Source organism: Vicia villosa, unplaced genomic scaffold, assembly GCF_029867415.1.
Source record: "Vicia villosa cultivar HV-30 ecotype Madison, WI unplaced genomic scaffold, Vvil1.0 ctg.001374F_1_1, whole genome shotgun sequence".
NCBI classification, from domain to species: Eukaryota; Viridiplantae; Streptophyta; class Magnoliopsida; order Fabales; family Fabaceae; genus Vicia; species Vicia villosa.
Genome location: NW_026705596.1, coordinates 408,849 through 553,027, shown reverse-complemented (window position 1 = coordinate 553,027; position 144,179 = coordinate 408,849). Strand labels below are relative to the sequence as shown.

The 144,179-nt window shown below is 33.2% G+C and overlaps 9 protein-coding genes and 2 pseudogenes across 12 annotated transcripts; 5 read left to right on the top strand and 6 right to left on the bottom strand.

Moving 5' to 3' along the window:
• Positions 1-1,343: 1,343 nt before the first annotated feature.
• On the top strand, positions 1,344-5,441 carry LOC131634860 (DEAD-box ATP-dependent RNA helicase 22-like). 4 transcript variants are annotated; one of them, XR_009293686.1, is made up of 9 exons: positions 1,344-1,527; positions 1,604-1,764; positions 2,096-2,204; positions 2,352-2,400; positions 2,604-2,929; positions 3,319-3,403; positions 4,316-4,437; positions 4,590-4,644; positions 5,088-5,441. XR_009293686.1 is itself a non-coding variant. In XM_058905486.1 (8 exons), exons 3-7 carry the CDS (start codon positions 2,163-2,165, stop codon positions 4,405-4,407), a joined length of 594 nt encoding a protein of 197 aa, XP_058761469.1. In that variant the 5' UTR covers positions 1,344-1,527; positions 1,604-1,764; positions 2,096-2,162; the 3' UTR covers positions 4,408-4,437; positions 5,128-5,441. The 4 variants fall into 4 exon arrangements, 3 of the variants coding, with proteins under 3 accessions (XP_058761469.1, XP_058761467.1, XP_058761468.1); XM_058905486.1 differs by lacking the exon at positions 4,590-4,644 and having other exon boundaries at positions 5,128-5,441; XM_058905484.1 differs by lacking the exon at positions 4,590-4,644 and having other exon boundaries at positions 1,345-1,527.
• A 14,366-nt stretch (positions 5,442-19,807) lies between these two features.
• On the bottom strand, positions 19,808-21,319 carry LOC131634868 (UDP-glycosyltransferase 71K2-like; annotated as a pseudogene).
• Positions 21,320-44,788: 23,469 nt separating this feature from the next.
• LOC131634858 (UDP-glycosyltransferase 71K2-like) lies at positions 44,789-46,314 on the top strand. Its single transcript, XM_058905482.1, has one exon. The coding sequence runs from the start codon at positions 44,853-44,855 to the stop codon at positions 46,248-46,250; it is 1,398 nt and encodes a 465-aa protein (XP_058761465.1). The 5' UTR covers positions 44,789-44,852; the 3' UTR covers positions 46,251-46,314.
• Positions 46,315-51,457: 5,143 nt separating this feature from the next.
• LOC131634863 (UDP-glycosyltransferase 71K2-like) lies at positions 51,458-52,990 on the top strand. Its single transcript, XM_058905488.1, has one exon. The coding sequence runs from the start codon at positions 51,557-51,559 to the stop codon at positions 52,937-52,939; it is 1,383 nt and encodes a 460-aa protein (XP_058761471.1). The 5' UTR covers positions 51,458-51,556; the 3' UTR covers positions 52,940-52,990.
• A 9,435-nt stretch (positions 52,991-62,425) lies between these two features.
• LOC131634881 (uncharacterized) lies at positions 62,426-63,258 on the bottom strand. The gene is made up of 2 exons (XM_058905504.1): positions 63,007-63,258; positions 62,426-62,794 (listed from the first exon to the last, which is right to left on the bottom strand). Exons 1-2 carry the CDS (start codon positions 63,256-63,258, stop codon positions 62,426-62,428), a joined length of 621 nt encoding a protein of 206 aa, XP_058761487.1.
• Positions 63,259-65,347: 2,089 nt separating this feature from the next.
• LOC131634871 (UDP-glycosyltransferase 71K2-like) lies at positions 65,348-66,968 on the top strand. Its single transcript, XM_058905496.1, has one exon. The coding sequence runs from the start codon at positions 65,392-65,394 to the stop codon at positions 66,826-66,828; it is 1,437 nt and encodes a 478-aa protein (XP_058761479.1). The 5' UTR covers positions 65,348-65,391; the 3' UTR covers positions 66,829-66,968.
• Positions 66,969-67,455: 487 nt separating this feature from the next.
• Positions 67,456-77,461, bottom strand: LOC131634872 (zinc finger CCCH domain-containing protein 25-like). The gene is made up of 5 exons (XM_058905497.1): positions 77,248-77,461; positions 76,832-77,022; positions 76,460-76,569; positions 76,148-76,335; positions 67,456-68,397 (listed from the first exon to the last, which is right to left on the bottom strand). The coding sequence occupies exons 2-5, from the start codon at positions 77,002-77,004 to the stop codon at positions 67,672-67,674; spliced, it is 1,197 nt and encodes a 398-aa protein (XP_058761480.1). The 5' UTR covers positions 77,005-77,022; positions 77,248-77,461; the 3' UTR covers positions 67,456-67,671.
• Positions 77,462-96,478: 19,017 nt separating this feature from the next.
• Positions 96,479-101,269, bottom strand: LOC131634873 (dehydrodolichyl diphosphate synthase 2-like). Its single transcript, XM_058905498.1, has 3 exons — positions 100,760-101,269; positions 100,618-100,685; positions 96,479-97,060 (listed from the first exon to the last, which is right to left on the bottom strand). The coding sequence occupies exons 1-3, from the start codon at positions 101,192-101,194 to the stop codon at positions 96,670-96,672; spliced, it is 894 nt and encodes a 297-aa protein (XP_058761481.1). The 5' UTR covers positions 101,195-101,269; the 3' UTR covers positions 96,479-96,669.
• Positions 101,270-111,808: 10,539 nt separating this feature from the next.
• Positions 111,809-114,383, top strand: LOC131634879 (uncharacterized; annotated as a pseudogene).
• Positions 114,384-116,004: 1,621 nt separating this feature from the next.
• Positions 116,005-123,630, bottom strand: LOC131634866 (dehydrodolichyl diphosphate synthase 2-like). Its single transcript, XM_058905492.1, has 3 exons — positions 123,123-123,630; positions 116,699-116,766; positions 116,005-116,586 (listed from the first exon to the last, which is right to left on the bottom strand). The coding sequence occupies exons 1-3, from the start codon at positions 123,576-123,578 to the stop codon at positions 116,142-116,144; spliced, it is 969 nt and encodes a 322-aa protein (XP_058761475.1). The 5' UTR covers positions 123,579-123,630; the 3' UTR covers positions 116,005-116,141.
• Positions 123,631-141,735: 18,105 nt separating this feature from the next.
• On the bottom strand, positions 141,736-142,893 carry LOC131634878 (dehydrodolichyl diphosphate synthase 2-like). Its single transcript, XM_058905503.1, has 3 exons — positions 142,469-142,893; positions 142,316-142,383; positions 141,736-142,183 (listed from the first exon to the last, which is right to left on the bottom strand). The coding sequence occupies exons 1-3, from the start codon at positions 142,874-142,876 to the stop codon at positions 141,736-141,738; spliced, it is 924 nt and encodes a 307-aa protein (XP_058761486.1). The 5' UTR covers positions 142,877-142,893.
• Positions 142,894-144,179: the final 1,286 nt, after the last annotated feature.

Here is a 144,179-nt window from a genome sequence, read left to right as displayed (position 1 = left end):
ATGAACAGGTTTTCTATGGATTGACCAAGTGGATGGTACCCCAATTGCTTTTTTGGCCAAAAACCTTTTGGTATTTGGCCAAATTATTCGTAATTTTGTCCATAATTTAATTTGCTAAACCCCAATTCTTTTCTTGTGTTATTATTATTACTATTACTAATATTCTTATTATTATTTTATTTTTGCAGGTACCTCCTTTGGGCAAAGGGGAGCAGGTGTCAATTCTTCCTTACACTTATTTGTTTGCTTCATTGCCCTTGAAAATCTTGGTAAAATATCTTTTTTAACCATTAACCCTAAAATATATATAATAGGTAGATGTTGTCCATTTTCATGAATTAGCCTTAGGATTTTATCACATTATTTATTTTTAGGCTAATAATTATTTTTAGGCTAATAATTATTTTTAGGCTAATTAATTTATTTTTAGGATAATTAATTTATTTTTAGACTAATAATTATTTTAGGCTAATTAATTTATTTTTAGGCTAATAATTATTTTTAGGCTAATTAATTTAATTTTAGGTTTGTTAGCCTTGTTTTCAAAAAAACATTTTTGTTGCCTTTTCGCTCTCCTTTCAATTTTATCCTGCTTTTATTTTCGCGCCCAATTCTTCCTCTATATTGTAACTTCCCCAAAGCCTTGTAATAGCTAGGGGTTTCTATTATTTTGCCTCTAGTCATCTGCAGGTGTTTATTGTAATAGATTTAGGGTTTATATTCCTGCCTTTAATTTCTGCATTTTATTTCTGCCTTTATTTTTCTGCCCACAGGTGTTTATTGTAATAGCGTAGAAACTTTTAAATTATGCCTTTATTTTTAACTGTGTGGTTAGTAATCCTAGAGAGTGCAAGCCTACTAATAAATTTAGTTTGCCTAAATTATAAGATAAATATAACTGAATTGAATCACCTGATTGTGACACACACACACCTTTAGGGTAACCTCTTTTATTGCCTTCACTACAAGAAATATGGCCTACGGCCACGCTAAATTCTTCCACAACTCAAAAACTGCGGCTAAATATAAGCTTTGGTCGGGGTTTTCAAACCGTGGAAATATGTTTTGAAATATTGAACCCATATTGTGAAACGGTGGCCTTTTCTTAAATTGTCACGTTTACAAAATGATATTTATATTTCTACCACAGTTAATAACCGCGGCTTATAAATTTCACTTCAAACTGTGGTCGAAGCCCATAATTTTATACCCCGCCAAACTTTCCCTCTTTTATTTTCAGTTTCCCTCTTTTTTATTATTTTCTTTTCTAATTATTTTTTATTATTTTTTATTAAAAGAAGGAAAATAAAATTGAAAAACCTATTCCCAACACCATTTTAGTTTCTCTCTTCTTTTACTCTCGTATCATCGCTTCCCTCCTCTCTTACCTTCACCTTTCTAACTCGAGCCATCGCGCCGCCATGCCTCCGACGACAATCGCGGCAGCTCTAAACACAAAACCAACGTAGAGATGATGAATCTCCACAACGGCGATGAAGAAGACGATGGCGGCGACACCGCACCTAGGTCCGATCTCCAATTCGTTTACATTTTTGAAATCCTCTCTCCATTCTCCTTTCTAACCCGAGTGCGATTATTGCAGGAAATGGGTGGAAGGAGCCGGATCTGAAAAGGGTCGAGTGGAAATCCTAACGGAGAATCTCCAAAAAATCAAGGATTCTGCGATGTGAAGAGCGAATCGAGCAACAAAAACCTTCAATCGGCGGAAGTGACGGTGGTGAGCGGCAGTGGAAAGCTTTTAAGGTGAGCTCTTCTTCTTTCTTTTCGTTTTAGGGTTTATTCTCTGGGTCTGCAAAGACTATGAATGAACATGGATAGATTTTAGGGTTTTCTGGAAAATTTTGTCAAAAAGCTACGCTGGAATGTTTGTGAATAGCTATAGGTTCTAAATTTAGGGTTTTTCTTCTGTTCTTGTGTAAAAGCTGTGCTCTGAGTTTTTGTCTTCTGTTCCTGGAGAAACACACTAAATCACACCTCGAAGGCAGAAAAGTCCACACTTCAAGTTGCATAGCGATGTGAAAGAGACAGAATAGATCTGAATTTGTTATTTCATTTTTGTCTTGATTCGTTGCAGTGGCTATGATGATGAATCTGCAGAAGATAAAGAGCGGTGAAGGTTCTGCGGTTTTAAGATTCAGAGAATGGTGATGAAGATCTTGCAGAGAATAAGGAGAGTTTTCTCGGTGAGTTTCTCCCGATTGTTAAATAATTAGAGTGATTTGCAAGTGAGTTCTCCTAGTTTTTTCTCTGTGATTCTTTGTGATTTTCATTGTTTCTGATTCTGTTTTCAGTTATATGTTTTGTTAATCTCTTGTTGGCATTGGATGTAGGGTGAGATTGTTGGAAACCGATATAGCAGCAGGACGGGGAGTCATAGATAAGTCCATGTTAACTTGATTGTTATGTTTTTATGCTACTTTGATTTTGATTTTGATTTTGATATTTGTTGATCAGTAGCTATGCTCAGACGTATGCTTCCAAAGGTTATGCTCAGATGTATGATGTTGACCACTTTTAAACTTTTTGTCCGATATAGCTAAGTATGCTTCTATCTGTTTGTTGTGGCTTTTCAATTTTCAGATTGAAGCAAAGATGGATAGAAGTGAGCATTGATACACAGGTGAAAGAACTCATAAAGGCTGTGAATCACGGTTTAGAACATGAAGATTTTGATAGTGACGGTGGCATTCGTAGAACAATGGTGTTTGCCAACACTGTTGAAGCTGCTGAAACTGTGGCAAAGATATTGAACTTTACTGGGCTTGAGTGTTTACGTTATCATAAGAATTGCACATTGGAAGAGCGAGCACATACATTAGTTGATTTCCATGAGAAATTTGATGTTCTTGTATGTACTGATGCAACTGCTCATGGTGTGGATATTCCAAACGTCTTGCATGTTATTCAGGTATACTTCTCCTTTTTACATGTTATACTTTTTTATGGAGCAGCAAAAAGTTTATAAATCCTATGTTTCAATGAAATAGAAACTATGCACGCAAACATGATAGAAACAGAGTTCCCATTTTTATGTGTTCATTCTCATTAGTTTTAGATAATTAGCATGCATGATTCTAAATTAAGGAAACCCATGATGTGATTCGTCTAGAAAAGTTTCCAATATCAAATTTATAAAGTTTATCTTCATTCACTTTTATTTTCATATATGGTTTCATGTATATCAGGCTTGAGTCCTATAATCATTCTTCTATATAGTTGTTTTTAATAACTACGGTGTTACATGTTATATTCAAAAGTTTGACCGGAAATATGAGTGTTAAATTTTGCTATGTGTAGTTAGTCGAAGAACATCACCGATTCGAAGAACATCACCACAGCAGCATCTGCTGTCGGCCACCAATAATCCCTCTTCTTTGTTTTGGTAAGTCTCCCTCCTCTGATTTTGTTTGAATCTGCTTTGATCTAAGCTAATTGCTTGATTCCATAGTTCCGTCTTTCACTTTATGTTATTCTCTTGGTTGCTTGTGATGTGAACACTTAGTCTAATTTCATTTCAGGTCATCATGTATGTATGTATAATCATAATGTTCTATACCAGAAAATAATTCTTAGTAAAAATCTAGATTTTGAAAATTGAGTTCATTCTTCATCAAAATATTTTAGTACACTAGATAGTTATATACGGGAAACCCCATGGAAAGTGACTAGGATTTACATTGAGATTTGAATTTCCTTTGCATTTATACCTTTTGTGGTGTGTTGTTGGAGAAGTTTTATTAGAAATACATTTTCCACAGTAGCCAATATGTGAACCTATTTAATTGAATGTTGGACACTTGCTTACTTCATAGATAAGCTTTTCTAGATGAGCCATTTTCTTGGGAGTAATTAGTCCTGCTTCTCATTAACACCCTTGAAAGATTTTTTCGTTGACGATTGATTACCTATAACTCAACAGACACAGACGCGTGAAATGTGTGATATTATTATTATCATTACATGGATGCTGAACTTTTTTTCCTGTTTGTGATTTGTGTTACTAGAGACCTAGAGTTCTAGTCCTTGTGAACGATTGTGATAAAGAGCTGAGTGTTCAACCGAATACATCGCGAGAAGAGCTTACTAGAACATAGGAGTTATAATTTAGAAGTATAACTGAAATTGCTGAATGTTTTTGTTATCTAAAGAGAACAATGGGAGTATGGAATGTAGAAGTGTATCATAAAATAGAGCTTTGTAGTTAGAACTAGTGAAGCACAAACAGTACCATATAACAATATTATCGTAGTTTTTTTTATAATTGATCTACTTGACATGTGAAATTGGGTTGTAGGTGGTGAATCGGCAGCCAATAATTGCCAAATACTTCAATCAAGAGTTAATAGATTGCAATTGGATAAATATCATATTGATCCGGATAAGTGAAAAGCTACTCTTGTGATATTAATTTTACTGGTAAGCATGACTCTTTATCTCTCTTTAGTTACATTGAACCTATCCTTTAACCTATTATACTCATTTTAGCCATAAGGAGTTATTTACTGTATGCTATTAGAGGAGAACCAAATGTTAGTAGTATATAATTTCATAACTAAATTGCGGGGCAGTGAAGAACTTTGGGAAATGGCCAAGCTGCATGACCGCGAGGCATCATTTCCACTGGTAAATTCCTTATCAGTTAGGCACCTCAGTGACTATTATTAATCCTTATTTTAGAAACACTAACCAAATAGCAAGGAAAGAATTAAAGTGAGATTATCCTCATGAATTAAAATGCTCATTATTTATTAATCTCAAGAAAAAATTTATTTTAAAATGATTTTGTTTTGTTTGAAATTTAAAACACCATCTAATTCTTTTAGTAGTGCCCGCAAGTTTGCAACCAGTATTTTCCACAATACAACCCTTGGATAACTAGCTTAAATTGTTTGAAGATGGTGTTGGTTGCATAAATTCTATTTGATCAAGTTTTTATCCCATTTGCAATCAATAATTGAACCCATCATTTTACTTGTTGTGGCTTTGAATTCATTTTACTCTGTTACACAACCATGACTAGTACACTTATGAATGCTGAATGATGTTTGGAATGATGTTTATTGCAGGGTGGAGACGAAGAAGATTGTGATGAACATAAGGAAGAAGCTTGTGATGATCATGAAGATGTGGAAGAAGGTTGTGCTGAAGATGTGGAAGAAGCTGGTTGTGCCAAAGATGTGGAAGAAGAACAAGGAGAAGATCAAGAAGAATAGTTGTGTTTTATATTATCTAACTAGCTAGTTCTTAGAACTTTTTTTTGTTATTTTGGGATGACTCTTTTTTGAGAGAAACTTGTGTTGAATTTAGCTCTTGTTTTGGATCCCATGGTTGTTTTGAATTTTGAATTTGGGATGACATCAAAACTTAGTATCCAACTATTATTAGTGGCACTACAAAAAAAAACTTACTTTTGACCTTAATGTTAATTTGCTTGTAATTAATTAGATTCTAATCATCAATATTATTGTTAATTTTATATTAATATATATATATATATATATATATATATATATATATATATATATATATATATATATATATAAAATGACATATTTATGTAATGATACAGAAATAAACTGTGGCAAGATAAATGGTTTAGAAAGCATAACATATAACAACAGTTTTAAATATGTGGTCATAACCAAACCGTGGCTATAACTTGAACCAAAATTGTATCGTAAACGTTAAATTGAAACCGTGGCTTTACCATATAGCCACAGTTTTGCAGTCATGGCAAATACAAACCGCGACCTTAATCAAGCTACCTAAACCGTGGCCTAAAAAAGCCTCGGTTGTCAAAAAGGCGTGGTCTATACCAAAAAACCGTGGACTTTACTTTAGGCCACGGCCGCACACTCCACAGTTGGATTTACGTGGCCAAACCGTGGCCTCAGCGTTACGCCATGGTTATTTTGCATATAGCCTCGGTTTCTTGGGCGTGGCAGGAGACTTTTTTTTGGTAGTGCTTGTTGCCTGTTGCCTTTTAATGATTCTGAAATAATCAAGTCCCTCGATTCCGAGGATACCTAAGCAAAACAAATGTTACTCTCAATTCATCATCATAAGATCATAGTCCCTTCGAAGTTGCCTTAACAGTAAATGATATGTCCTTCAAAGTTGCCTCGATAAATGATAATTGTCCCAATTGCTAAGGTATCCTCGCCTGTTGCCTAAAAAGATTAATGACTATTATGTCCTTCCCTACAGACTAGCTACCTCTACATGGTAGGGACAGTTTTATGGCGAACGATGTTCCTCGATGACCCTTCAACATCCAATGAAAGGACTTCCTACCCTCTTATGGTATGGATAGCCTTTTCAAACCGAAAAGCTAAAAGAACAATTTTTCTAACTTAGGGTAGGTGCTCTTGATTGCTTACTCTTTTCAAATTCAAAACTCTTTTTCCCACTCATTTTCAAATACTTTCAAAAACAAGGCTACACTTATTTACAAGCTAAAGTCCTTAACAAAGTTTTTTACTATTCACACACTACACTTCAAACGTTTTGAAAACAAAGTGAGCTAAGCAATTAAGAGCCCATGGATAACCATGGATACAAAGGGTGCTTACACCTTCCCTTTGTATAACCTACCCCCGAACTCAAAATCTTTTTAAAAGGTCTTTTCCTGTTCTTTTAGCCTTTCCAATTGGATAAAATAAAAGTCGGTGGCGACTCTTGCTATCCGCAACATTTTAAAAAGTCAGTTCTCCCACCGTATTACACTACTGAATGTCAAACTTTATTAATTTGGAAAATATTGAAAATTATAGTATGCATACATTATACCAGATACAGTACATAAAATTCATAATTGACTAACTCCCATTAAACCAAAGACTCATCTAAAGGTAAAACACCCATTCGAGAAGTATGCTCATGAAAGACCTTGGATGGAAGACCTTTTGTAAGAGGATCTGTTATCATGGAGTTTGTCCCCAAGTGTTCTATGGAAATCTGTTCACTTTGTACGCTTTCCTTAACAACTAGGAACATGATGTCAATATGTTTTGACTTAGTCGAGCTCCTATAATTGTTGGAGTATAGGATGATTGATTTATTGTCACAGTATAACTTAATTGGTCTTTCAATTCCTTCCATAATTCACAGCCTAGTGACAAGGTTCCTCAGCCAAATTTCATGGTTGGATGCCTCATAACATCCTATAAACTCTACTGCCATGGTGGATGAAGCCGTAAAAGTTTGCTTGGAACTGCACCAATAAACTGCACCACCATCTAATATGAAGATGTAGCCTGAAGTGAATCTTTTACACTCTTGGCATCCAGCAAAATCAGAGTAAGAGTATCCAGTTATCTCTAAATGGTCTAACCTACTATATGTGAGTATATAGTCTTTTGTTCTCTTTAAATACCTCATAGCCTTTTTGGCTACTTTCTAATGATCCATTTATAGATTGCCTAAATATCTGCCTAACATCCCAACTATGAAAGCAATATTCAGACACGTACATGCTTGGGCATACATCAGAGAATTACTTCATGAAACTTGTGGTACCACTAACAGGACGTCCATTTTAGTCCATAAATGGATTTTGTCAATTTGCAAACTAAATTCTTTGAGTCTCCCGACACAAAGTTTACAGTTTGCACCATATAGATCATTTCATCAATGTTACCATTGAGGAATGTTGTCTTGACATCCATTTAATGGAGTTCTAGATCATAATGTGCAACAAGGGCCATGATTATCCTAAAAGAGTCTTTCGATGAATTTGGAGAGAAAGTATCTTTATAGTTAATCCCTTCCTTTTGAGTATAGCCCTTAGCTATAAGGAGAGCTTTATATCTCTCCACATTACCGTTAGAATCATGCTTGGTCTTAAAAATCCATTTGCAACGAATGAGTTTCACACCTTATGATGACGGGACAAGCTCCCAGACTTTATTGTCTTGCATGGACTTATACTTCTCCTTCATTGCTTCAATCCACTTTTCTGAGTTGGAATCCTGCATGGCTTGACGGATGCTGATTGGATCATCTTCCATCATATTATTATTTTCCTAATGTTCTTGGGGAAAAACTATGTAATCATCCGAGATAGCATTTCTCCTCTCTCTAGTAGATCTCCGTAAAGGTATTGGTTATTGTAACACTTGTTCTTGAGGATTTTGAGTTTTTTCTTCATGAATTACCAAATCATCTTGAGTATGAGGAAAATCAACAATGTCTTGGGGAGGTTCCATACTTGCATGATCAAAAGAAGCTGTATGATTTGGTTATGGAATTGTTACCGATTCTTCCTAAAAAAAAGTCTCTAACCTTATTCTCCCCCCCCCCCCAAACTCAATATCCTCAAAGAATATGGTTTTTCCCGTCTCAAAGATTGAGTTTAATTTGGGATCATTTTATTTATAGCCTTGGATCTTCCAGAATAAACAATAAAGTAGTTGCTCACTGTTCGGGAATCCAATTTGTTTTTATTTGGCCTATAAGGCCTTGCCTCAGTTGGACATCCATATACGTGAAAATGTTTTAGACTAGGTTTTTACTGAGTCCAAAGTTCATAAGGTGTTTTGGCAGATGCCTTTGCTGATACTCTATTTAGAATGTAAGTTGCACTCTTTAGTGTCTCTCCCCAGAATGACTCTAGTAAGGTAGAATGACAAACCATACTTCTTACCAGATCCTTAAGAGTATGGTTTCGTCTTTCTTCCATATGGTTCATGCTAGGCGATCCTATCATGGTGTACAGTGGGACGATTCCACATTCCTCCAGGTATTTGGCTAGGCCCTAGACGTTGTTTACCTGAACCGTCATATCTGCCGTAATATTCACCACCACGATCAAATCTTTTCTTAATTCTTTTGTTGAGTTGATTCTCAACTTCATCCTTAATCTATCTGAACACATATAATAATTGATACTTTTCATGTATAAGAAATATGTACGCATATCTAGAATAATCGTCTATGAATGATATAAGATATTGTTGGTCATTCCAAGAAGATGTCGAAAATAGTCCCCATATATATATATATATATATATATATATATATATATATATATATATATATATATATATATATATATATATATATATATATATATATATATATATACCATATTTCTTTGTTTTGGTCTGATTTCCTTTAACGCGTTCAACACAAACATCAAATAAATAAATAATTGAAATATACAAAAAAATATAATTAAGTTAAATTAAATAATAGATATTATGAAAATAAATTAAACTCAATCCATTTTATAGAGCTCACAGGGAAACTTTTATGTCTTTCACAATCATCTTCTTTTTTTTTTCCAATTGGGTGTATATGCTTAATCACCCATTCTTTGTAAGTTTTTATTTGGCGTCTTTTAGATGGAAGCATTCTCCGTGTTATGCCCATGTCTTTTAATTCGATGTTGACACATTCAAGTAAGATATTTTCTCTTGAGATATTAAGTGGTGTGTATGACGATAATTTAGCACACTTGATCCCCGACGTATATCTTTGTCCTCGTCATCCCTACATTTGTTGTCTTTGAGCTGGCTACTCATCAGGTTTCGTGACCATCTATTTCACTCTACATCTTCAGCCAACAGCTTCTCCACATTGTTGATATAGGGTTGGACTCGAGTGAGGAGGTAACCCATCCTCATTGAGCCTTATAGCCCTAAGTATTTTTGCAACATACACTCTATATGCAATATCTTTTTTGAAGATTTAGCATTTAAGACCATCATTGGATCAACCTACTTCCACTCTTACTTTATTGATCCAGTCAATTTACTCTTGGAAGATTTCCTTTTTCTTTTGATGAATTTTCGGAGGACTACTATCATTTTTTGTTGTTGTTTATGCCTTGTGATTCTTGTTGTAAATTCATTACACAACTTTCTTCAGGAAATGATGGAACCATATTCCAGGGTCTTGAAATGTTGTTGTAAGTACTAGAGGTCAATTATTTTATTATAACTTGGTATTTGTATCGAAATACCTATTAATAATAATGCATTTATTCATTATATTTGTTTTTTTAAAGCAATAAACTCACTAAAATAATAGTCTATTTCTTGCAACATTAACCATAACTTAATCGTGAAATTTCATTAAACATAAGAACAATATTTTTAAAGTCTATGTAGTCAAGTTTTGTTGTAAGGTGGGATATCGTTAAAGGATTGAGATTATTATGTATATGGAGTGATGATCATATTTTACATAGCATAAATAAGGCAAAATACCTTTTTTAGTCCTTAAAGTATACCTCAGGGTCCATTATGGTCCATTATCTTTAAAAAGTTTCAAAGTGGTCCTTTATTTATTCAAAAAGGTCCACGTTATTCCTTTTCATCCAATTTTTACTAACGGGGTCAACTTTTGCTTGAGTGACATATGACTTGTTTGGGTGGAATCTGACGTGGCACAATGTCCAATTTATGATGATAATAATAATAATAATAACAATAATAATAATAATAATTAATAATAATGAATAATAATTAAAATAATAAATAATAATAATAATAATAAAAATGATAATAATAATAATAATAAATAATAATAAAAATAATTATAATTATTATTATAATTATCATAATATTAATAATAATAAATAATAATAATAATAATAAAAAATAATAACAATAATAATAACAATAATAAAAAGTAATAATAATAAATAATAAGACTTATTATAATAATAATAATAATAATAATAATAATAAAAATACTAATAAAAATAATAATAATTATTTTAATAATTATAATTTTAATTTTAATTATAATAATAATAATAATTATAATTATAATTATAATAAATAATAAAAATAATAATATTAATAATAATAATAATAATAAATAATAAATAATAAAAATAAAATAAAATATTAATAATAATAATAATAAATAATAATAATAAAAATAATAATAACAATAATAATAATAATATTATTATTATTATTATTATTATTATTATTATTATTATTATTATCATAATATATTGATGAATATAACTTGTTAGCATTTTGGTGAATATAAATAAATGAAAGCAGTTTAAAACAAACATGTGATCAAGTGGTTTAGTGTAGCACATAATACCTTGCAACCAAGGTTCAAATTTTGGGATTATCAAAATTTTAGTTTTGAACTTTTAATTGAGAAATTTTTTAAAATAAAAATAAATAAAAAATAAAATAAAATAATACGTGGAATTTGGTAATGGACATGTAGGATGTCACACGTGCAAAAGTAAACTGCGTTTATGAAAATTGGACGGAAACGACTAAGGTGAACCTTTTTGAACAATTAAATGACCACTTTAAAACTTTTTATCCATAAATAAAGAGTTATCAAATTTTCACAAAAATATTAATATTAGGAGTAATATTTATATAGGATTGATCCCATGAAAAGCATATTATCAACATACTTTACTTTATAAAGTCAATTAAAATCTCAAATAAAAATTCCCCGTATTTTAGACTCTTGAATGATTTTTTTTTGTGACGAAGAAAATAGAAATAAACTCACAATTCAATTCAATTCAAATCAATAGTAATACTTTTGTTTATGATTAGACTATGTTCAATTTAATTAGGGAGAAAAATATATGTAAACATAATTTATTTTTTTGTTAAAATATTTGTCAGCAAGTTTGGATTGAAGAAAGTTTATTAGTTGTATGTGACCATCAAGTACGAGTAATTTTGATGCGACTTAAATCAATTTTGAAAAAAAAAATAATATTAGGTATGATCAATTTAGTTTGGATTATTAATATAAAAAATATCGACTCGATTTAATTCCATTTCATTCAATTTAATTTGTAACTATTATTTAAATATCTAAATTACAATTATAAAAGTTAAATAATCTTATAAGTAAAAAAGTAAAATGGACTGGCTTAAACTTCGTGATGGCAATAACATGTACTTTTATGCCTCTCTTAAAAGTAAGTTTAAGTAAAGTAATATTCTGACAATGGTCAAGGAAGATGGATCCATATTAAATAAGCAAGAATTTGAGAATGAAATTTTGAATTTCTATAATCAATTAGTTGGCACTACTACCCCTAACCTTAATGGTATAAATATTGTTGTCTTGAGGGAGGGAAATTAAATCTCTGCTGAATATGGTCAAATGTTGGTTGCTCCTATTTTTGATGATGAAGTGAAGGCTGTTGTAAATAGCATTAGTGACTTCACAACTCCTGGTGTGGATGGTTTTGGAGCAAAGTTTTTCAAAGCTGCGTGGGATGTTGTAAAAGTTGTTATGATTAATGATGTCCAGGAATTATTTGTTAAGGAGAAATTGTTCAAAGATGTCAATAGCTCCCTAGTAACCGCATCCTTGAAACTCCTAATACTACTATGGTTAAAGATTTTCGACCAATATTTTGCAGTACTACAATATACAAGATCATTTCAAGGTTTATGGCTAATAGACTAAGCAAAGTGTTGAAAAGTATTATAGATGACAGTTAAGCTGCTTTTGTCCTTGGGCTTAATATACATGATCATATTCCCCTTGCTTATGAGCTCATCAAAGGAAATAGTAAAAAAGTGGTCCTTCTAAATGCATGTTACAAATGGATCTCCAAAAAGCGTATCATATAATGGGTGGAGTTCTCTCGAAGCAATTTTGAGAGAGGTGAGTTTCCCTCATAAGTTCATAAAGTTGGTAATGCTATATGTTACTACTGTTTCTTATATGTACAAAATCAATGGTGAGCACACTAGGATCCTCAAAGCAAAGAGAAGACTTAGACAGAGGGACCCCTCTACCCCTTATTATTTGTGATTGTGACAGAATATTTACATAGAGTCATGCAAAAGCTAAAGAATAGTCATAACTTTAATTTCCACTCCAAATGTGATAAATTGAAGGTGATTAAACTGAGTTTTGCTGATGACTTACTTATTTTCACCAGAGGAGATCCTACATCTGTTAAGGTGGCCTTAGAGTGCTTCAAAGAGTTTTCTCAATCAAATAGCGCAAAGTGTATTTTGGCAATGTTGAGACTAGTGAGCAACAAGTAATCCAAAGTATGACTCATTCATCTGTAGGTTCTTTGTTTTTTAGATATTTAGGAATCCCTCTCACCGGTAAAAAGTTGTCTATTAATCATTGCATGGTGCTTGTTGATAAGATTGTGGCCAGAATAAAGTTTGGAGCTCTAGACTGCTGAGTTTTGCAAGAAGAACTCTACTCATAAAGAGTGTGTTGTTTGTAAACTATTGGATGCAATGCATCCCAATCCCTAAGAAGGTGATTAAAGCTGTGGAAACTGTTTGTAGAACCTTCTTATGGTCTGGATTTGAGAAAGCATCTAGGAAGTCTCATATAACTTGGTAAAGGGTTTGTTCTCCTAGAAAGCAATGAGGGTTAAACATTATCTCTCTTAAGGAGTGAAATAGTGCTAATTTGATGAAATTACTTTGGAACCTGACTGGTAAGGCAAATAGCTATGGATAAAATGGATACACTGTTACTATACGAAATGGATGAGTATAATGATTGTGCCTGTGAGGAGTTCTTGCTCTTGGATCCTCAAGGCTATATTGAAAAAGAGTGAAATCATAAAATCAAAGTGTGACATGGAGCAATTTGATGCAACAAGACAAATTTAGAACTGATTAGATGTACAAAGACATCAGAGAGAAACATCAGGTGGTGTTTTGAAGAAAATTATGTATGAGAACATTGCTACACTGAGGGCTCTTTTTACTCTTTGGATGGCTTGTCATGATAGATTAGCCACCAAAAAAAAGGTTCCATCGTTTTGAATTTATTGATAATAATTTGTGCATTTTTTAAGACAAATTGAAACTTTACATCATCTGCTCTTTAACTGCTATGTAGTGAAAGAGATTTGGCAATGTGTGCTTAAATGATTGCAAGTCAATCATACCTCTAGAGGCTGGAATGAGGAGTTAATTTGGATAACTAAGCACAACAAAGAAAAAGGCTCAAAGACTGATATTATTAAATGTGTTTTTGCTGAGACGGTGTACGAAGTGTGGCAGCTGAGAAACACTTGTTATTTTAGAAAGATTGGTAGAAGCAAAGATATTGATCCCAAAATTATTGATAATGTTGTTTATAGATGTCGATTAAGTAGCATTATGATGCCTTCAGTTTTGTTGTGTTGGTTGGTTTAGTTGGTTGGATCGTTTCATCGACTTGTTTATAATGAACTTTTGGATTTAATAAAATTTATTTCTCAAAAAAGGTAAAATAACAAGTTTTATGAAAAATATAATATATAATATAATTATAATAGTCTATTATATTTAAAAGATAAAAAAGATAATTAAATTAAACTAATAGATATTATGAAAAAAATTAAACTAACAAATACTAGATTAGTGAACTATAGTATCATATTAATAAAAAAAATTAAAGTGTAAATGTAATTTAATTTGGTTCCATTTTGAAAAGTAAATTTAAAATTCGATTCAATCTAAACAATTTTTAAAAAAATCCAAATATGTATAAAAAATACATCCAAATATATTTATTTATATTTAATTTTTAACAAATTACATTTTTTAAATACGAATTTATTTTGAATTGGTATGAATTTAAAACCCCGTTAAAGAGCCAAATAACAATGATAAATTTGTCATTATAATGTTTATTTATAAAATAAACAAATTAAAAAAATGACTAGTCCACAATAAGATGATATTACTAAAAAATGGTAGGAAAGTGCAATTGAACAAGTGTTTATTTGAAACCATCTAAAGTAGGCCAGGTGTTGTAGACTTGGGACTTTATGGTTGTTTTTTTTTTTTCTCGGTCTCTTATTTGAATTTTGTGGGTGTCCATAATTTATCTGTTGTATTAATTCACACAAATATTTACTTTAATTTTAAGGTGAATTCTTATCTACTAAATTTAAAAAGTTGGGTAAAGTTATCAATTATAATTAATAAAATAATTAAATTGAAGGAGATAAAAAAATATTATATCGTATTATGTTCTAAACTACTAGTAATTATTAATTTGAAAAAAAAAAAAGAGTAAAATTAAGAAACACTTTTTAAAACAAAAGAAACTCTTTTAAAGAAACACATAATTTATGGAGCAATAAGTTTTGTGAAACAAAGGCAGATGCAACATATTTATTGAGCAAGAAGATTTGTGAAAATGACACATATTTTTGGAATGTTGCTGACATTTCTGTCTATTTCTAATTGTTGTTTGGTTGCAATTTTAAGACCGGAAGAAGAAAATGACACATATTTTTAATGAGTCAAGACAGCGACTTTTCAAACCAAAATAACGCTATTTTCCATCCTTATGTAGAATGGTAGTATTCGGAAAGGTGGTTGAGGTTAAGAATATCATTATTGTAGAAAGAGGTTTTTCAAACGGTGGTTGAGATCTTAGCTGGTCAACCAAGGAGATAGTAATGTGAAATATATATTTTATCTCTATTAGATATAAGGTTTAATCTCCGTTTCTTAGACGATAGTAATGTGAAATATATATTTTATCTCTATTAGATATAAGGTTTAATCTCCGTTTCTTAGACGAGATAATAAAGTACGTTATAAAAAGTGCGTCATATTTTTTTCCAGTTGTTCTTATAATAAGGGAAAAGTTGTAATGGTTATGAATTCAATTCTCAACGACAACGATTTTTACATGTTTAAATAGATCATCGAGGTAAACCTCTAAAGTTCTTTCCATCCAAATTCTCAATTCTTTTTACCTCATCTTTCTCCTATTTCAAAACTCATTTCCTCTAAACTTTTAAATAAAGCCTAAATTTTTCAACTACTATTCTGATTGTTGGGTTTGTAAAACTGTGAACTACTCTTCTACTTCTGATCAATGACCCATGTGTTCTTACTTACCGTTAATAACATCAATTATTTCATCTTCAACCACCTCCACCAAATTATTGAAACAATACTAATAACTACATACAACAACACTCATAAAACATATTTAGTATGGTTTGCGGCTACAACCTTCTTATGTGCATAAAATGTCCATGCAGGTACCACCACTTTCATACTATAATTTATTTTATGTATATCATCTGTTTAACAAGTCTTTAACGGTTCTTGGGCAGGGGACATTATATGTAGACATTTTGGAGCAGGCCACATTTGGCTAGTTCTTATATTATTGTTTGAATGCAAATTTAGGACCTACAAGAAGAAAAAAAAAGACACTTGTTTTTATCTTTTTCATGAGACTGAGACCTGACAATAAATAAATACTACTATCTTAGTCACCAAAATAATTGATCTAATCGATCTATTCACACAATTTCAAAAAAAATAAAAACAAAAATATTTAAAAAAAGTTTATAAATTCTCTCTTAATTATTTCTACGTTTGACATATTCTTATAGGTTTTAATTCGGGATCTCACGATCGAATGCAAGAGTTTTTAATGATTATTATTATTATTATTATTATTTAATTTATATAGTAAAATTAAAAAGAAAGAATATTATCTAATTTAAAGTAATATTTTCTTTTATTTGAAGAGATCTCGAACTTCAAGTGGTGGTGTTGATGACGATGGTGATGATAAACACATTGAAAATGATAATTGTTGTTTTTTTAATCTTGTTGATAGAGATTGTAGATGTAAACTCTCTAACAATCAAGTTAGTAGAAGTTGAAAATGAGAGATATATGTTTTAGAACAGTGTGTTCGAGCTTAATTGTTAGTTAAACTTTACACTAAAGGTTTAGGATTCAAAGACACTATAACTTTCTTAGGGACAATTGTCTCGAATGAAAGATGTCCTTGATCTACAAGAGTTCTTTTGATCTCCCATTCATCGCACCTAATAGTGATAACCATATTATCGTCAATATGCAAATGAATGTTGACCGAATCCTTATTGAAGAAGGTGATTTTTGTTTCTAGCATTTTTGGTTCGCCTTCATCCACCTCCTTGAAGAGGTCTTATATATTCAATACTTGGCATGCATACCTTCTGCGGGCAGAGCTAGCCTCTCTACCTCCGACGAACCCTCCTACGATAGTATAAAGTGTATGGCACACGAATTTGTTGTCCTCTTGTGTGGAAGCCTTTTTTATCTATTAGGCTAGGGCTCCCTACGTCATCTCGCCCTCGGGAGCTGGATTTTCTTAACCCTCAGATGGATTCGCCTTTAACATACTTCTTGAGGTGTCCCTCATGGATCAGTCGCTTGATTTCCTTCTTGAGATGATAGCAGTCCTTTGTGTGGTGTCCTTTAATTTTATGGAACTTATACCATATGCTTTTCTCGGGCCCATGACTTATACTTTTGGGGATGGAGGTGCAAGGATGTTGTGCAGGTGGAAACCTCATGCCAAATCTGCTCACGACGAGTGTTTAGAGGTGTGAATCTCTCCATTGTCTTTCCTGCTTGCTTGAATGCAATTTTGTCCTTAACGAGAGAGGTGTAATTACTATTCCTATGATGATGCGATCCTTCGAAGCTAGTAACACACTCCTTAATGTCTCACACCATTTTCTCGGTATTGCTCTCCTAGCCTTTTATTTAATATTCCGACTTGGTGATCACCCATGCTAACGAAAGTGCTGGCTTTTAGGAGACAGATTCATTGAAGTGTCCTTCCTTGAGACCATTTTCGAACGCCCCTACAAAAGTTTCGTGGTTCGGGAGGACGACCCTTATGGTAACTTTGTTGAAGCGGACGAGGTATTCCCTTCATAACTCTGAAGGATGCTGTTGTATGTTGAACAGTTAGTGGTGGACACCTTTCTGTGTCAGCTGACTGGGAATTTGTGTAAATTTTCTTAATCAACTCCTAATAGTTAGCGATAGAGGATTTATGAGGACCCATATACCATCACAAGGTAGCATCCCTAAAAGATCCAGGCAACAAGTTATACTTTAGGGAGTAAGACGCTCCAACGATGGAGATCTGTGTATTGATGGAAGCGACGTGTTTATAAGGATTAATGCGCCCATCAAACTTCATGAGAGAGGGAGGCTTGAACCCTTAAGGGACACACGCTTCTCATATTTTATTTGAGAGTGGCTATGGGTCTAGTATTTCTATCTCCTTTAAGGGATTGGTTTCTTGTTGGCACTATTGGATGTTAAGGAAGTTGTCCTCTAGACTCTGATTCTGGCGGCGAAGTTCATCCATGGTCACACGAATCTTTGCCACAACATTGACATCACTCCTACCCCTGGTGTCCTCTAGCATAGGGGATGGTGCTCTCTTGTTGACCATGGTTAGAAGGACTGGGTACAGGAATGGGATGGCAGCGATTATGACAATTGTAACGGAAAGTGTGATCCATGTTAATTTTATCGGAGACTTAGTGGGTGTCATTGTATTTGACAAAAAGTAAAAGACTGTGTGGCATCCCTTTGCGAGTAAGGGATTCTAATAGGCCTTTATAGTTAAGGGTGGTTAAGGCTTGCTCACTGTGGTGAGGGACCATGTTTGATGATTTTTACGGTGATAAGAGAGGGTCGGCTCACGTGAGGTGAAATGCTATGTGTTTGAATGTTATGCTGGATAAGTTGTGACATGTCCCATATCCTTCTAGGAGCAATGTATTTACAAAGGCTCTTAGGCTTAGTTAAAATATTAAATAGTTGAAATATTATAAAATAATTATTTAATACTTAATAAACAATTTAATCATTAATAGTTAAAATATTAATATTTTATTAAATCTTAATAGTTGATATATTAATAAATTATTAAATATTAATATTTGAAATATTAAATAGTTAAAATACTAAATAGTTAAAATATTAAATAGTTGAAATATTTAATAGACTAAATATTTAATAAATTAAATAGTTGAAATATTTAATAGATAAAATATTTAATAAATTAAATAGTTGAAATATTAATAGTTGAAATATTAATAGTTGAAATATTAATAATAGAAATATTGAATAGTTGAAATATTATTAAATAAACATTTAATATATAATAATTAAAATATTTAATAAAATATTAAATAATAGTATTATCATTTAATATTATTAATAAAATTAAAATTAAAATATATTATGAAATAATTATTAAATAGCATGAAATAATATAAAATAAAAATTAGTTTATTAAATAATATTCAAATATTTAATTCATTAAATATTTCAACTATTTATTGTTTCAACCATAAATAGATTATTTAGTTTATTAAATAGTTTATTTAAGTTATTTAAACAAATATTAATATTAATAGTTTATTTCAATTATTTAATATTTCAATCAAAAATAAATTATTTAACTTATTAAATAATTTATTTTAACTATTTAAATAAAAATTAATATTAATACTGAAGTATTGTTATTATAATATTATAATTAGAGTTAATGTTTGACCCAATGGATAGAGATTATTATATGAATGCAAAGGGCACGGGTTGTTGGCACCAAAATTTTAGCTTTTGCTTACCTGGGTTAACCGACTATTTAAGCCTTAAATTAATTATTGTGATTTAAGGGATTGGTGTTTTCTTTGCCACGTCTCGGTTTCATAAAAAATATAAAAACATGTATGCTCCAAAAAGTACATATTGTTGTATAGTGAAAACAACATGTTGCGTGCTTCTGAATTGTCCAAGACAGCAAATAAAATGAATATAATTTGGCTTATGTGAGTATCTTTGGGAGCATCTTCATGTCAGAAAATAAACTATTACTTTACATTAAATTGTGACTCTCTATGCATGACAATGACAACACATTTAGTTCGATAGAGAAAAAAAATATGTGCTCATGTATTTAAAAAATTTTAAGTGACTTAACGTATATTCATAATAATATACTGAAGAAAACAACAATGTGACAATTCAGGATTGAATCTAAAATTTTACATAAAATATTCTTGCATAGAATCATTCTAATATAACAAAGATGATTTCATAAAAACAAAATAGAAATTTATTATCAGTTGCTTCCTATCATATCACAGACAAGTTTTTCAACAGAAATGAAACAAGATCCACCATCAACAACAGCATTCCTTGCAATCTCTTTCATCTCTTGAACCTTCTTGTGCACAATGTTATCTCTATCCATCAAATTCTTCAACCCTTTCTCAATCTCCTCAGCCTTAACAACATCTTTACTACCTATTCTATAATCCACTCTCAACTCCACAGCTAGCTCCAATTCCTTCACCATTCTAAAAGCATTAAGCTGCTGTTCTGCATAAATAGGCCATGTCAATATTGGAACACCAAACCACAAACTTTCCAAAATAGAATTCCATCCACAATGTGAAACAAATCCACCTATAGCCTTATGTGCCAATATCTCCACTTGAGGTGCCCATTCACATGTCATTCCCTTACCTTCCAGTTTCATCCAATCTAAGAACCCTTCTGGTGGAGACTTGATAGACCATAAAAACCTAACTCCACTATTCTTAAGTCCTAATGCTATTTCTCTTATTTGAGATGTACCAAAGCTAACTCCCATGCTTCCAAAACATAGAAAAACAACAGATTTATCTGGCTGTTTATCTAGCCATTTCAGTATATGGTAATGTTGAGATTGATGTAAGCTAGTGCTAGGTTGAACTTTGAGATCAAGCAAAGGACCAGTAGCATAGATAGGAGGAGTTTTTTCATTAGATAATGCATCAATAGCATACTTTTCCAATTCTGAAAATGTATTAACAATAATTCCTTTGGTGTCATTGAATCTCTTTGCAAGATTATAATAGGCCTCATAACCACCTTTGCTATAAGCAGAATTAGGTAACACACTAGAAGGTACTAGATTTTTGAAACCAGGAATTAACAACTCAGAATCGGAATCATTGAAAACATCGTCGATTCGACGGTTTTGAAAGGAAAGGATGAACCCTAAGAAACCAACATTTGATGTTAGGAACAAATAAGAAGGGATTCCAAATTCATTTCCAACGTCAATCATCGAAAGACAGAAGATATCTAGGACTAAACCAACAACTTGGTTTGAAGGAGATGATAGAATAGCTTGAATGGTGGATTTGACATGAGGTGTGAGGTTGTGCATGAGGGATTGGATGTAGCATGGTGGTGATATTAATAGCTCATTGGTGGTGATTCAACTTGAGGGAGATGAATGAGATGGATTTGAGGTAGTGAGTTAAGAACTGATTTGATGTATGAATCTGAAATGGGAGTGTTTGGGAGGTTGATCCATAGGACTGTGATGGAAAGATTGTTATTAGTTTTGATTAAGAGCTTTGCAAATTCAAGTGTTGAAGCTAAGTGTCCAATCCCTGGTGAGGGAAGGAAGATTAGTTCTGATTTTTTCTTCATCTCACTCACCAGCATTTTCTTTCTTGCATTTTTCTTCTTTTCTTTCTCTCCTATGTAGAGTGGTGGAGATAAAGGTGTAAGCCTACTTCGTTACCCAACAATAATTAAAGGGTAACTTTACCCACTTGAAATGTCATAAATGTATTGGTTAATAATAATGCCACTCATCAATTTATTATAAATTTATAAATTTTAATTATTGCAATGCAGTTTTTATAATTACAAATTCACCCTAAACCAAAAATTGATGCATTAATTAGGCACAAATTCATATGAATAGCTTTAGTAAGACGAGTGCTCTTAAATATTTTGTTTTATTTTTCTTGTAACTTTTCATTTCCATGAATTTCCATTTAAAATTATTCAAGATAATAATGGTGTAAAAAAAATTATTCTGTTTTATATATTTTTTATTTTTATACAATAGTGGTGAAATTTATATAGTTTTTTATTTACATACAATAGTGGTGCAAATTTTTTTTAGCGATGATAATTTATATAGTTTTTATACTTATCAAAGATGATTTTTTATATTTTAGAGTATGTTTGGTAAGACAAAAAAAAGAGCTTTTAGCTTTTAGCTTTTCAGCTCGTATTAATAAAAAAGCTCTGTTTGGTAACTCTATTTTAGCTTTTAGCTTGTAGCTTTTTTACTAGCTTTTAGCTTTTTTTTCAAAAGCTATTTGAAGTAGCTTTTGAGCTTGTAGCTTTTAGCTTGTGAGTTTTTCTTCCATTAATACCCTTATTATTTTAACTAAAATATATTATTACCCTCATTAATTAAAATGCCATTAATGACATTTTGTATCTATCAGCTAATGAAACAGCTAATTTACCAAACACTCACATTAGCTTATCAACTATCAGCTACCAGCTATCAGCTATCAGCTACCAGCTAAAAGCTACCAACTACCAGCTAAAAGCTACCAGCTATCAGCTATCAGCTAGTTTTACCAAACAGAGCCTTAGTGATGTAAATTTTTTCCCATACATTTAATAGAATAAAATTAAATAGATATTTTAAAATATTTTAAAAATAAAGTAGAACTTGATAGTATTGTACAATAATTTGATCGATTGAAATCAAATAGTTGATCCATATATATATATATATATATATATATATATATATATATATATATATATATATATATACATACATATATTTGTTTCGGGTTCGAGATTCTCTGGTCATACCACACAACACCTCACTCCACTACTCAATAGACTCATTTCCGGCTTGTATATGGCGTAGATGTTATGATTCCAGTTGAGATCAATACCCATACTTGGAGACGAGCACATTTCAGCGAGGATGCTAACTCAGAAGGACTCAACGTCTCAGTCGACTTGGTGGATGAAGTCTGAGAATCTGCTCGAATCCGAGAATATGCGGCCAAAGACCGACTTGTAAAAAGGTTTGGATTGAAGGTCAGGCAAAGAGATTTCAATCAAGGTCATCTGGTTCTTAAAAAGGTGACGGATCCTACAAATAAACGTAAATCGTCCCCCAACTGGGAGGGACCATACCATGTGCGGATCAAGCTCGACAATAGGGCTTATAAGTTAGAAACTCTTGATGGGATAGAAATACCTAGGACTTGGAATGTATCAAATCTTAGGATTTATGACAGCACCTAAGACGGTTAAGCCTTCGGGCCTATGGTAGCACCTAAGACAGTTAAGCCTCCGGGCCTATGGCCGCACATAAGTGAAGGATAGAAAAACACTTAGAAAAGGGGGGTTTGAATAAGTGTAGTTTAAAAACTTGAATGATAAAAAAAAATTTGCACAGTTATTTTTATCCTGGTTCGTTGTTAACTAAACTACTCCAGTCCACCCCCACGGAGTGATTTACCTCACCTGAGGATTTAATCCACTAATCGCAACAGATTACAATGGTTTTCCACTTAGCCCACGACTAAGTCTTCTAGAGTATCCTGATCACAACCTGATCACTCTAGGAACAAATGCTTAGACACAAGCTAAGACTTTCTTAGAGTATCCTGACCACCACGTGATCACTCTAATTACAACTGCTTAGACACAAGCTAAGACTTCCTAGAGTATCCTGATCAACACTTGATCACTCTAGTTACTTACAAATTAATGTAATCAATTCTAAGAGTATTACAAATGCTTCTGAAAAGCTATAATCACAACAGTGATATTTCTCTTAACGTTTAAGCTTAATCTCACTAATATATTACAACAGCAATGTAGTGAGCTTTGATGAAGATGAAGTTTCTGAGCTTTGAGTTGAACAGCGTTTCAGCAAGTTTTTCAGAGTAAGTTCGTTCAGAAAATTGGTAACCTTGCTTCTCATCAGAACTTCATATTTATAGGCACTTGAGAAGATGACCGTTGGGAGCATTTAATGCTTTTCGTTCAGAATTAAACTTTTCATTGATTAAACAAGCAGGATTACAAAAGATGTATGCAGAATAACAGATGCAATCAAACAAAGAAAACTACAAGGACTTAAGGACTACAACCCTAGCTTAGACATAATCTAGGCTAATATATCATGAATCCCTGCGGTGTTTTCAGTTTGTCTAGCCATGAAAGCTTGAAACTCTGCATGCCTGTCCAGACTGGAACCTCCACTGTAAGAGAATGCATGAATTCAAGGAGGAAGTGAGAGACAGTTCACAGGAAGAGAACTAATGTCTCAAACGGGGCTTTCCCTTAACATAGAAGTCAAGAACATGATCCTTAACATCATCCAATATCTCAAGAAAGTCTTCTTCCTTTGGATAAATGTTGATAACAGCATCACAGAAGAGATCTGACTTGAGACTTCTTGGAATCTTGAGAGATCCGTCTTGAAATCAATATCAGCGATCCCCGAGATTTGTTTCTCAACTTGGAACCAGACAACCCTTCCAACCGTTCTATTCAAATAGACCGACCACCCTTGAGCCTTTGTCTTCGTTTTTGGTTTGAAACCATAAACACCCAAGTCATCAGAGTCCACAGAAGATTTACACAAAACTTCCATTTCTGATGAAGGAAAGTAGCGAGTTTTCAGTGGAGAAACCTCTTGAGAGGAACTTGAAGAGAGAGAGAGAGAGAGAGAGAGAGAGAGAAATAAATAGAGGGAAAAGAAACGTTTGAGGAGTATAAAAAGAAACTGAAATGATGAATGGCATTTAATGTTACGTGACGTGAGGAGAGATAATAATGACAAAAGAAGTGATTAGCACAGTTACCTAAGTAGGCGTCCCCTCAACTGCACGCACGCTTGTCCAGAAATAGTGAACACGTGTTTACCATCTGGATAGCCAGTTACAGCTGTTTTACTTTTAAAGAGATTCTGAGTCAACTTAGACAATGAAACGTTAGTAATAACAGAATCACTACTTCTAATTGATCACAATCAGAACTTCTTATAAAAGACTACTCCAATCTCATTTCAGAAGATACTCATACATAAGATCTTCTCATCTTCTCATTCTGGGCATAAATCCATACTGATATTCTTCAGAATGAACTTAAACCTATCTTCAGCAAGGGGTTTTGTAAAGATATCAGTCCATTGATGGTCTGTATCCACAAAGTTTAAAGATATAACACCCTTCAGAACATAGTCCCTTATGAAATGATGTTTAATCTCAATATGTTTAGCTTTTGAATGTAATATAGGATTCTTAGATAAACATATAGCAGAAGTATTATCACAGAAAATAGGAATGTTACTCTCATATATCTGATAATCTTCTAGCTGACTTCTCATCCAGAGCATTTGTGTGCTACAACCAGCAGCAGCAACATATTCTGCTTCTGTTGTTGAGAGGGCAATTGTAGCTTGCTTCCTGCTGTACCATGAGATCAGATGACTTCCAAGAAATTGACAACTTCCAGAAGTGCTCTTCCTTTCTATTCTATCTCCAGCATAGTCAGCATCACAGAATCCTACTAAGTTGTAATCTTTGGATCTTCTGTAAACTAAACCAACATTAGTAGTACCTTTCAGATACCTCAGAATTCTCTTAACCGCAGTTAAATGAGATTCTCTCGGATCTGATTGGAATCTAGCACACAAACAAACACTGAAGAGAATGTCAGGTCTAGAAGAAGTTAGGTATAGAAGAGATCCAATCATACCTCTGTACAACTTCTGATCTACCTTCTTACTTACCTCATCCTTACCTAGGACACATGTTGGATGCATAGAAGTTTTGGCTTCTTTGCTTTCAGAAAGTCCTCATTAGCATCTATTGTTAACTTCAACTGATCTTTCAGATCGGCAATAGTTTTGTTAAGCTGGGAATCTGAGGACTCTTTCTTGGTCTTCAGCTCGGCAAGGTCTTTTTCCAGGCCGGAAGCCTTGTCTTCCGCATCCCTCAAACTCTTTTCCAACTTAGATATCTTATCTGCCTGGAGCTTATGGTCCTTCTCAAGATTGCGGACCTTTCTCACATTGTCGTTCCCGACTTTAAAGAGACACCGGGACAGGATCATGCTCCTTATAAGGTAAGAGCTAAGATTCTGAAAAAACTCTTGAGGACTCACCGATTTGGCTCTCTGAACATCACCCTCGGCATTCATGTGGTCATACGCATACTTGACTCCATCAAAGTCATTGCTCCAAAACCTGAACTCTTCAGGCTTGTCACCAATACCTTCACTAGGGCATCGCATAAGAGCAACGGTGTCAACGTCTCTTTGACAGGCATCTTCGCTCATTATTGTTCGATGCTTCTATGGAGTCGGCTGACATTGCTCCTCGACAACTTCTTGAGTTGGTATTCCCTGTTCAAGACATGGACTACGACTTTGAGGTCGTAAACTTCTTACACACAGCTCGGCTATAACTAACGATTGATTATGCCATCAATGATCAGGAATTTAAAGCCATCTCAATGCTTGTAACGTGAGAAGCTCAAAAGTCACCTCTTTAATGAGGTCTTAAGGTCCAAAAATAAAGCTATAAATATGGGCTTCCACATGAGGGTTAAGAAAGACATTCATCTTGGAGCAAAGTGTTCATTACACAACCTCCAAATCCCCAAAGCTATTCACAAACACTATTTGTTTAACAGCTTCCCTTTCCAATTATCTTAATTGGCTCAATTCACTCATAAGTGTGACACAGTCCAATAAGCATTGGTCCACTCCATCGAGCAAACAAAGGACCAATCTCCCCTTTTATCCTTCGATTGAGCACAGTTAAGCAGTGGGTCCCCCACAACATAGGGTTATCCGAACACGCTAGTTCTCCATCCCCGCCAACGACTAGTTCCTCTTGCTCGGATAAACCAAGACCTGCTCAACGGTTTGCTATAATTTGAGCCTTGTAATCACGCCCAATTTAAGAAGTTTTTGAATTTGTTTGTTTGTCAATCTATTTTACACGACGTGAACGAACTGATATTAAATATTCCAATTGGTGTTCTTCTAGTGAAGTAAGAAGTCATTTGAGAATGACCATTTCTAATGAAAATTGTGTGAATAATGATTTGAGAAGGTGATGGTGAACCTCCGGGAATTTGATTTAAGAAACTTTTGAAGTTGTTTGTTTCTTAGTCCATTTTACACAATATGGACGGTACAATGTTGAAAATTTTAGTTGTTGTTCTTCCAGTAAAAAAAATAATCAGCTAAGAAATACCCTTTCTAGTGGAAGATCTATGAATTGTAATGTGAAAAAGTGGCAGTGGACTTTCGAAAATGCATTTAAATTATATTTTATTAATTTAGAATAATTAATTAATATTAATATATTTTAAATAAAATAAAGAATATAAAATATTTTTACACATATATTTAATCAAATCACTCATAATACATACATTTTTGTAAAAATATTTTAAAAATAAATTCATAAAATTGTTAATATGATATATTTAATAAATTAATACTACCATACACTAGTTAAAATGTTAAATCACTATAAAAAAAATAATACTACCATACATTTATAAATTAATAACGTATTTTATAAATTATTTAAATTCAAATAAAAATAAATGAAGTAGTTTTTATTGAATAATATTTTAAAATAAAATATGTTTACAATTTATTTTGGGACGTGTTAATATAAACAAATAAATAAATTGAAGAAGAAGCAGCACTTCACATATTAGTTAAAAAAAATCAATGATAAGAACAAATGAATGGAATAGGAAGCAACAGCAGCATCGAAAAGTAAAATTGTAGCTGCGCAAAAGTAGAGGAAAACATATCATTAATGATTTTGGGGTAAATTTATAATTATTTAAAAATTAGTCTATTAATAATAATTCAAACATAATTAACACATAAGGGTTTTAATGATTGACAAGTCAGATGGGTAGAATACCCTATATTTTTAAAAAGAGTAAATAAGAATTCACCAAACAGTTTAAAGAATAGAAGGAGATATCTTGTTCACAACACTATACCATTATTCACCAATATATTTTGAAGGAATAAATTGAGTACTCCCGCTATTTTTTTTTTATAATAACTCAAATTTTTCTTCTTCAAATTTTTCTTGGTTTATATATAGATTAAATATAGAAAATTTCTTTACCCACCTTCCTATGGGGGTCACCCCCAGCGAAAAACCCATTTTACCCCGCTTCGGAAATGCATTTCCGAAATATTTTTTTTTTCAAAATTTTTCCAGACTTCGGAAGTGCATTTCCGAAAAAATCCCAAAAATTGGGATTTTGACTAATTCGGAGATGCATCTCCGAAACAACAAAAAAAAAATCTTAAAAAATCCCAAAAATTAATTTTAGGATATTAATTAATTTACATATCATAAATTTGATATAATTTATGAGTAATAAATAATAATAATTATATATTTTGATATAATGTATGAGTTATGAATAATAGTTATTATATATTTCTATCCTAATTCAAATTTTAAAATTTAAAATAATTTTAATTAAAAAAATTAAAATAATTTCACTTACAAAATAAGTTATAATTTTTTATTTATATATTTATAATAATTGTTAATCTTTATAAAAAAATAACATATTCTTATTTTAAAACAAAACTCACGTTTTTATTTTCTTTAAAAAAATCATATTCAATTAATTAAAGTAAATAATAAAATTGTTTCAATTTTAAATAGAATAAAAAATAATGCTCAAAATGTGCATAAATAATGAATAATAAGCACACAAATATGTAAACCTAAAAAATATATATAATATTTTTTAAAATGTTTAAAAATGATTACAAAATATTATCAATTTCATTGTTCACTTTATATAATATTTTTGGATTAATCATTAATCCTTGTTTGTTTTTATATTTACTGTTTATATAGTTTTAATATTTTAACGCACTATTTAAAAATATAACAATTTTTATAGTGTATATAAAGTATATATAATATAAGTTTATTTAAATAAAAATAACAAAGTTTGATTGAAGGTCAGAATTTTTTTTTATTTCAATATAACGTTTATTATTTATTAATATTAAAAAAAATTTAAGTAAGAATCTTGATTTATATAAGTTAATAAAATAATTTTTAACTTTAAAATTGTTTAGAAAATTTTGATTCACCTTAATTTTATTGATTTACCTTCATTTTATTGATTCACTTTCATTTTATACCTATTAATTGTATTGATTCACCTTGATTTTAATTTTTGAATAATTATTGAATTATTTCGGAAGTGTATATCCGAAACATTCCAAGACCAATTTGGTCTTGGAATATTTCGGATATGCATCTCCGAAAACACCTCCCTCTCCCAAAAAGGGGTGTTTTCGGAAATGCATCTCCGAAAACTCAAAAAAGGCGGTGTTTTCGAAAATGCATCTCCGAAAACACCTTTTTTTCGTGTTTTCGGAAGTGCATTTCCGAAAACACCTTTTTTTTCAATAAAAGTACGTTTTCGGAAATGTATTTCCGAAATAAGGGGTATTTTGGTAATTTCGCCAGAGGTGGGTAAGAAGGTTGGGAGGTGGGTAAAGAAATTTTCTAAATATATTAGCTATTCAATAAATTTAAAGAGTTAATTTTTTTCTTCAAAAAGAAATAGGAGAATCTTTTGTATGCATATATAAAGACTAATTTTTTTAGTAAAAAAGTCAAATGTGTTTCGAATTGGACTAGAAATTGGTAAAGATCCAATAAAACAGAGTTTCGATGTGATGGATTGAGCTTTCAATAAGGAGGAGGAGGGGTGAAACTCCAATGTTAGTACTCCAACGCCTAAGTCATTGAACGAGTGAGAAAGTAGTATGAGTGTGTGAATTATAGAATACATGAAATAACGTATGTTGGACTTTATATAGTGCGATGGTAAAAACAGTCTCAGTGAGATACGACGCTACATATGGGTTGTCGTCCAATCAGATCTAACTGTAGGAGTGCGCTGGAGGGAGAAATCACTTGTCATTGCTACGGTGAGGTCCCGCCTATTTTGCATCTTTTTAAGTGATGCCTGTTGTTGGGATTTCATCGTGGGTAAGGCGAACGCTCTAGAACAGTTTCTCTCAAGCCCTTGCTCTTACTCGTAGAGTGAATGCTTGGTAACGTTACCGATGCCTTTAGTATGGCTTCTTGTGGAAGGAAGTGGATGAACCTTGATGGGATATCAATAACATTGGGGATTAATGCATTAAATATTTCCTTGTGATTAGCGAACATTTCACAAAGGAGTCTAGGCGTGTGGCCCTACATCTAGTAACAATCATGTCTTCCTGTACTAGGGAATTCAAGTATGTTGAGCAGTCTGATGCAAGATATGGCCTTCCGCTAGTTCGCGCTTCCCATCATCTACCTTTGTGGATCGTAGGGTCATCCCCGTTAGGGGGATATATGAGGATTTTTTAGGTTACTATCTCCGTTTTACGTCATTCGTGAGTCTTGAGAACTCTTCTCATGTGTTTGCGATATTTTATCTTTGTCAACACCCTTTGATTGGCCATTATTTGATACATTTGCACCCTTTCCTCTAGTGGAACATACAACATGCGAGTCATATAGCTCATCTTATTCAAGGTAACACTTCAAAATATTTATTTCTTTTATATTGTATGTGTTACTAAGATTTCTGGAGAAGAAAGTTATGGAAGGTTTTGAAGGATAAAATCTTCATAGATAATGGAATGTTGGATGGTGGTGTCTATTTAGAAAAGAGGTTTAGGGCTTTGACGTTTCTTGTCTTTTATTTTGACAAAATCCCTCATCATAGACGACTTTCAACAGGGATGCAAAGTTCAAATTTGCACTGATCTCATGCTTCTACTGATGGTTGTTTCTTTTTAATTTTATGTTAGCAACCTATTTAAAATGGAGAAATATCTCCCTGGAGCTCAAAACTCGCTAGGAGATAACTCGGTCGTGTGGGTGGATTAAGTGATATTGGGTATTGCTTTTGCCTTTGCCAAAAAGGGTGGTTTGGGTCATGCCTTTACCAAGTTGGATCCTTCTTAGGATTGGGAGATTATTTCCCATACATGGGTAGAAGGATATGCAACAAGTATGATGGGTGTGTCATCCCCCTTCACGAATTCCTATTTTCCTTGATTGGTTTCTACCTCCCTTTTAATGACTTCGAGATGGGTATTCTAAAGCATCTGTCAATTTCTCCTTCACAACTACACCCGATGAGTTAGGCCCACGTCAAAGCCTTGTAGTATTGGTGTGAGTACAAGAGAAGCTGCCGACCTTGACTCCCTTTTTTCATCTCTTTGGCGTAGGGTCATGGCTTGATTTCTATTAAGTAGAATAATAAGATGTTCGAGGTGTATTTCGTGTGAAAAAGATATGTTCTTCTTAGATTTATTTTGATGGAATTGGATCATATACCAGGGCACAATTGGCAATTTAGTTGTTATAAGCTTTAGGTGCTCAAGAATTAATAAAAAAAATTCAGCATGCATTATTTAAAAATTGCATGTTAACTTAGAAATCATTTAATACGTTAATTAAATGAAAATCTTAATCTTTTCATAAGAATGTTTAATGAGCGATTTTTAACAAGCGAAGATTTGCCCCAGTGGTTTTGTGGGCATGATAAAGTATTCAAGTGTCGCTGGTTTGATCCTTGAGTGTATTTTTAACTCATGATATTTTCTAAGTATTTAGCTATTTAATCGATAAACCTCCCTTGTTAAATCGATTAACTATGTCTCTTCTTGAAGAAAAATTGCATTCTTCATAAGAATAATCAATTAACCTATTTGGTTAATCAATTAACCATTTAGCGTTTTTAGTTAATCCATTAACCTAGTTGTTTTTCACATATTTTTTTAATGTTATGGGATGGTTAGTTGATTAACATCATGAGGTAAATCTATTAACCTCGATATATTTTGTAAAATACTACACCATTGTATCACCTCTAATGATCATAGAACCTTTTAATTAACATTGAAATTGATCATGAATATTTTTCAACCATTGTCTCTGAAAATTAAAGAGGTACATGGTTCATTATAAATAAAGGATTAAATTTAAAATCCTTCTATTTATACAAAAACTTTTCAAGTGTCAATTATTCATGTTAGCACCTTGGTTTTAGGATTGGCACAATTTTGCTAAAATATGGGTTACAACAAAGATGTTATGGAAGATGTTCTAACATATTGTCCATGAAAGATGTTCTGACAAATGTTTAACGTGCTATATTAGAACATCATCACATGCTGTTTTAAATCTTGACAAATTTGATTTGATTCTGCAATACTTCTTTTGGATATATCTCAGTATACTTTGTTGGTTAAGATGATTTAATATGGAACAAGTTTTGTATCTCCAACTATATACAAGTTGCCAAAATTGGATATTAAGAAAATTTAGGAAACTTGATATTTCGCTGGTGCATCACTCAGCTTATGGATCAAGAAATATCTAGATGTAAATTTTGAAGCCCATGGACTACAGAAGTGTATTTAAAGAGAATATATGACCTAATTTATTTTAAGCTTTTCATAATTTTTAAATTAGGGGAAGCTTAGATTTGCAGGATTGAGAGTATCTCGTGTAGTTGTTAGTCACCCTTGTATCTTCTGATCCTTGTGGTAGACGTTTTTTTCTCATTCAAAAGCCTTTAGGTAACGAGTTGAGTTTTGTTCTCACTCTTGAAGCTTTTAAGCAAAAGAGTTGAGTTTTGTTTTGGAAGAATAATCTTCTTGTTGGGTTGTTCTTGATACAGTCACTGGGATTGGGACTGTTAGATATCACTGAAGTGATTTAGGAAGCGGGATGGCGATTTCCCATATCTAGATGTTTATCTCTAGGTAGAAATTGCATTGGGTAGTGATTAGACGAGAAGTTGTAAACTGAGACTTTTTAGGCTTTGAACTACTACTGCTAATTGTGGAATTCCTTCCTGGCTTGGTAGCCCCCATATTAGGTGTTGTTGCACTAAACAGGCTTAACAATTCTCTTTGTTGTTTATCATTTTACAATTTTATTTCAGTATCAAATTGAGTCTAATGAATCTGTTCGGTTTGAAGATAGATGTCGTAACACCTGTCTTGACAATGTTCTGATGTAAGGACACCAGTATTAACATGTTTTGCATGTACCGGAAATTTCAATTCATGAAGAATTTATACCCTTGATTTGAATGGGGAACTAATATATATTCTTGTGTTAATTTTCTTTACTGCATTTATTTTTGTGCATATTGTAGCAACCTGCCCTAAAAATTTAGATTTTTAGAGTCGCCACCTATTCTACCAGGGCGAATAGGAAACTCTACGAAGTTTTAGAGAATTCTGGGCATGTTATTATATTCAGGTCAAGGGAAGGTGTTAGGCACCCTTAACCCTTTCCTAAGGTTTGCATTTAAGGTTTGTAAGAGTATTATGGTAAGGTTTGTGGTTTATGGCTAATGACGAATAGGGTTAAAAGTGAGATTTAAACCTAATTGAGGTTTTGGGGAAGGGGACTCGCCTTGGTTATCCAAGTGGCTACGTACCTCCTTAGGGAGGATCAGAGTCAACGTAGTTCGGGGCAGGGTTGTACGCCTTAGAATTAATATGAGGTTGTTTGAAGGTATTTTGAATTACCTTATCGCAGTTTTGAAATTTGCAGTTTTGAAATTCGTAGTTAATAAAGAAATTAATGAATAATGGCGTACAACCCTGATTATTATGTGTTCCATTAATCGCGATGATCAATAGGTTTGATCACCATAATTAACAAATAAAATAAAGAATTGCTAATTATTCTAATCGATTGATTCGATAATCACCGTTAGCAAATTGATGTGTTTTAATAGATTATTAGAAGGAAATTATTCATCGTTAATCATCGTAATCAATAGGTTTGATTAAAACGAATAACGAATTAATGAGGAATTACTAATCATCGTAACCAATTGAATCGGTTAAAACCCTTAGCAAATTAATTTGTTTTTGGATTGTTTTTAAGGGTAATTGTAAATTGAATTATTTATTATTAATTATCGCAAACGATTAATTCGATTAAAACAATTAATAAATGGACCCTAACCTAAATTAGCTAAATTAAATTAATCTTATATTAAGTTAATTATTAACCTAAATTAAATTAATTATCTAATTAACCTAATTAAAATTATTAACTAAATTTAATAAAAAAAACCAATTTTATCAATTAAAAGAAAAGTTTATTATTTATATATATATATAAAATAAAAAAATATTAAATAGTCTTTATAAAAAGGTTCTAGTTTTCTTAGAGAAATAAAATAAACAAAAATATTTAAAACATTTAAAAAAACAAAAAGGAAAAGAAAGGATTAAAGGAAAAAACAAAGAAATAATAAATAATAATAAAAAAAATAAAAACTTAGCGAAATGTTCCAGTGTGGCAGATCCAGGAGTGTCTATGGTGCACCTATGCCTTCTCACGCGTTGGATCAATTGAGAAGATGATCTGATGGCTGGAGTGTCGCAGGAACATGGCATACGCATAGACGCAAGCACGCTGGATCCCCAAATTTAAAAATTCTGACGCGCGCGCATGAGGGCTAATAAGGAAGCGACACGCCTCATCTTCTTCCTCAGAACCGTCGCCTTAGGTTCTGCAACTTTTACCCACGGTTTTGTCCGTTGCTATAGCCCTACAAGCATGGAAAATCTCCTACACACAATAGAAATTAGTCCTAAAGCCATGGATGAGTTCCTAACGTCATCCCGAGCTCGAATATGGCCCTTTCGTTAGCCAATTTCTCCTGCAAATAAAAACCCTAATACGAAGCTTGCAAACCCTAATAATGGCGATCCTTCATACGTACGCTCGAACAACAATTAAACCAACCAGAAACGTTCACAATATCAAAGAAAACATGAATATGCAATCGATTTGTATGTAGGATATAAAAAATATAGCATTCGAATTCAAAATCAAAGAGAACAAACGGTGACTTCTGGGCACGCGTTCTTGGTGATTCAAGACCTGGTAGTGATTGGAATACCTTCAGGAGATCCTTAGGAACGTATTTGAATCCTCAAATCCTCTGGAAAGTGGTTGCAAAATAGAATCCGAATTGGCTTTTTACTTGAAATTCTAATAGCTTAATTAGGGTTCTTCCAAGTCAGAATTTCGTCCCCCTGCATTTGGTTATGTTTGTACTTATATATGGAGTAGAATAGGTTAACAAAATTGCATAGAATCTCCATTGAATCAAAGATTGGAAATTTGGAAAATATGATCCATGAAACTTTCTAATTTTGATCCAATATTGACTCAATCATCCCAATTCCAATTTGCACGAAATTGAATGTAAAATATGATGAATATTTGATTGGATTTGTTTGGAAATCAAAGCCAAATCACATCCCATCCAAAATCTCTTGATAATTTGATTTTAATCACCTTTTCAAATGAATAAAAATTCATAATAAATCAAATAAATCATGAATATTCGTGGCAATCATATTTGGAGTCTTGGATAACTTGGGGATCAAGATTAAATCCTAAAAAGTTAGGCCCATTTGCAAGAAAATCCAATTTGAACCACTTTTGTTTCACATTTTTCCTTCAAAATTGCCAAACTTTGACAAGGCATATCTCCCTCAATTTTTAAGATATGGAAGAGTTCTAGGACTTTTTGGAAAGCTCAATATGTCATATACAAGCCACTTTGGAACATATTTTTCATTTGGAGATTTTATCTTGACGATATGGCCTTTGACAAAAAACTGCTTTTGGTTGACTTTTGAAAAGGACCTATAATCGTTTGTACCATATCTCTCAAATGAAGCATTTCTGGCCTTGGTATGTGAGATAAAAAGTTGTAGAGAATTCAATTTACTTCAAAATAGGATTTGAGTGAGAAATTTCTGACATTCCATGTGAAAGTTATGGCTGGTCAAAGTTCAGTTGACTTTTAGATCAAAATCCTAATTTAGCAACTTTGAACCTTGTTAATTTTGAAGCTTTTCCTTGATGAATCATGATCAACCTTTGATCAAATGATGAATGAAACTCCAAAAGAAGGATGTTGACCAAAAATCAGGAGTTTTGACTGTGATTTGACCATAGTTGACTTTTAGGTCAAACTAGTCGACTATTGACTTATCTGAGCATCTGAATGAGCAATCCTAGGAATTGATGCTTGAATTTTGGCATGGAGATAGTTTGAAACCCAATAAGCCATATGAAATCCATTGGAGACCTTGATTCATCAATTTTCTTCAGAGAATGCAAAACCCTAGTTCAGGAGGTCTTTAGTTAGGAGAGAGTGCCTTGAGTTAACCATTTGAGCCTTGAGTCATTGTATGAGTTTGAAAGTGAAATGGGATGGGAAAATTTTGGGGTATGACACATATCACTTCTTTCTTTTAAACTGAAAAATAAGCCATCACTTCATTACTCATAAAAACTAGTAAAAGTAAGCCAATAAACTGTCAAGGCAAAAGTTTGTTACTCTCTCTATAATATTTCTAAATACCTAATCCACCCCTCTTAGGTTCATTCTATACTTAAATTCCAAAAGTTTGAAAAACTTCAAGGACCGATATTATTGAATTACCCCCTTACAGAAGTGGCTCACACTTATATATGCAACATAGAGCTTGAGCTACTTTTTTGATGGTTAGGTTGATTTTCCAAGTTATGGTGTCATAGGCATTTCTTGGAAAACGTTAAATCTTATTTCTACAATATGGATGACTTGTCCTAGGAAGATACATACTTGATGAGGAAATTGATAGACTTATTTGAGGTTTTGGGTTTATTTGAAAAAGTTGCTCCTTCTGGGGTAACGTCAAAGAAACGAAAGAATTGGTTCATATAAATGTGATGTAGAAGAAAATAATAAAGATGAGAGGTAGATAATCCTTAGTGAGAGATGTTGAAATTTTCATATTTTCTTTAATGTTGTCTTGGTTATTTTTTGGTTTGCAGATAAAATGGAATACCGTCGAATGATACTACAAATGAATAGAACTCATAAGGTTGTTCCTTCGCTTGTAGGGGTCATTAATATTCTGGTTACTAGGGGAGTTCAAATTACAGGGTTCTCCGTTAATTTTTCTACTCTTAACCTTTCTACCTTGGTTCAAACAATGGTTTGGGGTTCCTACGACCATCTCATGCCGAGAGGTGTTTCACGCTTTTCATTGCATGTGGTTGGTGGGATCCCTTCCACGGGTATTGTTGTTGAAATGTCTCACGGTTGTGGACAATCTAAAAGAAGAAGTGAGATACCAGTGTGAGACTAGGGAATTCCTGGTTCTGTGGAGGTTCAATGTCGACTCTAGCTACACTATCTCTTACACTTCTGGTCCACCCTGGTCCTCGGACGGTTATAGAATTTAAGTCTTTTATTTCTAAAGAATAATATGCATACTTATCAAACAAGGGCAAATATCTTTGTCAGGAGGAGTTGGAGGAAATGACATACAAAGCGTCCAGGGTGTCAGCTACCTTAGCATTTGGCCCCGCTGGAAGAGGAGATATATTTCTGCTTGACTATCTTTGAAACTAAAAGGAAGTTCTTTGGAACTGCGTCAATGCTCCTACTATTGAGAAATACTGGTAACTAGAGGAGCTAAAAAAAGTAAGTGGTATGCTGAAAGGGATATGGACTGATGTACAGAATTTCAGGTAACCTCACTTACCGGCTAGAAAAGTGCATACAGTTGTCCAATATATGAAGAAGAAAAAAAGATCTATCATATGCTCAAACGAAACAATCGAGGCAGTTCTCGCCGAGGCGATCCAGGCATTGGATTCCTCTTGCCAGACGTTGAAGGATTTTGAGGTGTATTTAATCGAGGCATGGGAAAGTTGAAAAAAGGTTGAAGACAACCTTTCAGAAATGCATCTTGAAATCCTCAGGTTGTTCAATGAATATTCACAGTTGATGAAAAATAGTTTCTTCATTCTACAAGTTTCTTTTGAAAACGCCTTGTAGCGAGTGGGATGTTTTCATCACACAATGCATACTTCATGTGAGTAGACCTGTCTTGATCAAAAAATGGTGGATAGGAAGCAAGTCATCCTCAGGGATGAGTCAAATTCGCAGCCTCTTAGGTTTTTCTTATATATATCCTGGATGTTTTTCCTCGGTGTAACATTTGGTGCAGAATAAATTTCGTCGTTGTTGCTTTATAACATATTTCTCATCTTATTTACTTATCCTTGCTTTGGTTTCCCGAGTTCACTTCTCTGAGAATTGGATGATGTTTAAGGCCGTGCTTGTAAGTTTAATTACAATATTACCTTATGTCCCGAGTTTGTTTCTCTAGGAATTGTATGGAATTTGAGGTCGTTCTAGAAGTTTTATTGGTCATCTCTAGGGAACATGCTTGACCAAGGGTCAATGCCACTTCCATGCCCCCAAGTTTGAACTTGGCTTGAGGCCTATGTATTAGGGACTTACCTTTGTGGTCTAGGTGTACCATGTAAGCCTCATTTTCTTGATAAAATCCTCAATGACATCCTTCAAGTGGATGTATTCATCGGTGTTATGGTCGTGACTTTTGTGGAAATGGGAGTATTTTGATTTGTTCGTCTTGGATGATACTTTAACCAGATAAGGGTTCTTAATCTAGGCTTCTTTAAATTTTGTGCTTGCACATTCTTTCTAAATTTCCCCCTTGACGTTTTCTAAGGAGTGTGTGATGAGAACCTGGCTCGAGGCCCTCAGTCTCTGTCATCCTGATGATGATTGAAGTCTCTCTTAGCCTCTTGGTTGTGTATGGGGTCTCATGTTCCCAGATCCATCGCTCTTTCTTCAGGTATGAGCTCCTAATCATAAATTATATAGGGTAGGACCTTATCTAACTTGTAACTTGGGTTACGAGCTCCGTCTAGCCCCAACTTTTTACAGAACATGCATTTCGGCCTCAACCTCTTCTTGAATATCCAAATTTAAAAATCATCTTCTGTTCGGAAAACTTATACTGCTACCTATGTGATTTGATCAATGTACCCCCACAAGGTTTCCTTCATTTTTATGCTAGATCCAATTAAGCACACCTATGGCGGTTGGTTTCAGTTTTTATGGTGAAGAGTCGTGCAAATCCTTCCAAGAATTTATGTTTCCATCCAGGAAAGCCTTGAACCACGCCCCGATGGCTCCTTTAAGGTATAATATGAAAAATTACATTTAATGGTTCCCCGAGCGTGTAGTAGTCCAACCCGTATCTATATGCTCAATATGTTCATCTTAATCGCATGTTCCATCATAATTCTCAACTTTTTAGGGATTTTTAAGAAATCTAGGGATCCTGTATTCAAGGATTCGTCTTGATAGCAGGTTTTCACTTTTGTTTACTAGCTTGTGCTTCACCACCATGTCACTATTCCCTCTAGGAGTGATGTGATAGAGACCACTAATGACGACTATCATCCAGAAGAGTTGGGCTCTTATTTCTTCCTCCAAATACATGAGGTAGGGTCTGGCATCTTCGACACTGGTTGTGGCATGGCTACCTAGGGGCCTCCATGTGCGGTGAAGTAGTGGCGACGAGGATATGATTTGGTTCGACTCTCTGCTCGCCGCGTGAAACGGTATCTTGTACATTATTGTCCATGGGGGATGCATAATGCAAGTTTTCTTTAATCCTAAGTATCCTCTAAGCAAGGAAGTGAATCATATTCTTGCACTAGGATTTAGATATTGTTCAACAAATCGTTTTCCCCTCTCCTGCCTAATCTATCTCCTAATTATTGGAGATAATGGAGCTTTGCATGTCTAAGAATTATAGGTTGTGAAGAAGTCTGCTTCAACGTTTGGCCTTTGACAGGTTGTAGAAAAGATTGAGAGATTGGAATATCTTAGAAGGTTCCATGTACAACTATTGAAGGTGCTAGTTTTTGTTGCGTTGGAACTCTAGAAGGAGTTACTAAGACCGAAACATCTTCAATCAATGGATGAAGTGATATCCCTTTACTGGATTAGGAATGTTTATTTGCATCAATAGTTGCGACGTTGGCATTATGTGTGGTGGCTGAACGAGTGGCTTTTGTTAATACTATGGTAGTAGAAACTCGATTGATGATCAGTATGAGAAAGAGATCGACAATTTGGAGGAGGAAAGATCGTTGATCTGAAAGAGAAAATATCAATGATCTAGAATCATGGTAAAAAGATGGTGTTTCTTTGTGGAGATTCGTGAGAATCTAAAGTCGATTCTCACATATGAAGCCACTGTTTGAATAAAAATCAAAAATTGATAAGATCGGATGTAATAGAGTTTCGGTGCGGTGGAGCGAGCTTTGGATACAATGAAGCGGGGTCGACCTACAAGGTTATCACTTCAAACCTCAAGTTAGTAGTGAATGGTGAGAAAGTAGTATGAATGTATAAATGAGAGAATACTTAAAACAGAAATGCTAGTGTGACATTTCAATTTGACACTACACCGTATATAAATACGGTACAGTTCACTTTATCTTTTATTTTGTTATTTTTGTGAGTATTGATATTTGGTTCAAAGGCAAAAAGATGTTTACGATTACGGTGTAAAAGAGATACGGTGTCACAATTTACTTTTTACAATTTGGTGTAGATATAACACTTCTCTACTTTAAATGACATGTGTTGAACTTTATATAGCGCGGATGTTTTAAACCGGCTCCGTGGGAAAGAACACCACATGCAGATTACTGTCAGATTGAATCTAATTGTGGGGATATGTTGGAGGACATAATCACTGTTGTGATTGTAAGCTTGGGGTGAAATTTTACTTATTTTGCACTTCCATGTGATGCCTGTTGTTAGATTGAGCGGGCCAACAATTTAGAACAAAATGTATTATTTAAATATAAACAAATAGTAAAATTTAAAAAGTGAAATATACAACCAAAATTTCTCTCTTTGCACTAGGACAAACAAAATATCAATAAATAAAAGGGAAAAGCTAATGTGTGCCCCAAAGGCACAAATTAATACACTATTTATAGAAATATTCTCTTGAATTGCGTGCATTCAATGTTTTGAAAATTTAAATTAGACTTTATTACACTTACATTTTCTAATTTTAGTATCTTAACATGTGCCCTTAGGGCACATGTTAGCATGACCCTAAATAAAATTGCAAAAAGCAATTCAACCATATAGTTATACGTGTATTCAAGACGAACCATAAAGCATTAAAGCTATATAAAGAGAATGTCGGCAAGAGATTCTAGAACAATTTTTAGTCTAAGATTTTTTTAAAAGAATAGTAGCAGTCCGTCTAGTTGGTCCACCCCATGTTTTTTCTTAAATAATTTAATGTATGTTTGATTTTACAATGATGAAAATTGATTTTCTGGAAATTGATTTGGAATAATTGATTTTAATTAAAAATAAATTGGATGTTATTAGAGTTTGACCCAACCTCTATTTTCAACCAATGTGAGATTTTAAGATCTTCTTAATAGATGTAAAATGATTTATAATTAAATATATTTATATAAAAGTGAGTTAAATAACAATCCTAATGTAAAAATCACGTTTAAACTTAAAATATTTTTTAACACTTTGAAAATTGTTTTTAATTGTTGCAAAAGTTAAACCAAAATACAATTAATTCCTAAGGTCCACCTAGCATTTGCCAATAAATACAATGGTAAATTGAACTATACTTAATTAAATTTATTACTTTTAAAATAATTCTTATTAATTATCATAAAAAAATTTGGTGCTGTTGTTATACTTATAAATAAAATGCTTTTAAAATTTTTAACAAATTCATTATTTAGTAAATAATTAAATATGATAAAAATCATATTAACTCAATATTAATTATAAATATAATATCCATTTATTATAATAGATAACAAAATTGTCACCCAATATATAAACTAGGGATGTTCGTGGTGCGATTTGAGCGGTTTTGACGTAAAAAATCATCCGAACCGCAAGAGAAAAAAATGTGCAGTTCGATTTAGTTCAGTTAGCTTTTAGAAATAAAACCGAACCGAACTAAACCAAACCAATGTGGTTTGGATTGGTTTGGTTGGTTCGGTTTTTTTTACAAAAATTTAGTGAGCCATACATACACATGTTGATGACAACATAACTTTGTATTTAGTCATTTATGCATTATCAAATAACAACAAAATTCATCATATTTGGATAACAACTTTCCATTTAATATACAAAAATAATATTAGATAAAAGTAGAATAAATAACATAAAATAGTAGTATAAAATAATATAAAAAACATTATAATGAACTAGAAAAAAAGTTGAGATGAAATGTAATATTAGAGAAGATGAAAAAGAAAGAGCAGAAGAGATGTGATTATATAAGAAGATGAATATTAAAAACGTAATTGGAAGAGAGAACAATAGAATAAAAATAATAAGATGAAAAAGAAGGAACTTAAGAGATGAAAGACTAGAAAAGAATATGTGATATGTATTTGAAAAAGAAGATGAGAAGAAGGTGCAATATCGCTAGAAGAGATTTAAGACGACTTAAACCGAAACCTTAAGTGTGAGGAAGAGAAAATCATTTGTAATCGTAAGGTTAAGGCATAATAGGTTTGAGTTTGGGTTAGATATAAGTTAATTGAAGTTTGGGGGTTGTAACATAATGCGATTTGGTTCGGTTTGGTTTAGTTTGTAAAATACAAACCGCAAACCGAACCGAACCGCGTGGTTTGTTAAAAAATGACCCAAACTCATCCGAACCAAATACAATTTTTTGCGATATCAATTTGTTTTGGTTCGATTTTATAGTTTTCTATTTGACCGGTTTAATTTTTAACACCCCTAATATAAACTCTAAGTTAGAGGTCGAAGAAAAAGTTGGTATAGCTTGCTTTAATGATAGGAAATCACTTCCATAGCCAACACGTAACTTATTCCATCTATTCATAATGTTTTGTTTAGAAGAAAATAAATTGAAACAACGAATATTAAATAAAATAATGATTGAATGAATAAAAGAGAATAGAAATTAAATGAAAAATGAAATAATTTTTTATTTATTTGTTAGAAGTGAAAGCAAAAATAAAGATAAATGTGTAAATAATATGTTGATTTTTTTTTTGAAATTTCTTATTACATATGAGGTGGAAAAGAATTCTATGAAAATTCGAATATATCCACCAATTTTTAAGAATATATTTTCGGACGCATTATTTAACGCACAAAAATACTGTCACCCTTTAGTCAAACAAAATCTTATACTGAAGATACATCTCTGTTGCATAGTCACTAAATTTTATACCGGAGATACATTTCTGTTGGAGATACATCTCCGTTGCATAGTTCGGAAAATACCGTCTCCCTCGAATCTCACCTTAACCACTTGAGATGGGGTTCCAGTGTTTGGTAGATAATGATTTCTTTTGAAAAAATTTAAGTGTGTCTTAGCCCAACCCTCCAATTATTATTTGGGTCACATTGTATCAGTTTCAAGGGTCGAGCCGAATCTTAAGAAAATTAGTATTATCACCCTTTGGCCAACTCCAAAATTAGTCAAGTACTTGCGCAGCTTTTTGGATTTGATAGGATTTTATAGGAAGTTCGTCCATAATTTCTCCAGCATTTTGACTCCTCTCATTAAATTATTAAATTGCTTTAAAAAGATGGGTTTGAGTGGACAAATAAAGGTCAAGCAACTTTTGATCAACTGACGTTAGCTATGACCAAGCACCAAATGTAACTCTTCCCAATTTCCATGATGACTTTATAATGGAAACATATGCATTTGGAACGTGAATGAGAGTTGTGCTAATTTAACAAGGTTATCCTATATGTTATTTTAGCAAGCTGTTTTGTCCAAAACTTCTCAATGCTTTTACATATGTATGAGAACTTTGCATCATCACTAATGCAGACAAGATATGACATGCATATTTATTTGGAATTAATTTTGTCATTCATATAAATAAACGAAGCCTTCGCAAATTAATGATCCAAATTATCCAAATCCGTATGAAATAACTCTACTTAGCTACATTTCTTGGTTATTCATATGATATTTGTTACAAACCGGGTGCGCCGAATAGGGTCTCAGGTGCGCTTTCACGCTTCCATTGTTTGCTTATTACAATACCTCAATGGGAATTCCTCCACAATTTGAAAGATGGGTTGTTGAATAATGATGAGTTACACTGAATGATTAGTCAAATCAAGCAAAAACCCACGTCTCATCAGCACTTTCAATTTTTTAAAGAGTTAGTATACTTCAAATGGTAACTCTACATTCCTTCAACATCACAATTTAAGGAAGTGTTACTAAGGGAATTTCATTCATCACCATTAGGAGCGAATAATGTGTTTTGGCCTAACATGAAACTGGATGTCACAATTTTTGTGAACTCTTGTTCTAAGTTTCAGCAAACCAAACACACGATCGTTGTTCCTTTTGGATTGCTGCAACCACTACTTGTCCCGAATCAGGTATGGGAAGATGTATCTTGGACTTCATAGTATGGCTCACTTCTTTCCATAGCTTTGCAGTTTTCTTAGTTGTGTTGGATCGATAATAAAAAATGGAACATTTTGGGATGTTGAAAATTGGCTTTACTACAATGAAAGTTTCATATCTGTTTGCAAAAATGATATGAAAACTTCATGGAAATGCTATGGAGTATGGTTTTTGACCGTGATCCTATATTCCGTAGTCTTTTTTGGAAAGAGTTAGTTCGCCTCAATAGTACCAAGCTACCCATGACAACAGCCTACCTCCCGCAGAGTGATGGACATACTAAAATTGTGAACAATGTTGTACAATAATGCCTTCATTGTTTCGTTCACGAAGAGCCTAAATGATGTGGAAACTTCTTGCACTGGGCATAATTGTACTACAATACACCCATTCACTTTGCATAATTGCACTGGACATAAATGATTTAGGGTTTTCTTTCTTTAATTTTGTTCGTGTAAATTGTAACCGACAAATGGGTCAGGATCATTTCAATTTCTTAAAAGAAATTGAGAACTCCATGACTATAATTTTATGTATATAAAATTAAATAAATGTAATATTAATTATATGTCACATATTTTAGATAACAGACAAAGAAATGAAAAATATCTTAATCCGAGGCAAATTTTCCACTATAAGAAAAGTACACTTCAAAAGATATTAGGTCTACATTCTAGAAGACTTGTAACATAATAATTGCACAAGTTGTGCACACAACCACTAGCTACTAGCAGAATAAAATAATAGTGAATATACCCTATAATTTGATTTAGTAGTTGCTCATTATCTAATAAAACACAGAAAACACAAAGAAAAATGGCTATGAGTGAGATGAAGAAAAAATCAGAGCTAATCTTCATTCCTACACCAGGGATTGGCCACTTAGTTTCTTCACTTGAATTTGCAAAGCTCTTAATCAATACTCATACCAATCTTTCCATCACAGTTCTATGCATCAAATTCCCAGGCATTCCCATTTCAAACTCATACATCAAATCAGCTTTAGCCTCAGAGCCACAAATCCAACTAATTGATCTTCCGGAAGTTGAACAACCTCCACAAGAAGTACTCAAATCCCCAGAGTTCTTCATCTTTACTCTCATGGAAAGTCTCATACCTCATGTCAAAGCTGCTATAAAAACCATTTTATCAGACAAAATTGTTGGGTTAGTCCTAGATTTCTTCTGTCTTTCAATGATTGATGTTGGAAATGAACTTGGAATACCTTCTTATTTGTTTCTAACATCAAACGTTGGTTTCTTAAGTCTCATGCTTTCGCTTCAAAACCGCCGAATCGAGGATATTTTCGATGATTCCAACCTTGATCATCAATTCTTGATTAATGGTTTCTCAATTCCAGTACCTTTTAATGTTTTACCTGATGCGGTTTTTAACAAACATGGTGGATATGTCGCTTATTATAAATTTGCTGAGAGGTTTAGAGACACCAAAGGGATTATTGTTAATACTTTTTCAGAATTGGAACAATATTCAATTGATTCATTATCAAGTCATGATGAAAAAGTCCCTCCTATCTATGCTGTTGGACCTTTGTTAGATCTTAAAGGTAACCCTAACCCTAATCTAGATCAATCTCAGCATGATCTCATATTGAAATGGCTAGATGAACAGCCAAATAAATCTGTTGTTTTTCTATGTTTTGGAAGCTTGGGAGTTAGCTTTGTTCTATCTCAAATTAGAGAAATAGCTTTAGGACTTAAGGGTAGTGAAGTTAGGTTTCTGTGGGCCAACAATGCAGAGAAACAAGGGTTACCAGAAGGGTTCTTAGAATGGATGGAATTGGAAGGTAAAGGAATGATATGTGGATGGGCACCACAAGTTGAGATATTAGGACATAAGGCTATTGGTGGATTTGTTTCACATTGTGGATGGAATTCTATTTTGGAAAGTTTGTGGTTTGGTGTTCCAATATTGACATGGCCTATTTACGCAGAACAGCAGCTTAATGCTTTTAGGATGGTGAAAGAATGGGGTGTAGCTGTGGAGTTGACACTGGATTATAGAAGGGGTAGTGATATTGTGGTGGCTGAAGAGATTGAGAAAGGGTTGAAGGATTTGATGGATAAAGATAACATTGTGCACAAGAAGGTTAAAGAGATGAAAGAGAAGGCTAGGAATGCTGTTGCAAGTGGTGGATCTTCTTTCATTTCTGTTGGAAAACTTATTGATAATATTATAGGAAGTAATTTATAAACTTTTGTTTCTTTGTAGTTGGAATTTTCTTTCTTGGAAACATATTAAGGAATAAGTCATTTTATATGTCAGTGTGCATATTCTACCTTTAAAAATGTTGAATGAATGGATATAAGTTGAATATGCAAATAATTGCCGTTTGTATACTCAAGCAAGCAAGCATGTGAGCATATTCTTTCTATTCAGTTATGCTTTTCTTTGGAGGGTGAATATAATAATGTTTATTAACATCTGAATTTTTGAAATTTCTAAGCTAATACAAAATATTTGACTATCATAGATTAATTCTAAAATAATATAATGAACCTTTTAAATATGATAGGGAAATTTAATCATATTTCAAATAAAAGTGAAGTAACTTCTACGATATAAAATTTCTAATAAAACATGGCACCACAAAAGCAATAGAGTTGGTCACTCTAGAGACGGCGATGAGGAGATAGAAGTTGTTGTGACTGATTATGTTGAGCTATAGGTTGATACAGAGGTGCCTGATCAAGCTGGTACATGTGACAATCGTGATATTCCTGCAGATGAGGGGTTCTTGGAGGGCCCTACGTTCTTACGTTGTTGATTGGGTATGTCGATCATGTTGCCTTCAAATTATGGTAGGGAGAGATGTAATTTTATTATTAAAAATTAAGTTGATTTAATGTATTTGTGATTAATTGAAAGTTAATGAGGGTTTAAGATTTAAATGTTATTGGACCGAATCTCATTCAAGGTCCTTACTAATGGTCTAAAGCTTAAGAAATTATTGGTAGTGTAGATACCACATGAGGTTGGGACACTGGATTATTTGAAAAATTCAGTAATTTTGATGGGTGATACTGAATTTTTCTAAATGACAAGTATTTTTGTTGTGGTTACACCTGAGTTTTTAAACATCTGGTAGGCTGCTTTTTTTAGTGACACAAAGAGAATGAGTTAAAAAAATCATACCTAGATTGAACGAGAGACATGTTAAGAATGTTAGAGATAACTCTGGTGGAGACGGTCACTTGTGCACTAGAGTGGGTAGAGTAACTCCATCTGATTCCCATTGCCGAAGAATCTAAGAGACCCAGTCACCCATATGTTATGTCATAGAGGATATAGAGTTGGTCACTCTAGAGGCGGTGATGAAGAGATAGAAGCAGTTGTGACCGATTATGTTGAGCTATAGGCTGATACATATGTGCGTGATCAGGCTGATACATGTGACAATTGTGTTATTGCTACAGATTAGGGTTCCTTGGAGGGCCCTCCGACCTTACATTATTGAATGGATATATCGATCATGTTGCCTTCAGATTATGGTAGGGAGAGATATAATTTTATTATTAAAAATTAAGTAGATTTAATGTATTAGTGATTAATTGAAAATAACTAAAGGTTTAAGATTTAATTGTTATTCGACAATATTCCATTAAAGGTCCTTACTAATGGTCTAAAGATTAAGAAATTATTAGAAGTGCAGATGCCGGAAGAGGTTGGGACACTAGTAGCTGATGTTAGCCTGCTGCAACTGGTGAATTGTTCCTTGACCATATTTGATTTTGCATTATTATCATCTTTTTCGAGCGATGGCTTAAGGAGACATTTACATTTTGTGAGATGACTATCACTACAAACGATATCTTCGGTCTATTGCATCTCCCTCATGCTGATAACTTTTTCACCTTTCCATTGATGAGCATAGAACCTCCAACCGTGATTACATAGACATACCTAAGGGTTACATGACGAGTGGTATTAGAGGAGTTTAATTTTAAAGAATGTGCTCATTTTTGTCTTTCTTGACTCTGATAGACCTGTGTCATTAGAGGATCATTTTATGTACCGTGAGGCCTATAGGGTGTACATGTTGCATTTCGTTGGATGCACTATTTTGGGAGATAATTTGCATGTCTACATTACATAGCCTTTTTTGTTGAGCTTGGAGTTCATAATAGCGCACGAAGTTCTCTCTACACTTCTTCCAACACCATGATTTCTTACTCTCTTATCAACGGTGCCCTCTAACTCTATTCCACTTTGTAGCGTTATAGCGTTAGCGGGCCCTCTGAGGTTAAGTTGCGGGTGGCCTGGAAATATTCCGACTGGGGAAGCGGTAGTCGCCTGTTGTTAGGCCACTTGAGAGATTTGGGTCTCTAACATTTTATTGTGGGTGGCCATAGCATCAACTTTGTTAGTCAACTACTTAATCAACTCATTTGTATGGATGTTATGATTCATAAACTCTTTGTTCTACTAATTCTGAGATAAGACGAAGTTCTCCATCATTAGTTCCAAGTTTGACTTTTTAGGGGCACAGGAACCGCATGGGATCCTTTTTTATTTTAGAATCCTGGTGGAGTAGTACGTGTAGGACTAGGTGCAAACAGAGCATTATTGTTTTTGGAGGAGAAATTCAGATGATTTCTCCATACGGAATTATACGTGTTAGAATATGGGTTTCCTTGCACATAATTAGCCTGGTCAGGGGTAGGCTAAGCTAATAATTGACAGTCAGTAGTGACATGTGCAGGGACTCCACAAATCTCATAGTTAGGAATCAACATAGCTACAGTAGCTGCAAGAGTGATGATCAAGTTATCAATCGTCTGAGTAAGGGCGTCTACTTTAGCATTAATATGATCGAAACTACTCACTTTGTACATACCGCCCTTGGGTTGTGTCATCTCAACGGGAGCGTGATCGCTTCCTTATTTGTAGTGGTGTTGAGCCATACTCTCAATCAGAGCGTATGCATCAACGAAGGGTTTATTCGTCAAAGCTCCTCCATAGAGAAGACCATTATAGATTATGAATAATCAACCACTTCTCTAGCCCGTGGTGTGGGAAGACTCTCATCATTTCCTTGTATCACTCCAACGCATCAAAAAGTGACTCACTGTCGTTCTACCTAAAGCATGTAATTTGGCTACTTAACAAAGTAGTTTTTCTAGGCGGGAAGTACCTCGCAAGGAACGCTTTCTTCAACTCATTCCATGTCGTTATGGAATTTGACGGTAGAAATTATAGCCAAGCTTGGGACCTGTCTCTCAGGGAGAAAGGAAATAGACGTAATCAAATGGCTCCAGGGTCGACGCCATTACTTTTCAGTGTGTCAGCGAATTGCACAAACACAGAAGGGAGCAAATTTGGGTCCTTCATCGGATTACCGAAGAACTGGTTTTGATGCACAATTTGTAGTATAGAGGGTTTCAACTCAAAGTTGTTAACCTAGATGGCAGGATTAACAATACTTGAGTGTGGCTCGTCTTGAGATTAGACGAAAAAGTCCTTATGAGGACAATTATAGTTATTCTTAGCTATCTAAGCATGAAGTTGTTCTAATCGGTGTTTGACATGAAACCAACGCTCAATTTTGTTAATCGATTGAACTAATTCCCCGGAGGATCGGGTGTGTTGCATACAATCGATAATAGGGAAAGTAAAATGAAAACAACAATTTCCTTAGTCTAGACGGTGTAATAACAGAGTACGATATTAACGATATTGGTCCCCAACCGCGCCAAATACTTGATAGGCCCGCAAGTGCACGAGTTTGTAAGCTGTAGCATAAAAGTTGTCGAATCACACATAGTCCAAATGACAAGTATTGTTCTCTACTACTATTTTGTTTATCGAAGGTGACGCAAATGGATTTGTTCGCGAAATCAGAAAGTAAGTCAATTTTGAGGTTAATTATAATAACGAGATCGGAATGAGATTCTCATCGGTCGTTGGCACTCATAAGATCGTATTTAATAATTATAACGAGGAAATGTTTTCTCATAGAAAAAAGATTAAGTTAAAGATATCGCCCGCTTTCGCGGGATCGGTACTGGATGTTGACTTTGTAATCTAATTGTCCGCTTTCACGTGTACATGTTACAATTCAAAAACCTGTTTGAAAAATAATCAATTTTTACTATGAAAAGTTATTTTTAGTAGAAAAGTAATTTAAAGGTACCATCGGCTTTCACGAGACAGGTACCGGATTTTAAACGTACAAATGCTCGTTTTCAAATGCCCGTTTATAAGTTAAAATCACCTTTTTAAAAATTAGATTTTTTTAATTAATTAGAAAAGTACTTTCGTTGTATTTTAAAATCAATTTCAAAATTTTCTACAATCATATATAAGTTTCACTCTTTCGAGTTGAAATTGGTATCACCTTAATTCTACTTTCGCAATAATCTAGTAACATTAAAAACATAATTTTCAAACTTAAAAATAATCCTTATTATAAATATTATTCATACAATTTATTAGAGTATTGTCGGTATTACGACGGTCCTCACATTCCGAATTCATTTGACTTAAGGTGGCATATTAAAAACGGTAAAAATAAAGCATGTATTTATCTTATTCATGCTGAAAACAATATACGCATACAAAAAGTAGCAATAATGTAAAAATGGAAGATGAGGGAACCTGAAAGCAATTAACTTGAATAAAATAAACTGCTCCAAAAGAAAACTTTAATTTCAAAGTCCGTCATAACAGCTTGAAATATGTAATTTTCTGCATTTTCTTTCGTTTCTTTCCGTTTTTCCTTTCTGTCGTCACTATATGATTAATACCTAAAACACTAACAAAATATCAGCATAACACAATCAAAACCGACATAATCAACATCAAAACACATGCAAATCGAGTTAAAATATATTTTAAATTTTCGTGTTATCAATATTCCAGAAGAAAATGATATATATGTAAGTGATATTCAAATATATATTAGTTTAGAAGAAAAACTTGATCTCAAAACATAACATATATTACTCCCTAAAAATAATTGATATTAAAAACTTTTGATTTTTATTTTTTCTAGAATTTTTCTAGGATTTGAATAAAGATGGTGATAACTGATAAAGATGGAAATGAAAAAAAAAAGGGAAGAAGATAAAGATATCTAAAACAATATTAGGTGTTTATCATGTATGTACTACTATAATTAATAGGCTTTGGAAATATAAAAATGTAAAATTTGTTTAAAAGACCCAATAATTAAAAATATGATATTTTATGCCGTTAAAACTGTCACTTCATTATCCAAAGGGTTACAATATATAAATATCTTCAAAATTAAAATAATCGAGAGGGAAAATAGAGAGAAAAAAGGGAGAGTATCTTGGCAAAAGATATGTCTAAATTCTGAAAAAGCTGTGGCATGATAATTGCACGACATCCTCTATTCATTAAATAATGGGATGCCAGCATAAAGACACAATACTATACTAATGACCACGAATGATACTATAGACTAATAGTGAGACATAAATCATTATTTCTGCACCAACTAAAGAGAGTTCTACATCACACAGAAAACAGAAAAAATGACTGTAAATGAGATGAAGAAAAAATCAGAACTAATCTTCATTCCTGCACCAGGGATTGGCCACCTAGTTTCTTCACTTGAATTTGCAAAGCTCTTAATCAATACTCATACCAATCTTTCCATCACAGTTCTATGCATCAAATTCCCAGGCATTCTCATTTCAGATTCATACATCAAAGCAGCTTTAGCCTCAGAGCCACAAATCCAACTCATTGATCTTCCTGAAGTTCAACCGCCTCCAGAAGAGCTACTCAAATCCCCAGAGTTCTTCATCTTGACTGTCATGGAAAGTCTCATACCTCATGTCAAAGCTGCTATACAGACCATTTTATCAGACAAAATTGTTGGGTTAGTCCTAGATTACTTCTGTGTTTCAATGATTGATGTTGGAAATGAACTTGGAATACCTTCTTATTTGTTTCTAACATCAAGTGTTGGATTTTTAACTCTCATGCTTTCGCTTCAAAACCGCCGAATCGAAGATGTTTTCGATGATTCTGACCCGGATCATCAATTCTTGATTCATGGTCTCTCAATTCCAGTACCTTGTAATGTCTTACCGGAGGCTTTTTTTAACAAACATGGTGGATATGTTGCTTATTATACATTTGCTGAGAGGATTAGAGACACCAAAGGGATTATAGTTAATACTTTTTCAGAATTGGAACAATATTCAATTGATGCATTATCTAATCATGAGGAAAAAACTCCTCCTATCTATGCTGTTGGTCCTTTGCTTGATCTCAAAGGTAACCCTAACCCTAGTTTAGATAAAGCTCAGCATAATATGATATTGAAATGGCTAGATGAACAGCCAAATAAATCTGTTGTTTTTCTATGTTTTGGAAGCTTGGGAGTTAGCTTTGTTCCATCTCAAATAAGAGAAATAGCATTAGGACTTAAGAATAGTGGAGTTAGGTTTTTGTGGTCTGTCAAGTCTCCACCAGAAGGGTTCTTAGAATGGATGGAATTGGAAGGTAAGGGAATGACATGTGAATGGGCACCACAAGTTGAAATATTAGGACATAAGGCTATAGGTGGATTTGTTTCACATTGTGGATGGAATTCTATTTTGGAAAGTTTGTGGTTTGGTGTGCCAATATTGACATGGCCTATTTACGCAGAACAACAGCTTAATGCTTTTAGGATGGTGAAAGAATGGGGTGTAGCTGTGGAGTTGAGAGTGGATTATAGAAGGGGTAGTGATAATGTGGTGGCTGAGGAGATTGAGAAAGGGTTGAAGAAATTGATGGATAGAGATAATATTGTGCACAAGAAGGTTCAAGAGATGAAAGAGAAGGCTAGGAATGCTGTTGCAAGTGGTGGATCTTCTTTCATTTCTGTTGGAAAACTTATTGATAATATTATTGGAAGTAATTGATAAATTTTCTTTCTTGGAATCATAAGAAGGAATAAGTCATTTTATATGTTAGTATGCATATTCTACCTTTAATAATGTCGAATGAATGGATATAAGTTGAATATGCAAATAATTGCTGTTTGTGTATCACAAACAATTGCTGTATATTGTATCATAAGATTGCAATTGGTTAACCATGTCACGTAGCTACAATGTATTGCGCGGTGGTCAAAATCACCGGCTATATCATTGAAAATCACAACACAAAAAGATAGTAACATTAATGTTGAAAAAATATATTAAAAAGGGACAGGGTGTAACATGTGTCTCATGTCGGTATAAAAGTCATCTGTATAGAATCATATCATCAATATCCCCCCACATCAAGGATTCTTTGTGTTGTTGTTATCAGCAAATAACCTTTCATCATCATGTAAGTACAATATATAGATCCTATATACAACCAGTACCAGAATATTCTTGTGCAATACATGGGATTCCTTGCTAACAAAAAATGGTGACTCACCTCTCGTAATAATAAAAATAGCATCTAGGTCCTTCTCTCAAATATGTGTAAGAATTTCTTCTCCTTCCTCACTTCTCTTGTACTCTCTCCACTCACAAACTCTCAAAACCTCTCAACTCTCAACTCACAAACTCTCATACTTATTCTACTTATGTTACGTTTATGTTACCATCAACGTTCAATCGATTAAAGAGCTCAATATCAAACACACATTTCGTAAAAGTTTTATTTTTATATACATTTGTAGAAACACACATTTCGTAAAAATTTTATTTCTATATACATTTGTAGAAATTGAACATTAGGTTATGTAATAGGTAGTTTAGATATGTTATTTAAATGAGTAATGTGCTTGATAGGTAATTTAAATAAACAATGCATTTTTTGGGTGTTGGATTTCGACTGTATTTCTGCCGTTTTTCATTCTTCTCTGAGTTGCAGAATATTACGAAAATGGATCTCCAAATTTTTTCAATGATTTGATTTTTCAGAATCTGGAAATGCATTTCTCGAATTTTTTCTATCTTCATTGTTTGACTTTATTTCATTGTGTTTCATTTGTATAATGCTTGTGTGGTTTAATTATAAGCATTATGATAACCAAGATTTATTGACGCACAACAGAGTTGCGCAACATGCATCGATTCAAAGAAAAATAGTTCGATCATCACAGGCACCGGTCAATTCTAGTTCGATTGATGCGGAGGTGTCAACTTCTGAGGCCCATGCATCTCCGCCTCCGTCTTCTTGAAGGAGGCAGGAGTCATCTCCTAATGTCTCGGAATCCCCATTGGTACATGTTGAGGTACCCAAGGCACCCGAGACAACCGAGGCACCCCTGGGGTTAGAGGAGGCTTGTCCGACTTACCGTTGATGCCTCTATATTAGAACCATACTATTGAACATGTGTGGGATATAGTGGTAAAATTTAATTGTATTCATTCTTTGAAACACATTTATTATACCATTCTATGTTTCTAACAATGATTTAACTTTCTACAATACCATTATGCTAAAAAATGCACCAACCATGGCTGAAAGATTGCAAGTCGGCCACACCATGATGAAAAGTGGTTTTGGAATAGGTTACAACTATATAGGTTGTGAGACTTATGCAGTACCGATTATATTACTATTTAACCATGGTATGTTTTCCGCTTTTGTATAGAGATGACACTCTAAGACGTCATTTTTTCATCTTCCATGGGGTAAGATGTCCATAACATTCGACGATGTCTCATCTTTGTTGTATCTTTCGATTAAAGGAAGACTATTAGACCCCGACAGGATTATCAGAGATGAAGCAGTGGATATGATGGTGAGTAATCTAGGATTTGACTCAATGGATGCCTTATAGAATATAGAAGCCACCTGAGGGTGCCATGCTAGGTTTTGATTCCTAGAGAGGTTGTACGCACTGAAATGTTGGTATTCAGATTTCAGATGTCCTAAGAGATGTCGAGACATTGATCTATGAACAACACACAATGACAAGGTATAAACAATTAAAAACAATTCTGAAAGATAAAAGAACACACAGAATTGTTCATCCAGTTCAGTGTAAAACAACACCTACTCTATGGGCTACCAAGCTAGAGATGAGTCCACTAAGATAGTATTAATTCAAAGTCCTATGTAAACAACCTTCGATTACTGCCTTCTTACTTAATCACTACCCGTGCTATACTTCTACCTAAGACTCGCCTAGGTATGAAACCCTTCTCAATCCCCCTCAATCACAACCGTGTTAAGTTTACAAACTTTATAAGACACACTTCAAAGACACACAATCACTTAATGCTTAAAAGCTTATGAATGATTAACATCAATTATAAATCAAAAGTGACCGTCCTAATCTTCTATCAAGATATATTAGAGAGGCTCACAATTAACAAAACTGCACAAACCCTAACATAAAATATAATATTTGTTCCTCACTGCAATTAGGTTTGTCGCTTGCTATTTAAAACAATCTTTTGGAGTGGATTGAGCTTTCAGATCGGAGAAGAGCACTGCTGAAAATTCTCCAAAATCTCCTCGATAAAGATAGGAATCCAATTATTAGCTTCCTAAATATTCTCCATATTTAGAAACTAATCATACATATTAAAAACAAATACATTCTTATATCCCTAAATCAAGAGCCAATAGGATTGCATAATATTCGATATTATTCTGCAACTATAACTAAATAATAGAGTTCAAGGATCTAGCTGTACATAACAGTCACGATGTCGGATGATCATGCATTAGACATCTTACTCGACATGTCTCACTAGTTGAAGATAGAACATCTTGTTCAACATGTTGCCATAAGTTAGTTTTACCATACATAATGTCAATCATAAAAATAGAGAATTAACACACACAACAATTGCATGGGGCAGAGCAAGTCGCTGGTGATGATGACTATGTTATGCAGCATTGACCATACACATTGAGAGCATATTTGTTATACTTTGTTGGCACGTCCATTTTTGTGGACAAGAGTGCCACTTATTTGGATGTGGTTTTCCTGAGTTACTTCACTGGCTTGGAGTAGATTCATGAGTACAAATGAGGGGGCCGCTTGTTTGGTATACCTATATTGTACTCTAATTTATATGAAGTTTGTATGTGGAAGACCAAAAAAATAACAGCTAGTTGCATGCTGTTAATAGAAATATATCTTCATCTTTTGGTGTTTGTGTGTCATTCTCATAACACTTGCTCTACGTCATTACTAATAATTCGCATGTATAATTTTCAGACTTGGATCCTCCATCACTTTCCACAAATATCTGGTTGGTCATATGTTCGGACCTATACTGAATATATGCCATGTGTATGTTGACCACTTGGTAGTAGAAGATATACACTTCAAAGCGTACATTGATAACCGTAAGACACATCCCTTGGACGATATAGCCTTCTACTCTGGATGGTTGGCTTACGAGTCATGTATGATGTATTATGTAATACCATAAACCCCGAAAGTTATATATTAAGCATTACACGACAATCTAAGGTGTCACCAATGACAATTTTTTACTGAATCAAACATTTAACAAACATGCAGCAGAAATAATAACGTCATACATGAATATCAACCCAAGTTACGTATCTCAACTCGGACATGTTATCAATACATGAATATCAACTCATCTTATAATCACATCAACAAATACTTAGTCATTTATGACAATTAGCTGGTGTTTCATTACCAGCAATTATTACGAAAATGATAAAACTATAACATTCACCTCCTTCTGGACACATCTAGCCTCTTAGAATACCACCATAAAATAGGCACTCATGTCGGCTTTCCAATGCTTCGAATCGCGTCTCATTTGGACTTACATGTTAAAATTTATGATCAAAACAACTGGCGAACCAATCAATTGTTACCGCGGACCAATCTATTGGTCCCAGACTACTGTTACGAGTTTAAAAAAAAGAGAAAGCCAATCGATTTCTCCTAAGATGTGAATGGATTGGTCTATGTCCCAGTACTAAATTTTCCAATTTTTCCAAACAACCAATCGATTACTTACCTTGACCAATCGATTGTTCCAAATGTTTTTCCAAAATTTTTAAGGAGTCAATCGATTGCTCTCCCTATGCCAATCAATTGGTCTCAGTTTTTTTTTTCTTTTCAAAATACCTGCAACCTTCGTTTCTTCCGTATTTTCTAATCCAACCTCTAATCCTTTAAACTAATTCCAATTATATCATTCAAAATCATCAAATTAACATAAACACAATTTTGTTTACATTGATCCATAAAGAATACACAATTAGCAACATGTATCTATCAATTTTCATCATCAATTATTCATTTATGCTCATACCCTAACACACCTAATTTCACATCAAATCATCATTGAATCCATTAATTCAAGAATACCAAATCACAATATTAACAAAACATAATTTCACATCAATTCAAGAAATATAAAAATAGAATTACTTCGTCATTTAACAGACTGGCATCAATCCATATAAATAACGAAAATCATATTGGAGGTTAAGGGAAACCTCTTTACCCTTTCATGATTAAGGCACCCGTAGATGAATAATCTCTCTACCTGGTTATTCCAGCAAAAGTACTTGTTATTGAACTTTTCTCTCCTAAATCTTCTTCTTCTCCCTTCTTGACTCAAGCCTCATTTTTATCTTTCCTCCCAAAATTTCTACCTATCAGGAAACTCAACTCCCCTCATCCTTCTATTTATTTACCATAAAAATAATTCCCTTACTTTCACTTTTACTCTTTTGCCTCACATTTAACCCCATATTCATTATATTGTCCTTAATTGTCTATTTTATTTAAATTATACACTTATTATTTACTGTTACTAATAATATAATAATAATATTCTACTTCTACCTTTATTTTATTTAATTCATAAAAATATTATAATTTATAATTATTCTAACAGCTCTCAAAACCCCTATATTCTACCCACACTTTCTCACCACACCTCACATAGCACAAAATAAATATTTCATTTATTTTTGATAAAAGACATAAAATCATACAAACACACTAGATAATATAAATAAATAATTAAACAAAAATTGGGGTGTTACATAATCAAATCTGCCTAAGCGCGTCATGCGGCAGTTCGACTACATGAAGTTTATTTACAAAGACCCCTCTGATTCTACTCTTCTCGCTATGGCATGCAGATATGTATATGCCACGTATGATTATTTCCTTAATCATCTGGTACCGGATGATACACGAGGTACCCTAGCACCTAACGACTACAGTTCTGCATACAGTTACATCAAGTGGTATTTCAGGGTGTCACATCCTTATATGAGACTGGATGCTCCAAGAGATCCTCCTAGACCAGCTCAACAGAAGATATTGTAGGATGAGGAGGGTAGGGAAGATCATGTTGTTGATGTGTTGTCTAGAATTTGATGTATCATGGATATTGTGCATGTGCATATAGATATAAGAGTCTTTCTAGAAGGCTCTGAGCAAGGGACATTGTAGATGCCATCCTTGATGAGGCATGAATGACACTGTAGTATAGGAGGCAGATTAGGAACATAGGGCTCGGGCTCGGGTCTGTCATATGCAATAATATATAGTATTTCTATTAGAAACATTATTATCGTTTGTAATTTATTTTGACTTCATTATGGATTCTAGAGTTATTCATTTATATATGGAATTTTCGTGTTATTTGATAAGTGTATGGTTTAATTTCTATAAATTTAATATGACAGAATAGCTACAATACATCGTCAATTACATCAATGTATCTCTAAAACAATGTCCAAATTTACTGTCTAGTGTAAATACGGAAATGCATCTCCGTATTTTGTCTAGGGTGAACGCGGAAATGCATCTCCGAATTAATTTATCTCAAAATGAATGTGGCTCAATTAGGAATGCATTGGGTACATATAGGATGAATTCGGAAGTACATATCCAAAATAAATTTTAGGGGGAAAAGGGGGTGATACTTACTTAGGATGTGTTTTGGTGTGAAAAAAGTGCGTCCGAAAATGCACTTCCGAATTCTGAGAGGCATTTTCGGATTTCCATAGGGTGTCTCTCCACCATTTAAGATGGGAGAAGAAATTCCCAATCATTAAGGTACTTAGACTTAGGTGGTTTCTTTTGGCCATTACTTGAAGTTCAACCTCTCCCATCAAATCCTTATAGATGAGCCCATTATCTTCCTCTTAGTCCATAAAATATCTCCCCTTGTACTTGATCATTATCCCGAGGAGAAGACACGGTTGGATTTGCTGATAAATCTTATATATCAAGTTGACACATTGTTTGAACAAATCAACGCAGAGGCATTGCACTCCAAAGTGGAACTTCAACATCAAACTCTAACTCCTCCTACTACTAAGGTGCGGAACATGTTTTCTACTCCTTTCAAAAAATTTCATGAGGTCATTAATTCTAAAATACAAAAATTAATTGAAAGGTTAGAATGCTTGATTTCAAGACGACAACAAGATGGGTTAGAGTTTTCTAATTGCAACCATGTTTGGCATGGAACTCCTAAAGATTCTATTTTGGGGGATGATTCTTCTATTTATAGTAGAGACTCTGATATTGAGAAAATGAAACATCTTTTTTTGTGTAATAGTAGTGATTGTGATAGTAAAATCAGAGTGATTTCCATTGTTGGTATGGGAGGGATCGGTAAAACAACCCTTGCTAAATACATTTACAATCATCCTTAAGTTAAGGATAAATTTGAGTTAAAAGTATGGGTGTATATCTCGAAAGATGTCGATGCTCTTATAACAACTCCAATGGTTAGTTTTTTCTCAAGTTCACTAGCTGGCAATGCATTGCAATCTCAATTGCTTCCGTTGGAGTTCGCTAACATGTCAAACTTTGCACTATAATCCAACCATAGCATTGCATATAAAACTAATAAAAATACAGTTGTGGCCTGTGGGACTCAATAGTATCATTGAAACTATGATCCAACAACAACCTTGCACTATGATGCAGTCTCAATTTTATTATTTTAAATTCATAATCATTTAATATTAATAAAATATTAATGTATAAGGTAAAGTTGTGGGACCTAATATAAATTTTTTAAATTTATTCTACTAGAATAAAAATTAGATGAATTACTTTAAGATTATGTGACTTAATGAATCTAAAAAATAAATATCACTATTAGAGGTGCTTCTTAGAGTTTTTTAAACAATTTTTGAATCTATCACATCACAATCAATTGATAATGATAATCAGATCTCAAATTCTTGAATCTCACAATACAAAAGGAAATGACACCATTTACCCAAATTTTCTATTATTGTCATTGCAATAAATTTTAAATACAGTACTTCTATATTTTTGCTAATATTAGATGGTGCTTGGGTTACAAAATCGATTGATTGGATAAGTTTGATGGACACCTTTAGGACTCGTTTGGTGTGCAGAATAAAAGACAGGATAGGATATCTGTATCATATCCTATCTCAATCCAGTGTTTGCTGACACAAAAGGATAGAATAAGTTAATCCTGAAACTTATTCTATCCTACCTCTCACTAGTTCAAATTATTATCCTGAATATGAGTTAGGTTAGAATCCGGCAGGATAGAATAAGAAAATGATTTACTAAATTACCCCTATAAAATATAATTTAAATAAAAAACTAAATATGAAAAAATATAAATAAAGATTAATTTGATATTAAATTAAAAATATTAATAATTAATTCAATAAAATAAAAAATTAGAATATTTAAAAATAAAATAATTATTAAAATTATAAAAATATGATTTCTAATTTTATTTTTTATCAAATTAAATATATGTTCTTGTAAGGGTAATTTTGTCATTTATATATATATATATATATATATATATATATATATATATATATATATATATATATATATATATATATATATATATATATATATATATATATATATATATATATATATATATATATATATATATATATTATTTGAAATTATTTACTCAATAGTATCAATGAGTTTTTTTTAATTATTGAAAAATATTTTTTTTATCAATTTATTAATTTTAAAATATTTTACAAAATTATTTAGAAAAAATATAATTATTTTACAAGTATATATATATATATATATATATATATATATATATATATATATATATATATATATATATATATATATATATATATATATATATATATATATATATATATATATATATATATATATATATATATATATATATATATATATATATATATATATATATATATATATATATATATATATATATATATAGACACACACACGCTATCTATTATCTTGTGTCAACCAAACACATGATAAGATAAGTCTTATCATGTCTGTATCATATCCTATCATTAACCTGCTTGATATCCTATCATGTCTCTATCATATCCTGCGCACCAAACGAACCCTTAATGTTGGAGAAATGGAAAGTAAAATCATAATCACAACAATGAAAAGCCTTATATATATATATATATATATATATATATATATATATATATATATATATATATATATATATATATATATATATATATATATATATATATGGAGCGGTGTGGGGGTGGGAGTAAGGTGCTCATACCCGCACTCATTATTGTTTATTTTAGTGCATAATTATCAGATTTTCATGCTCGTACCTATTTTCATGAATTTTTTTTATCTGTAATGAGTATTTTTATGAATTTTATCCTACCCGTAATAAGTATTTTATGGGTATCAAATATAGATGAGTCAAATTGTCATCTCTTACACGTGGTTGTCATCGTCATTTTAGTGGTAGCCAATATTTTAATTAGAAAAAATAAAATAGACTTTTGAAAAATATTTTACATATTGAAAAAAAAAAAATTCAACTGTGAACAAAAAATGAACTATAATTTAATAACGTTTGAGGAAGAAAAACGAGTTAAACTGTATGATCAAATCAAAAGATTTATAAAAATAAATTTTAAATTGAAAAGAGATGGGAAAAAATTTAAATTGAAAAGGGTAGACAAAAATGACAAGTTTGATTTTTTTAGAATTGGAAAAGATTTTATGAAAGTGTCCTAGTTGATTTGAAATTAGAAAGAAAAATGATGACATGACGCAATATGAAAGCCATGGTAATTTTGGGAAAAAAAAATTTCTGTTTTTTTTTTATCACAACAAACTCAATGTAATTTATTAATCAAAAGGTGTTCAGTACAATGAAGAATCGAAACTAACATACTACGTCGAGCCCAAGAATTGGCCGCCCTCGCAAGAGAGTGAACAACCGAATGCGCTTGACGTTTGACAAACTTTACTTCAAAGTTTGGAAAGGAAAGCAATAAACTACGAATGGACTCAATAATAAGATAAAACTTGGAATCACCTTTTATATTGGATTGGATAGCTTGTGTCACTATTTGGGAATCACTCTCGAAAATCACAAATTCCAAGTGCAAGGAAATAGCTCCAAGAATAGCCTCTTTAAAGCTTCAGCTTCAAAGACGGGAAGAGTTCATGGATCCCATGAAGTACCTGCATAGATAAAATTGCCAAGGTGGTTACGCACACACCACCCCCTGTTAGTAGTGCCGTTATTGTTATTAAAAGCCGCATCCACATTACATTTAAGCCAACCCACAGAAGGAGCACTCCAAACTAAAGCATGATGAGACCGAACGTTGTTTGTTGAATCTTCTTGAGCTTGAAACCAGTCATTCCATATATGAGTCGCTCTTACTCCCAAAATTGTCGCTTCTTCTTTCTCATTATGCCAGACATAGTCATTCTTGTTCTTCCAAATAACATCTATCATAACCGCAAATCTGCCTGATACTTCTTTTTCTTCCTTCGAGCAGATAGCAAGAATAAGAGACTTAATGTCCTAAAATGCCTGCAAACGAGAGTCAATAAGATTAGACAGACCTGCTGCCCTCCAGCACTGATTAGTAACTATGCAACCCAAAAACAAATGCCATTATCCTCGATAGTACTCTCACATAACGGATAAATTGACGGGCACATAACAAAACACTGTCTAAGTCTCTCACGAGTAGGAAAGCAACCCGTACAAATTCTCCAGAGAAGGTGCTTTACTCTCGGTGGTGCCTTGATATTCCAAATACTGCCCCAATCCTCCGACCCTCCCATCTCCTTACTTCTTCTAACAGCTTGATACCAAAGTTTGTAGCCAGTTATCACACTATAGATACCATCCTGCTCTTCCTTCCAAATCAATCTGTCCTTCTTAACTTCTTCCAACAACGGAACTTTGAGAATTTTTTCCATGTCCTCCGCATCAAAAAGATCTCTAACAACTTCTATATCCCATTGCTTCGCATTGGCCATCATAAGATTATTAACAGACATATGGTAAACCCCTTATTTCTGTGGACCTCCTAAATTACCTTCACTACTCCCACGTATCCACGGGTCCTGCATGATCTTAATATTACTACCATCACCAATACTCCACCTGCACCCTAGTGTTAGAACCTCTGGGATTTCCAAATACTCCTCCAAATAAAACTTGGATTATAACCAAGAGAAGAATCAAAGAAGGAGTTATTAGGGAAGTACCTTGCTTTGAAAATTCGAGAAACAAGTGCATCTGAATTCGAAATTAAGGACCAACCTTGTTTTGCAACCATAGCCATGTTGAAAGCTTTAAAATCCCGAAAACCTAATCCTCCATCCTCCTTAGGGCACACTAATCTATCCCAAGCCATCCAACGAATTCCTACACCATCTTTTCCACCACCCCACCAAAACGCATTCAACATCCTTTCAATGTCCTGGATAACCGTCGCTGGTAGAATGAAAAGACTCATAATGTATGATGGAATAGCCTGAAGAACGAATTTGATCATAATTTCTTTACCCGCATTAGATACAGACCTTCCTTTCCAAGAATTAATCCTATTCCAGATTCGATCCTTAATATATGAGAATGTAGCTTTCTTGCTTCTACCAATCATAGATGGTAAACCTAGATATTTCCGTGTTCCTAACACGTGGCGCACTCCCATAATACTAGCAAGATCCTCCTGATTAGGTTTGGATAAGTTACTACTGAAAAACACCTCAGATTTAGTCAGATTAATCTCCTGGCCTGAAGCCTCTGCATAAAGCTTAATCACCTTCATAATATTTCCTACTTCGGTTAAGTTTGCCCTGCAAAACAAAAAACAGTCGTTAGCAAAAAGTAGATGGGACACTGTAGGTGTTCCTCTACAGATTTGTATCCCATGGACATCACCACGTGCTACCGATGCTGTCATGAGTTTGGAAAGTCCTTCTGTTACAAGGATAAACAAATAAAGAGATAGTGGGTCTCCTTGTCTAAGACCTCTTCCTGGTTCTATTGGCCCTGCTTGATCCGAATTTACAAGAACGGTATAATGTACCGAAGTAACGCACATCATAATCCAATTAATCCATCTCTCGTCAAAATCCAATCTGAATAGCACACCTCTTAAGAAGCCCCAGTCCACCTTGTCATATGCTTTGCTAATGTTTATTTTAAGTGCCAAATTCGATCTATTTCCTCGCGTCTGTCTTTTGAGGGTATGGATTACCTCAAAAGCAATCATAGCATTATCGAGAATCGATCTTCCTTCAATAAAAGATGACTGTTCCTCTGCGACACATTTCTCCAATAAGTGTTTCATTCTATTAGCTGGAGTTTTTGACACCAATTTATACACAACATTACAGAGGGAGATGGGACGGTAATCTTTCATATTTTGCGGGTTAGTCATTTCGGGATCAGACAAATGTTGGTGTCGTTCAGTGCCGGCGGGAAGTATCCCCTAGATAACCAATTTGTTGCTGCCAGCCATATATCTCTACCACAGAGTTCCCGAAAATTTTTGTAAAACGCCAGGTTAAAACCGTCAGGACCGAGAGATTTATTAGGATGCATGTCGCAAAAAGATTCATACAGCACTTCCTGCGTAATAGGGCGGAGTAGCTTCACATTCTCATCCTCAGTAATCACTTGGTGGAACAAACTGAGCACTTCATCATCATTCCTTGTCGTTGTTGTGAATAGAGTTTCAAAATACCTCTTTGTCACAATGCTTAGTTCCTTCTGTTCCGTGACTTCAGCACCATCCTCATTCTTCAATAAATTAATTTGCTTAAATTTTCTTCGTGCCGTAGCCGATTGATGGAAAAAGCGGGTGTTACGATTAGTGTCACGAAACCAATGCATCTTAGCTCGTTGACGCCAATAGATGTCCTCCTTGAAAAGAGCCTTCTCGTATTCACTTTGTAATGATTCTAGAAGACTTGTTATATGATATAATTATTCAAAAAAATATACTACATTGTACTGATTCTAGAAGAGTTGTTACATTAATAATTGCACGTCCACCAGTAACTGGTCAAATAATTTGATGCCAGCAAAAAGGTGTAACACTCAAATAATTGAATAATAGTAAAATGAGAAATAATTCCTATTCCTTCTAATCCTCTTCCATGCAAAGGAAGTCCTACACCACACAGAAAGCACAAACAAAAATGGCTTTGAATGAGATGAACAAAAAATCAGAACTAATTTTCATTCCTACACCAGGGATTGGCCACTTAGCTTCATCACTTGAATTTGCAAAACTCTTAATCAACACTAACAACAACCTTTCCATCACAATCCTATGCATCAAATTCCCAGGCTTTCCCTTTGCAGATTCATACATCAAAACAGCTTTAGCCTCACAGCCTCAAATCCAACTCATTGATCTTCCTGATGTTGAACTTCCCCCACAAGAGCTGCTCAATTCTCCTGAGTTCTTCATCTTGACTCTCATGGAAAGTCTCGTACCTCATGTCAAAGCAACTATTCAAACCATTTTATCAGACAAAGTTGTTGGGTTAGTCCTAGATTTCTTCTGTGTTTCAATGATTGATGTTGGAAATGAACTTGGAATACCTTCCTATATATTTCTGACATCAAATGTTGGTTTTTTAAGTCTCATGCTTTCGCTTCAGAACCGCCGAATCGAGGATATTTTCGATGACTCCGACCTTGATCGTCAATTCTCGATTCATGGTTTCTCGATTCCAGTACCTTTTAAAGCTTTACCTGATGCTGTTTTTAACAAAGATGGTGGTTATGTTGCTTATTATAAACTTGCTGAGAGGTTTAGAGACACCAAAGGGATTATTGTTAATACTTTTTCAGATTTGGAACAATATTCAATTGATGCATTATCTAGTCATGATGAAAAAATTCCTCCTATCTATGCTGTTGGTCCTTTGTTAGATCTCAAGGGTAATCCTAACCCTAAGTTAGATCAAGCTCAGCATGATGTTATATTGAAATGGCTAGATGAACAGCCACATAAATCAGTTGTTTTTTTATGTTTTGGAAGCATGGGAAATAGCTTTGTTCCATCTCAAATAAGAGAAATAGCATTAGGACTTAAGGATAGTGGAGTTAGGTTTTTGTGGGCTAACAATGCAGGGAAACAAGGGTTACCAGAAGGGTTTTTAGAATGGATGGAATTGGAAGGTAAGGGAATGATATGTGTATGGGCACCACAAGTTGAGATATTGGGACATAAGGCTATTGGTGGATTTGTTTCACATTGTGGATGGAATTCTATTTTGGAAAGTTTGTGGTTTGGTGTTCCAATATTGACATGGCCTATTTACGCAGAACAACAGCTTAATGCTTTTAGGATGGTGAGAGAGTGGGGTGTAGCTGTGGAGTTGAGAGTGGACTATAGAAAGGGTAGTGATAATGTGGTGGCTGAGGAGATTGAGAAAGGGTTGAAGGATTTGATGGATAGGGATAACATTGTGCACAAGAAGCTTCAAGAGATTAAAGAGAAGGCTAGGAATGCTGTGGTTGGTGGTGGATCTTCTTTCATTTCTGTTGGAAAATTTGTTGAAAATGTTATAGGAACTAACTGATGAACTTTTGTTCTTTATAGTTGGAGGTTCCCTTTCTTGGAATCATATGAAGGAAGAAGTAAGTTTATATGTTAGCAACTGAATCTTATGTAAGACTGTTCATTCTACTATAAAAAAATATTGAATGGATTTAACATGAATATGGAATTAGTTGTAGTTCATGCATGACAAATTTACTCAAGCAAATATGCTCTTGGGAGAGTGTGTAGTATTGTCCATTAACAATTGAACTTGTGAAATTTCTAAACAATACAAACAAATTGATTGTCAAAGACTAATTCCAAAATAATATGATAACCCTTTTAAATATGATGTGGTAACTTAATCTGATTTCAAATAAAAGTGAAGCATTTTTGGTAATAAAAAGATCTCAAAACAAAGCACGTGCTGCTAAGCAAAAGGGGCACGTTTGTGTAATCTGCCTTTATTTTTCACAGTAGAAAAGCATCGTGAACTATTGAACTCATTAAATAAATGCATTGAACTCAATGATGTATAGTTCAACTCAAGTCGAATACAGAATGTGAACTTAAATCAAAACTTGTGTGAACAGGGGCAATAGGAGATAGAGAGGCCAAAACCAACAAAATATACCAATGTTAATAGAAATATTAGCGACCAAAAATCTAATATATGATGTTAGATCTCATGTATATATTTTGATATTTAAATAACACAACTCCAACAGGAAAAGCTCTTATGAAAGTACAATTAAATCGTATTACAGACAAAATGATTAAGGAAATATTATAAGTAAGCATCAATTCAGGTTCACAAATATCAATGAACTTACTCCAATACTCTTTCTTGTTGTCCATGATAAACCAGACCTCATAACTGCCATTACCTTCCTGGCCTCTTTTCTTCTCTTCGGTCAGAATCATATCTTCCTTTTGATTCAGAACGATGAGAATTATTTCTATATGATACGTTATCTTGCTTCCCATCATGATCTTCTCTTGACCTTGGTACAGATTCATCCTCAGTGTGCTTTCTTGATCTTCTCTCTTCCCGGCTACCATGCTTCCTATCATGATCTTCTCTTGACCTTGGCACATAGTCATCTTCGGTGTGTTTTCTTGATCTTCTCTCCTCCCGGTTACCATGCATTTCTTTTGACTTGCTTCTATAATCATCAACATCCTGCCTACTCAGTCTTTTGTCTTCTCTTACATCAGAATCTCTTGACCTGGGCTCAAACTCTACATCATCTCGCTTTATTGATCTTCTATCCTCCCTTCTGTGATCTCTTGGCTCAGGTTCTCTATCGCTGTAATCATTCCTTGATCTTTTTTCTTCTCTCCTATGTTGATCTTCTTTTGACCGATGTTCAAGTTCATCGTCATTATGCCTCCGCGGCATCTTTTCCTCTCTTCTATCACTTCGCTTGGATTGGTTACCTAATTCCATCATATTGCTATGGGCTCTGGGGCGTGAGTCTCTGTCTCTAGTTTCTGGAAAGCGATTTGATTGGTTGATGTCATGTCTTCTGTCTTTTGTGGGGCCATCATATTTGTCATTGTCCCATTTTGAATTGTCCTTCTCACCCCAACCAGTATTTGCAGCTCTCTACAAAAGTATAATGCAGTCAGTGCAGAACTAAAACATACAATAGGGTAGCTGGACATATCGTTTGCATAAGATATTCGATAGAGAATTGAAATTCATATTCCTGTTTCAACTGCACCACATATGCAGAATGTGGGGAATGGAACCAAGATTTTTACTAATTTTAATCATTTTTCAAAGTCACATTACTTAAAATCTTTCAATACTACGTAAGTGGTTATCATATAATAAGGCTACTGCAAGAGGACAAGATCTTATGGGTATTAGAGGGGGCATTCACAACAGCTTACATGGAGTTATCTTGTATCATAAGCACTTGAGTACAAGTTTGCAAGAGCTAATGAAAATACTTTATAACATGACTATAAAGCAGCTCATTTTCATAAGCTCTCTAGAGTAGCTTATGGAAACAACATATACAAAGAACTTGAGCAAAGTCTCCCCTCATTCCATCCTTGATTATAGAAACAATTCATACATAAACAATTCATGATAAGAACTTATTGCATACCATAACACCCCCCAAAAGTATAATTGAAACAAACTGCATCTTAGGGATACAATGTTGAAATTACCACAAAAAACTGTGCAATGCAATTCAATTAAAACTTCGAATAAATTTCAGTGTAAAGGTATGTACTAATCAACAAAATCAAGGTAATAGCAAAATTATATTCATCAAGCTTCAGTGTTGTTGGCTAATAAATTCAATGTTCAACTTTTTCACCTACCATCCTGCACCATTTTACTTGGAAAATTTGCTTACATATGGCCATCAATGTCCGTGTTTACAATCATTATATAGTTTCAAAGTAACGTGAAAATAGGGTTCTCTGGTGTAGAGATTTTTTTAAATAAGGCGGCGGCTGCAAGAGACTGTTTTGAATCCTATGAGGCTTTATACCATGTAGAAAGATAGAAGAGATGAGCATAATGTAATGTGATACAGTACAAACCCTCATATTAATATAACTAGGTTAAGAGAGTGGGTACATAAGAAAGACAAGGGGGCGAAGCCCATACTTTAGGCTAAACCCAAGTGACATATAATTCCTCCGTCTCATAATAAGTGACCCAATAACTATAATACACAGGATTTCTGATCCTCCTCCTGCCTAGCTTTCTGATAAAAACTGGTACTCAAATTGTAATTAACATCTATAGCAATAAGTGACAATGGAATAGGATTATTACAGAAACAGATTAACAGAATGGTAAACTAATCAAAGAATAAGGAATATTAAAATACAGGATAATTACTATTAGGATTATTGGGTTCCTAACATTTAAAGTTGATTCCCTTCCAATAATTCGAGAGTCTTGGTCTTTCCTTTCTAAGATTTTGAGAGCTTCGTATCTCCCAATCCTACTAATCTCCAATCTCAAATAATAACTGCCTAATAATGTTTACTAATAACAGGCCTAACAAAACTTCCCCCCAAGAGACTCACCTTGTCCTCAAGGTGAAAGATTACATAAATATCCACCAGGGTCCTAGAACATGAATTCAGCCACCTCTTCTTCTGCCTTCTCTTCTTTATAATCTTCTGCCATCATCAGGACTTGTAACAGTTTGTTGGAACATCTATGACCTAGAACAATTTTTTCGTCACACGGGAAACATAATCCTTCCATCTTGCACCTCTGCTTTACTCAATTTCAAACCTTTGTACTTTAACCGCCCCAGAAGTTTTTGTATTATTCTCCTCTCTCAGGGAACTTTCGATCTCGGAATGGGTTGTTTGAACTTGAACTTAGTTCTCTGGTTCCCAAATTACAGTTTTGGAATTAATGAAAATTCTGATTGATCTTCCAATTGAATCTGTATCAATACTCCCTTTTGTTATTAACATTTTCTGCATTTCCCTTTGAGCATGATCCGTTAATTCATTCAATCTTTCTACAGGATGCAGCTCCAGTTCTGCCCTAATAACATCTTTAAGTCAATTCAGAAAAATTCGTTTCAACTAGGATTGTTCAGCACAGTTAAGTAGACCTGCATATAACTCAAATTGTTCTTAGTATTCTTCTATGGTTTCCATTTGTTTAAGACCTAACAACAATTCAAAAGGACTATGAACCATTCATACCGAGCAGGTGTTTTTCCTTGCATTGCCATCATAACTACTTGTAACCGCTCTGGTCAATTCATTTACTTCATCTCAAAATATCTTTCAACACGGTTAAGCCAACTGTATGTGTTAGTCCCTTCACAAACTAGAGTTTCCAGTTTTCACCATCTTTATTCGAGAAAACATGGAGGATGGTGACTCTGTGTGTCGTACTTGGGGGTGTTCAAAAAAACTAGAAAAAATTGAACTGAACTGCGAATTAAACTGAACCAAACCTTTTTTTAACCCAACCAGACAGTAAAAATGCAAATCAAACTGTAGACTATAGAAACAGTGTTGGAATATATTATTTCTATTTGTATTATTTCCCTATTTGTATTATTTTCTTTTATTCTCCATTAAGGAAAGAATTAATATCATTATTGTATTACCATTATATATATCAGCTTAGAGCTGAGGAATAAAATACAACAGTTTTTTACCATTCCTTTCAATATGGTATCAAGAGCTTTGGGTTAGGGTTTATTGTAAAGCTTCCACAACAGCTTCCGATTGACATACCCGTTTAATCCCCTGTGGCGAATCACAGCACGAATTGCCCGCTCTAGTTTTCGTTACTTAAAACACTTGTTTCCTAAGTTATTTCATAATAAGAACTTTTCTTCGTTTAAATGTGAAGCATGTGAGTTTGCAAAACATCATCGTTCCCAATTTTCAATACAACCTTATAAACCATCAAAACCTTTTTCTATCATTCACAGTGATGTTTGGGGCCCTAACCGTACAAGTACACTCTCTCTCAAAAAATGGTTTATCACATTTATAGATGACCATAGAAGAGTATGTTGGGTGTACTTGTTAAAGGGGAAATCAGATGTTTGTCAGGCTGTAAAGAATTTTTTTACAATGGTGCAGAATCAATTTCAAACAAATATCCAAGTCTTTAGAAGTGATAATGGCAAAGAATATTTTAACACTATCCTGGATGATTTTTTTCTAAAAAATGGGATTGTACATCAAAGTTCATGTCCTAATACTCCTCAACAAAATGGAGTTGCCGAAAGGAAAAATAGACATTTATTGGAGGTTGCTAGAGCTTTACTTTTCACAAATAAAGTACCAAAATATTTGTGGGGCGAAGCCGTTTTAACAGCTGCATATTTAATTAATAGAATGTCCTCCAAAATTCTTAATTTTCAAACTCCGATTAATACTTTCAAAGAATGTTTTCCTAGTTCTCGTGTTTTAACTGATCTGACATTAAAAATCTTTGGTTGCACAGCTTTTGTTCATGAACATAAGAATGTTGGAAAACTTGAACCACATGCTATAAAGTGTGTTTTTGTTGGATACTCCCCAACCCAAAAAGGATATAAATGTTTTGATCCAAAAACCAAAAAAATGTTTGTCACTATGGATGTTACATTCTTTGAAAATAAATCTTTTTTTGATGACACTCATCAAGGGGGGGTATAAAGGAAGACTTGTTTCAAATTGAGAACATGAGTTTTTTAAATAATTAATCTTTGCCTGTATCACAAAGTTCTGAGACTTATATTTCTGCACCAACAGAAAATGGCCATGATTCTTTATCTAATCCTACTCCTGTTATGAGTAATGATCCTTGCGAATCTGAGCCTACATTTTCTCATGTAGAAAACAATGAAATTCCTGAAAACGATGATAGTGATGATCTAATTGAAATCCCACAGAATAATGAGTCACTTCAGGAAAACAGATTTGAATTAGGAAACGGGATTTGGAAAGGGAAGGTTTTTGTGAAAAAGAACCACAAAGGAATGGATGAGTCCACATCTCCACACTGTCAGGAATCTGAACCGGGGAATGATCAACCTCCTAAGAATAGGAAAGGTAAGTCCATCTCTGTTTCTGAAAGTCGTATTTTGTATTCTGATATAGATGATCCTGTTGCCATTAGAAAACCTGTTAGATCGTGTACTAAACACCCCATGTCCAATTTTATATCATATTCAAATTTGTCTTCATCTCTGTCTGCCTTCACCTCAAAATTGTCTAGTGTAGAAATTCCAAAAAATGTACAGGTTGCTCTAGAAATTCCAAAGTGGAGGGAAGCTGTACTTGAGGAGATGAAAGCTCTAGAAAAGAACAAAACTTGGAGTGTTATGACACTACCGAATGACAAGAAGACAGTTGGATGCAAATGGGTGTTTACTGTGAAGTATAATTCAGATGGGTCAATTGAAAGGTACAAGGCTCGCTTGGTGGCTAAAGGATTTACTCAGACCTATGGTATAGACTACTTAGAGACATTTGCTCCTGTTGCAAAACTGAACACTGTAAGAATTCTTTTATCTCTTGCTGCTAACCTGGATTGGCCCCTACATCAGTTAGATGTTAAGAATGCCTTTCTTAATTGCGATCTAGAAGAAGAAGTATACATGGACATCCCTCCTGGCTTTGAAGACAAATTTGGATCAAATGTATGCAAATTAAATAAGTCTTTGTATGGATTAAAACAGTTTCCTAGAGCTTGGTTTGAAAAATTCACTCAGTCCATGAAGAAACAAGGGTACATTCAAGGACAGGCTGATCACACCTTATTCACAAAGTTCTCCCATGATGAGAAATTGACTGCCCTGAATGTATATGTTGATGATATTGTCCTTACTGGAGACGATACAGTTAAAATGGCAAGAGTAAAAGAGAAATTAGCAGTAGACTTTGAAATCAAGGACTTAGGATCCATGCGATATTTTCTTGGTATGGAGGTTGCTCAGCCAAAGAATGGTATTGTGGTTTCACAGCAGAAATACATTCTAGACTTATTGAAAGAAACAGGAATGAGTGGATGTCGTCTTGCAGATACCCCTATGGATCCTAATGCTAAACTTTGGGGAGAAGGTAGTGTTCCTGTTGACACTGGAAGATATCAGAGATTGGTTGGAAAACTGATTTATTTGTCACACACCCGACCTGATATTGCTTTCTCAGTTAGTGTAGTAAGTCAATTTATGCATTTTCCTTACGAGGAACATCTTGAGGCAGTCTACAGGATACTGAGATATTTGAAGGGAAAGCCTGGTAAAGGCTTACATTTTAAGAAAACTAGTGAAAGAAATGTGTCTATCTTCACGGATGCTGATTGAGCAGGCTCAGTCACAGATAGAAGATCAACCTCTGGATATTGTACTTATGTTTAGGGTAATCTTGTGACATGGAGGAGCAAGAAACAAGGAGTTGTAGCAAGAAGTAGTGCAGAAGCTGAGTTTAGAGCTATGTCTCAAGGTATTTGTGAAGGGTTATGGATCCTTAGAGTCCTAGAAGAACTTAAGATGAAAATTGAGCTTCCATTAAAATCATACTCTGACAGTAAAGCTGCCATTAGCATAGCTCATAACCCAGTTCAACATGACAGAACCAAACATATTGAGATTGATTGACACTTCATGAAAGAGAAGTTAGATGCTGGAATCATATGTCTCCCTTTTGTGACTTCAAATCAGCAAACTGCGGATATCCTTACCAAAAGTTTGGCAAGACCAACCTTTGAGCATTTGATTGACAAGTTGGGCATGATAAATATCTATGCACCAACTTGAGGGGGGATGTTGGAATCTATTATTTCTATTTGTATTATTTCCCTTTATTCTCCATTAAGGAAAGAATTAATATCATTATTGTATTACCATTATATATACCAGCCTAGAGCTGAGGAATAAAATACAACAGCTTTTTTACCATTCCTTTCAATAAACAGTTTGTTCATACCGTGTATTTCAACTTCAAAGTGAATTGTGGGTGCTAAAACAATTTATCAACCAAACCTAATGCCAAACCTCTCTTATATCTTATAATTTACATATCATTGAGGAAAATAAATGGTTTTTCTGAAACACGACACTATTTATGGTTTTTCTTATTTTTTCCCTTGAAATTGAATGGCGGTGTTAAACTTGAAGCAGATGAGAAATTGATGATTGAAACAAATGATTGAAACCGATGGATCTGCTGCAAAGTGCTAAAATGGATGAGAGAAACACATTTGTAGCATCATCGACAAAGAGATGAGCGACGCCGCAAAACCCAACTTTTTAGGGACATCACACTTTCAAGCAAAAAACACAGCGCTGTTGCGTGCCATGGTTGCGCTATCATGAGTCATGGCAGTAACGGGATGACGACTCCGTCATATCTAGAGAACAAGTCAAACTTCGTCACTCTGTCGCGGCATTGACCGAGGTGGTTTCAGGATGAACAACATCAAACTCTAACCCGAAAATGACATGCAAGATCCAAGGTGTTAAATCCAAGTCATCGACTGTGAGATGAGACATTTAGATCAGTTCTTCTCTTTTAATTTTTCTACAATAAAGACCAAATCAGATCAGTGAAGGGGTTTGTACACAGTTTGGTTCGGAAGCAAAAGGACCTAGTAAACCAAACTTTAAAACAGTTCAGTTTGGTTTATGATTAAACACAAACAGTTCAACTGGCTTCAAGTGAACTGTTGTTTGGGCTTGGTTCAGGTTGGCTTTCCTTCATAACCAAACCATTAACACCCCTAGTCGCATTGATTCCGCCAATTCAGTCGTTTTCCTCCTAACTTCTATGCGCTCCAAACTGACTTCTTCGCAATGCTTCTCCATAGTTTCTCTCATAGCCAGTATCACTTAAAATCCATGTTACAACTATTCGATACGGGCCTCCATTTCACTTTTTGTAACCACCAACAAAGCAACCAAGATCGTGAGTGCTCTAGTTTCATTAATCAAACTCTGGGAATTTTCTTCCAGCAGAGATTTGTTACAAAGGAAGAACAAGAAATACAGTGGAGAGCTGGACAATGAGTATAACTGCCAATAACCACTACGAATTAAAGATCCTAGTCACTCCCCCCAATCAACCTATTGACAAATAACCCAATCCATGCCTATATCCTAAAACCCTTATATTTATAAATGCATAAAATTCAATATCGACTAACCTCTGTCCCATTTCATAACTGCTACATAAAGCAGTTACTAATAAGTAAACAAACAGCCTAAAGTATACTAGATAAACAACTTATTAACATTAAATAACTACATCACAAGCCTAAATGTATCTCTAGGCTTCTTTCAAACATAGATCTTCAGCGATAAGAGGCCTATTACTAACAGTTTCGTTCTTTCAAGATGAACTATATACGAGTTAAGATCTGCTGACACTGGTCTTGACCTATTTATCAAAATTAACATACTTTTGTAATACTAATAGATATTATTTCAAGCCACCCATTAAATTAAAAAAATGCAAATCAAATCTGCAGAATTTCATACAGAAACAAAATTAACTACTTGGTACCTTGTTGCACTTCTTTTATTTTAATGTATAATATGATACTCATTCTGACTTGATACGTGTATGTGTGTATAGCTAAAATGCCGAACTTTTAATTTCAGCAAAGACACATCAAAAGCCTAATCAAATATTCACTACAACCAATACAAAATTCTACTCCCACAGTCATATAAAAATACCTCATTCAACTAAGCCAAACAGCATTGCATATGAACACTTCAATTATGTTTTCATATTAGTCAAACTTCAATGTTAAAATTTTCAAGATAAGGTCATGGGAGTTGTAGAACTGGCATATGTAACTATTAATTAAGAACATCAACGAAACAATTAAGGACTGTAAATGCTTCTCTTACTTGCTCATCATGAGAAAATTTGCATCCAGCTCCACGAGTACATTCCCCTTTTTGGAAAGCTCGACAAACACCACGGGCCTCCCTTTTCTGCCGCTCTGTCTCTTCATCTTCCTCCTCCTTCTTCTTATACTTATCAACATGATCCACCCTAATAATCCTACCTAAAACCTGAGCTCCATTCAGATTATCTGAGACACAAAAAACCAAACATTACAAAGCAATTCAGCATTGGATCCCTGGAAGAAAAAAAAAGATAATCAATTTTTCATTTTAAAAAACTACATATTTTAGAACCATGGGACAGAGACTAACCGACTGCAAGATTAGTGCTTCTTTGATCTTCATATGCAAGGAACGCAAAACCCTTCGATTTTCCGGTATCTTTGTCTCTAACGAGATTAACATCAACCACCTCCCCATATCTGGGTTTCAAAAAAATAATAAAAAATCATCTTCAAGACCCAAATTAATATTAGATTTATTTGATATGCATTGTCACATCGACAATGTGCAGATACTATCAATCAATCATTCATAACCTATCCACCTGAAGAAATCATATAATGGATGGGTTTGTGATTGGCTGACAGTGTAGAGAGTTTTACTTCGACAATGCATCAAAATTAATCTCAATCATTGTTACATATATTTACAAGAAGAATGCATAAAAAGAGAACAACATACTGAGCAAAAACGGCGAGGAGATCACCCTCGGTGAGATCAAAGGGAATGCCACCAACGAAAACATACGCCGAGTCTTTGTATTTGGTATGCCATGAAGCTTGTTCGCTGATGCCTAGCGCAGCTTCTCTTGAATTGATTTTCTGAATGCGCTTCACTAGTGTCAACGGGTTCATGTCTCTTTTACTTTTTACCTAACAACGCCCATATACAGAAGATTATTACAAGCAACAAGAGAGAGAGCTAAGGATTTAGGTTAGGGCAAAAATTATAATAACTTATTATTTTTACTCTTCAACAGAAAGATGGCATCAAAGTTATACTAAAACGTAACATAACATTAGCTTGGGATTTATGTCAAACAGGTTGTGTGCAGTAGAAATAAGGAAATTTTCCGAGGTTTCAAGTGTAATACATACCTGGGTAGAAATGAAATTGAGGAGAGAGAGGACCCTGCTACCTGCGAAGGAAGTGTAGAAAAGCTGGTGCTTGGAGCGTTGTCCGGTGATTGAATAGAGGGAGAAAATTTATCAAACCTTACCTCGGAGATTCTAAACTTATTCCGGTGGAATTAAAAAATACTACCAAGGTTTGTTGTAAAGGAAAAAATTATTTAAATGTTTTTCTTATTGATTTAGAGGACTGTCGGGGTTTTTTTTTACTAGGAAATATCATTAGTGAATAGTGAATAGGTGTGTGTTTAACTGTTTTGTATCTATTGCATTTCTATAAATTCGATTTTAAAAAAATTGGGATTAATCGTAGCTTATATATTAGATCTGGTGGTATTGTTGTTGATTTGAACAATTTTTTGTATAGAAGCCAACTTGAAATAAACAAAAAAGCCATGTCGATCTAGGTATAAATTCGATCTTTATTCAATAGTTCTCATATTTCTTTCTTTTGAATATGACTGATTCATAGTGTCTCGGCGGAAAATTGAGATTACGTTATTGATTAACTTAACTCGCAAAGTAATAGTCGTCACTGAACTTTATTGTTTCTAAAGGAAATAGAAAATATCGATAAAATCCAACAAATAAAAGATCTGAATACGGGGGGTTGTTATGCAAATGAAAGGTATTAGCACCTCTCACATATGTGGTACTCCACAGGAATATCTTGAAAATATGCGTTTAGGCTAAAACGGTATTCTTTGCCAAAAGATTTGGGTGATGAGAAAAGAAATATTTTTTTTGTGTTCGGCAAAACGTTGCATCTTGTGCCTGCATACTCCTTGTGTGCAATAGGGAAGTCAGAGCATTTGTGTTTCACATTCAAGTGGAAAATATCAATTACTTCAACCGCATCTCTTAGGGGCTTAGGATTTGCATCACTACAAGAATTGGACCAATGTTTTTTTTTTCTGAAAAGGTTTTAAAAGAAAGTGCACAAAGGCAAAAAAAAAAAAAAAAAAAAGAAGAAGTTTGATGATGATTGTCTTTTTTAGGTTTTTTGAAAGTGTTTAAATATGCTTAAGTATCTTAACATTTATTGAGAAAAATGTTTGACGTCACTTGACAAAGTCAAGGTTTATTAAGAAAATAGTTGAAGTTTGAAAGAAGAAGATTTTGAAAAAGAGGGAAGTTTGAAAATTTAAGAATAGGGTAAGAGATGAAGAGACAATTATAAAGCATGAAATAAAAGGTCTCATTGTAAGGTAGACCAAGAAAAAACCTTTGTGTGTGCAAGTGAACTAACCACAAGATGGAGCAAGCATTTGACATTGGTCAAAATAAGCATTATTTTCCCTTTGGACTTTAGCCACTAGATAAGAAATAAGCAAGCAAGCAAAGCATATGATTAGATGAATCCTTAAGCATCAGATGAAAGCTAAGCATCAAATGAAGTTTAAGACCACAAGCTTATTAAATGAATCCAAAGATCACAGATGAAGTCTCAAGTATCAAATGAAATCCAAAGCATCAGGTGAACCAAGTATCAGATGAATCAAAGTCTCAAATAAATCTCCAAGCAAAGGGAAATCATCTTAAGTCTAAGTCCAAAGTTCAAACTCCACAAGCATAGGATAGTCACCAATAATACCGAAGAGCACATTAAAGTTTTTTAGAGTTTTGCCTTTATTAATGTTTTTGATCTTTTGAAGAAAAGGAAAACAAAAGCCCAAAGGACAAAGGGAAAAAGGCATAAAAGTAAAGAACATGAAATGTAAAATGACATGAATGTAAAGGGCTTGAAATATAAATGATATAAAAGTAAATGACACTAAAGTAAAGTGCATAAAATAAATGTTAGCATAATTATAAGTCAATGTTAGTGTTAATGATTAAACAACCGATTCGGGACAATTTAACGTTATATTAAGCAATCATAAGCATACTTATGTAGAAGTAACACCTATACTAGGTCGGTCAATAGCAATTTATGTCTCATACATGTTACAAAAATTATAAAGATCATTCTCTTAAAATAATGTAGCACGAGTCAAAACAAAAGAAAGATATGGAGAAGAAGAAAAATGATCAAGCACAAAGGCAAAGGGATTGGATTATTACTTCACTCAAGCTTCTTCATAATACAATGAGATGAAATTTATCATTAATCCAAAGTACAAAAAATGATTAGATGATCATTTAATGAGAAGTTTGAAATAATAAAAGTTAATTCAATCAAAGTGTCAATCCAAAGTCCAAATGAACAAGATGAAACATCAATCAACCATACTTGATTAAGGTTAACAAAGTTCAAAACCAAACATCCATTAAAATAAAGAGAAAATGATTAAAAAGTTTTTTAAAATGAATTAAAATGGAAATTAGATGAAAAGTTCAAAATATACATCAAATAACCAAATAAATGATCAAGAAAATTATGGAAAATTAGGAAAACTATGAGAAACAAGATCTCAAAAGTTGGATCCAAAAATATTTGAAATTGTTGGAGAATAAATTGTTTAAAAGAAATTAAAAAGAAAATAAGAGAAAAATAAAAAATATTAAAAATCATTTTGAAATTTTGAAAATAAATATATAGGGTAGAAAATATTTTTTATAAAATTATGGAAAAAAGTTGGAGTGAAAAATCATTTAGGAGCTATTTTTAATTAATTTTGAAAGAAAATAGAATTTAAATGAATTAAAAATTAAAAACAAAAAGAAATTAAAATGCCAACGGATAAGTGAGATGGCACACGCTGATTAGCTAGAGAATTTGAATTTCCCTCTGAAGCGTGTGAAGACATTTGTCTTCAACCTCCAACTTCCAATTTTTGCAAATCATGAACTTGTTTTTAGCTCTAACAACACATGGTTGAGTTCAACTAACATCATCGTTCATGTCTCTTTGCTTAAGAACAATTTATTTGATCTGAGCAAAGAGAATTTGTAGAAAAACATATGAACCCTAGAAACTTCAAAGTGAAATTAAATGAAACAAGATGAATAAATGGCAAGTAATAAAGGGCTTTCACTCAAGAGATCAAGACGGAGATAGTGGTAATTAACTTGCTTATTATGAAATGTAACTCATATCTACCTTTCCCAAGTAAGCTTTAGAGGTCTGAAAATGGTGAAATAGTGATGATACTTGCAAGGTGTTTCTAACTTCTATAATGCTTCAAGTAGCTTTAAATGATGTAGATGGAGGTTTCTGGGTGGTGATTTCAAGTTAAAACAAACTTGAAATGAAGAATCAACTTCTGGTTTTTAAAAGTATCGGGTTGAGATTTCTGTTGAGTTTCAAGGGTTATTCAAGCTTGAAAATGAAGGGGAAATGATGTTATATTTATAGGAGAGTGAATGAGCTCATGGTGCGTGTGAAATTAGATCCCAAACATGTGAATCCCTCTAGAATTTTTTATTTTTCGAGCGTGTGAAAATAAGCATGGAATGTGTGATTTTGGATCAATTTCAAGTCTTTTTGTGTAGTGGTGAACGCGTTTTGTGGTAAGGAACGAAATGCACATGGTTTAGGTGGTCCCAAGTTCAGTTTTCTCATGATTCCAAGTTACAGGTCTCGACCTAAAACAGAGATCAGGTCACCATGTTCATGCTTAGGCCAAATCCAATACCCTCGTGCGTTTTGTGTTTTTTTCTTGAGCCAAATGACCCTTTCATGGAGGAGAATGCAATGCAAAAAGAATAGGTTCAAAAGAATGCTTGAGTTGAAAATGGCAAGTGTTCAAAGTTGAGGTCGTGACTTGAAAAACTACGCTAGACATTAGGTCAATCTGGTCTTGAACCAATTTTTGTGCACAAATGATCTGAATTCCAATTCAATATTTGAGATGCTTAGAGGCTGGATTTATGTTTTACCTAAAGGTGTGCCATACTTGATTTTAGTTCAAACACATTTGTACCAACTTGACAATTTTGGTGTTTTCTTGCATTCCAAGGCTCAATAATGATCAAATGAATACCATATGAATGAAACTTGAATGACCTTTGATTAAACCTTGAATATTGCTTAAGAAAATACATGGAAGTAAATCATGAACCAAAATTGAATCACTTGTGAAAATAAACATAAATCTTGAACCTCTCTTGATCAAATGAAGTTGAATGAAGCTTGACATGAAGATGGCCTAAGAGTATAGGTCATGCCTTGAGGAAAAGTCCATTTGACCAAGAATTAACCGCAACTTTGACTTTGGGGAACCAAAACCCTAATTTGGAAACAATGCTTTATCCTAGGGAAAACTTCCACCATAAACTAAGTTACTTTGAGTTTTTGAGCATCTTTGATTATAAAGTCTTCGTAAGTGTTGATCACTCTCTTTCCTCTTTGATCGTCAACCCTACTTTGCACAATAAGAAAAGAAGAAAGCAACAAACATATTTTTGTATTTTTAATGAAGGTTAGCAAAGGTTAGATATAAACCTAAGAAAGTAAGGATGATCTCCCACAAAAGGTAAACCTAAGGGTTAAAGGGATAGGAGAGTGACATGCTTGTGATCTTTGGGTTATACGCAAATGAATGGTAGGTGGAATCTTATGGGTAAAAATTAGGGTATGACACATATATCTTAAATAAAAATGATCCAGGTCAATATGTTGTTTATGTGATTTAAAGTACTCAGTGTGTTTATTTGATGTTTTCTTGGTAATTGAAAGTTAGGTGAGTTATGATGTTTATCTTTATTGATTTCATTTCACACAGGTATTTTTCTGGGTTTTGAAGTAATTATTCATCTCTTTCATACAGGTGAAGGTATACATATGTTATTAGTAAAAAAATGAGGTTTAGTTGCAAATTTAATGGTGTGTTTAACAAATATTATGTTTAATGAAGGTAATTTTATAAGGTTTTTACAAGTGCAGTTTTGTTGAAAGTGAATAAGGTTTTTATTATTTTCTAATAACTTACTTAATTCGCAAATTTTAGTTTCTCTAATTTTTGCAATCATCAACTTGTTTGAATTGATTTATTTGTACTAAAATTGTGAATTTTTGTACTGTGTTTAAAATCTAGAATTTTTGTAGTGGCTCTCTATGAAACAACATGTTATTATGGTTATGGAGGATCAATTGTATTACTCGATATTTCTGGCTCAATGTGAGGTATAGTTTTTATATCCCGTTGTCATTAAAATTCTTATGCCATAGTATGTTCTAAAAAACTATTCCAATGCTCGATTATTAACCTAAACTCAATTCTTGATTTTACAGCCCGAAGTAGACGGGGAGAATTGCATTGCAGATCAGCATTACTTACTGACCTTCTTCCGGTGCGAATTTCGTTCGTAAATCGTAATACAAGTTGGTTTAAACAATTTTAAACCGTCAACTTATTGACTAATGTTTCGATTATATATTGTCGATCCTAAACCTACTTCATTGCTTAATTTTAAACTATACTACATTTGAAATTGGATCTGCAAGTTGTTATAGTGAAGCATTGTCTCTAGATATGTTAGAATTCTTTTCTACTTGGTACTCCATATGGGCACTTACAAACTGAATCCATTTGTAATTTTATGATCGTTTTGTTCAATCATTTATATTTATTAATTATGGGTTAGTAATGAATATAGAGTTGAGTATGTTGCAACACTTTTTGCCACTCCCAAAAGATCAGAAGATCAAAAGAAAAAAGGTATTGCTTATGTGTTGTTATTCAAAAATAAGATTTATAAGAGAAATTAATATCTTTGCCAATGATGTATCTAATATTAATAAATATTTTTAATAAGAATTTATTTTTATATTTTTTTGAAGCGGTAAAGCGGCAAGCAACAAAAGTTTTGGAAATATTTATCCAGGAAATTATCGTCTCCACAGGAACTAGTGCATTGAACCGCCGTTCAATAGTTTTCACAGTTATGAGTTTGGATTGAATTGGTAAAAAGTAAATGTGGGAATTAAACATATGAACAAGAAAGAATACATTTTTTGGAGAGGAGAAACTATCAAGCATGAATTTATACTACTCACAACAAACTTAAACATATCGATAAGTCGCACTTAACATACAATACTGTGAGATATTGGATCGAACTCTAGTATGGTTGAAGGATAGCTTCTTGGTTCGACAGGATTAAGCATGAAGTCGAAGGTTATTCACATGCTTGTGTCGAAGATGCTAGGGTCGTTAGCATGTTAAATTAGGTTTTAGTGTTTAAATCCTAATTTGTTAAGTTAGCTTGTTTATTAAGTTGGCTTGTGTAATGGGCCTTGTGGAAAAAAGCCCATTAGTTAGTATGTTAGGTTTTATTATAAATAGCATACTAGTCTCTCATCATTGCTAAGCTGCAAATCCTAATTTAGGGTGAGAGAGGTTATTTGCTATTCTTGTAAACTTGTAATCTTGTTTTCTAAGAGAAAGTAAAAGAATAGCAGTTATAACCAATTATTGTGTTCCTCTTCTTCCTTGTCCTTTATTCTTCCTTGTTTTATACTTTGTTCTTGGCATTGAATTCACAACAAATTGGTGCGGTGAGCGTGGAGAAGATGCCTTCAACAAAGTATGAGATTGAAAAGTTCACCGGAGTGAATGATTTCGGTCTGTGGCACTTGAAGATGAAAGCCCTACTGGTTTAGCAGGGTTGTTTGGAAGCGTTGAAGGGAGAGGCAGCCATGAATGCAGAATTGACAACAGCGGAGAAAACGAATATGATCGAGAAAGCACACAGCGCAATTTTGTTGAGCCTTGGTGATAAGGTTCTCCGGCAGGTATCAAAGGAGACGACGACATCAGGATTATGGGTGAAACTTGAAAGTTTGTATATGACCAAATCGCTGGTAAATCGACTATACCTGAAGCAAGCTTTGTATTCATTCAAGATGATTGAAGACAAAGTATTGGCTGAGCAGTTGGATATGTTCAACAAGCTGATTCTTGATCTTGAAAATATTGATGTGAAGATCGATGATGAAGATCAAGCGATGTTACTATTGTGTTCTTTGCCTCGATCACATGCTCACTTCAAAGAAACTCTCTTGTATGGAAGGGAGTCCTTGACGTTTGAAGAAGTTCAATCAGCCTTGTACTCCAAGGACTTGAATGAACGAAAGAAGCATAAACCTTCGACTGTTGGCGAAGGTTTGGCCGTTAAAGGAAAACTCTTACGAAAGGATGGTAAGTTCGACAAGAAGAAAGGCAAAAGCCAGTCGAAGTCTTACAGTGGCGAAGCATCTGACATTCAATGCTACCATTGTAAGAAGGAGGGTCACACAAGAAAGGTGTGTCCTGAACACCTGAAATATCATGGAGGTAAGGATAAGGGCAACGCTGCCATTGTTCAAGATGATTTTGAATCATCTGATGTTCTTGTGGTTTCAAGCAGTGACTCTAAGAAGGAGTGGATTATGGATTCAGGTTGCACTTGGCACATGACTCCAAACAAAGACTTGTTCGAGGAATTATGTGATCAAGATGGTGGATCAGTATTGCTGGGAAACAACAGGGCTTGCAAGATTGCAGGTGTTGGATCTGTGAGATTCAAGCTCCATGATGAGTCAATAAGGTTGTTGACTGAAGTCAGGTATGTTCCTGATTTAAAGAGAAATCTGCTTTCTCTTGGTGAATTCGACAAGAAAGGATATGTTTTCCAAGGAGAGAAAAGTATCCTAAGAGTCATGAAGGGTTCGAAGGAAGTCTTGAGAGGCGTGAAGAAACAAGGCTTGTATACCCTTGAGGCTGAAGTTGTAAGTGGTTCGACAAATGTTGCATCCACGAAACCTTTGTCGAAAACAGAAATCTGGCACATGAGATTGGGCCATGTCAGTGAAAGGGGTCTGGTCGAATTAGGGAAACAAAATCTTCTTGGTGGAGACAAAGTCGAAAAGCTGAAGTTTTGTGAACCCTGTGTACTTGGAAAATCTTGCAGAGTGAAGTTCAACAAAGGAAAACAAAGAACACATGGATCCCTTGATTACATCCATGCTGATCTTTGGGGGCCTGCAAGGTGTCCATCACATTCAGGAGCAAGGTATTTTCTATCCATAGTAGATGATTATTCCAGAAAATTATGGGTATTCATCCAGAAGACTAAGGATGAAACTTTTGAGAATTTCAAAAGTTGGAAGACTCTGGTTGAAAATCAGACTGGCAGAAAGGTCAAGAGGTTGAGAACCGACAATGGCCTTGAATTTTTCAATGAGGCATTCGACAGTTTTTGTGCTGCCTCTGGTATTGCAAGGCATAGAACTACTACAGGTACTCCACAGCAAAATGGTTTGGCTGAAAGGTTTAATCGAACTATTTTGGAGAGAGTCAGATGCATGTTGACTAGTGCGGGGTTAACGAAGGTGTTCTGGGCTGAGGCTGTTTCGACAGCAACATATCTGATAAACAGATGTCCTTCGACAGCGTTAGATGTGAAGACACTTGAAGAAGTTTGGTCGGGACATCCACCAGATCTCGACAAACTGAGAGAATTTGGCTGCGTAGCCTATGCTCACATTAGGCAAGACAAGGTTGAACCTAGAGCTCTGAAATGCATATTCATGGGATATCCAGAAGGAGTCAAAGCTTATAGGCTATGGTGCCTAGAGCCAGGTCACAGGAGGTGTATCACCAGTCGAGATGTAGTTTTCAATGAAGCTGAAATGGTTTTTAAGAAAACTGATGATGTTAATCGAAGTACAAAAACATCTGACGAAGAGCTGGAACAGGTAGAGATTCCTGTTGAGGTGGAGCATGTTGATGCTGAATTGCATATCCCTGATGAAGTCAAAGAAGAAGCAGAAGATGCTGAGGAAGTTGAGGAAACTGATGATGACTACCTATTGTCGAGAGATAGGTCGAGAAGAGTCATAAAGGCACCTCAGAGGCTTGGGTATGCAGATCTTATAGCTTATGCCTTAATCTCTGCAAGTGAGGTTCTAGACGAAGAACCTAGAGACTACAAGGAAGTTATGAGGAGTCGAAATAAGACTGAATGGCTGAAGGCCATGGATGATGAGATGAAATCTCTTCATGATAATCATACTTGGGAACTGATCAAGAAACCTGTTGGGGCAAGGTTAGTCAGCTGTAAATGGATTTTCAAAGTTAAGGAAGGAATTGAAGGAGTGACGTCGAAAAGATACAAGGCAAGGTTAGTTGCAAGGGGTTTCACTCAGAAAGAAGGTGTCGACTTCAATGATGTGTTTTCTTCTGTTGTGAAGCATAGGTCCATTCGAATGTTACTTGCCATGGTAGCACAGTTCGATCTTGACCTGGAACAGATGGATGTGAAGACTGCGTTCTTGTATGGTGATCTAGATGAAACGATCCTGATGAGGCAACCTGAAGGGTATGTCGAAAAGGGGAAGGAAGAGAATGTGTGCAAGTTAAAGAGATCTTTGTATGGGCTAAAACAATCTCCTCGACAGTGGAATAGGAGATTCGACAAGTTCATGGCACGCATAAGTTTCATTAGAAGTCAGTTCGACCACTGCGTTTACTTCAGATTTCGACCTGGTAATTCATTTGTTATTTTGTTGCTTTATATGGATGATATTCTCATAGCAAGCAACAATGTTGAAGATGTGACGAGGGTGAAGGCTGAACTCAATAAGGAGTTCGATATGAAGGATCTGGGAGCTGCTTCCAGAATTCTTGGAATTGACATTCGAAGAGATAGAAAGAAGTCTAAGTTATGTTTATCTAAAGAGGCATACCTACGGAAGATTCTTGAAAAGTTTGGTATGTCGAATTCGAAGCCAGTTGTGACTCCAACAAACCCTCAATTCAAGCTGAGTATTGATCAGTGTCCCAGTACTGATGTCTAAAGAGCCTATATGAATAGCATCCCATATGCTAATATAGTTGGTTCTTTGATGTATGTTATGGTCTGTACTAGACCCGACATAACATACGCAGTAAGTCTTGTAAGCAGGTACATGGCGAATCCTGGAAAGGCTCGCTGGCAAGCATTGAAGTGGATTTTAAGGTACATAAATGGGTCTCTGAATAGAGTCTTAATTTATGGTGGAGCCTTGGGTGAAGATAGTAAAGCAGTAATCGAAGAATATGTCGACTCTGATTATGCAGGTTGTATGGATTCCAGAAAATCTATTTCAGGATATGTTTTCGCTATGTTTGGCACAACAATTAGTTGGAAAGCAACACTTCAGAAGGTTGTTGCTCTATCAACCACTGATGCGGAATATATTTCCTTAACTGAAGTTGTGAAAGAAGCATTGTGGCTTGAAGGTTTTGCGAAGGAGCTGAAACTTCAAGGTCGAGGTATCACTGTTAAATGTGATAGTCAAAGTGCAATACACCTGTCGAAGAATTCAGCCTATCATGAGCGAACTAAGCACATTGATGTGAGGCTGCATTTCGTCAGAGGAGTAATCGAGCGCGGAGAAGTCCAAGTGCTGAAGGTTTCGACTGAAGATAATGCTGCTGATATGATCACCAAGACATTGTCGAGTTGCAAGTTTTTCCACTGTATGCTGTTGATAAAGCTGCATGAAAAAAGCTAGTTTAATCCCTTGATGTTGTAGAGTTAGATCCAAGGTGGAGATTTGTGAGATATTGGATCGAACTCTAGTATGGTCGAAGGGTAGCTTCTTGGTTCGACAAGATTAAGCATGAAGTCGAAGGTTGTTCACATGCTTGTGTCGAAGATGCTAGGGTCGTTAGCATGTTAAATTAGGTTTTAGTGTTTAAACCCTAATTTGTTAAGTTAGCTTGTTTATTAAGTTGGCTTGTGTAATGGGTCTTGTGGAAAAAAGCCCATTAGTTAGTATGTTAGGTTTTATTATAAATAGCATATTATTCTCTCATCATTGCTAAGCTGCAAATCCTAATTTAGGGTGAGAGAGGTTATTTGCTATTCTTGTAAACTTGTAATCTTGTTTTCTAAGAGAAAGTAAAAGAATAGCAGTTATAACCAATTATTGTGTTCCTTTTGTTCCTTGTCCTTTATTCTTCCTTGTTTTATACTTTGTTATTGGCATTGAATTCACAACAAATACTCATCAAAATCATCACATATCACTCACAACAGTGCCCATCTCTGCAACACTAAGCTGAGAGAACAACCGTATTACTCTTGTCGGCGATCTCTCAACCGACTCAAACAATACGGAAGCATTAAGCTTCAATACCCACGTTATTATTAGCTTTAAATCTATCTCTAGAATCTAGAAACTAATAGATTTCCTTCACTAATCAAGATTTATGAGGTCTATCTCTACAACAACCCAAATCCAAACATAAATGCAAAAAGATCAAGGAAAGCACAAAATTGATTTGTAAAGCATATATTATACAACACCATGAGCAATACATATACATATGTTCAAAGTAAATATACAAACATACCCAAAAAAATAGAGTATACAAAGAGAATAGAAGAAGAGGAACCAAACATTTCTTGGTCTGTCAACACCAATCGATGAGAAATTCGACCTCCGATCATCAAGATGCAACCCCATTTGATGTTTCTAAGCCTCCCTCTACCAAAAAATGAAGGTTTATGGAATTGGGAACAAATACCCCAAAATCGTAACCAAAAATTGTGCTTTTGGCCCTTAAAACGTATCTATGTCCTGCCAAATTCGTTGGGCGAGCCTGTCATTCGCCGGGGGAGTGACACTAGTATCAACATCCCCTGTTTTGGCCATAACTTGAGAACCGTAACTTCGATTTGCACCCGGTTCGAAGCGTGGGAATGCTTATTCAATTTCCTATATAAAAATGACAAAATATCAACCAAATTGATGATTTTTTATTCTTTTATTGTGAGTTTTATTTTTTGATGAGTTGGTTCCGTTGCTCAAAATTGCGCGTTTGAAGCCGTGTCTTCGACAGTTTATTGTCCATGTTCCAAATACACATCAATACCTACAAAATGAATAGAAAACTATCAAATGGTACATAAATGAATCAAAAACTCGATTAAACACAAAGTAAACATATTTATGTAATATACATTAAAACGCGTCTAAATTGAGGAAAAAGAGAAGATAAGTGCCGCAAACGTATATACAAAAATAACTACAATTTGAAACTTATCAAACTCTCTCCAACTTAAACTTGTTTGTCCATAAACAGTAATCAACTAACTCTAGGAAACAAACGCAAAAATCCAAAAATCATGAATCAACAAGTTTTGAAAAACAGACTAATGTATGGCTATAATGAAAAATGGTACACACAAAGAAACATACTTACCACTAACTACGACGACAACATAAACATGACACAAATGCTAAATACAAAGAATATACCAAACATTCTAAAACAACATTAGTTCAGACATGAATCACACCTAGCACACAATCACCGATAGATGAAAAAACACACAAAGTGGGGTAATTTTCACTCATCCAATAATCTTGCAAACAAAAGACTAAATTATGCCGTCATCCAAAAACCGTATTGAAAATACAAAAGCAAGAATCAAAAGGGCTTTCCAAGGTTGTAATGTGGCTTGGTTAATAAACAAGGGATAATTCCTAAGGATGATCGAAATAAAAACTTGCCCAAACCTAAGGGAGTGATTAACTCACAAAATTTCAAACACAAAATTTTAATCAAACTTCTTCATAATTCCAAATTTCTCAAACCAATCACATACTTATTAACACAACATTATTCCATACTCTTTTTGTTTTTTTGTTTTCAAAATTTTTCTCTTTTCTCTTTCTTTTTATTTTCACTTCTTTTTCACATTTTTTTCTCTTCTTTTACTTTTCTAAACTTCATAGCAACCAAAATATAAATGAGCAAAACATTTCTCTCCCCAACTTGAATACAACCATTATCATAATATGAATTATAGACAAGCATTTAGCAAAAACAATATGGACATTGACAAAAAGGCTCAAAAGGGATATTAATGATCACACACTCACAAGGTGAATCGACTATTTGGCCAATGTAGTTGTGCTCAAAATGAAACAAAAATTCCTTGATCATTGTCATGCTTTCATATAGTCAACACAAACAAAAGATTCAGCATAATAAAATTCAATTAAAACAAGAGTTGTGGTCTCCAGCATATGTGAACAATGGAAAGCTACCTCACAAAAAGGTGGGAACTAAAGTGATTCACAAACAAACAAGTATACGAAAGAATGAATGACATAAAAGTTGTAAAAAGCCTAGGTATCATGAATATGTTAAAGTCTAGAAAGCGATAAACACATACCTTGGATGTGTACAAAAATTTAACAAAATCATTACCATACACTCGCAAGTCGAAACGATCAAATTTGGAAAATCACTTCAAATTCCTCGAGCTACTCAAAACAAGCTCAATGGTAAACACATAACTATTAATATACACAAACTAAAAAACCAGATGAAATTGTCTAAACAAATTTAAAAGTGAAGATTTGAAATTTAAGAACTGGTCCGATCTAAATTTGTTTTGACAATTGCATCACACTATTTAAACTAAACAAAAACTAAAAAGAATAAATATGTTTGTTTTACGTCGTAAGCTCGACGCCTGTTATTTAAGAATGTTCCTCCAAGTTACTACCGCCCGGCTATTCCTAACCACACACAAGCAAACGTGAAAAGAACAAACAATGATATAACAAATTCATAAGTAACAGTATAAATATAAAATAGTAAGAATATACAATATGTGCGATATATACAAAACTCAAAACTAAAGAAACTATTGCGATGCAATTTTGATAAAACACCATTCCCTGGCAACAACGCCATTTTTTAGAAGCGGTAAAGCGGCCAACAACAAAAGTTTTGGAAATATTTATCCAGGAAATTATCGTCTCCACTGGGACTAGTGCATTGAACCGTCGTTCAACAGTTTCCACAGTTATGAGTTTGGATTGAATTGGTAAAAAGTAAATGTGGGAATTAAACATATGAGCAAGAAAGAATACATTCTTTGGAGAGGAGAAACTATAAACCATGAATTTATACTACTTAAAACAAACTTAAACATGTCGATAAGTCACACTCAACATACAATACTCATCAAAATCATCACATATCGCTCACAATAGTGCTCATCTCTGCAACACTGAGCTGAGAGAACAACTGTATTACTCTTGTCGATGATCACTCAACCGACTCAAACAACACGGAAGCATTAAGTTTCGATACCCACGTGATTATTAGCTCTAAATCTATCTCTAGAATCTAGAAACTAATAGATTTCCTTCCCTAATCAATAGTTGTAAGGTCTATCTCTACAACAACCCAAATCCAAACATGAATGCAAAAAAAATCAAGGAAAGCACAAAATTGATTTGTAAAGCATATATTATACAACACCATGATCTATACATATACATATGTTCAAAGTAAATATACAAACATACCCAAAAAATAGAGTATACAAAGAGAAGAGAAGAAGAAGAACCAAACATTTCTTGATTTGTCAACACCAATCGATGAGAAATTCGACCTCCGATCATCAAGATGCAACCCCATTTGATGTTTCTAAGCCTCCCTCTACCAAAAAATGAAGGTTGGTGGAATTGGGAACAAATACCCCAAAACCATAACCTAAAAATTGTGTTTTTGGCCCTTAAAATGTATTTCTGTCCTGCCAAATTCGCTGGGCGAGCCTGTCATTCGCCGGGCGAGTGACACTAGTAGCAACATCCCTGTTTTGGCCATAACTTGAGAACCGTAACTCCGATTTGCGCCCGGTTCAAAGCGTTGGAAAACTTATTTAATTTCCTATCTAAAAATTATAAAATATCAACCAAATTAATGAGTTTTTATTCTTTTATTGTGAGTCTTATTTGTTGATGAGTTAGTTTCGTTGCTTAAAATTGCGCGTTTGAAGCTTTGTCTTCAACAGTTTATTGCCCATGCTCCAAATACGCATCAATACCTACAAAATGAATAGAAAACTATCAAATGGTACATAAATGAATCAAAAACTCGATTAAACATAATGTATACATATTTATGTAATATACTCTAAAACACGTCTCAATTGAGGAAAAAAAGAAGATATGCCACAAACCTGTATACAAAAATAACTACAATTTGACACCTATCATATTTTTAGTAAGAATTTATTATCATATAATTGACAACGAATGGGAATCTTGAGCAACCAAATTATCATTTTTTATATTATTATCTCTTTAAGTTAAGACATTTAAAAAATAGTAATTTTTTTGTACTATTTAGAATAATTAACTCTTTTTACTATTTTTTGGGAGACAGAAAACACATCTATATTAAAAATAAGTTTTGATGAGATCTCAAAATTTATGATAAAATATTTATATTATGTTTTATAACTTATACTATAGAATTATTACTATCATAATGATTACAATTATTTACTTTTATTTTCTATAATATTTACTCAAGATTGATTTTCTAAATTAGAGTAATATTTATATTTATCTATAATATTTACTTTTATTTTCTATGATATTTATACTATAGAATTATTATTATTATTATTATTATTATTATAATAATGATTAAAATTGTTCAATTTTTTATTGTGAATTTAAAACACACGAAATGGATACGGACATGGGCACATACAATTACTCACGAAAATAATAGGATATAGGAGCGGGTACGGGTACGTTAATACCCACACTACTAAAAAAATGCAAATTAGCGACGAAAATTTGTGAGAGATTTAAATCATAAATGAAGAAATTTGTGAGGTAATTTTTCCGTCACAAAAAATTCCTCATAAAATCTCACAAAACTGATAAAAGTAAATATAGTAGGAAATAAATTTATATTATACAAATATTTAATTTCTTTTTAATGATATTATATATATTAGTAAATACAATTTTATAGTCAACTATTTTTTAATTTTTTAATAAAAGAATCTATACATTTATATTATATAAAAATGAAAATATATTTTGTATAACTTTATTAATAAATTTTTAAAAAATGGAAAATTTAGATGAAAATGAATTCCCTCTATTTATTTTCCTTTCCCTCTTATATCATGAAAGTTTCCCTCATATTTTTTTCCATTCCCTCTCATATTCTAAAACTTTCCCCTTCTATTTTCAACTTATATGAAAAAAAATCTAAATTATATTTAAAAATAGATAATTTTAGAATTACCTGGACCACTCACGAAGTTCACTTTCTCTTTCACTTGATATTCTCACACTCTCTCGATCTCTCTCAAAGCTTCCTCTACCTCTCCCTCTCAAAAAGCTCTCTCTTTGAACGATTTCACCTATCCTAGTCAACAATTTCATCCTCATTAGACACATATATCGCTAACAATATCATCATTATTGTGGCTTTAATTTAACCCTAAATCGTTTGGATCGAACACACCACCTATAACAATGGCTTCTAAGATTCATTTATCTTTTGATTTACTAACTTTAGATCTTCAATCACGCATCAGGATGTATATTTCCGCTTTCTTGTCTCGTATTTGTGTGTTCTAATAAAAAAATTCGTTTTGATTTATATGCTTAGGGTTTAAAGAAAATGAAGGTATAATTTCAAGGGATTCAATAGATGACAATATATTTCAAGTATTTGCAACCCATTTTTCCGGTAAACCTATTAGTGTAAGAGTTATTGGTGTAATTGATTTGGCTCCTGGATTTTCTTATTTCTCTTCAATTTCCGATATCTGTAACCGTTTATCAGAATTTGCAAAACATCTAGGGTTGAGTTTTGAGTTTACATGGGCCGAAATGGAAAAACCAAGGATGGAAATAATCCATGGGCCAAATTAATGATCTAATCAACTAGAAAAATGTTGCAATTGATTGGACAAATCAATTGATGATCGATTAACAAGCTCAAATAGGAAGGTTTAGATATAGAGCCGTTGTAAGTCATTAGTGTGCTATCATTTTTTATTATGTAATCGATTGGCATTTCTATAATTGATTATCATAATGTGCTAATTGATTGGGTGGCACATTTTTCCTATCTATTAAATAGTTTTAAAAATAGCTTAGACAACTTTTTAATCACTTGTTTTTCGGATATAAAATAATTTTCAAGATAGAAACATTGTTTAAAGATGTTTTAAGTGTATGTGTGTGAGTTGCATTAGTGCTCGTAAACTATTACCTTACTTTTACAATATTCGGTTCATTCAGATAGACTGGAAGGCATGACCTGGCAAGCTTTCACACCTTTCTCCGAAAAGCTTCAAGACTTTTGCTAGATAGTCTCTGATTGTACATGCACTTTGATCTTGAATCCTTTTGTTTATGAATCATAAGATGCTTTGATTATACTATCATCGTCAAGGTTGAAAGCTATTGCCATGTGTTGTCATCATCAAAATTTTAGACGCGGATCTTTATCACCTGCATGCACATAGATCCACCATCTTAGGATTGGCCTTTAAACTAATCTTCTTCGGCGTATTGTTATATCGGGGTAGGCCTATCTTGGAGACAGGGACAGAGATGTATTGAATGGTAGTAGATGATCTCGGTACGACACACATTAAATGCTCGTGTTATAATTAAAATGTTTCATAGTTTAACTTCTCCATGTGGCTCTAGGCTCTTATGGTAAGGAGTGGAGACATATACTTTATATCTCTAATGGTGTTCCTCTACCAAATTCAACTTTGTATTGCACTTTAGTTGACGGTATAATGTATCCTTACAATTACTAGACTTGATATTGTCTATGATGTTCATGTTACCATTCAATTTGTTATCTCTCCCACTATAGTAAATTGGGAAATTATTTTTCACATTCTTCTTTATCTTCGGATAACCTAGTTTCAAAGCTTTTTATTTCCCCCATTATCTTCAATGGAGTTATGTACTTATTATGACATTGATTGGGATGGCGACCCCATAGATTGTTAGTCTACCACATGTTTTTGCTTCTTCCTCTGATGCTCTCTTATTTCTTAGTAATGTAGAAAGAAAATATTGTATTATGCATTTCTACAAAATTTAAGCATGACATCTACCACTACTTAAATAGTTTGTGTACCGCTCAAGAAAGTATAGGAGTGTGTGTTCCTCCTGCAAGTACAGGGGGACTTAGAGGTCTTAGTAGGTATATTACGTTATATAGTAGTTAGGACTTACCCACAATGGTGAGAAGCCCTGTATGATGGTCTTTTACGGTGAATTTTGGGTCCTGGCACGTGAGGTGGGAGGCTTTGTTACTGAATGTGTGCTTAGGTATAAGCGTATGTGGGATGTGATTTGTATCACTTAAGATTTGTCCCTTTTCCCTCTAGGAAGAGGTATTTATAGAGGCCTTTTGAACTTAGGGTTTGGATAACCCTTATGGGTGGCAACCACTCCCTCATGATCAAGGGAAGTTGTTAACCGCCTAACCTTCAAGGAGTAGTTGTAGATTCTCTCTCATTTGAAGAATAATATTATACGTCATTGGTCCTAAGACGAGCCCTGAGGATTTCGCCTAGATGGCATTGCTCTTTGGGCGAGGACGCATTCCAAATATAAGGGACACTCACAAATATAACACTACAGTTTGGTTGTGGTGATTACTTTCTGATACGAGTGTACCTCTTTCTAAAATAACTCACATGTATTATGTTAACAAAAGTGTCATTCAAATTGCTTACATCAGTATTTCATGAATGTAACAAGCACATTGAAAATGATTGTAACTTCACTCATATCATCTTCAGTAGAGAACAAGTACTCCACTGTTTGTCTCATCCTCCCAGTAGATTTTGATTTGTTTACGAAGAGGCATTCCACTAAATATTTTTTGTTTCTTGATTAACAAACTCTTGATGCTTCTTGTTAATACATCATGAGTTTTAGAGGAAATGTTAGGTAATGTGTAATGGAACTTTTTGTTACAATAGAGTTAAAGATGGTTTTGTCAATTTATATTATATTATATTATATATATATTTTCTTTGTAATTCTTGTTTTTTACAAGTTATGTTAATCAGTTATTGAAACTCTACTCTCCTCCTCCTCCTTCTTCTTCTTCTTCTTCTTCTTCTTCTTCTTCTATTTTGTCATCTCTATTATTAATGCATGTGTTTTTATGAGTATTCATGCATACTTGTTTGAGTTATTTATAACAAATAAGAGAGAGAGAACAAAAACACCAATACTTTTAGAGAGTAATTATTAAAAAAACAGGGCTTATTCCCAAAAATAAATTGGAATCAAGTTGAGGTGTTAACACCAACCACATCAGTGAAACATAAATGATTAACCAAAGTATGATCAAGAGCACACTCTAAATTGGTTAAAGTATCGACATACAAATTGACATCACAATAGATATTTAACCTTCACCTTCCAATCCTTTTCAATCACATACTAAATATTCACAAGCACATGTAAAGAAAAACTTTATTTATTTTATCTATAAGTATACAATAAAAATCTACTTACTTTAGGGTTTAGACATATATTTGTAAATTTATCATACTAATATATCACCACTATGGTATTAGAAAATAAATGGTTATGAACTAATTAATGTCTTCCACCATAACGTCTATGTCTATGTTGAAATGATATTAAGGCCTCTATAAACTCACCTTTCCCAAAATCTGGCCAAAGTTTGTTATTAAAAAAAATTCTGTGTATGCCAATTGCCATAACAAAAAATTACTAACTCTAAGTTCTCCACTTGTCCGAATCAGTAAATCTGGGTAAGGAAACTCAGTACAGTTTGTCTCCAACTCCTTTTCAAGTATGTTTTCATCAATGTCTTCCAAATAAATAAGGCCATCTTTCACTTTCTTAGCTACACTCTTACATGCTTGGACTATATCGTATTTCCCACCATAGTTAACTGCCAAAATAACTTGAAATTTTGAATTCTCCTTCGTATAGTCCTCAATATCAGCTATCATTTGTTGCAAAGATTTTGGGAGCTTTGATGTATCTCCAATTACAGATATTTTAATTCCTTCCCTATATATAACAAAGTGACAGTTACAAGCTTACAAAAATAACACCACTTAATATAAGAGAAAAAGAATGTTATTACAATTAGCAACACCTCAAATGTGTGATTTCTCTATAGCCTATGTAACTTGAGAGATATATTTTGTGATGCGTACATATAAATTGTATTATTATTACTTTAGTTTTAAAGTATGACTTTGAGTATAGGTAGTATTGCTCTAAACCTTTTGATGTTTTTGTCATTTTTTAAAATTTTGTTAGTGACATATATCTGGCATTCAGGCCATAGCTTGAATTGTAATTCTCTAATAAACTTGATTTTTGTAAGGAAATATAGCTTAATTTTTGACAACTTTTATATTCAATTTAAAGTCTAATTTGTCTATCTCCCATGCCTAAATTAATGATGAATCTAAACTTCTTTAGTTGAATTTCCTAATTGACATTTGCTCCTAAATAGATTTTTCTCATAAATAATCAAGAACACTCATACATTCATGTCCTTTCAATCATTATAAGTCATTTCAAATGATAAATTTCTAAATATTAAAGTTTTAAACCTAAAAATCCTCTTTGTTTAATATCCATTGATTAGGCAAGTCTCCTTTCACTCCATTATTCATGTTCTTGTATTAGATCTTACTCTTACCTTTTGATTTTAATTATACTTCCTATTTGATAGACTTTCATCGATTTATTCTTGGTGATTAAAGCCAAATTGACCAAAACCTATTTTTGTGATTAAGTTCTTCGATAACCAAGGTAAGGGGTGAGAATGTTCGGTTAAATTATATATATATATATATATATATATATATATATATATATATATATATATATATATATATATATATATATATATATATATATATATATATATATATATATATATATATATATATATATATATATATATATATATATATATAAGATTGTTTAATTGAACAATATTATGTCTCTTTATTTATTATATTTGATTAGTACGTGCACTAGTATATTCATAAATGGCTTATAAGAGAGACGTAGAAATTTCACTAAAGGAAGGAGACGTAATATATTGCTCTTGCCAGCTTCCTATAACTGCCCATCTATTGGAACGATCGTCCATAATTTGATTATGGCACCCGTTTTTCATATCACTTGTTTTTTTGTAAAATTTGGAGGTGACATGTCCCTATCTATAACAGTATGGTAGAGGGAGTAAAAAGGAGGAGGCCACATTCTCCAAAGAAACAGGAGAAGTAATTACCTCCTTTCCACGCTCCTGAAAGTGGGAAGTATAAAAATTACCTTATTGGGACCTAAGAATAGGTCTAAGAGACCCTTATAAATACCTCAACCACGAGGTTAAAGAGGACATTCAATAAAACTGAAAATATCAATATACAGATTTTCTCACCATCCGTGCTCGAATTTGCTCTTATACCACAATAACCTTAAAAACCTATGACAACCCTACATCACAAGGGGGTTGTCATGTTGGTACATTTACCAAGTACAAAATGTATTTGAATACAAGTTCTTAGTACACATAATTGTCATATTTAATTAGCAATAACAGCCCAGGGCCTAAAAAAAAATAGGGACCTCAAATATTAAAATGTGGGCTTTATGAATTGTAAAGAAAAAATATTATAGTTTTTTATTTTGAAAAACATCGACGTATTGTCTGTATGTAGGTAAGTGGAATTAATGCCAATGTTAAAGTTGCCGGTTCAATTCTTGCAGGGACTGTACCTTATAATTTTGCCCATATTACCAACTCAACAAAATAATTTCATTATTAATTGCTACTTTTTATTGTATATATATATAATAATAATTTTATTAATTTATTAATTTTATTTCTTTAATATAAATTTTACTACCATATAATTATATAATTATTAGATCTAATTATTAGTTGTTTTATAAATATTTAAAAAATTGGATATTAATATTATTTTGAATTAATTCTTATGAATATATATATATATATATATATATATATATATATATATATATATATATATATATATATATATATATATATATATATATATATATATATATATATATATATATGAATAATAAATTAAATTTATAAGTTTAAAACAACTTTAATTTAGTCTAACTTAACACAATCTTTATAAGGTTTCATAAATTTTTAATAATTTAACATTTTTCATATTATTACATCAATTGCCAAAAAATTTGATGGTTTACTAAAGTCTCAAAACAACTAAAAAAAATATCTTTGTAATTACTACTAACAATTTTCACTCTCTTAATATTGGGAAAAGAAGAAGGCGGTAGACAAACTTAATTCAAATTATTGATATTTAAAAAAAAAAAGATAAATTATTAAATTTATTTTATAATAATGTATTAAAAAATTAACAATATTAATATTACTTATAAATAAATCTTTTATTAGTTGTTCATCTTTTTTAAGGGCTATTTTTGTTATTTGTTCAGGACCTCTAAAATACCAGGACCGACCCTGAGCAATAACAATCACTTATAAAAATACTTCCAATATCAAAAAAACTCTAAAAGTATATTTTGATTAAATAAAATGTGAAGTGATATTATGTGAAATATGACTTTGGAAATATCATTTATGAGGAGTAGGATTATGTAAAATATTATTTTACTGTAGTGAGATTAAGTGAAATGTGACTAATATAAAATATGATTGTATAAAGTATGATTATGTAAAATGTGATGTATTCAATGTATGTTGTATGTGTCAAATAGTGTGATTAATCAAATTGTGAGATAATATCCGACTCATGTTTATGACTGTTTTCGATTAAAGAGTGATTTAAGACGAAAATGGGCAGAATACAAGTGATTAATTAATGAGTGATTTATAATTTTTTTTTTTTTTATAATTGTATTTATATACTTTACTCATTATAAATTTATTGTAACTTGTAAGTGTAACAGTTCAATTTATTTATTTTGAGTAATGTTATTTTGACATCAAATTTTACACCTACATCGTAGTTATTATTCACAATACTGTGGACAGTAATTTTTTTATTTTGACTTTTTTATAATTTTTACACTAAAATAATTTTGGCTAATAATAAATAAAAACTAGATTAATATAATTTATACTTTAGTTAATATATATTTTGACATCAAAAAGTAATATTAAGTCGTAAAATAAAATTGGTTAATTGAGTGTAAAAAATTGGTTAATATAATTTAGAATTTGGTTATCGATCAATTTCACATTGACTAAAGTTATTAACAAACATTTTATTTTTCATTAATCAACTATTTTATTACTAAATTATTTTAAATATCTGATCGTTTATTAACCAACTCCATCACTTCACTATCCAAATTTTTATATTTCATTATATAACCCATTTTATTTTACCAATAAAAATTATTATAAAAATTAATTAAAATACTGTTCACCAGTATTCAATTGGGGTGTAAAGGTGATGTAAAAAAAGCACACCTCATTTATTTTTAAGAAATTGAGAAGACCTTTATCCATCACACAGAATACAAACAAATAGTAAAGATTATTTCTAATATTTTTTATTTTGAGAGAGTATTGATACCTCTTGCATTCTTCAAATTGAGAAAGTATTGATCTTTCAAAGAGTGTAAATAAGAATTCAACTTCCACCTGCACCACCATCACCACCATTAACAAAACCAAATCAAAGTGAAACTAAACTATGAAGTATAATGAATTAGGACCTTAGGCCTGATCCAGTTATCAGTAGAAAACGCAAAAATGGAGAGAACTTTTATCCCCCAACTATAACATAGCTTCACCATCCTTTTCAACGACTTCACACCGGCAACGTGACCGGAAGACACCGGTAAGCCTTTCATCTTCGCCCACCTCCCGTTCCCATCCATAATCACCGCCATATGCTTTGGCATCAGCTCTGCCTTCAGCTCTCCCGGCAATGGCTCCAATTCGGAAAAATCTTCGTCGATAAGAGTTTCTCCTTTCACTTCATCCTTAAAAGCCATGGAGATTGTGCTGTGTTTGGTAATGGATTTAGAAGAATATGGAAGAAAATTATGATAAGAGTAATAATTAGAATTATAAGAGGTAATTGTTTTTGGTGTAGAATATGTTATTAGAGTTTTCTCTAATGGAATGGAGAGTCTTAAAGAAAACATGGTAGTAATAATAATGAGAAGAAGGGTTATATGATAAGGGTTTTCTTGAAATGGCTAATGCATGTGAGAAATGAAAGGTGGTTATTTTGAAGTACATAAATATATATAGTAGAGCATATGTTTTTATGAAAAAAAATAATCCAGACAAATATTGTTGTCCAAACATTTTTGATTGTGTTGTATATAACACGTTTATAAAAGAGTGATGCATAATTACTCTTAGAGGATATGTTGTAGGACCATTTCTATAGGTGTCAAGCTTTGAGCAATACCTTACCACATCATTAAAAAAATAGTTTATTTGCAAGATTGCCTCAAACGTTGGCAAAAATAACGACAAGATTGCCTTAACATATACATTTTATTAAGAAAATTTCTTTACCCACCTTCCTATGGGGTCACCCCCCAGCGAACACTCAAAACTGCCTCTGCTTCGGAGATGCATTTCCGAAGTTATTTTTTTTTTGGATTTTTTTTTACTTCGGAAATGCATCTCCGAAAACACCAAAAAAGTGGTGTTTTCGGAGATACATTTCCGAAGTCAAAAAAATTCAAAACCGTGAATATTTTCGGAAGTTCATTTCCGAAAATATTGCTGCATATACAAATTTCCCTCCTTCACTATTTCATCATTTTTCTCCAAAACTTCCCCAAACCCTCTCCAAAACCCAATCAATCTCCATCCATTTTTCGTCCTAAAATCAAGTTTCAAACCGTTGATCACGTTAAAGGGAGCATAGAAAGCTACAATTTCAGGTAAACATCACTCATTTATTCCTCTATTTCACTACATTGATTGTTGAATTTTATGCTGAAACTGATATGGTTCGGAAGTTCATTTCCGAAATATATTACCTAACAAATTTCGGAAATGAACTTCCGAAATATGCCCTGGCAGTAAAAAAAAACTGTTTTGGCCAACTTTTACTATTTTTTTCATTTGTTAGGTATGGTGCATCCGGACAACATTGTGCAAGACGATGACGCAGTAGTTCCAGTAGTTGTCAGCGTTAATAACGATCCGGTTATCGACGTTAATCCTATGATCAATGCGGTTGATGTTCGGCAAGAATTTACAAATGATCGGAGCTTCGGTAGTCGCGAACAATTGATTGAGTGGGTTCGGAACGAAGCTAGTAAACTTGGATTTGGAATTGTTATTTTAAGGTCGGACAACGGAAATAGTAGGCGGAAAGCTTTCGTTGTTTTGAATTGCGAACGAGGTGGGAGTTATGTACAATCAAACCGGGTGCTAAAACACGACGACACGTAATTTGTGGAATTCATAATCATGCCTTGGATGTCAAGTTACACGGACATCCAATGGCGTGTCGTTTGTCCCGCGAAGAGAGGAATGTGATATCGGACTTAACGATAGTCAAAGTGGCGCCTCGCAACATACTTGCCGATCTGAAGCGTAAGAAACCGGATAGCGTTTCAAATATCAAACAAGTTTACAATGAACGACACAATCTCAAAGTTTTGAATATGGGCTCTCGGTCGGAAATGCAACAACTTTTGAAACTACTAGGCGATAACAAATATGTTTCAAGCTTCCGAACCTCCGAGGACAAAGTTACGGTGCGTGATATTTTTTGGACTCATCCCGAAAGTATCAAATTATTCAACACATTTCCAACCGTTCTAGTCATGGATTCGACGTACAAGACAAACAAATATAGACTTCCTCTTCTAGAGATAGTCGGTGTGACCTCGACGGACAAGACTTATTCAGTAGGGTTTGCTTTTTTGGAGTGTGAAAAAGAAGACAACTTTACATAGGCCTTGGGAATTTGCAAGTCTTTGTTAGTTGATCAAGAGGTTATGCCAAACGTTATTGTCACCGACCGGGACAATGCTTTGATGAATGCGGTCGATACCGTCTTCCCGACATCTACCGCGTTACTTTGCCGGTATCACATAACTTGCAACGTGAGAAGCAAGTTGAAACCCGCGGTTGGGACAAAAGATAGGCCGGATAAAAATGGTAAAGTTATCAAAGCCGGTGTTGTGGTTGATAGGATAATGGCGGCATGGAGGGAAATTTTGGATGCATACTCCGAAGAGGTGTATACCGAGAAATTGGTACACTTTAGGTCTTTGTGTGGTTCCATTAAGACATTTTGTCATTACGTCGAATCCGCCATTCTTGACAAAGTTAGAGAAAAAGTCGTGTGCGCTTGGACAAATCGAGTTAGACATCTTGGTTGCACCACGACTAACCGAGTTGAATCCGCACATGCGGTCTTCAAGAGGTGGTTGGGTGATAGCAAGGGAGATTTGTGTCGGGGATGGGACACCGTCAACCAAATGCTCCAAAATCAACACAATGAAATTCAAACATCGTTCAGTCGGAGCAAGACGGTTATGGAACACCGGTATAAGGGCCAAATTCTATTCTCCCAATTGATTTACAACATATCCCGAACGTGTTTGAATTTTTTGTTTCATGAAGCTAAGCGGTCGGAGACCACGGGGCCGGATAGTTCATTATGTGGGTGCACCATTAGAAAGACATACGGCCTTCCATGTGCTTGTATACTTGCAAAAAAGAAGATGTTGAATTCACCAATACGCATGGATGAGGTAGCCGACCATTGGAAAAAGCTTCGTTTTGATGATTTTGACCCGCCGAAAGAAAATGACTCCAAAATCACCATCTCCGACGAGTTGGAAGTGATAATGGAGAAGTTTGCTAAAGCGGATGACACAACGAAAATGCATATAAAAGAACAATTACGAAAAATTGCATTTCTGGAGACCACCGATTTGAAACCGCCATCTCAACCGGTTAAGACGAAAGGTGCACCGAAAAAGTCCAAAATTACACAAGATGACACGTCAACAAAACGATCTCCTTCCTACTTTGAACATGTTGATGCATCGTTCCCGGATTCACCGACACCGAAGTCCAAGTGTAGTGGTAACAAAGGTGCCCGTATTTCGAAGCCACCTCGCACACCGCCAATAAAAAAATCACCCATTGTCTACATTGATGAGATGCCACTTTTTATGCACAAATATATCGATAACATCGTTGATGTTGGAGGCGACGGAAATTGTGGATATCGGGCCGTTGCGGGTTTGCTCAGTAAAGGGGAAAATAATTACACTTTAGTCCGACGGGAACTTATTGCGGAGTTGACTTCGTATCGGGACATCTACGGCCGACTATATGAAAATCAAGAAAACTTTGCGAAAATTCATGATTCACTTGTTCCATCACTTACCGGTATCGCTCCGGTTTCGAAGTGGATGTCATTCCCCGATATGGGTCATCTAATAGCAAGTGCATATGATATTGTATGCGTCGATTTGACGAGGTTTGGACTAAGTGAGACTTTCTTTCCACTTCATAGTCGACCGCCATTGGACGCGTCGGGCCGGATCATATGCATCGGGTATCTACGATCGCGGCACTTCGTCCAAGTGTTTTTGAAACCGGGGTGTCCTATACCGACTACTTCTTGTCAATGGACGGCAAATCGTTCAAATGAGGCGGAGACTTGGCCGGATCCTTTCGTTTCATGAATGGCAGAGTTTGAAGAAATGATGAGCCAAGAGCGCGAGCAAAATAGAGAGCGGTCGAAGAACATACCTATTTTGGACTTAGGATCCACCGATTGGTTCGGTGAATTTTAGTTTGTTCTGGATCGTTTTTTGTTTGTAATGACCATTTTTGTATGTATTGTTGTTTATCATGTAAAATCGGACCGATTCAATACATATATAATATAAGTATGTTTTATGTCATCTTTGTCTAATTTATGTTTATTGTGAATTCCATTTGTTTAATTTACACAACACACCAAGCAATCAACAAAATGCAAAATTTTGTTCTGTTTCTGCATAATTCGGAAATGAACTTCCGAAATATGCTAGTCTGCCTCCAATTTTCGGAAGTTCATTTCTGAAAAGTCCCCTGAGGCAGGATAAGGTTTTTTGGGCCATCATTGCTCCAATAAGTCTATAAATACAACACACTCTTCTTCATCCTCTTCACACCATAAAACACAAATGGCACAAACCTACCCCCACCTAGCATTCGTCTACTTTGAAACCGGCTACCCGATGCCGTTCCAATTTCGCTTCTCGCGCGACACGCCGTTTGCGGAGTTGATAACGTCGCTCAACACGCTTTTGCACTATCCCGAGAATCGAAAGGTTGTCAAGCTCGAGTACCGCTCGCCATCGCTTAACGACGAGGGACACATTAAGTTCACACCTTTTGAGATCAAGAACGACGAAGATTTAGCGGTTTTGTGGACAACGTTCGACCGATTTTCTTCGAAGGGCCCGATCGAGTTGGACGCGAAACTTCAAAGATCGGCGGATGACGTTATCAAAATGTTGACTCATCCCCACCTACCCGTGTTTAACAATATGTAACTTTAATCTTATGTAATGTGATCAATGTAATCTTCACCCGATTAAATAAAGCGAATCGTTCTTGTTTTTCATCTTTCTTTTGTCCAAACAATATTTCGGAAGTACATTTTTCCTCCAAGGGGGGTGAATTCGGAGATGAACTTCCGAAAACACCACATTTTCTGAAAAATAACTTTATTTCGGAGATGCATCTCCGAAATCAATATTTTATATTAAAAAAAACACTTTTTCGGAGATACATTTCCGAAAACACCTTTTTTTTCAAAAAAAGTACGTTTTCGGAAATGAACTTCCGAAACTAGGGGTATTGTGGTAAATTCACCAGAGGTGGCCAAGAAGGTTAGGAGGTGGGTGAAGAAATTTTCTTTATTAATTAGCAAATAGTCTATTTGCAAAAAGTCAAATAACTTTTGTCTTGCAATCTATTACCTCAACTGCATGGAGAAGAAAAAGTTAGATAGAGTTCTTTCTACATTTTTATAGAACAATCATGTTACTTTCCATCGATGCAAAGACTAATTATGGCTAAGATGTTCCTTTAAAACACCTTTGGATAACTTTCCATAAGCTAATTCAACGAGGTTACAACTATATTATATAAAATTGAGAGGATGAGTGAATGGATTAAGGGATTCGAGTTACACAGTAGTGGTATGTGTGAACTCACTAGTGAAATCAAGAGTAAATATCTTGCTTATTCTTCAGATGGGAGCCATTATTCATACCTCTGAAATGATGACCTGAAACCATAATGAAGTGACTCTTGGAGACCCCTAATTATGGCAGCAATCGTAACCTCTATTGTCATCTTTATGGTGCATAACGTCCTGTATAACAGCCCAGACGCCTCTTCACATATGTAACCGTTGCAGTCGACTAGAGATAGTCGACGACCGAGATGGTGATTTGTTGCTCCCTCTGACTTGGTCAATGCCCCGAGTAGGGACAACGCTCTGACCTACTCGATTGAATACTATAAGCCGACTTCCTTGCTATAGCTACTAATCTCAGTTTCCGAGTTCATATATCGACCTAAGTATTTTTGATATGTACAAATCATGTCCTTCTTTTCCTCCTTCTCAAATCGGAAAACTTTCTTCGAAGTCTTTTCAATGATTTTCATATCTGTGCAATTTTCCTAACATATTTTATTCAAGATTTTCAATAACCAAGCAACTGCATCCATAGTGGAATGGATGGATTTCATAATAAAGACTGCACAAGATTTGAATACAAATTCTCTGGTACAAATTCAAATTTCCCCCTTTTATTATTATATTTTTTAATAAAGGTAATATATTTCAAAAAGAAGAATTCTACACAAAAATGAGAGAGGACTAGCTCAAGACCATCTCAAAAAGTAACAAATCTAAAATAAAGAAAGATAAATTTAGCCTTCTTTTAACATAATCATGTATAACTTCTAACGGTAAAGAGTTCAAAATAGTGAAGGCATTAGATGTGCGTCCAATATTAGCAAAAAAATCCGCACAACTATTTTCTCCCTAGTAAATGTGAGATGAAAAAAGACATTTTCAAAATGGTCATGTGACATTCTAGCCACCTAGATCTAAGCTTCCAGGGAACTAAAGCCGAGCAAGCATAAGAAAAAGCCTTCACAATAGTGAGGGAGTTCGACTCAAGCCATAAATTATGCCAACCATGCTCCTTAGCAATTTCAGTATTACGAATAGCTGCACAAAATTCATTAATCACAAAGTTGTTGGTAGAAAGAGGCTCGACAAAGGCCAAAAGGAAGAGACAACTACTATCTCTGAAAATCCCACCACAACCACCAGAAGAAGGATTTTTAGCATAAGCGCCATCCACATTACACTTGATCTAACTACTGTACGGTTTAGAGGAGACCAAATAACCTCCTTGATAGAAGGAGCTCTAGAGGGTTGATAGGAGCATTGAAGGCTTTAATTGTTGAGAAAGCACCTAAATCACTTTTGAAAGAGAGGCGAGTATTTGAGCCAAAAAAAGAAGCCTACACAAAAATAAGGTTGCATACCAAATTAAATTGCAAATTTTTGTCTTGAAATTTGCTAGCATTCCTAGCAGCCCAAATTCCATTCAACAGATGAATAATGGCAGATTTGATAATAATGGAACATTGAGATTTGAGTTCGTCACAAAAAAAACTAAGATCATCCAAGTTATGAAAAGGAATTATTGGCCCAATTAGGGAGTCAAGCCAATTCCAAAGCTTCCTAGCCAACACACAACCAAAAAATAAATGAAATGTAGTTTTAGTACAATTCTTGCAAATATAACACATGGAAGGGATGCTCATTCCTCTTAGTTGCAATTGATCATATATGGGTAGTTTGTTGCGCATAAGCCTCCACACCAGAAGGGACTTAAATGGGGGGAATGTCAAGAATCCAAATAGATTTAGCCCACTGAATTTTAGAGGAGTTCTTCTCGGTTGGAATCACCAAATGGATTGAGCCCACTGAATCCAAATCAATATCTCTTTCCCAGGATATCTCGGTTGGAATCACTATTTCATCAATGTCCTTATATCCCATCAATTCTTCATGTATCTCCTTACCTCCATATTCATCTGGTATTGACGTAAAAAAGAAGGTTGTACTCACCCTTTTGTCCTCATATACCCTTCGCCTCGAACCTCCCACATTGTTCGATGCCTTACCCTTCATCAAGTTCACTACAACATTTTTACCCTATGGAAATGCCTAATTTTAAGGTGGTAAAAATTCCATTCTCGTATAGAGTAATAGGCAACGAATGTTAAATTTTATAGTGGTGGGGGTATATATTCCTTACAAATTTTATGCAACGGTTGAAAAGTGCTCTAGTAAATCATAAAGAGAATGGTCTTTATTAGCAGCGGATTGGTAGTTTACTATAATAATTTTATAGTGGTGGGGGTATATATTCCTTACAAATTTAGAACATTATGGATTATTATGGACTATTTTATACTTCAAGAACTAAATTGGTAGTTTACTATAATAATCCATGGAAAAAGATGTAGCATTTTAATCAACTATAGTTGCCATTATCAAAAACAAATGCCTTACTTCAAGAACTAAATTGGCAATTTAGTCTAATAATCCATGGAAAAAGATGTAGCATTTTAATCAACTATAGTTTCCATTACCAAAAATAAATGCCTCTGATTATTGTTTATGTTTAAATATAGTGCTCTTGGGAGGTAGGTTGTAGAGCCTCAATGACAGGTTGTAGCAAAGTTTCATCTATTTCACTGATGTCCCACATCGAATTTTGTAGAGAAAGGTTTAGTCTTTATATAGCACACACCTATATTGGATATTAGAAACAAGTTGAGACTAGATGGGCCAAAAGCCCATTACATATTGAAATAAATTTTGCTTTAAAATAAAAAAATTAAATAAATAATTCGTTTATGAATAAAAATGAAAAATAAAATTAATGAAAAAAATAAAAAATAAAAGAATTTAATGAAATTAAAAAAATATAAAAATTTCACATGTATGTTAAAAAAATAATTAAAAATAAAAAAATATCACGTAGACTGCCACATTGGCAGTCAGAGAGAATCTTTTCTGCAATGTGGCAATCATGGGTGTATATGAGGGAATCTGGAAATCGCGAGGGAGATTTTTTTTTTTTAAATTATCAGGGGCTAAAAACAAACCCCCTTAATATTACAGGGGGGCTTTGTATGTTTAATCCAATATTTATTATATGAAAAAAATTAGGTTGGTAGAATCGAACATAGGACTTTTTAATTCTTATTTCATTCGTTCCCTTTCCAAAACTTCTTGAGCGCTAAAACCAAATTTCACTGCCCCGTTCCAAAAGTTGAGCGCTAAAACAAAAATCTTCCCTCCAAGCTAAACAATTCGCATGACTCTTCTTCTTCAGAACAAAATTTTACAAGTTTTCTCCTTCAAGCTAAACAATCAGAACAATGCCTCACAAACCCTAACCCTTTCTTTCTTCAAGATAATCAATTAGAACCATAACCTTTTCTTCTCATTATACACACAATTCCCTCCCATGAGTACGATTTCTCCTTATCGATTGGAACTCCCGTGTAAGATTCATCACCGTGTATGATTTGTGTTTACTAACTGGTCGCTCGAGAACAAAGGTTAACAAATAACGCGACGGTCACTTGCGAACGAGGGTTAACAAAGCTCACACTAGCACTCACTCTTGGTCCCTCTTACGTCATATTCCCTCATGACGGTCACTCTTGGTCTTTCTCAAGTTGGTCTCATCACTTCTTAGTTCAACTTGTTTATCTTTTTTATCTAGGTAATCTTTAATTTGTACCCCTTTCTGTATATATGATGCTAATCTTTCACACTAATGGCTGAACTAAAATATGATTTTAATCTTCTCTAAGCGCCTAGTAGACCATGAGTTGTGAGTTTATTGTGAAACCCCTACTAAACTGTATTCATTGAAAAAACTAAACCATTTTTTAAATAGGAAATTGTACTTAGTTTTGGGAGTTGGCAAATTGTTAGAAAAGAAGAAAATCTATTTTCCCGTGCGAGTCTATTAATGGGTTGCTTTGGATACTTGTTTGTGATTAATTGTTAAACTGAGGCTTTTGAGAGTTTATAGTTTGTTTTTATTATATCTCTTGATTTGTTCCAGTTTTTGGTTGGTTTGATTAATGATAGAAGGTACTGTTCTTGCAAAGACAACTAAACTTTTGATGCTTTGTTCAATTTTTGAGTTTTTTTTCTCTAGTCTTATGTATTAGCTATATGTAGTGAAAAATGGTGGAGTTGACTAGTGAGTGGTTAAAACTTTAAGTGGAGAATAACATAGCCTAGATATCGTATTATTTGTGTTGCTGATTAGTATAATTAGTGTTTAGATTTGGAATCTCAGTTCACTTTGAAGGTGACAAAAACACAAGAAGGGGTGTTGAATTATGTTAACTTTTTCTTCCTTTTCTCTTAAAAAGCTCTTATCAGATTCTGATCACAAGGATAAAATCTGAGTCAGAGTCTGATGATTAGCCGCAGAATAAAGTTGATCAGAAATAAAGAAGAGAACAAGAAAACGCACAAGCAATTATCTTGGTTCCTCTTATAAATCAAGAGTAGTCCTGTCCCCTTGCACTTCTAAGAGATTTCCATTATGACCAAATCTGATTACAAATCTCTCAAGCATACAAGCAAGAGACTTCCGATTGCCCAAATACACAAGTAAGGAACTTCAATGCTCAAGCACATAAGTACTAGACTTCCAATGCTCAAGCATACAAGCAAGAGACTTTCAAATGCTCAAGCATACAAGCAAGAGAATTCCAAATGCTCATGCATACAAGCAAGAGAATTATGACTTAATAACAAAAGTTAAGAGAATGTGATAAAATACACTTGATATACAATAAGAGGTATAGACAGAATACAACATAGTCAAACAAGAGTTAAGAAATCCTAAGTTAAACTTGTGCTCTTTGTTTTGACAGAGTAACTTCTCTTTATTTGTCAAGGTGACGTGTTATGTTCTCTCCAAGTCACCAGCTCCATTTATAGAGAATCAACAAAGAGACGTTGGAGAGATCTTCTTGCACAAGTGAGTCTTTGAGAGAAGTAATATCAAATCAGTTGCAAAGCTTCCTAATATGGTTAATATCGTTGTAATGTCATTTGAAACTCCTTTGCTACAAAAAGAATTATTGGTTGCAATTCTTCAGGCATCTACAAATTCATGTTAAGTCTCCACGTGATCCGAAAAAGACAAATTGACCTTAGAGTCTGATAGCAACTTGTCATAAACTCCTTGGTTCTTGAGCTTTGATTGTCTTTAGTTTTTGATCCTTCAGAGTCTGAGTCTTAAATTTTGATCCTTCAGACTCCGAGTCTTTAGAGGTTGACTTAAAAATTGTATAGGATATTCAGGTTTTAATCTTCAGATGATGACCTTCTCTAGACTTTGATCTTCAGAAGTTGACTTCTTTAGAAGCTGAATCTTCAGAGTCTGGTATGTTATACAATTTCAAATTTGATGAAATAAAGTGAGATATAAAATCATAGCTGGAACTTCACCTTACCAACTTCAAAATTTTAGGAGTGTTGGTCTGTAACAATATTGGAGGCAAACAGGTTATGTTGTTGAATCATTTAGACTATTTTTTCACATTTTTAGTTTTATGGAAGGGTTGTTCTATTTATTTCCAGGTTTTTAATGTATTCTTCTATTTATAAAAAGTTTTCTTAATTTGGGTAATGCATGTGAGAAATGAAAGGTGGTTATGTTGAAGTACATAGTAATATATACGTTATAGAAAGGAGAGAGATTAAGCTGTAAAAGTAAAAAGAAATTATTAATTCTCTCTCTCTCTCTCTCTCTCTCTCTCTCACACACACACACACAAACACACACAGTATATTACAGTAACCAATGCCACTAATCCATTTCATTCCCCCTTTCAAACATCACTAACATTTCACTTTCCCTCTCATTGTTAATCTCTCACTTTTTCCTTCAATTTTTCTATTTGACTTGGATACATCTATTTATGGGTGATTGAAAATCTAAGGTAAAGTGAGTATTTTAATTTTCCTTTATTTTTTGTTCTTTTTAAGTTGAACCCTAAAACCCCGATTCGTTAAAATAATACAATTTTCTCAATTTATCATAAATGGTTTCCGATAATTTTTAGAGACAAAGTTACTTCTTCAGCTAATCTAGAGCATCGGAAACTCAACTAATTTTTAGAGACAAAGTTACTTCTTCAGCTAATTTTTAGAGAAAAGCTTATTTAAAAATAGGTCTTCATCAACCTCCTCACAATTTTGTTTACCCATTGGTCTATTCAAGATAAACAAAGACGTCGATTTTGCAAAAATTGGTTTGATTTGTATGATTGGATTGATTATAGTGAATATAAGGATCTAGCATTTTGTTTGCAATATTTTTTGTTTAAAAATGTCTCTAAATATGGGGGGGATCAATTTGTGGGAGACGATTTTGGTGATTGGAAGAATGCTCAAAGATTGGCTAATCATGCTACTTCTTCTAATATTTATGTTGATTGTGTGCATATGAGTTATGCTCTCATGAACCCAAACTAAAATATTAAGGTCGCGTTTTGTTAATCAAACTAAGCAAATGAATGTTGAATATCGTGTTCGTGTAAACACATCCCTTATAGCTACTAAGTTTATCTTGAGGTGTGGCATGCCATTTAGAGGGAATGGTGAGTCCCTTTACTCTTTATTTAAGGGGCCATTTTTTGATTTGGTGGACACTCTAAAGGAAAGTAACCCAGAGATAGCTAGTGTAATAGATTGTGCTTCAAGAAAGAACCTTATGACTTCCCCTAAGATTCAAAAGGATCTTGCCGCTGCTTGTGCATGTGAAATAACTCAAAAAATTATATGTGATATTGCTGATGATGTGTTTTATGTTTTGATTGATGTATCTAGTGATATTACTGGTAAAGAACAAATGGTCGTTGTTATTCACTATGTTAATAGTGAAGATTTGGTAAATGAAAGGTTTCTTGGCATTGTAAGTGTTAAAGAAACAAGTGATAAGTCACTTAAGGAGGCACGTGAGAAGTTATTGTCTATTAATGTCTTTAGTTTATCTAGAATTATGGAGCAAGGGTATGACAGAGCTAGCAATATGAGAGGTAAGTTTGGTGGTTTCAGAACTTTAATCCAAAATAAGAATCCATATGGTTATTGTGTGCATTGCTTCGCCCATCAACTTCAATTGCACTTGTTGCATGTGCTAAGACTTATGAAGATGTTAGTGGTTTTTCTGGTGAGGTAAATATGCTTGTTAATTTCATACGATCTTCTATCAAGAGACATGAATTGCTACGAGACAAACAAGTGAATTAAATAAAGAATCATCTATTTCTAGAGCACGTGAAACTCGTTGGAGTTCCCACTTTAGAACTCTCACTAGTTTGATGACTTTGTATGATGCCATCATTGAAGTATTTGATGAAGTTGGGAATGATACGTCATTTGAAAAATATGGTGAAACTATGCTTTTGTTAGATGTGCGTCAATCCTTTGATTTTAACTTCATGTTATATATGATGACTGAGATTTTAGGATTTACAAATGATCTGAGTATAGCGTTACAAAAGCGTGATTAAAATCTTTTAATGCTTTGTCACTTGTCAATGTTACCAAACAAGAATTACAAGAAATGAGGAATGATAGATGAGAAAAACATATATCTAAGGTTATGGAAATTTGCAATAAGCATGATATTGATGTACCTGATATGGATGCACCGTATGTGCAAGGGAAGAAACCTAGACGACATGCTATAACTTATAGTGTTTTTAATTTGCATCATTATAAGCACGGTTATTTGTTTAATGTTTTGGATTTGCAGTTGCATGAACTCAATACTAGGTTTGATAAAGAGAATACTGAACTTTTACAATATGTTTCATGTTTGAGTCCTTCATCATCATTTGCAGCTTTTGATGTGAAAAAATTATTAAGAATAGTTGATCTTTATCCAAATGATTTTGTAGATGTGCCGAAATTGGTGGTGCGAAATCAACTTCAAAATTATGTTAGAAATGTTCGTTGTGACAAAAAATTTACAAAGTTAAAAGGAATTTAAGCTCTTTATGCAAAACTTGTGGAAGCATATAAGTGCAACACATTTGATATGGTTTCCAAGTTTTTGAAGTTAGCTTTAGTCTTGTCGGTAGCAACTGCAAGTGTGGAGCATGTTTTTTCAGCTATGAAGTTTGTGAAGAGGTGTTATTGGAACAATTAACAATGATGTTATTTTAGCTCATTTTCAAGAAATGGATGGTAGACGATTTTTATTGTAATGTATTGCATTAAACAATATAATTTTTTATTTTCAATATGATTTAGTTTGTAGTTTCTTTCATGTTTAGTCCCACCAATATATAATGTTTGGATCCGCCCCTGCAAAACACATATGATTAAAAAATTTAGGATGATTAACATTAGGATATGTAATTTGAAGATGTTTTGTTGATTGTGAATCAATAATTACAATATGTAATTTGAAGATATTTTATTGATTGGGAATCAATGATTCACACACACATACACACATACATACATACATACATACATACATACATACATACATACATACATACATACATACATACATACATACATACATACATACATACATACATACACATATATATATATATATATATATATATATATATATATATATATATATATATATATATATATATATATATATATATATATATATATATATATATATATATATAGAGAGAGAGAGAGAGAGAGAGAGAGAGAGAGACCCATAATCTCCACCATTTATTTTAAAATCCAATTGTTCAGATTCATTCTCACATTCTCATATAAAGATGGCATTCTCATATGATATGCCCTAGGGCATATCATATGAGAATGCTTTTTATATATGAGAATGTGAGAATGAATCTGAACCGTTAGATTTTAAAATAAATGGTGGAGATTATGTGTGAATCTTTTTTTTCTCTCTCCTACATCATTTATTTTAATAATGGAGGAGAGATAAAAAATATTCACACATAATCTCCACAATTTATTTTAAAATCTAACGGTTCAGATTCATTCTCACATTCTCATATAAAAAAGACATTCTCATATGATATGCCCTCTCTCTCTCTCTCTCTCTCTCTATGTATATATATATATATATATATATATATATATATATATAAAAGAATTTTGTTATGCATTTTTTTTAAATTGTAAGATCATTTTAAAATTAGTATTTCAATATTATTATATAAATTTTTTTAAATGATGATATTATCATATTTATTAAATAAAATGATATTACATCATTTCTTGCAACGATTATAAAATGTTTTAGTATAGAAAGCGTTGTTGTAGCTTTTGTAGAAGAAAATAAAATAAGCATATATCAGAACTGTTTAAAATCTACTATGGCTAAACTCCTCTGCTATATTCCATAAAATAGTCCCTCTCTTAAAAAACGAAAAAATGTTATTGTTTTTTATTTGAAAACGTAGTCTAACCGTTGTTGTTTGAGATTGTTCTCTAAGGAAAACTACAACAACGGTTTTGAATAAGGCGTTGTCGTTGGGTTAAAAATCGTTCCTAAAGGCTAGCGCAACACCTTGGTTTGACACGGTCTGAATAAAGGCAATGCTTTTTGTAGAATTTACAATATTTTTTCCGCATTGTCATATAGTTAAAATGTTGCAGTGGTTCCTTCTCTTACGAACATGCGTCCACTCTACACCTCCGCCTTTGCCTGCTGCTTTTAAATTGGACTGAGCATTGCATTTCTTGAATAAATCAAAAGAAGATGATCAAAACTTAATTTTCTAAAACTTGAAGACAAAAAATCTATTTAAAATTAATACATTAACAATCAAATAAAAGTTAAATTTTGTATTATAAATACATTGATCCAACAATTATATATGTTAAAAAACATACAAAGCCTTAAATAAAAGGGATCACAGTTCCAACAAGAAAGAAATTAAATATAAAAAACAACACCGCAATTAGAAAGCCCTCACACAATAATTTATAATCTGAAAATTACCATAATTGAAGATTGATTAATGTCGTCCCCCAAAACGTCTTTGTCTTTGTTGAAATGATCTTAAGGCCTCTAAAAATTCATCTTTTCCAAAATCTGGCCAAAATTGTGGAGTAAAGTAAAGTTCTGTGTATGCCAATTGCCATAATAAGAAATTACTAATTCTAAGTTCTCCGCTAGTTCGGATCATTAGATCTGGACAAGGAAACTCAGTACACTTAGTTTCTAATTCTTTTTCAATTATGCGTTCATTAATGTCTTCTAAATGAATAAGGTTATCTTGCACTTTCTTGACTACACTTTTACATGCTTGGAGTATGTCATATTTCCCACCATAGTTAATTGCCACTATAAGTTGGAATCTCGAATTATCCTTTGTACTCTCCTCAAAAGTAGTTATCATTCTCTGCAAAGTTCTAGGAAGTTTTGACGAATCTCCAATCATAGATAGTTTAATTCCTTCTCTATTATAAGAAATAAATTAACTGTTAATTACAAAATGGAAAATATAACTAAGAGATAAATATTTAGAGTGCAAAGACGTTATATTTAATATCTCAAGTAAGAGTTTAGTACCTCATGATTCCTTCAATTTCAGAATGTGCTACTCTTTCAAGGAGGCTAAAAATGAATTCAACCTCCTCCTGCACCATCACCAATCAAAACTTAGATAAACCATCATTATAACATGCCATGTTCCTAAGTACTCCCTCCGTCCCAAATTATAACAGAAAAAAACCAAGTTTATTAAAAAAAGTAAAAACACAATCATTTGACTTATGATGTTCTTGAAATAAAGTGTTTTGGAAGATGTAAAAAAAGTTCTAATTGGTTGTTGGTTATAGAAATGATGAGAGAAAATGTAAGTTAAATGCAATTTGCATTTAATTTTACTTTGAAAGAAATGAAAGATGATTTTTTCTCTTATATTTTGGGATAAGAAAAATGCATTTTTTCTCTTATATTTTGGGAAGGAGGGAGTACACCATATCTTTAATAATACCCTATACAAATATTAATATAGGTTTGTTTTTCGACTATTATTTTTTTTATAAAATTACAATTTTAGTTTTTTTATTAAAGAAATTACTTTCTTTATTTTTAATACATATAATTTTAGTCATTCTCAAATTGTATTTGTTTTGAAAATCGCCTTCAAGAAAAAACCAATTTTATGAGAAAGAGAGATTTTCTTGAACAAACACAAGAAAAACGATTCAATTCACAAAGTGAGAGAAGAGAGAAAAAATATAGTTGATTATAACGCTTATTCATTCACTTTCTCATTAGGAGATAATGATTACAAGCAAAACATAATAAAAACCAACCCATCTCAACAACCTGAGAGAGCAGCCTATTTGTAAACTACTAATATATGTATGTCATGTATGATGATAACACTCACACATGAAATGCAAAACTACTAGATGATAAAATACATAAACAACTTTGTCTATTACATGCTAGAACATACTTCGAGTATGACATGAACATCCCAGTCAAACCATATAGCTATTCATGTCAAGACTAGAATTTGATCCAAAATACTACAAATCTCCCTCATGGAACAATCTCCACAACATCAAGGGAACAAACTAGTTATCATTGTGGAGCTTTATCAACTGCATACAGTGGAAGAACTTGTTTCTTGTAAATGACTTAGTGATCATATCAGCAGCATCGTGATTAGTCGAAACCTTCACCACTTTGACTTCTCCCCTTTTGATTCTCTCCCATACAAAATGTATCTAAACATCAATGTGCTTGGTTCTTTCATGATAGGTTGAATTTTTGCTAGATGTATCACATTTTGACTATCACATTTAGCGGTGATTGCTTGACCTTAATATTTCAGTTCCTTAGTAAACTCTTCTAGCCAGAAGGCTTCTTTTACAGCTTCAGTGAGGGAAGTATATTCAACTTCAGTGGTTGATAAGACTACAACCTTCTAAATCATCACTTTCCAACTGATTGATGTACTAAACATAGTGAAAACATATCCAAAAATAGTTTTTCTGGTATCCATATATTCTACATAGTCAGAGTTAACAAATCCTTCTATTTCAACTTTGTTATCATCACCTTTGGTTCCACCATATACTAGGACTCTTCTCAGAGATCCCTATATGCATATTAGGATCCATTTTAATTTTACCAGTATGCCTTTTCCAAGGTTGGCTATGTACCTGCTTACAAGGATCACTGCATATGCTATGTCTGGCCTGATACAGACCATATCATACATCAAAGAACCTACTATGTTAGCATATGGTATGTTATTCATATAGACTCTTTCAACATCAATACTAGGACTTTGAGTTATACTTAGCTTGAATTGCTGAGTTGGTGGCGTTATGACAGGTTGTAAGCACATAACAAGCCTTTCTAGAATCTTCCATAGATATGAATCTTGAGATAAACATAATTTCAAGTACTTTCTATCTCTCTTGATGTCTATACCAAAAATCTTGGTTACAAATCCAAGGTCATTCATTTTGAATTCTTGGTTAAGTTTATTCTTCACCCTCATTACTTCTTCGACGAGGTTGCTTGCTATGAGGATGTCATCCACATAGAGCAATAGGATTACAAGTGAATTTTCAGGTGAGAACCTCAAATAATCACAATGATCGAAGTTGCTCCTTGTGAAACCTATGCGTGCCATGAACTTGTCGAATTTGTTGTTCCATTGCCTAGGAGATTATTTTTGGCCATATAGCGACCTATTCAACTTGCACACATAATCCTCCTTACCATTTATTTCATACCCTTCAAGTTGCTTCATCACAATTGTTTTGTCAATATCACTATATAGAAAATCAGTCTTGACTAGGGATGACAACAGGTCAAGTCGGGTGCGGGTTTCACACTACCCAAACCCACACCCGAAATTGACACCCGAATCCGAACCCAAACCCAAATGTTATTCAGGTGGCAAAATAACACCCACGCCCACACCCGTTGGGTTCAGGTTTTTTCACCCAAACCCGAACCCGCAGCAAAATACATAAAAAAAAATATTTTTCCTACAATTTTTCTATAACTTTCCACAATATTATATATATATATATATATATATATATATATATATATATATATATTATTTATATATATTATATATATTTATATATATATATATATATATATATATTTAAATATATATATAATATATATATATATATATATATATATATATATATATATAAATATATTATAATATATATTATAATATATTTAAATATATATATATATATATATATATATATATATATATATATATATATATATATATATATATATATATAAGCGGGTGTGATTTCGGGTTTTGGGTGCGGGTTTCACGCTACTCAAACCCACACCCGAACCCAAACCCAAATCCAGTCAACTCGGATTTTCACCCGTTGACTCAGGTTCGCGTGCGGGTGGGCCCCGCGGGTGCGGGTCTGCTTGTCATCCCTAGTCTTGACACCCATCAGCTCAAGTTTTAGGTCGAATCTAGCCATCATAGTTAAAAGCATTCTAATGGATATGTGTTTCAAATTATGAGAGAATGCATCATTAAAATCCACTCATTCCTTATGAATAAAGCCCCTTGCAACCATTCTTGACTTGAATATCTTGGACATATCACTTTCAACCCTTTGCTTTACTTTTAAAATCCATTTACAATTGACTAAATTGGCATTTGCAGGTTTCTCAATCAACTTCCATGTGTTTTTGTCATGAATACATTTCATCTCATCATCCATGTCTTTCAACCATTCCTTCTTACATCGACTCCTCATAACTTCCTTATAATCTCTAGGTTCTTCATCAAGAACCTCATTAGCACAGATTAAGGCAAATGTTATGAGATCTGCATAATCAAGTCTTTAAGGTGGTCTAATGACTCTTCTTGTCATGTCTCTTTCTAACAGATAATTATTATCAGTCTCCTCATCTTCATCAGCACCTTGTGCTACTTCTTCAATTTCATTTGGGTTATGCAATTCAGCATCAATATGCTCCGCCTCAATAGGAAACTCTTCCCTTTCTTGCTCTTCTTTAGAGATATTTTCATTTCGACCAACATCATCAGTTTTCTTGAACGCCATCTCAGATTCATTGAAAACTACATCATGACTTGTGATACACCTCCTGTGACCTGGGTCTAGAAACCACAACCTATATGCTTTAACTCCCTCAGGATACCCAAGGAACATACATCTCAAAGCTCTAGGTTCGACTTTGTCTTGCCTAATGTGAGCATATGCTACACAGCCAAATACTCTAAGTTTCTCGAGATTTAATGGATAACCTGACCAAACTTCTTTAGGTGTCTTTATTCCCAAAGCACTTGAAGGACACCTAATTATCATATATGATGCAATAACAATAACTTCAGCCTAAAACACTTTCTTCAATCCAACACTAACTAACATGCATTTTACCGTTTCCAAGATAGTATGATTGAAGCTTTCATCAATGTTATTTTGTTGAGGAGTACTTGCTACAGTCTTGTGCCTAGCAATACCAAACATAGCACAATAACTGTCAAAGGCTGCATTGGAGAACTCAAGGCCATTGTCGATCCTCAATCTCTTGACCTTCCTACCAGTTTTTTTTCCGACCAAAGTCTTCCAACTCTTGAAATTTTCAAAAGTTTCATCCTTAGTTTTTGGAGTGAATACCCATAATTTCCGTGAATAGTCATCAACTAGGGTTAAGAAATATTTTGCGCCTGAGTGTGTGAAGGACTTCTTGCGGACCCCCAAAGATCAGCATGAATCTAATCAAGAGATCCATGTATTCTTTGTTTGCATTTATTGAACTTCACTCTGCAAGTTTTTCAAATACATAGGGTTCATAGAAACTCCAATTTTTCAACATTGTCACCACCTAGCAGAATATGTTTCCCCAATTCGACTAGATCTCTTTGACTAACATAGCCCAATCTCATGTGCCATAGCTCTGTCTTCAATATAGGCTTTGCGGATGCAAAATCTGCTGATCCATTTACAACCTCAACCTTAAGGTTATACAAGCCTTGATATTTCACGCCTCTCAAGACTTCTTTCGACCCCTTTTTAACTTTTAGGATACCTTACTCTCCTCTGAAAACATATACTTTCTTTTCGAATTGGCCAAGAGAAATCAAATTTCTCTTTAGATCAGGTACATACCAAACACCATTCCACAACTTTATTGACTCATCATGAAGCTTGAATCTCCCTGATTCAATACCTACAATTTTGAAAGCCTTGTTGTTTCCCAGCAGCAATGATCTCTTATCATGATCACATAATTCCTCAAACACGTCTTTGTTTGGAGTCATGTTCCAAGTACACCTGAATCCATAATCCACTCCATGCTAGAGTTGCTGCTTGAAACTACAAGAACATCATATGATTCATAATCATCTTGTAAAATGGATGTATTCCCATTATCCTTATTCTCAAGATCAAGAATCAATTTATTAAACATATCTAGTTGCTCAGTCAAAACTGTCTTCACTCATCTTGAATGAATACATAGCTTGCTTCAAGTATAGACGATTTACCAAGGACTTTGTCATGCAAAGACCTTCAAGTTTTAGCCACACACTTGCTGCAATTTTCTCCTTTGAGACCTATAGGAGAACCTTATCACCAAAGCTCAATATGATGGGATAATGAGCTTTCTCGATCATCGTAGTCTTCTTCTTATCTGTTAGGGAACACCTACGTTTTCCAATCCTTTCAACGCTTCTAACAAATCCTGTCAAACAAGAAGGGCTCGCATCTTTAAGCGCCACAATCCGAAATCGTTTAATCTGGTGAATTTCTCGATCTCAGACTCCATTGATGGCATCTTGATCCATGCTAACGCACCATTTTGTTGTGATAATCGCCTTTAAGAATAAAGCAATTTTGTGACAAAGAGAGAGTTTCTTGAATAAACACAAGAAAAATGGTTCAACTCAAGAAGTAAGATAAGAGAGAAGAAAACAAATTTGGTTATAACGGTTATTCATTCACTTTCTCATTAAGAGTTAATGATTACAAGCAAAATAGAATAACAACCGACATTTCTCCACAATCTGAGAGAGCAACCTATTTATAGACAACTAGCACATGATGTCATGTATGAGAGAGCAGCCTATTTATAGACAACTAGCACATGTATGTCATGTATGATAATAACACTCATACATGACGTGCATAACCACTACATAATAAAATACATAAACAACTTCAACTATTACATGTTACTTCAACTGTATTATGCAAATCCCAGTTGAACCATGAAGCTACTCTGTCGAGACTAAAGTTCAATCCAAAATACTATAATATTTAAATTGATTGTGTTTATTTTTAAATAATATATCAATTGTGAAAACGACAAATTATTAAATAATATTTTTTTGTGAAAAATCAAAAGAATACAGGTTATTTTTCATAAAAAATAGACATCTAATCAATTTTTAATATAAAAAAATGAAAACGAAAACAGTAAACTTTTGTGGACCTTTAGAGATAAAAAATATAAATTACAAATAATTAAAAAATAGATAAAAAAAATAATTTTTAATGAAAAATAAAAGAACATATCAAAACTATTTGAATTATTTTCGTGAAGGAGATAACCATCAAAACTTTTTTTATGGTATCATGAAAAGGTTTTCTTAAATAAGTTCTCATAACTTAACACTTTCAAATATTTTATTTTAGTACAATCTAAATATTCTCTACACGGAAATCAAAAGAATAGTATTTTTAAGAAAACCAACATCAAAATCATTCCTAAATTTTTTTTTCACATGATCACGTAATTTCAGCAAAAATTAATTTTACATCATCGTTCAATAATAAAGTATTTTTATCAAGTCAAACTGAAAATTTTAAATACTTATATTCATACTAACTAGAATGATATATTCTCTGTATCATAAAACTCATGAAACAAAAGACAATGAAATTTAACTAAACTTTTTTTAAAATGGGATGAAATAATTATATTACAAAATGAAATTATAATTTACCTTGGAGCGACGCCAATTTTCAGTTGAAAACATGAAAACAGTGAGAACCTTGATTCGCCATGTTAAACACAATTTCACCACCCTTTTTAGCGACTGCACGCAAGCTACGTGCCCCTCAGATGACGGCAGCCCTCTCATTTTCGCCCACCTTCTGTTCCCGTCCATAATGACCGCCACATGCTTCGGCATCATCTCCTCCCTCAGTTCCTCCGGCATCTGCTCCTCTTCCACTTCGTCCTCAAGCTCCGCGTTTGGAATGCTTGGAACAGAAGCTATCGAGCCATGTTTGGTAATTATCATGGGTTGAGAGGAGAATAGGTGTGATTGGAAACGTGAATAATGGTAATGAGAAGAAGAAAAAGAAGAAGCATGGTTGGTTTTTGTTGTTGTTGTTTTTGGTGGGTGAGTTATTAGAGTGTTTTTTTGTGAAATAGTTGGGAGCTTCAGAGAAAGCATTGTATTTGATTGTGGAAAATGGGTTTTGTAATTAATTTGGTGAACTTGGAAAACAAATGAATAATGAAACGTTATGCCAGAGGCTAGGTTGATTTCTTTATTTATAAACATGATGGCTTGCTTATAAATTATTCTATTCTCTAAACTTGACAGCACCTTTTCAACGGCAAAATATATTATTAAAATCATTGCAAACATGATCATGCAACATTTTGTATCTCAACTCAAACTATACGACAGTGTTTATAGGCGCAAATCTTGTTGTAACTTTTACTCTTGGAATATTCTCCCGCTATCTTGTTTTGAGCGGTAGAAGTTTTTCCGTTGTACTTTCGGGTGAGCACCCCTTATGCTCTAAAATAATTCCATTGTCTATTCAAAAAAAAATGCTAGGCAGGATAGGTTGGAGCCACGTTGTATCACTTAGACACCTTACCTATGAGAGATTCACCCTTGAGTTTCTGAGTTCCTTTCACTATAACACTCACTCACCCTCTGAGCCATAAAAATGTAGGACATGCAACATTTTAAATTTTTGATCGTGAGTATAAATTAGACCAGAACGAAATTGCAAATCTGTTGCAATTTCAGCCACCCTGGGTATTTCCTGCGAGGTACCCTTATGGGGGCAGTGACAACATGAATTTGGCAGCTTTTGGGAGTGATTGGTCGTTACTTCCAAAAACTCTTGACTAACACTATTTTCAAATCATTGTAGTAGAGTTGACTATGAGCTCAACGTGTTGTGACATGAGGTTGCAGACTTTAATGCTGAGGAGCAGTTGCGCGCAGCGATAGAGAGGCGGGGCGTGATGAAATATTATATGCCATGTGGGAAAGAGAGGCCCTGCGCGACCGGATAATGTTTCAGATGTCGCAACAGCTACAAAGTATGGATCGTGACATTAACCATAGGAATGCACAGGAAGCCCAGCGTGAGCACTATCATGATGAGTTGCTTGAGGAAATGATGTAAAGAGGGGCTCAGCATGGCACCTCGCCACAGTAGGTGTAGGAGGCGCTGACTTCTCCCTCTCTTGGATCTACCTTCATTTCTTGCCCTTATTTCCTTATATTAGGGACAATATAGGATTTAAGTGCAACGTGTAACACCCTTCTAAATCTCACGTATAATTTACGAGTAAATTACTTAAAACAAGCCACACAATGGTGTCACACTTCATAAAAACAACATAAATATCCTGCTCTGTAACACGGATTACACAATCTAAGATTCATCTTCTCAAACAATACATATTCATGATGCTTATACGACATCAATGCTCATTTAAAAACGTCGCAGCGGAATCATCATAATTTAATCTTTATTATAAAATAAAACACACTTTGAGTCTTAAAACATTTAACTTGAAACAAAATAAACATAGTTCACAAATTGTTTCCGAAATAAACAACATTGTAGTTTAGGAAATTCAACCCCGGCTAGTCAAATGTGTCATCAACAACATTATCATCATCAACATAACATGTGTATATTTAGACATGCAACATCATTAAGACATCATCACAATATCATCATCAATATCAACACCATAGCAACATCACCAATATCACCAACATCAACACCACAACAACAATATCAATCTTCATCATCATAACAAGTCATCATAACACAATATTATCACAATCGTGCAATAACTCTTCAATAGGACATATAACCAATCAAATTCACAAACATATTAGACATAGAGATAATAATCAAATAATTCACCTATCTATGTCATGTTATAGTTCAGTGCATTAACTTTCTAACACTTCGAACGAGGCGTCATTTGGACATACGGAACAAAATTTATGATCAAAACATTAGATCGATCAAAATGTTGAAGCAATCGATTTACATCATGGAGAAAACAATTGATTGACGCTACTTTTATGTAACTTTTCAAAGGAGCAATCGATTTACATTATACAACAATCGATTGATTGATGTAACGACTATTTTTCTTTTAATTATTTATGTTATTGTGTGCTATGTGAATTAATTGATGGTTATGTGAATTATGTGTTAATTATGTGCTTAATTGACATATGTTATTTTATTGGGAATTATTAGTAAATAACATGAGCTAATAATCAATTAGTTATTGGGCCTAAGATAGAATTAGTAATTGAGAGGTGCTAATTAGAGCCCATTAGCAATATGACAAGTTACTAAGAGTTTAACAAAATAAGAAAATTTAGAGAATAGAAAGTTAGAACCTCATTTGGAGAAAGAATAGAAAGAGAGAAGAGAAGAGGAGAAGCTAGGTCAAGGTTCCCAAATTGAAGATAAAGTTGTCTTTAATCCAAAACTCAAGGTAAGGGTGTGATTCTTTCATGATAAGGGAGTGTATGATGATGTTTATGGTGGGTTTTGATTGTATGAGTAGTAGCCTTTGTTGTATGTTGTAGAATCTTAGGGTTTATGTTGGATTTTCATGAAATTGTGCTTGAAATCATGTTTTTTATGAAGATTGCTAATGAATGATGTTAGATATTGAATGTATGTGCTTTTAATTACTGATTGAGAAAAGTTTTGTGGGGTGGAACTGGGATTACGCAGGTCTGATAGTTCTGCTATTTTTCTGCATAATCGCGCGTCCGCTAAGCGACCTTTGAGAACAAATTTGAAAATTCGTGAGCTCGCTAAGCGGAGACGCAAAAATGGTTTGCTTCTTCTGTTGTTAGTTCTATGAAGCGCGCTTGAGCCCTCTAAGAGAACCTTGCTGTTGGAAACTTTTTGAAATTTCTATTTGATGTATATTTTGATCCGTAACTCCTTTGTGCTGTTTGAACCTCCGTGAAGCTTAAATCAATGTTTATCTAATGAAAATGGTTTGAAAAACCTTTGGAAACATTTTTAAATTTTTTCTTCAAATGTATCATTTGATTTTGTGATTGATGTTGTGAAGAGAGATATTGTTGTATGGTGATACAACATAGCGACGTGATTGCGAAGTGATGCATTACTATGAATAATGATGATTGTGTTGTTGTCGTTGAATTCCAATATTGAATTGATGATGTTTAGTTGTTGTGACATGTTGTGAATATTGCGTTTATGTAGATGTTGCATCATTGAGTCCATCTATTGCATAACGAGACAATGGCCTGAAAATGGCAAAAGCGACGATGGCCTTATAATGGCAAAAGCGACGATGTGCTCAATGAAAATTTTTGAGATGATCGGAGTTTTACTCCAAATGGTACCACATGCATTTGCATAAGTTGGGTCGCATAGAATTGTATATGAATTGCATTTGAATTGTTGAGATGATGAGATGTTTGTTGTGATGTGTTGATAACATACTTGTGAATTTGATTGTGTTGTCATAATTGGTGAATAATTTTGTTGCCGTTTAAAAGTTGTTTTGTGATGAGAAGTGGTGAACGGTGTATGATCTTTTCCTTGCTATGAATATTATCATACGTTTCTTTATACTGTTTGATATCTCACCCCTTCTGTTTGAATGTTACCCTTTGTTGGTAACATGCAGGTAATAACGTGGAGTAGCCGTTTACATTTTGTAGCTCGGGTCAGTGTTTATGCTCTGATACCTAGCACTCGGGGGATGTTTGATTGTCTTTACTTATGTTTATATGTCATGATTTAATTTGAAGTTGTTTTATGGAGACTTGTTGTTTGCATGTTGGCCATGATGTTATGACTTGGATTTTAAGAGTTTTTGTGAATTTCATTGTGATGATTGAAGTTAATGAGATTTATATGACTAATGATTTATGATTCCTCCGTCGTTATGTGTTATGTATCTATATTTATGAGCTTGCATGAGATTTTATTTAATTTGCAAACGTGACGCCTCAAATTAGTTGTTGTCTTTGAGATTTTGCACTCTGATTTCTTATTAAATTGCGGAGTAGATTTGGGGTATTACAATTGACGCTGCTGTTACGTGATTTCCAAAGGAGCCGTCGATTTACATCATGGAGCAACCAATTGATCCTGCATATTTTTCTAAATTTTCTAATGAAGCAATTGATTTACATCCTGAAGCAATCAACTGGTCCTGCATAGTTTTCCAAAAATTTCAGTTTCTCAATGTTACGAGATTTTCATCCAAACCTCTGATTCAACCCCTAATCCAGTAAAATCATCTATATAAGTTGTCTAGCAAGAAAAGTACATACATCATGATAATTAACATCAATCTATCAAATTTTCTCATGATTTAACTACTTAGATTCATGCTCTAACTCACTCAATATTCTATCAATTTTCATGGATTCACTTGATTTCAAGGACACAACCACAACACATCATCACATATAATATCAATTCATATCATGGTATACGAAAACAGATGAATTATCACCATAATTTCATCGACAATTCATCATAACACAAAGAAGATTAAATCTTAATCTACCCTCCTCTCATACCAATCATAATTCAAAGCAATTACCCACTCTTACCTTGTTATTCCTAGCAATTTTTGCTTCCCAAACTCTATGGGTTGATTGTTCTCCTTAAGCCTCCTCTTGCCCCTAGCACTCTTCTCCTCTTTTCAATTTCAAGTACAAACATAATGATATTATCTTTTCTCTATTTTCCCTTTTTCTAGTATCATTAGATCCTTACTATGTTTTTTCTCATATGTCCTCACTTATCCTCATGCAATTACCGCAATACCCTTAAAATCTCTACCACATTCTAATATTCTATTTTCCTTATTATTTTAATTAATTACAATATAAAATCATTATTTAGTTATTCTAATATATATTCTAACCCAAGGTCTCACTCTCCCACCAAAAAATGCAATAAACATAATAAATCACAAAATATTCATAAATAAACTCATAAGCAACATGATTCTAAATAGGGGTGTTACACAAGGAAGGAGTTTTTCCGCTTTCAATATTTCATTTTTTATTTTCTTAGTTTAGTTTAGTTGTTTTTTTTATCTGTTTTGCTCGTAAGTTAATTTTCGATTCTGCTGTTAATGTAGTGTATCGAGTCATATGCATGTGTTGTCGAGTCTTTTATGTGTGATTTTCTGCTTGTTAATTTTCCCTTAATTTCTTGAACCCAACAATTTTTTTTGAAAATTTTTAGGATCCATGGCTAATTCTAAAAATTTATAGGTTCCAAAATAGGTGAGGTTAAGGTTGAGGAGACTTGAGAATTTTTTTGCATAATCGGTATTGTGTCGACACTTAAAACCTCTTAATTATGGAAATCAATTTGAAAACTTGTTGCACCATTACCTTAAGTTTATATTTCTTAGTAATCCTTGAGTAGTTTTTATATCCACTCAGGCACATCTAGAGTCACACATTAAATAGGTCAGTCAATGAATATAAGTTAATGATCAGTTGCGTAATAAATGAATAAAATGGGAATAGTGCATCTACTAAGTTAGGTGACATTCACTTGGTCATTTAGCCCAACAGTGGTTGAGCATTTAAAAATATATCTTTGAGCCAAAAATGTGCAAATTTAATCAGATGTTGATCATAATCGCTAACCGGCTTGCCTACCATGTGTGTGAAAGATAAAAGACCTTAATGTGACTGTCCCAAACGGAAAAAGATGAAAATAAATAGAGAGTTAGGCTTTTGCACAATGGCATGATTTATATTGGTTTGTATACGAGAAAGGTTTTTGACTGTGAAAAGCGGGATTGAGTTTTTACAATATCCTTGGCGTGTTGTTAGTACCTATTGAATCAACCATTAGCCGACCCAATTTTTGTGTGTACCGCATATGAGTAATTGACTAGTTGTGTTTCCTAGATCCTTTTAACATCTATTTGTTGGAAAAAAATTGGTTTGTACCATATCCCTTAGGTTTTGATGATACCAAAATATTTAATGAACAATTGGGTAAACTAATATGTGTTCAAGTGTGCAGGTTCAAAGAATAATATGCTGATTGAAAGTTAGTTCTGAAAGTACACTGAATATTCTAAGAGAAGCTCTTAAGAGGCAGATTCTAAAGATCAAACTCTGAAGAATCAACTTCTGATCAAGTCATCTTCTGATGGTCAGAAGATGAAGTCTCTAGACTCTGAAGAGTAAGAGTCTAAAGGATCAGAAGCCAAAACTCAGACTCTAAAGGACTAGAACCCGAAGTTAGAAAAGCTTAAGAACCGAGGAATTTCTGATAGGTCGGTATCAGACTCTGAGCTCAATTTGTCATATTCTTAGAACATGAACACTTAGCAGAAAGCTGCAGAAGCCTGAAGATTTACAACTGATAATTCCTTTTGTAGCAAAGGAATTTTAAATGGATTGCAACAAAATTAACCATAATAGGAAGCTTTGCAACAAATTTGTTGATGCTTCTCTCAAAGACTCTCTTGTGTTTGAAGTTCTCTCCAACGACTCTTTCTTGGAACTCTATAAAAGCAGCTGAAGATTTGGAGAAATATACAACATTGGGCCTTGATAAGAAAATATAAGTTACTCTACCAAAACAAAAATCACATACTTACTTAAAACTTCTTACCAATTGTACATTCTTAGAAGTTCTTAAGTCTTAGATTTTTCTGTGTTGTATTCTGATTACACCTTCAAATGTATATCAAGTGTAATTATCACTCTATCATTATCATTTATCTGCTAGATACATTGAGGAAGTCTCTTGCTTGTATGCTTTGTAAGAACAAGATTTGTTCAAGCAATAAGTCTCTATGTTTTGACGATAACAACACATATATTTTGCATATAACAATTTAGTTTCTAATAGTTTTCTTGAGTGTGCAGATATTATGTTCAAAGAGATTCTGGATTGTTTTCCGCAAAGAATCATCAGAAACAACCAAGGCAACTCAGAAACATTATTTGCTGCTGAATGACCATCAAAAGAAGTTACTGCGCACTTCTTCACAAGCTGCTGCTTCAGAAGTTGCAAGTAATCAGAAGGAGTCAAAGTCAGAACTAGTACTCCGACATCAGAAATCAGCATGCAAGATCGAGCTTTCAAGCCAAAATCAGGAGCTGAGATTTGTTCATCAAAAGAGCTGCTGCTTCCATTTCTGAAGAAAAAGTCGAAGATTTTGAATACAGATCGGATACATCAAAGGTCAAGTCAAGCATAAGAAGATCAGACTCAAGGATGTATTGAAGATCAGAAGATGGAGATTCCAGAATCAGAAGTGCCTTCATCAAAGGAAGAACTCATTTTCAGATTGGATGCTGTCATAAATATCTGGAAAACAAGTTCTAAATTTAAGGACTCTGAAGCAAAATCTGGACAAGCTACAATGTCACAAGTCAACTCCAGATCAGAAGTCAAGTATCGTTTCTTCAAAAGAGTTGCTGCTATCAATTCTGATGAACAAGACTCTGACTCTCATAGGATAATGATTATACACTTCTCTCAAAGTAGTTTCTGAACTACACATCAGAATCATTATAAAAAATAAGAAGACACGTTGATCTCCTCCAAGCTTACTACTTCAGAACCAGAAGTACATTATATGAGGATAAGATCAAAGAACTCGGTCAAGAAGGAAATAATATAGTAGTACATCTCTCAACCATTTGTACGTATTATTCCTCATAAGTTGTCTCCCACCAAATACAACATATCAAGCTACAAGACAAAAGAAAGTACTATCCACATCAAAAGCTTGATTCTATCCATTGGGAACTAGCGGCAGGGATTCAAAAGACCTTCTTAATCTTCAACGTCTCTTTTGAGAACTATATAAGAAGATTGAATCATCCAACATAAGGTAATGACATTGGAAACACCTTTGTTATTCATATCACATCTATGCATAGCTTCTAATGGCGTTGGCATCACTACAAAAATAGATGTCACAATTATGTTCTTACTGCTATGGCGACTGTTGTCGTTGCAGTTGTTAATTGTGATATGGTTTGAGATGGAAATCAACCAACACATATTAACATGAACTAACTGATGAGGAAGATGATTATTCTATCAAACTGATATCAAAAGCATAAGTCAGAATGAGAAGCTGAAGCACATACCAATCAAAATGCTCATGGACAATTTAGCTACTGCTAGAGCCTAAGCTGTTTATGTCGAAGATGATCTGAAGAATATTCTTCAAGATGCCATTCAACTATCATCAGATGCATCTTGGAAGAAATCAGAAGAAGTAAGGAGTTGTTGCTCGGATCTTGCTCAACAAGTAGATGAAGTAGAAGACCACTACAAGATACTACTCAACTTTCAATCAAATACATCTTTGTAGAACAATTTAATGAACACTAGAGTTGTTGATCGTATAGTGTTTTAGGTCTAGGATTCTTCATGTAAATTGTTCTAACACATGAGTTGTTTCTCGTAAATGTGTTAAACAATATGTGCTTAATGTATTTTTGTAATCTGCTTAAAAGAAGCACTCATGTAAACACAAGTTTATCAATTGAATGTTGATTGTTCCTTGAGCGACCGAGTGAAGGTCAGAGGCTTGAGAAGACAGTGAATGCGGTCATTATGGGAAATCCTCTTAGAAGACCGAGTGAAGGTCATAAGTCTAAAGGGGTCAATGAATGTTATATATGTGGATCAGATAACTGAATAGTTCATTGTTGTTAGTTACAAGTGGTTCTTGTGCAAGGTTGTTAGTCACAAGCAGTGGCTTGTGCATTTTTTAGTCACAAGGTATCAGAAGTCTCTTGCATGTGTGCTTGTGCATATAGTGGAAATCTCTTGCGTTGAACAAGTAACTTAAAGCACAAGAGCGGGTGAATTGTGGATATTTTTCCCTTTCTAGATTAAGATCGTGATAGTAATGTTTTTGAGTAGTAAAGCGTAATAGAAATTAAATTAAATAAATATATTGCCGAAAGTTAGGTATTATTTACAAAAATATTTGGATCAATAGTAAATTTTATATATAAAAATATTTAGATTAATAATAGATTTTTTTTAGTATACCATTTTTGAATAAAAAATATTTGAATCATAAATACTATTTTTCGTAAATAATATATTTTTTTTCGCATACAAATATTATTTTTGTTTAGGTATCATTTACAAAAATATTTGGATCAATATTAAATTTTTTGTATATCAAAATATTTAGATCAATAGTAAATTTTTTCCCGTATACGATTTTTTGATAAAAAATATTTGATCTTAAATACCATTTCTCGTATATAAAAATATTAAGATCAATAATAAATTTCTTCCCGTATACTGACCTCATTTTTGTTTAGGTATCATTTACAAAAATATGGATCAATAATAAATTTCGTATATAAAAATATTTAGATTAATAGTAGATTTTTTTCCGTATACCATTTTTGAATAAAAAATATTTGGATCATAAATAACATTTTTCGTAAATGATAGATTTTTTCCGTATACAAATATTATTTTTGTTTAGGTGTCATTTACAAAAATATTTGGATCAATATTAAATTTTCGTATATAAAATTATTTAAATCAATATTAAATTTTTTGGCCTATGCCATTTTGTAATAAAAAACATTTGGATCATAAATAACATTTTTCGTATATAAAATATATAAATCTATAATAGATTTTTTCCCATATAAAGACTTCATTTTTGTTTAAGTATCATTTACAAAAATATTTGGATCAATAGTAAATTTCGTATATAAAAATATTTAGATCAATGATAAATTTTTTCCCGTATATCATTTTTGAATAAAAAATATTTGGATCATAAGTACTATTTTTCGTAAATAATAGATTTTTTCCGTATACAAATATTATTTTTGTTTAGGTATCATTTACAAAAATACTTGGATCAATATTAAATTTTCATATATAAAAATATTCAGATCAATAATAGATTTTTTGAATAAATTTTTTCCATAAACCATTTTTGAATAAAAAATATTTGGATCATAAATACCATAAAAATATATAGATCAATAATACATTTTTTTGTGGCAGAAAGATGTGAGAAAGTGATGAAAGAGAAAAAAAATAGAGAATGTAGAGAGATTTGATAAGTTTGATAAAATATGAGGGTTGTATTATTTTAATAATAAAATTAAGAACTTTATTGCACAAAGACCAAATAAAGACAATTTTAATGTGGTGGCAAAAAAACAAATAAGGGTATTGTACTTTTTTTCACAACCATTAATTTTCTTATATTATAGATATCTTATCATAATGAGACATATTGTTAAACAAATTACATATAAAAATATGACAAACAACTGGAATATCAAAACTTATAATAGTAAGATACCATGCTCCCGCACGAATAAATTTATTTGCTATTGTATAAATGTATTTAAATACATGTAAATTTAAAAAGAGTAATTTAATTAGAATTAAATATTGATCATATAAACTCAATTGTATTAAATAATCATATAAAAAAATGACACGTGAGATGAAGAATAAAAATGAAATTTTAACATTTGAAAATAAAAATGTCTCTCAAATAAATGTAATTGTTAATTAAGATAAAATAGACATTGTGTTGATAATAACCTGTGAGATAAAAATAATAATTTGACGTGATATAAAATATATTTAGATACAAATGTAAAAATTGAAATGATCTTCTTAGTTATAAAATTAACAATAATCATATAAATTTAATTGTATTAAATAATCATTAAAAAACGTGAGATGAAAAAAATAATTTAAAATAAGAATTTTGACACTATAATTAAGACAATGGTTGATTAAAATAAAATAGATATTAATTTTATCAAATTTTAATTTTTAAAATAATCAACACAATAAAAATTAAATGTGATAATAAATAAATTATTAAAATAATTTTATTAAAATAAAAAATTAAATTATTAGTATTTTTAGTGAAAATAAATAAATAGAGATAAAAAATTAAAATAAAATTGAGAAAGTATGGGGAAAAATGTGAGAGAAATTAGAAATTTGAATCAAAAGAAAGAGTAAATGTATGTAATATTTAATTATAACTAGCCGTATACCCGTGCGATGCATAGTAAATCTTACTTAATTATTTTTAAAAAAATTAAATATTTTATATTTATTGTTTTTTTTTATATCATCCACAAAATACTTTACATTTAGTAAAAAATATATTTAAATCAATAAACATAAATAAAATAAAGGGTTAAATAAGTTAAATATTGCAGTTTTCTTTTTTAGTCCCTCCCTGCCTTTAGACAACGGTTTTTACAAAAAAAATCGTTGCCAAAACCAGCTAAAACCGTTGCCAAAACTCAGGAGGGACTAAAAATGAAACTGCAATATTTATAGGGACCAAAAACTTATTTAACTCTAAAATAAAAGAACTTCAAAATCAATAGCTACTAAAAAAATAAAAATTAACAAAAATCAATAAAATTAAAATAACATAATATATTATAACATTGAATAATAAAATTAAAAAAATAAAAAATTATTATCCTATAATCTATTATTTATTTATTTATTATTAATATTATTTATTAATTGAGATTTTGAGGGAAAAACTAGTGAGAGAAGTTATAGGATTATAGAATAGTATAGATAGATAGGTAGATAGATAGATTATTGTTATTATTATTATTATTATTATTATTATTATTATTATTATTATTATTATTATTATTATTATTATTATTAGAGAAAATGAGTGATGCGCTGACAGTGTAAAATAGTTTTACACTGTCAGCCAATCACAACCATGTATCAAATTCCATCACACTTTTATTTTTAAAAAATTTTAATGACATGGTAAATTGCTTGTTTTCTATTGGATGACAGTGTAAAATTGTTTTACACTGTCAGTGCATATCCATTAAACCCTTATTATTATCCTATAATTTATTATTTATTATTATTAATATTATTATTAATTGAGATTTTGGAGGGAAAATTAGTGAGAGAAGTTATAGGATTATAGAATACTATAGATATAGATAGATTTAGTTGATGAATGTTGAAAAATAAATTACACATGACATATTGTAATAGGAGATGTGGATGAAAAAAAGTAAATATTACTTAGTGAAATGTTTTTTTCTTTCTGTAAATAATTTGTGATAAAAAAAATAATTTAAAGAGTTTATACAATTAATTTTTAATAGATAGATAGTAGATGTTATATTAGAAATTTGACTTAAGCATTTCCCATGTTAGACGCCTCTAACATAAAAGCAAGAAGGAATGATATTATTTTTAACAACTCCTCTTGGAACTCAAGAGATGTTGTGTGGAGTTGTAAAGCTCTTGTTTGGAGATGGTCTTTTATCGGAAAAATTATGCGTGCCAATTGTAATTTCTATGAGTTTAGCAATAATCCATTGGTATACCTTAGCTAGATTTCAATAGGAGGATAATTTTCTTGAATAGGGGGTCCGAGGTTTTTTGTTGTATCTGTTTTGTTCTTCTTTGAGTTATTGGAATGGTTTCTTGCTTTTAAAAAAAAAATAAAAATTTGCTAATGTTGCTTTAATAAAACATCAAAAATACACGTGAATAATAAAGTAATCCCCATTTCAAGTTGTCAACGAACGTTTTATTAATTCAAACATGAAGCTAACCATGTGCAAATTTTCAATAATGAAAAAGTAATATTAGTATAATATGAATTCTTGCTAAAGATGAGAGGGGATTAGTGTTAATAGAAAATAAAACATGGTATCGTCGTGACAGTCACGTTTTCTTGCAATAAACTACACTATTGAGTTCTGACTATGTTATATGCATCTTGCGTATAAGTATAACCAGATTTGATTCCGCCAAATGCAATTGTTAATATTTTTTTGTTGCCTTGAATATGAAACAAGAGATTGCATGTAACATGAAGAATGGGACGAAGATAAAGAAAAATATTTGTTTGTTTGAATTTGGAAGGCATCTATACGTGAGGGCGACTATGCTCCACAATATCTTGAGAAGAATCTTTTTAGTAGAAACGCAAGGAATGATTATTTTTTTTTTCAATAAGAAATGGAATTAAACGAAACAAAGGTTACACCCACCGGAAACTACCTCTTTATACAGTTTAGAGGTAAAATGTTCCAGACATGAAAATTACAGGACACAGAAGAAATATTAACTGCTCTAAACCACTTCCAAGAGGATAACACTATCGCACTGACACATTCGTCAAAACTAAACGTGCAGCCCCTAAACACTATGACATTCCTCATAATCCAAAAATTCCAAACAACCGCCATCCAAATAATCCCTACAGTTAATCTTCCGTCTAAAACCTTAATTTTGTCGAAGAAAGCAAGATTATGAGAAAGGACTTAGTATGTATATGAGTTAGTGATGAAAATAATTAATTTTAACATAATTAAGTTTAATAAAATTGATTTATTTTTAAAAATGAGTTTATTGATTATGCATTTGACAATCAATGGTAATAAATTATTTAACCATATCATAATAGTAACTAAAAATTTACAGCATGATTTTAATATCGTTAGCTAATTGAAGGTAGAGGATGCTTTCATATGATTCTAATGTGTAGAAATGAGCTATGATGGATAGATATGGGATGAATTAAGTGGGGGAAATGGACATTAGTTAAGTGAGCGGGAGAGCGTGCATCTTCTACTTACCGGAGAGATATTTGTACTTTGAATATTTAAGGTAATTAAATTTAGAGTAGTGTTATTTAATACGAAGCAATTTGAAGAAAAAATGCAAGAATAAACACATGTCACTATTTTAGAAGACAATTTTAAATTAACTTTAAATTTAATTTCCTTTTTAATAGGAATCATGAGATTGTGATGATAATAAATGATTGAGATTTATTCTTGCATTTCTAATTTTCTATTTCCTTACTAATAAGCATTTTCCTTAAATTTATATTGTGGATAATGAGCTTAACACTCTTTTATAGAGTGATATTATGTTTGGTTGAATTCCTTTGAGCTCTAGGCTCCCTAGCTGGTATGGAATATCAATTCAAAATGATAGTAAGGTTAGGGAGGTAGGTAACTGGGATGGGGGTATTATAAGTGGAATATTTTTTGGTTTTTGGAGTTCTATTCCTGAGAAGACTCTATGTCAGAAGACCTAATTTTGTCAATTTAGGGTTTCATAATGTCAAGAGTCCAAGATCAATGGGTTTGGAATATAGAAAATGATGGAGTTTGTTCGATCTGATGTACATATTATGTGTTGTTGGGTTTAGATCAGAATTGTTGAACCAATATTTTTTTGGAAAAAGAAGGATCTTTGTTTTAGATTTGATGATAAAATAATGTGAGAGAATAATTTTTTTGTCTAACATTTGTTATATGTATAGATTGCTTCTAATAAGATTTTTTAAAATTTATTTGTTAAAAAAAGTTATACAAATAATTCTCTGGTTAGTAGATAAACTAGAAGATTTTATCTAACCCAGTGATCATATAAGTTATACAGCGATAGTTCTTGCGTCTTGGAAGTGGTTTAGAGTTCTTAATGGTTCCTCAAAAGATTGTAATTTCCATTATTGGAATATCTTACCTCTTTCTTGTATAAAGAGGTAAAGGCCTCTTCTTTGTTTCTTCCTTCTTTGTGATTAATATACCATTATTTAGTGAAAAAAAAATTAATGCGGAGTTGAAGCAACCTCTAAGCGTTAGACATGGTGACTTAATCTGGAACAAATAGTCAATGATATTTCCTAGTCCTAAGTGCTCAAGCAATGACAAGTTCCTCTAGTCAACTCAAAGATTTAAAGTCAACATATGAAGTTGCTATCCTCTATGAGTTCATTCCTCTGGAAAACATCATCTGAGTATATTCTCTAATATAATAACTTAGTTTTTATTTTCTCTGTCTCAAACTATTGAGTTCTAAAACAACTAACCATTGGTACATAAGGGACAAAACGATACAAGATTTGTGTGACAAAAGGTACATCATCATGCACGACAAAACCATCTATAATTGTTAAGAATACAAAATAGCATGTAAAAATAGTAAATGATCTCAACAACTCCTTTCTCATGAGATAAAGATCATCTAAAAAAAGAAGTTATATAAAGACTCAAGTTCTTAATGTTTTAATCATAAAAAATCCCACCAATGCAAGAAATACACTATGAATAAACATTTGAGAATCAACTTGAAAAAAAAATTAAATTTCAAAAGAAGGTCATATAGAGAAAAAGCTCTAGTTCAAAGTCACGAAAGAAGCAAACAAGTGATTTTATTGTACACAATTTTTGTTTAAAGACACAAAATAATTGTATTTTTATTTAGAGTTGTTTATATCCTTAGTTTAATGATACTTGTAAACACTTGTTTGTATCTATCATCTTTTATGATTTACTTGAGTTTCATTCGAAACATATAAAAAAAGTTCAAATCGGTTAATACATTTCAAATCCCAATTCTTTTGTATTTTTCTCACTTTCAGTTTGCTTAAGAGGCCTGGACTCTTATTTAAGCACTTAATAGTGTAATATTAAAAGACTTTTGAGTAAAATATAATTGAAAATTCAAATGTTAATGATGAAGGAACAAACGAATATTACTCAATCAACCTCATATGTTTGATGGAGAAAGATTTGAGTATTAAAAAGATAAGTATTTTTTCTCTCTCAAGATCTAGAGCTGTGGAAGCTAGTGGAAGATAGTTATGATCATCCTAAAGACACAAAAGAAAAAAATATTGATCCTCAAATTTTGTTGAAAAATTTACAGATATATAGCTAATGAAAAAAGTAAAAATCTTAATACTTTGGAGAAGTTGATGACAAGTTCTTGGTAAAATAGGTTAAATTAACGACACTGGTTGTCTCCCTAACACATCTGAGTGAGTATTGCAACAATTTGAGTATTTTCATGGTAAATCTAGGGACCCCACAGTAGATGCTCATGCCATTGTCCTCCACAGAGATATTGATGCGATATATGCGGACTCCTATGAGCATCTAGTGCTAGAGGATATAAGTAGTGTTTCAGCTCCTTCTCTATGGTGTATGATATACAATTGCATCTAATAGTTTTATAGAGAGTCTCATTCGTATATGGCACCAGAGCCAGAAAGAGATCCTCCTAGGCCAGCTCATAAAGAGTTACTAGAAGAGGAGTAGACATGTGTGGACCATATCGGTGATGTATTATCTATATTTCTCTATATTGGTGTTATTGGGAGAGAGGTCATAGTTAGAGAAGAGTTTCAAAAAGGCACTCTTGAGAGGGTCACTCTATAGATAATGTCAGCATAGGCACGAAATGCATTGGAATAATGGAGGAAGAGGAGGAACATAGGTGTTAGATATACCAATAGTTATATTTTTATTAGTATTTTCATGTAAATATTTTAAAAAATTGTATGGTTTGTTGTATTTTATGAATGATTGACGTATCATTTTTAAATGAGTTATAAAAATTGGATCTTAGTTATGACCGACTTTGGCTTATGTGTATGGTTTGTATTGTGAATATTGTATGGTTTTAAAATTATAAAAAAAAAATATCCTAATTAATGTCAAGGGGTTTAAAATATTTTCTAGGGGTTTTTTGATTTTTTGAAATTCAGATTCACCCCATAATTATGAAATAGACACCAAGACAAGGTGTAAAATACTTTTTAGGTCCGAATTTTGAAATCCGGATGCACTCCATTGTTATGAAATAAACACCCAAGTAATGTGTAAAACATTGTTCAAGGATTTGTCTGGATTTTGAAATTTGAATTCACCCTTTCTTAACACATAAAAGCAATACATACATGTAATATTGTTCTTGAGGAGGTTAGTCAGAAGATTGAAATCTGAATTCACCATTTTTTTAACACACACAAACAATACATACATGCAATATTGTTCTTGGAGTTAGTTTGGAGATTGAAATCATGACACTTTTTTATTTGGATAGGGTGACTTTCTTATGAAGTGATTTTTTGTATAATTTGAGTGTCCGAAGTTCAATTTCTTGATGATACGAAAGGGTATTTTTGAGTTTACTCCGGTTTAGTGATCACCTTCTTTATCTTATTGCATTCCTTCATTCTTAAGTCAGAAGTCATGACAAGTCATAGCCCATTAAGCTTTCCAAACCCTCCATGTCGCAATAACTACACAAAATTCCTAACACACTCTAGAGTCTTAAGCATCCAAACCTTGTCACTTTATATAAGTATATAAACTCTGATAATTACATAATAGTAAATGGTATGCCCGAGTCACGGAAAAATTACATTGGTTATTACCAGGCCATAAAAAAAATTTCACATATTTATTTCTATATTTTTTTCATAAATAACTCTTGTATTAAAGAAGAGAGTATTAGGGATACTCAACCCTTACAAAAGAAATCAGGTCAAACCTGAACCCAGCAACCTCTAGTTACATGCACATAGACGGGTTTTTAAACCACTCATAAAAATTACACCTAATTCTAACTTTGGCTTCTATAGCAAGCCACCACCAAGAATACCACAGAACCGAATAAAATAAATCTTCGCTATCAAAAACAACATTATTGAAAAACATATCGTTTCGAAACTTCCAAATGCACCGCCAAATAGTCACCCAAATAGTTGCTGCCCTTTTTTTCTGCATTTTTCCCGTCAATGAGGAAACGCTCAACTGTAATTGGCTGCAGCAGTCTGTTGCACGGTGAGTATCAATATCCAGCCATAGGGTAATACTTGACCACAACCTTTGCATCCTAGAGCAGAATATGAAAATATGATTTGGATTTTCGCTATGTTGCTCGCAAAACACACACAGATCCCCTTCGTTATGCAAAATAATTCCTCTTCACAGCAAATTTTTCCTCGTCGGCAATCTATCATGCAGAATTCTCCAACCAAATATCTTCAGTTTTGATGGTATCTGAGCCCCCCAAATCACCTTCAGCCCTAAAGGCATTTAAACAAATTCGATCACATCCAGATATTCACAGGCACATAGAAAAAATATTCATTTTCTCTATTCTTATACAACAAGAAAAAGCGAAACAAAAGTTACACCACAAAACAAAAAGCGAAAGAAAAATCAAACAAAAAAATCGATCGAAAAATAGACAAAAATAGCCAGGCTAGAGTCATGGAAATTGAATTATCATGAACAAAGTAGAAAACCTTTACACGCAATTAAGGACCACACCGACAAGAAAATCATATGATATACTTGAACCGTTATTGACACAGACAAAGAATATGGTCCACTAACCAATTAAAAAAAGAACAAACACACCCTAACGACTTATCAAACAACCATTTCTTGACAAGCAAGATACTTTATCTTCTATCACTACGACATTGGAGGATAAATAGTTGTGAATTAATTAATAAGATCCACCACCATAACGTTTCTTTCTATGTTGAAATGATATTAAAGCTTCTATAAACTCATCCTTCCCAAAATCTGGCCAAAGTATTTTGTTAAAGAAAAATTCTGTATATGCCAATTGCCATAACAAAAAATTACTAATTCTAAGTTCTCCACTTGTCCGGATCAGTAATTCCGGATAAGGAAACTCAGTGCAGTTTGTCTCCAATTCATTTTCAAGTATGTTTTCATCAATATCTTCTAAAAGAATAAGATCATTTCTCACTTTCTTGGCTAAACTTTTACATGCTTGGACTACATCGGATTTTCCACCATAGTTAACGGCCATAATAATGTGGAATTTGGAATTTTCCTTTGTATTCTCCTCAGCACTAGTTATTGTTCTTTGCAAAGAACTAGGGAGCTTTGATGTATCTCCAATCATAGATATTTTAATTCCGTCCCTATATAATAAGTCATTTCATATTATAAATTTTCAATTATTAGAGTTTTTAAATATTACTATAAGTTGTGTTTTTGGTGTATGTGTGTTGTGTTTTTGGTGTTCGTGCTTTATAGAATAATGAGTTTGACACCTTTTCCATTCTTCAATTTGAGAGTGTATTAGTCTTTCCACGAGTTCAAACAAGAATTCAACTTCCACCTGCACCACCACCATCACAAACTAAAAAATCTAAGCAAAATCAAAATCCAGGTGAATTAAACTAAGAAGTGTAATTAATAATAACCTTGGGCCTATTCCAGTTATCAGTAGAGAACACAAAAACTGAGAGAACCTTTACTCCCCAACTATAACATAGCCTCAACATCCTTTTGAACGACTTCATACCGGCATCGTGACCGGCAGACGCCGATAACCCTTTCATCTTTGCCCACCTCCCATTCCCATCCATTATCACCGCCACATGCTTCGGCATCAGCTCCGCCTTCAGATCTGCAGGCAATGCCTCCAATACGGGAGAAGTTTCACGCTTAAAAGCCATGGAGATTGTGCAGCGTTTGGTAACGGGTTTAGAAGAATATGGAAGAAAATTTTGATAAGAGTAATGATTAGAATTATAAGAGGTGGTTGTGTTTGGTGTAGAATATGTTATTAGAGTTTTCTGTAATGGAATTGGGAGTCTTAATGAAAACATGGCAGTAATAATGTGAAGGGAAGTGATAAGGGTTCTCTTGACTTGCTAATGCATGTGAGAAATGGAAGGTGTTATTATAGTGTAAAGGGATATCCTATTTATAAGGAAAAACAATAAATATAAGACAAAATTTGTTGGTTGTGTTGTATGTAGCACGTTAATAAAAACGTGAGACATGAATTGTCATGTTCAAAATATGAATAATTTACTCGCAATCATAAAAATTTGTCACCTTCTAATTTACAAATATGTAAAATGTATTTTATTATTACAAGTATTATTTAAATATAATAGATAAGAGAATATTTCATCGAGTTGTGTTATTCTTTTTATATGGTAAAACCAACAAAGTTTCAACCACTTATCGATGAAACTATTTGTCTTCTATTCCTTCGATGATCACCAAATTATATAGTAGTTCTGATATTCTTAGCACTCGAGATCAAATAAGGAGCATTAAGGTGATTGTTTCTGATTAAGTGTGACATCTTAATCGTGAATTGAAATCAGATTCTCTTGTCAGATTATAGGCCATAATGTTTACCAATTAGCCATAAAATTAGTATCTCATGTCCTTAAGTCTCTTTATTTGGTGGCCTCTTTCACGTTAGTTTTGAGCCAGATGGGACAATCTAGTTCTTTAGTCTGACCCGACCTCGTTTATTGTGGGAGTGTTATCTTAGATTTTCGACACAAAGCTTCAAGTTTTAGAGTTTAAATTCAATTTTGAGAAATAAGTCAATATTCAAATCGAGATGGTCAGTCTCAACCATTTTTATAATTTCTTCTGTCGAATTAAGGATGAAATGACTTTGGTCGAACTCTTAATATCACAAAGACCGAAGATATATAATTTGGACTTAGAAAATTTTTGAGGTTTCCAAGTGACAAAACAACTGGAGATAGTCGAACAAGGCTAGAATGGATAAGATCAGGCAATAATTCAAAACACGTGTAAAGCTTGCAGAAATCAGTTTTGCATGGTTTTAGGAACGTCGCAAAGTTTGCTAAGTTGACAGTTGTAGACGGTTATATTAGGACTAATATATAAGGAATGTTAATGTTTTTAAGGGTCCTCAATTTCACATAAACTCTAGAAATTCAACGTATCAGTGTTCAGAGAAACGAGTGATCTAACAATCTATGTGTATGCGTTCCATCTTATGAATTATTAAATTCTATATTTTCAGTGATTTATTGCATTCAAGTTACTTTACTGCATTTAAAATTTATTTTTACTATATTTTTATAGTTTCAACTTTAGTGTCAAAAGTATTCAAACTTACAAATTTTTACACAATAT

Excerpts from the sequence above, each read along its gene's own strand:
- LOC131634871 (XM_058905496.1), top strand. The coding sequence starts at position 65,392 with ATGCAAAGGAAGTCCTACACCACACAGAAAGCACAAACAAAAATGGCT.
- LOC131634858 (XM_058905482.1), top strand. The coding sequence starts at position 44,853 with ATGGCTATGAGTGAGATGAAGAAAAAATCAGAGCTAATCTTCATTCCT.
- LOC131634881 (XM_058905504.1), bottom strand. The coding sequence starts at position 63,258 with ATGGCCAATGCGAAGCAATGGGATATAGAAGTTGTTAGAGATCTTTTT. Across the intron at positions 62,795-63,006 it reads ATATCAAGGCACCACCGAGA|GACATTAAGTCTCTTATTCT; the intron begins GTAAAGCACCTT and ends CAGGCATTTTAG.
- LOC131634860 (XM_058905486.1), top strand. The coding sequence starts at position 2,163 with ATGGTGATGAAGATCTTGCAGAGAATAAGGAGAGTTTTCTCG. Across the intron at positions 2,205-2,351 it reads GAATAAGGAGAGTTTTCTCG|GGTGAGATTGTTGGAAACCG; the intron begins GTGAGTTTCTCC and ends CATTGGATGTAG. Across the intron at positions 2,401-2,603 it reads CAGGACGGGGAGTCATAGAT|TGAAGCAAAGATGGATAGAA; the intron begins AAGTCCATGTTA and ends CAATTTTCAGAT.
- LOC131634873 (XM_058905498.1), bottom strand. The coding sequence starts at position 101,194 with ATGTTTTCTTTAAGACTCTCCATTCCATTAGAGAAAACTCTAATAACA. Across the intron at positions 100,686-100,759 it reads ATAACTGGATCAGGCCTAAG|GTGGAAGTTGAATTCTTATT; the intron begins GTCCTAATTCAT and ends ATGGTGGTGCAG. Across the intron at positions 97,061-100,617 it reads CAATTTGAAGAATGCAAGAG|GGAAGGAATTAAAATATCTG; the intron begins GTATCAATACTC and ends TGTTATATATAG.
- LOC131634866 (XM_058905492.1), bottom strand. The coding sequence starts at position 123,578 with ATGCTTTCTCTGAAGCTCCCAACTATTTCACAAAAAAACACTCTAATA. Across the intron at positions 116,767-123,122 it reads AAAATTGGCGTCGCTCCAAG|GAGGAGGTTGAATTCATTTT; the intron begins GTAAATTATAAT and ends GTGATGGTGCAG. Across the intron at positions 116,587-116,698 it reads GAAATTGAAGGAATCATGAG|AGAAGGAATTAAACTATCTA; the intron begins GTACTAAACTCT and ends TTCTTATAATAG.
- LOC131634872 (XM_058905497.1), bottom strand. The coding sequence starts at position 77,004 with ATGAACCCGTTGACACTAGTGAAGCGCATTCAGAAAATCAATTCAAGA. Across the intron at positions 76,336-76,459 it reads AAGCACTAATCTTGCAGTCG|ATAATCTGAATGGAGCTCAG; the intron begins GTTAGTCTCTGT and ends TTTGTGTCTCAG. Across the intron at positions 68,398-76,147 it reads AATTTTCTCATGATGAGCAA|AGAGCTGCAAATACTGGTTG; the intron begins GTAAGAGAAGCA and ends ATACTTTTGTAG.
- LOC131634863 (XM_058905488.1), top strand. The coding sequence starts at position 51,557 with ATGACTGTAAATGAGATGAAGAAAAAATCAGAACTAATCTTCATTCCT.
- LOC131634878 (XM_058905503.1), bottom strand. The coding sequence starts at position 142,876 with ATGTTTTCATTAAGACTCCCAATTCCATTACAGAAAACTCTAATAACA. Across the intron at positions 142,384-142,468 it reads ATAACTGGAATAGGCCCAAG|GTGGAAGTTGAATTCTTGTT; the intron begins GTTATTATTAAT and ends GTGGTGGTGCAG. Across the intron at positions 142,184-142,315 it reads CAAATTGAAGAATGGAAAAG|GGACGGAATTAAAATATCTA; the intron begins GTGTCAAACTCA and ends CTTATTATATAG.